Source organism: Sarcophilus harrisii, chromosome 4 (assembly GCF_902635505.1).
Source record: "Sarcophilus harrisii chromosome 4, mSarHar1.11, whole genome shotgun sequence".
Taxonomy (NCBI): Eukaryota; Metazoa; Chordata; class Mammalia; order Dasyuromorphia; family Dasyuridae; genus Sarcophilus; species Sarcophilus harrisii.
The window spans coordinates 332443-454338 of NC_045429.1; the positions used below are offsets into that span (position 1 = coordinate 332443).

At 43.5% G+C, this 121896-nt stretch overlaps 1 protein-coding gene across 1 annotated transcript; it reads right to left on the reverse strand.

The window, feature by feature from the left end:
* Positions 1-54964: 54964 nt before the first annotated feature.
* GIPC2 (GIPC PDZ domain containing family member 2) lies at positions 54965-115781 on the reverse strand. The gene is made up of 6 exons (XM_003770324.3): positions 115129-115781; positions 90324-90509; positions 80864-81044; positions 70506-70612; positions 68490-68571; positions 54965-55276 (listed from the first exon to the last, which is right to left on the reverse strand). The coding sequence occupies exons 1-6, from the start codon at positions 115369-115371 to the stop codon at positions 55122-55124; spliced, it is 954 nt and encodes a 317-aa protein (XP_003770372.1). The 5' UTR covers positions 115372-115781; the 3' UTR covers positions 54965-55121.
* Positions 115782-121896: the final 6115 nt, after the last annotated feature.

The following is a 121896-nucleotide window of genomic DNA, read 5'->3' on the forward strand; positions in this document are numbered from 1 at the left end:
TTTGATAGATAGTACTTACATACTCAGTTGTTTAACAAACATTTTTGTAATAAAATATTTGCATTTTTAGTTTAGTATATAATAAAAATTTATCCGTGCTGGGAGAGAATAAAAAACACAGCATTATTTATGTTATATTGTATTTTTATTTATGTGGTTGAATATTTCCCAATTATATTTTGGCACTCCTAGTCTAAAGAATCTACCAATCAAAATCTTTCTTTTATTCACCAAAAGTCTCCATACCAAATGTTTATTCTTGGTAAACACTGGAGCACTCATTTAACTGATATCTGGTAAGTTCCCCTGGTCATTTCTACAAAAAGTACTATTTGAATGCTGGCTTTTATTGTTATCGTTAATAAATGACTTGCCCAAGGTCACACTAAGCATGGAGGTGAGATTAGAACTCAGGTTTTCCTGATTCCTGGCTCCGTTTCCCTTCCTGGGCTATCCATCATAACCACTGTCATCAAGTAACCAAAGACTTCATGGGAGCTAGAACCTCAGAGACCCTCAAGGCTAACCTTTCTTCTTACAGTTGAAGAAACTGAGGCCCAGACCACACAGAGAATAAGCGTCAGGACCAGGGAGCAAGTCTGAGAAGTTGCCAATATGGAAATTTAGTCATAACGTCAGAAAACACAGCTTCCTTCCCCACCATTACTGCCGAAAGTCAGCAAGGGTGGATAACCACATATTGGGTATGTGGTAGAAGAGCCTCTCATGCAGATACAAAATGTGTAGGTTGATCTCAAGGATCCAATTCTGTGGTTCTGATTCTCAGGTACATCTTTCAAGCTAGAGAATCACTCCCGAGTTAATTTGGGAGATTTTTTATAGCAACAGACCTACTCTATTTCATTGTGAGAGACTGATTCTATCCAGATGGCCATCGTTTACAAGAAATATCCAGCCAAAGGTAGAAGAGACTTGAAGGGAGCTGGGAAACATTTTAAATAGAATTTCAGAGAGAAAAAAGAGATAAACATCTCATGGTGTCCTCCAGTTTGAGCACAAACACTTAGAGAGAAACAGGTTCTGTTCCTCATCATTTCTTGTCTTGTTTTTGGCTGACGGCAAGGAAGGCCCACTCTGGGGATAGATTGAATGTGGTGAAGGGTGCTTCCAAAATCAGTGGAGCACAGACTGTACTACTAATGAATATTATTCCAATGGTCTGACTCAGGATTAGCTCAGGTTTCAACTCTACAGAGCCATTTGGCTAGAGGACCCTCATTATCATTTTCAAAAAGATTGAGAGTAGGGACTTTGTCTGGATGAATCAAGGTTAGACACAGATTCACTGTCTCAAAAGAAACTCTCTCACACTTCTGAATGCAAACCAAAGGCACCCTTGTCCTGTGATCCCAGCTTTGCCCATCCTTGACTCCCTTTTCCATGCAATTCAATCCCAAGCTATCCTGTGGAGACCATTTCCTGCTCAAGAAGAATTACCAAAAGCTATGACATCATTTTCTTATTCCTTCATGCTCCATTGAGATTTAACTTTCTGATTACTCTTCAGCTTAAAAAGGAAAGAAACAATTCCAAAGGTAGAGGAAAGGATGAAATAGATCTGAATAATTGTGCAGTATCTGCCAGCTCAAAATCAAGGTTACAAATTTTTTTCCCATTACAATAAGAATCCGGTTCCCAAGGTAACCAAAGATGCAAATGAGATTAAGATGAATTTTGTACTTTTAAGCAGAGAGAGAAGAGAGAAAGTAAAGAAGGAAGAATAATTATATTTTGTTTTGTTTTCTTGGGGTTGATTTTTTTTGCTCTTGTCTTAGGGGAAGGTTTACTAGGTAGCTGAGAGAAGGGAAATAGATTTGGGAATAAAAATGGTGTGAAAATAAGAGATGTAAGGAAAGCCATGGACACACCCAGAATACCAGATCAGCAAACAAAGAGGATAGAGTTGGAGGAGCCTCTAAAGAACTGCTGGGTACCTAGCTGTGTGGGCATTGGTCCAACCTGCTTTGCAAGGCTATTCCAACCTAGGTTTGGGTTTTCTTGTCAATAACTTTTCATTTCAATGTTCACTTCTCCTCCATTGTGAGATATTTACAAGAATTTTTTAATTGGTAAATCATGAAATCTCTCTCTCCCTCTCTCTTACACACACACACACACACACACACACACACACACACTCTAGATAAGGAGACTGAAGCCAGAGGAGAGACAGGTTCTAAAGGAACCATCCAGCAATCCTACTGTAAGATTGACAAATTGTTTAGACAGTGATCAGACCAGGGGAAAGGAAATTATATATAAACTTATCCTAATTTGACAATTCCAAGTGAGCAACATCAACTTTTGGGGCACATTGCTTTCTATATGACAACTGATTACAGCCCCAACAAACTCTTTCCCTTGAATAACATTTTTAATTAGTTGAAAAATTAATCTTTTCTTTCTAGTGTAACCCTGCCAACCTACATTCTTTTCAGCAAATAGAAAGCTAATTAACATGTTGTTCATTTCTAAGATTGTTTCAGATTCTTCTTCTTTGGGAGTTCCTTGCTACCTCTTCTGAGAAAAGAAAGAAATTCAAAGATAAAGAAAGATAGATAGATACATTTAAATGAACATTCTCAAGAGGAGTCATGGAGTTTAAAAGTTTTGAATATCATCTTCATCTTGGAAATCATTTTTGACAGTTTTAGGCAAAGAATAAGGGTCACCCCCCAGGGAAGTATTGAGTGAAGCATTTCCCAATGTGTCGATTTCTCTTCCAACATTTTTAAATGAGAGGAATTAGGTATAAATTGGACATTTCAAGATTCCCAAATGGGAAGAAACAAAAGGACATATATTCCTAGATGAAAGGAGAGAAGCCATAGTAGTTTAGGGATGATGGAGGAAAGGAAAAGTGAGGACTCATTGTATGCATGTGGATATCTCTGGCTTTTCTAAAAACCTGTTGCTAAATGCCTTATTCTCTCTTTCCACTCTATTCTTTGAATTGTGATTTATTGACAGGAAACCATAAAAGGGTGGAGCCTTCAATGTCCCTGGGACTGAGAAATTGCTAAGATTTATCATAAACCAAGGATGACCATCCCAAAAGGCTTTTTTCTTTTGAATTTATTGTCTTAGAATTTGAGTTCCTGGAGAGTGGGACTATCTTTTTCTATCTGTACCTCCAGCACTTGGTGTACTGATTTGCACATCAGGCATTGAATAAATGCATTAGTCATTAATTTATATTCACCTACATTCAAATGCCAATACTTATAGATTGGTTGCTTGATTGAAGAATCAATGCCAGGTGCAAAATCATACCTTTCTAAAATAAAACAGGAAAAAACAAAATCTAATAATGGAATCTTACATATTTAATTTTTAACACCTTGATAAAGGACATTTCCCAATATAAAAATGGTCAAAGGAATTGCAAAGATTCACAATCATATGAATGATGTTCTAAATAATAACACTAATTATTACAAAAATTTAAATCAAAACAACCCTAAGATTTCACACATGTTCTGGGAATTAGGAGGAAAGAGGAAAATGACCAAAAGTGGCAATTCAATTTTGGAGGGATTGTGGAAAAGATAACACTTTTGTTGGTGGAGCTGTGAAATGACATGATCATTTTGGAAAGCAAATTGGAATTATGCAAATAAAGTAACCAAAATGTCCATTTTTTTTTTGAATCAGAGGTTAGGCTTCTCCTCAAAAGTAAGGGGGGAAAAGTCCCTAGATACTCCAAAATATTTATAGCAGCACTTTTTGTGATAGCAAAATATTGGAAACAAGGAATATGTCCATTGATTAATGAATGGATAATAAATTACAATGCATGAATGCAATAGAATATTACTGTGTTAAAGAAATGATGTGTATGTTAAATACAGAGAAGCCTAGAGAAATATATAAGAACAGACACAGAGTAAATTCAACAAGGCCAAGAAAACAAAATAACTACAAGAATATCAGTGGAAAGAACAATGACACACCAAAACATCAAAAGTGAATGCAGTGAAATTATAATGATCGCTCAGCCCTTGAATGAAGAAATATAAGAGGAAGCCCCCAGCCCAGCCCTTTGTGAAAAGAGGAGATTCACAGGGGTTTCACATAAGTTTTCAGACTTTTCAAAATGTCAATTAGTTATGCTGACTTTTTTTCCCTCTTTAATAAACACTATTTATTACTATTAATTCTCAGGGAAGGGGAGTGAAAAGGATACATGAAACACTGATAATGTAAGAAATAGAAAACAAATAAAAACTCATTTTTAAAAAATACAATCCTATGGCAGAAAGCAGACATCACTTTCTATCACCTCCTCTGACCTTCTCTCAAACTAACAGGAGAGTAAGCCTCTAAACTGGTCTTGGAGGCAAAGAACCCACAAATATTTTAAATACAACACATTCCCAGAAAAAAATACCTTGGAAGAACTTCAGAACCAGTCTGTTTCAAATGGGCAGGGGGACAGTCTGCCAAGTCCAGATCGCAGCACTGAGAGATGGGGGCAAGGAGCTGGGGTGGGGAGTCAGAGTTGCAGCTTCCACACACCAGGGAATCTTCTGTAAGCCTCTTAGGCTACTCTGTCTTGGTTACAAGCAGGTGGTTTGGCAGATTTAATACAAAAGGCAAATTATAAACCACTGAGCCCCTGAAGACTGGAAATCATCAGCAGACTTGCCCCAGGGGAAATCAAAGCAGCTGTTGCTCCTTTGCATTGAATAGATCTCAAGCCTAAAAAAAAAAAAAAAAACCACTGAATAAAAAACCAAAAAGAACTCTCACCATAGACAGCTTTTATGGAGATTTAGAAGACCAGACCTCAAATCCTGAGCTTCCTAAAGGCAAAGTAACTCCAGATGAGGCATCAAAGGGAGATATGAGCTGGTCCCCATTCCACAAGGCTTTCTTGGAAGATTACATGAAGGATCTTAAAAGAGAGTTAGAAAAAAATTGGGGAAATGAAATGAGATCATTGTAAGAAGGAATAGAAAAAGCATATAATGCCCTACAAAAGAGATATGCAAAAGACACCAAATTCACTAAAAAACAAAATCTGTGAAATGGAAAAAGAATGCAATGGACAAAAAAAAATAAATTGGCCAATTACAAAAGGAGTTAAAAAGGTAACTGAAGAAAATAGTACACTAAAAATTAGAATTGAACAAATGGAAGTGAATGACTCAATAAGACTTCAAGAATCAGTCACACAAAAACAAAAACAAAATAGAAGAATATATGAAATACCTCCTAGGAAAAACAACTGACCTGGAAAATAGATCTAAAAGAGACGATATGATGATTATTGGACTTCCTGAAAACCATGATGAAAAAAAGGACCTAGACATTATCTTACAGGAAATAATAAAAGAAAACTGCCCTGATATTTTAGAATCAGAAAGTAAAATAACCATTGAAAGAATTCACCATTCACCTCATGACAGAGACCCCAAAATTAAAATCCCAAGGATGCTATAGCCTCCAAATTCCTAGAGAAGTTGAGAGAGAATACAAGAAGAAATAGGCATCAAAACTATACTAGTAGGGGATCTCAACCTTGCTCTCTCAGAATTAGATAAATGGAACCACAAAATAAATGAGAAAAGTTAAGTAGGTAACCAAAATATTAGAAAAGTTAGGTGTGATAGATCTTTGGAGAAAAGTGAATGGAGACAGAAAGGAGTTTACTTTTTTCTCAATGGTTTATGGAACTTATACAAAAATTGACCATGTATTAGGACATAAAAACCTCAAAATCAAATGCAGAAAGGCAGAAATAGTAAGTACATTATTTTTCAGATCATGATGCAATTAAAAATCACATTTAATATAAGGCCAGGAGAAAATAGACCAAAATTTAATTGGAAATTAAATAACCTAATCCTAAAGAATAAATGGATGAAACAGCAAATCATAGACACCATCAATAATTTCATCCAAGAGAATGACAATAATGAGACAACATACCAAAATTTGTGGGATACAACCAAAGCAGTTATAATGGGAAATTTTATATCTCTCAATGTTTACTTGCATAAAATAAAGAGAAGATCAATTAATTGAGCTTACAACTAAAAAAGCTAGAAAAAGAACAAATTAAAAACCCTTAAATACCAAATTTGAAATTCTGAAAATGCAAGGGGGAGATTAATAAAGTTGAAAATAAGAAAACTATTGAATTAATAAATAAAACTGAGTTGGTTTTATGAAAAACCCATAAAATAGATAAACCTTTGGTTAATTTGATTAGAAAAGAAGAAAGAAGAAAACCAAATTGTTAGTCTCAAAAATGAAAAGGGAGAACTTTCCACCAATGAAGAGGAAATTAGAGCAATAATTAGGAGCTATTTTGCCCAACTTTATGCCAACACATTTGATAATCTAAATTAAATGGAAGAATATCTACAAAAATATAGATTGCTCAGGTTAACAGAAGAGGAAATAACTTATTTAAATAATCCAATTTTAGAAAAAGAAATAGAAAAAGACATTAATCAACCCCCTAAGAAAAAAATCTCCAGGGCCAGATGGATTTATATGTGAATTCTACCAAGCATTCAAGGAACAATTAATTACAATACTATATAAACTATTTGAAAAAATAGGAAAAGAAGGAGTCTTACCAAATTCCTTTTATAATACAGATATGGTGTTGACAACTAAACCAGGTAGGGTGAAAACAGAGAAAGAAAATTATAGACCAATTTCCCTAATGTATATTGATGCAAAAATCTTAAATAAAATATTAGCAATGAGATTTCAGAAAGTCATCCCCAGGATAATACACCACAACCAAGTAGAATTTATATCAGGAATGCAGGGCTGGTTCAATAGTAGGAAAACTATTAGCATAATTGACTATATCAATAACCAAACTAACAAAAATCATATGATTATCTCAATAGATGCAGAAAAAGCATTTGATAAAATCCAACATCCATTCTTATTAAAAACACTAGAGAGTATAGGAATTTCCTTAACATGATCAGTAGCATCTATTTAAAACCATCAGCAAGCATCATATGTAATGGGGACAAACTAGAACCATTCCCAATAAAATCAGAAGTGAAACAAGGCTGTCCACTATCACCATTACTATTCAATATTGTATTAGAAATGCTTGCTTGGCAATCAAAGGGGGAAAAGATTAAAGGAATTATAGTAAGTAAACCAAATTATCACTCTGCAGATGAAATATTTACAGAATCCTAGAGAATCAACCAAAAAACTACTAGAAACAATTCACAACTTTAGGAAAGTTGCAAGATACAAAATAAATCCACATTAATCAACATTTTTATACATTGCCAACAAAGTCTAGCAGCAAGAGATACAAAAAGAAATTCCATTCAAAATAACTGTTCATAGTATAAAATATTCCGGAATCTATCTGCCAAGGGAAAGTCAGGAACTATACAAACACAACTACAAAACACTTTCCACATAAATAAAGTCAGATCTAATCAATTGGAAAAATATCAAATGCTCTTGGATAGGCAGAAAGAATATAATAAAAATGACAACACTACCTAAATTAATCTACTTGTTTGATACCATACCAATCAAACTCCCAAGAAATTATTTTCCAGATCTAGAAAAAAAAAAATAGTAACAAAGTTCATCTGGAAGAATAAAAGGTCAAGAATTTCAAGGGAATTAATGAAAAAAAAATGCTAATGAAGATGGCTTAGCTGTGCCAGATCTAAAACTATATTATAAAGCAGCAGTCACCAAAACCATTTGGTTCTGGCTAAGAAATAGGTTGGTGATAGTTGGAATAGATTAGGATCACAGGACAAAATAGTCAATAACTATAGCAATCTAGTGTTTGACAAACCCAAAGAGTCCAACTTTTGGGATAAGAACTCACTATTTGACAAAAACTTCTGGGAAAATTGGAAATTAGTGTGGACAAAATTAGGACTCGACCCACATCTAACACCACATATAAAGATAAGATCTAAATGAGTTCATGATTTAGACATAAACTGTTATATTATAAGCAAATTAGAGAAACATGAGATTGTTTGTTTCTCAAATCTGAGGAAAAGGAAGGAATTTGTGTCCAAAGAAGAACTGGAACTCATAATTGAACACCAAATAGATAATTTTGATTATATTAAGTTAAAAAGGTTTTGTATAAGCAAAACTAATGAAAACAAGATCAGAAGGGAAGCAATAAATTGGGAAATCATTTTTACATTTAAGGGATCTGATAAAGGCTTTCTTTCTAAAATATATAGAGAATTGACTCAAATTTATAAGAATTCAAGCCATTCTCCAATTGATAAATTGGAGATAAATTGATAAAATTGATAAAAGAATATGAACAATTTTTAGATGAAGAAATTAAAACTATTTCTAATCTTATGAGAAGGTGCTCTAAATCTCTATTGATCAGAAAAATGCAAATTAAGACAACTCTGAGATACCACTACACATCTCTCAGATTGGCTAAAATGACAGGAAAAGACAAAGATAAATGTTAGGGGAAGTAGGAAAACTGGGACACCATTATTGTTGGTAGAGTTGAGAATGGATCCAACCATTCTGGAAAACAATTTGGACCTATGTTCAAAAAGTTATCAAATTGTGTATACTATTTGACCCAGTAATGTTTCTACTGGGCTTATATCCCAAAGAAATCTTAAAGGAGGGGAAGGGACCCACGTGTACAAAAAATGTTTGGCAGCACTTTTCATAGTGTCAAGAAACTGGAAAGAATTGAGTGGATGTCCATCAATTGGCTGAATAAATTATGATATATGAATATTATGGAATATTATTGTTCTGTAAGAAATGATCAACAGGATGATTTCCGAGAGGCCTGGAGAGACTTACAGGAACTGATGCTGAGTGAAATGAGCAGAACCAGGATATCATTGTACACAGCAACAACAATATTATACAACAATCAGTTCTGATGTACATGATTCTCTCCAACAGTGAGATGACTGATGCCACTTCTAAAGATCTCGTGATGAAGATGGTCATCAACACTCAGAGAGGGGATTGTAGGAACTGAATGTGGATCACAATATAACAGTCTCACTCTTTTTTGTTGTTTGCTTGCATTTTGTTTTCCTACTCATTTACTTTCTTTTTTTTGATCTGATTTTTCTTGTGCAGTAAGAAATTGTATAAATATTTTATACATATTGTATTTAACATATACTTTAACATATTTAACATATATCAGATTGCTTGCCATCTAGGAGAGGGGGTAGGGGGAAGGAGGAGAAAATCTGAAACACAAGGCTATGCAAGGGTCAATGTTGTCAAATTATCCATGCATATGTTTTAAAAATAAAAAGCTTTATTAAAAAATACAATCCTTAAAAAGTTTATCCCACAATTGTCTCTCTGTAGCTCTATTTCCTTTGAATCCCCAGTCTTAAAGCATACTTTTGCCTTTAATCTGTATGAAATGCTAGTACATTTCTCTCCATTTTTAAAAGGTTCTTTATAATCTCTAATTGATTTAAGATCAATATCTTTCTGATTACTCCCAGAAAGTTTATTAAAGTTCTGTTTTTAACATACTCTGCATTGGCTTCACCCCATTCCACTGGAAATTCCATCTTCTTAGATCCAACCATGGAAAATCACTTAGACCTCAGAGTGTAACCAAAAGCAAAACAGTTTAATTCTATTAGAAGCATGGCAATACCAAGTAGCATCAGATGAAGGAAGCAGATAATACACGAACCCATCCTCATCTCAACCCACCTCCTCATCATTTTCTTCCTTTCCCCCTCCCCCCACTTCATGTCCTTTTACACCTTGCTGTGGTCTCAGAAAAAGATGAGAGCAGAGTACATCAAGTCCAGGGTACTGATGCAGGATCAGTGTTCTTGTTCCCATCGCAGATCACTCAGAACTACCCTCTTCACTCTCAAGAATGGGTATCATCATACTTAGCCTCTCGTCCAGTATCATAATAAACTAATGCCGGAACAAGGCTGCAATTTCACTAATCTGTTCTCCATAAGAAAGGTAGAACCACCCCCCCCCCCCAACACTGGAAAGCTAGAGTAAGGAGAAAATCTTCCTTCTGATGTGATATCTCTTCACTTTCTTATTTTCTTGGTGCGCTCTCTCTTTCTCTCTCTCTCTCTCTCTCTCTCTCTCACTCTCACTCTCACTCTCACTCTTCCCGTCCCTCTCCCCTTCTTTTCCTCTCCCTCTCTCCTTCTTCCCCTCCCATCTTTCCCTCCCTTTCTCTCTGTCCTTCCCTCCATCTCTCCCTCTCCTTTTGGGCAATCTTACCTTCAGTCTTTCTGTCTAAGAGTATCAAATGCCTCAGAAGCTTTCCAGAGTCCTATATCAAGCAAAACAAAGGGGAAAGAGTGTTAGTAATCAGCCTTCCCTGGAGGAACGAAACATTGCCTGCTTTATTTGTCCTTGTCTGTTATACCTTTTTGGTCCATTTATTTCTATCATCTTTTATGTTACCTTCATTTCCAAAGATATTCCTCTTTTCTCAACTACTTTGTGAGCTATCCCTTGTACAACCCAATCCACCTCTCCCTCTCTCCCTCTCTCTCTCCTTCTCTCTCCCTCTCTCCTTCTCTCTCTTTCTATCTCTCACTATCTTGCCCCTTCTACTTTTTCTCCCTCCCTCTCTTCATATCACTTTCCTCATCTCCTCCATTTTCATCCTAAGTGACCCATCCAGTCCCCATCTGAAGAGGTACAAAGCATCTCAAGAAGAAAAAAGAAACTAAGCCTTCCCAGAATGTTCCCATAATGACATTTAATGAGGAACATCACCCAGAAAACCCAGTTCAGCTTCAGTTCAGACATAGAATCACCCTTAGGTAAAACAGGGTAAAGGGTTTGGGATTTGCTTTTGTTTTTTCTCTGATAAAGTCCTACTGATCCCTCATCAGAATGAGGGCGTGAGCCAGAATTCTCAAAGGTTGTGAACAGCACAGCATTAGCTCTGGAAGGTGCTACTGGTCGGTCAGGAAACAGTTAAGCTCTTATAGGCACTGTGCTAAGTGCTAGAGATATAAAGAACTACAAAAACCTGGTCTCTGTCCTCAGTGAGCTCACATTCTAATACAGGAGACAACTTGCCAACAATTATACAGCAAGATAAATGCAGAGTAGATAGAAAATAAGAAAATGCCAACAGCAGTGGGGGCGGGGGAGAAATGTTCACATTGAGAAAGATCTCCCTTCAAAAGTTAGGATCTGAACCAGACCTAAGAGCCTCACAGGTCAACGCTCTTGACGGATGAATATCTCTATATGTGTATGCAGGATATTGCCCTAATAATGGTGCAATGAGAAAACAGGAAAGTGGGCTTCCAGGAGCAGAGCTGATGGATTTCTATGGGATGCTTTCCCACACCCACAGAAGAGTTACGGTCCTGGAGAGGACTCTGGAGGGAAGTCCCTAGAGAAGCAAGTTTGCAGTACTGCTAATTCTCCAGTGGCAACCACAGATTTGGGTGGCTGAGGAAGAGGTCTAGTGGTGTTAGTCTCTCCTCCCCCCTAGCCCTACCTTCTCCCAAACAAGAAAAGAGGTTGGGCTCTGGAGAGCACCCAAAAGGGAAGAGAAGCTGACTCAGCATTGGCCAAGACTAGACAAAAAAGGGGTATTCCCTCTCCCTAAGCAGTAGCCCATAGCCCATGGAGCATGAAAGATAAGAGCATTAAAAAGCATCACAGCAGCTTGCTCTAGGCCTGTTTTTGTAGGAAACTCATAAGAAATGAGACCATTGAGATAACTAAAAATGAGTAATACTACTCACAGAAGAATCGAAATCTCGTGGGAACTGGAACACTGCCCGACTCCTCGACGCGGCTGCACCGAGGTTTCACTGGCCTCCAGAAGATGAGCCGACATCCCGATGTTTCCACTTGATTCCCAAACCATCCTCTTATCTTATCTGCCTTCCCAAGAGTCTGCCAAACATTTCACTTGTGTAGCCCAAGTGTGGGCCATCCCCCCCACACACAGGAAATAGCACCCAGGGATAGCAGCTTGTTCCAAGACCCGACGGTTTAGATGAACGGCTTTGACTGTACATACAAAGAATGACAAGGTCACTGGAATTTCTGTGGCCCCAGAAGGCTGACAAAGAGCTTCATCTTCTCAGAGCACCCTGGGGGACAGAATGCTAAAGACATTCCTAGTCCCAGATCAGGGTTGTGCATCTTGGAAGAACTTGAGGTAGGATCTGAACCAAAAGCATCCCAAGAAAAGTCAGAAAATGCTCAAGCCAGTTCCTAATGTCCTTTGGGTTTGGGTTGGTTGGTTGTGGCTGCTTATTGTTCTTGCAAGTTTTTTCAACCAGATCAGTGCAAAATGACAGCTGGTTAATTAGGATTTTCTTTTCCGGCTCCACTTTTTAATCACACACGCTGAGAATCACTGGTATATCACAGCAGGATGAGGTGCACAAAGAAATGTCCAATGAAACCGATTTTCCTGTGTTATTTACATCCAACCCTGATGAATAAGCTTCTTTCCTTTAAGAGGGTCGAGAGAAAAGACAGCGAACTCTCCGGGAGATGATGGCCAGTAAGAACACCAGCAAGGTTCTCCTGACGACCAACAAATCTGCCCCAAGGCATCTGACTCTCACAAGAAGCCTTTCAGGTTGCTACTCCAGGTATTGGAACCTGCATCTGAGCAGAAACAGGCTCAGGGACCCGCCCATGGAAACAGAGCAAGTAAGTGGAACCAGTTGGAAGGAAGTTTGAAGCCAGTTCTCTCTGGACTCCAGGTACAAAGCACTTTCCATTAAAGCCCATTGCCTTAAAGAATAAGGCGCTCTGGGCTCATTGCCCTTATATCCTGCCCTTCCACACATCTGCACCATTTTCCCTTCCCCTTCCCCATGTGATTGCCCTCATCTCATTTACCCTCACTGGGTCTTTCATTTCTCCAGTCACAGATGAGTCACTTTTTGAACCCCATAAACCCAGATGCACATAGGTGGATCCCCAACCTCTTTCATTCAAGCCAGACTCAGCTCTTCCACAAAGTCTTTCCTGACAGACTGCATTTATCCCCATCCAGTGTCCCCATCTCTCTGGGCTTACTCTTGTAACTGGGCAGATCTGATGGGAACTCAGTCCTTCGGTAAGTCTGGATTTAATCCGCTCTGTTCTACAGCAAGTTTTGTGTGCCATTCTCACAGGGGGGAGCCTCTGCCTCTCATGAAGAAATGCAGGCTCATTTTTGAAAAGGGCCCATTGGGGATACTAAAGCAGTGGAGGATTCTGATGATATTCTTACTGACTTTGCAGCCTCGTCTGAAAATTGGCCGATCCTTGGGCATGTTCAAACACGCTCCGGCCATCATCTGCACAGAGCAACCATGGCTTTCTTTATACAATTGAGTGCTGTGTCCCTTTGAGCCATGATTGGCTTGTAGAAACTTGCCGGTTCTTAATCAAAGTTAGAACAAGTTTGTTTTAAAATTACTGAAGAGCATTCCTTTTATATAGAGCGGCTGCTATGGACAAGAAATCTTTCTGGTCATCTCCTTGCTGGAACCCAAATGAAGGAAGGGGACCTAAGAAACCCATCCTTCAGGCACGTAGCAGAAAACAGACCAGAAGAATTAAGGGCAGGGACACCATCAGATTGGAGACAATCATTAGCAATGAGAGGACATTCCAAAAGCGGCACCCACCGAGGTGGGGGCCACAGTACAAGAACATCTCTCAGCCACTGCTCACCAACCACCTCCCTCATAAGTCCTTCAATGACCAGCTACAGGAGACCTGAAGTTTCAGTTCCACCTGAACTGGAAATGACCAGCACTTAGATCAACCAGCAACAGTGAAGCCCCCCCAAAACCCAAGGAACCCCTGACCCTGGGGAACCCTTGCTGCATCTTCCCCCTTCCAAGAGGGAGGCTAATTCTAACACAAATCTTGCCTATATCTATGGTAGGGGTGGGGGGAGAAGTCAAGCATTTTAGGTATAAATTTTAAATAGTAAGGAATCATTCAAAAACAATAAAAACTGTTCCAGTGGCCAAAAGTAAATGCCAGAATTTCCACAAGAATCCCCAGCTCCGTGACTCAGTTCTCAGCCCAGCTTAGTCACTTGCTGTGTGATCTCTGACAAATCACTGAAGCTCTCCAGGCCTCAGCCATAAACTGAGAATGGTATCTAATGGTCTACTGCACTTTTCATCTCAGAAAATTTACTGTCTATTTCCTTGTTTTGCCTCCACTTCCCTAACACTTTATTTTTTGGTAAAGCAAAAGACACTGCTCTAACAATAAAAACAGCATAAAAAATCTTTGATTCTAAGTTTTTGTTTTTCTTCCATTTTATCACTAGTTTTGGAAAGCACTGTTTTCTCTGAGATCTGACAGAATGTCACAATATCTCAGTTAAAATAAGGGGGGAGCAGGTTTTCCTGGACGGTATTTGCTGAGAAAGATCTGCTCTGACTCATCACCACAAGTTATATCACAGGCAGGCCAGTGGGTTTGGGCCAAGGTCTGATGATATGAAATATGAATGCCCCAAAGTCACAATCAGCGGTTATGTGAAAAGTCTCTGCTTCTTCCAGAAGAAAAAATGCATTAACCCTAATTTTGCTCCACTAATTTTCTAGAGTTGGGATTTCCCTATCTGAACCTGGGAATCCACCTCCCTGATCCAGTTAGAGGCACAACAGCCTCCATGGAGGCTTCTACCTGAGATTTCCCTGACAAGGAAACCAAAAAGAGACCCAACACCTTTGTCTCAATGAAATCTCCCATGTAGGAGACCCTTTGGTGAAATCACAGGCTCAAGATTGGAAAGGGATGTTTTTAAGAAGTCCATAGCCACCATCATTGGAAGGAAAAGTCTTTCACAAACTGTGGGACTCCCCAGGAGTCAGGCCAAGATGACGGCCTGTTTTGTTGAGTTGGTTTGGAGCAAAGATGATGAATTGGAGCTCTGAGAAGCCAAGTCACCAGCAGCAAAAGTTACTATGGGAATGGGCTACTGACCAGAGAGCAGAGCAAATAGACTCTGAAGAACAAGCAGAGGTCATTCATCTTTTCAATGATATATTAGCCCCGGGCACTTAATGGGAGATGGTGTCCTCCAGAACCAAAGGAGAGGGTGATTGGAAGAAAGAATGGGAGAGAATAAAGCACACAGAATGGGGGAGAGACAAGAGAGAGAGAACAGAACCAAGATTCTAAGCCTAAGGCAATATTTAAGGCATTCCTGAACCTCACCAGACTCCAGTATTGTTTGGCTAAAGGTTTTTGCTTTTTTAAAACACTTGTTTCAGGTCAAGGCATTTGACCCCCCAGAATGTTCCCTGTTCTGAGAAGCTGATGATACACAAATCTTCTTCATCAGTGCATTTGATTTGAATTTGAATCATGAAGATCTATAAACCTAATATTGTCACTGAGGTTCTAAACCAGTGAAGAATCCAACAGAGAGGATAGCACGTCCAAAATTTCTCAATGAAGCAAGTCCTTAAATATAGCCTACCTTTTTGTGGTTTGTAGAGCTTAGCTGTACCACCAGATTGCTAGAAAGTGCTGGGGTCGGGTGGGAGAAGAAGGAAGTCGCTGAAAAGTGACTTCAAGGCAATAAAAATGAGCAATAAAATAATAATCACCAAAAATTCAGCATCTCCTAGAAGGTCTGGGTAATATCCTTGGAACTGCCACTGGTGAGCTCTCAATGATCTCTGGACCTCAGTTTCCTGCTTGGGCAAGTGAGTGGGCTGGGCTCTGCTTTGTCCACATCCTTTCCAAGTCTAATGCCATGAGTCTATTGAATGCAGTTCATTAAAATGTCAACACCACAAAACTCTCAGGCTTGACAGATGCTCTCCTTAATCCCACAAGGGACACTCCGGTAAAAGCAGAGCCAACAGCCCACAATGTATACACGCTGGGGAGGGGAGGAGGAGGATGGGAACACATGGCCCAAAGATGCAGTGGATGTCGTGTTCTGGGGCTCTTCTGAGTCAGCCAAGGCAGATTTTCCAATAGCAGCTTCTCTTGCCTCGGTCAGTGACATGACTGCTGGACACCAACTGTTCCTAAAGCTCCTTCTGAAGACAATGGGAAGAGCTAAAAAGACTCCCGGAGAAGCCGTAACTGGCTGCAATGGTCCTGATCTCCTTTCACTGCTTTCTAAACTTTCTACCTCATCATCCCAGTTAGAGACCCGACCTAACTAACTCTGGCTTGAAAAGATGGGATGGAAGAGGATAGAAAAGATGGGGTTGATGGAAAAGAGGAGATAGATACCTTAGTGTGCCCATGATTTTGCACATTAAACATTTTCTTAGGGATCTTTATTAGGATCAATATCAAAATCCTACAGCTGATTACTGCCTCCCAAAGAAGCTACCATTAATGCTCTCATTAAATGCAATGGAAAGCTCGCCAGACACAAGAGCGGGGTATGAAGGCAAGCTTCTTCTACCCAGACATCTGATAGAGGTCTCATTCTGCTGAAAGGAATCAGAATGTGGACCAAAAAAAGAGACTGGAAGTCCTGAAATTTCACTGCTTAGAAGAGAGTCCTCAGAGACCATCTAACAGAGACCAACATCCTCAGTTTATAATGAGAAAACTGAGGTCGAGGGGGCAGAGGAAGCAGAGGGCACAGCCTGCATGCTCTGTCTGGCACACTCCTCCCACATTTTATGCAGACACATTTTATGGCAACAGGGCTAATTTGCCCAAGGGGAAATGGGCTTCTACACCCGTGGAAGCAATAAGGGGACTCCTGTTCTTAATCAACAAGAAAGAACTAGCTGGTGAAGTGAAGGCAACAGAAACTCTCCATCCTAGCTCCTAAGAGCCATCAGGTCCTGGGACTGAGCAGGCAAGTGTATGCATTTTATGTACATGTACACACATTCATTGTTGTGATTTGTGTGCACACGTGCGCATGTGTGGGCTGATATATGTATAATACATTTGTGTATAAAATGTTCAGAGATATAGAGGGATGCATATCTCTGTAGACCTAGATAGTTTATTTGATCCACACAGTCCCTGTGATGTCGGTGCTATTATTATTATTCCCCTTTTACAAATGGGGAAACTGGAGCAGACAAATGTTGACGACTCCCTCAATGACACAGTGAGGCAGTATCTAAAGCCTAATTCAGAGTCAGGTCTTTTGGACTCTTGATCGTTCCCTCTCTCCACAAAACCACATACATACATAAACATACGTGTATATATGCTTTCACGTGAAGCAGCAGTGTCTTCGAAAGGGCCTTAGCAGACTTCCACAGAGCTCACCTTCAACCCAGGAACCTTGAACAGAGCCAATGGAGACGAGTTGCTGCAGTACCGGATTTCTAGGCAAAGGGAGCTGATCCCAAGTTTGCTTCTTACTTAGGAGAAAAGCAATCAGAGAAATAAGATGAGCTCTAGCCACCCCGCCTTTCAGCTAATTTGTTTACTAGTCGAAGCAAATATTTATTATGTTCCTTCCCCACACAAAGCCCTGTGCCAGGCACTGGGGATACACAAAGCAGAACAAGAGGATCCCTGACCTCAGGGAGCGTGCATCTTCTTGGAAGGAGGCAGCACCCTCGCAAGTAAGAAGATGCACTAATATGAAGCAGTTTTCAAAGGGAGAAAGGATTCATAATAAGGCAGGAGATGCTGAGCGGCTCTGAAGGAAGCCAAGGATTCCATGAAGCGAAGGTGAAAGGAGAGAGCGTTCGCATTAGAGAGCTCCCTCACACAGGGAGGCTGGAGATGGATGGGAAATGCCCTCACACAAGGAGGCTGGAGAGGGGTGGGAAATGCCCTCATGCATGAGGCTGGAGATGGGTGGGAAATGTCTAGCAGGCAAGGTTGGCATGCAGAATGTGGAGATGAAGAGTAAAAGTCAGACTGGGTATGCGTGGGGGGATCCTCCAAAAGAAATCAGGCTGGAGATGTATTTTAGCCTAAAGGCAAACATCTCTGAAGATTTTGAGAGGGATAACAGTAAGACGGTTCAGCTGGCCCTTTAAAATGATCAGTTTGGTATTGGGAGAAGAGGCTGGATGCAGGAAGACCCTCAGCCTCAATATATAGATGAAGTTCAAGCAACCAGCAGCCAGACTACCAACCAAGATCCAAAGGCAGAGTCAGATCTCAGTCCCCAATAGGGGGATGAGGAAGGCAGAAAAGCAATAAACTCAGCTGGCAGGGCCATTTTTGTCCCAGAGTCTCTCCCTAGTCAAGAAGCAGGGAGCCTTTTGAGTCTCGATGTGAAAGCGGCACAAAGTTCTAGCATTGTCCCCAAAGGAGGTTATAACCAAGGGAGGAAATCAGTATCTTTCAGGAAGGATGGCCAAAGTTTCCCCTTCGGTGGAAATCACAAGCTTGCCAATAGAGAGGTCAAAACTAATCAAGAAAATAAACAAAGAAACAATGGGCTTTTTTATGGCCAAGATTTTCTTTCTCTCTGGGAGGGTCCAATTCCTGGGGAGAATCAGAGCAAACTGCCTGCCCCCCTAGTGTCTGAGGGGCTAAATACCTTACATAAGGCAAACCCAAATGGGTGTTCCTTATAACTGAGTGAACAGGCTCCACTCCCTTCTCTCTCCAAGTTTGTGCCTCCCTCCCAAACAGAAGATACCCAAAGATTTTATTCTCTACTGAATGAAGGTTATGGCTGATATTCGTGAGATCCAATTTCTGAGTTCAGTTTTCTTCACCCAAGGCTCTTTTTCATTTAGAATCATAATCTTCAAAAACTTCCATTCAGCAAGACATTTTACTCCAAGTTGTGGCCACTGATGAAACACCGACTGAAGGCAGGACCTGCCATGTCTGTACTGTTACTCCACAGAAATATTCTGGTTCTAAGCTGTCCTGGGAGGATGTGATTTCCCCAGTCCAGGAGCCCTTCAAACCTGAGCTGCAAGGTCACTGGCTGAGGCTGAGATGTGGAGATCGATTCTGCTTCCCAGTGATTCATGATTTAAGAGACAAGGGAAAAATAGAAAGAATATGGTGAATGTTGACAGAAATGAGGTTCCTCTCTTGATGTCTCTTTGTAACAAAGGAACATGTGATCTGAAGGGGAAGAAGAAAATGGTCATTTTTTCTGTGCTCTCCAAAAGGACTGGCCATCTCTGCCCACCAATTAACTGACTGCAGAGGGCAGGAAAGCAGAATGGGAATGCCATTCTTCCAAAAGTTTGTGCATGGCACCTTCCCAAGCCAAGAAAATGACGTGTCCCTTCAAGGATGAGGGTCTTTTGGCATAGAAAAAAAAAGCAACACACAACCAGTCTTGCCCCCCATTTGTAAGTAGGACAAAAAGAAATAAGCATTTATTCAGTGCTTCCTATGCCCCAGGTACCCTGCCAAGTATTTTACAATTAATCTTGCTTAATATTTTTAAAAATATTTTTAAAGTTGAGGAAACTGAGGCAAGGAGAGGTGAACTGCCTTATCCAAGATCCCAAGCTAAGTGTCTGAGGCTAGATTTGACCTCAGGCCCTACTGACACAGGTGCATTGCCTGCTGCCCCGCTATCAGCCTCCACATGAGAACTGGATCCATCCAGTGTCAGGGAGCATGAAGACCTTAATAAGTCTGACTCCTAATTTCTTTCAGATCCTAGCTCTGCACAACATCATTCCTGCCCAATCTCTGAGAATTAAATGATCATCCAGGAACCTTTATTAAGGTTTCAGTGATTTATCCAGGAAGCCCAAATATGGGCTTCTTCTCTGAGGCCGAGGGAGGGAGGGAGCCTAGACTTCTGCTGGGCTGGGAGCTCAAAGGGAGGGGGCTTCTCTTGTCCATACAGGGCAGCCTCTTCTGGACTGAGAGCTGCCTCGATTCCTGCTCCAGGTCCCAGGGTCAGCAGGTGTCAGAGGCAGCCCTGGAACCCTGGTCTTTTTAAGTATCTCCAAGGCCAGCTTCTTATCCACTTCACCAAGCTAGTTCTAGAAGAGTGACAACTGGCATTCTCCTAGCACTTGGAGAGATGCAAAGGTCTTTACAAAGACTGTTTCCTTTGTTTTCCACAATCCTCTTAATAAAGGGTGCCAAGGATTTTCTTTTTGTCTGGCAATTTCTTCACATGGGTAAACTCTTGGTGTGGAGATTCCCTCCACTGACTACAGATGAGGAAGATGAAATCAAGGTTCTGGAAACAAAAATAGGTTTTTCTGACTAACTCCAGCATGCTCGCTGCTGTACCAGGCTACTTCAATCTCTGAATAACATTGATATTCCAGCACCTCCACCCTGGTGATTACTTCCTATTTTTCCTGTAGAGAACTTGCTTCATATCTATTTGTTTGCATGCGATTTCTCCGTCGGACTGTGAGCTCTTTGCAGACAGGGACTGTTTTTTGGCTGCTTTTTTCTTTTTTTGGCACTTAGCACAGTGTCTAGCACAGTCAGTACTTACTAAATGTTGATTGATTAATGACGATGAACTGGGAGTTCTCTTATAAATTCTAAAGCAGGCGCCCATCTACGTGTCATGAGCAATCCCAATTTGACCACAGGCTTCCAGAGCTTGAAGAGACCCAGAAAGTTCATCGAAAATGAGAATACTCAGGTCCAGACACAGAGGTCCTCAAACTACGGCCCGCGGGCCAGATGCGGCAGCTGAGGATGATTATCCCCCTCACCCAGGGCTATGAAGTTTCTTTATTTAAAGGCCCACAAAACAAAGTTTTTGTTTTTCCTATAGTCTGGCCCTTCAACAGTCTGAGGGACAGTGAACTGGCCCCCTACTTAAAAAGTTTGAGGACCCTTGGTCCAGAGAGATAACGTGATCTGACCACAGTCAAATGGCCATCAAAGCTAGATATCCATGTCTCCTGACTCTCAGTAATGAGGTCTGCTCCTCCACTGATCAAGTCACCAGTGAATACACAACAGGTCCAAACAATCTTGAAAAGATACTCTAGGGATAGTCTGGGTTTGGATGCTAACTTAGAGAAAGTCACTGAATCTCTCTGACCCCCAGTTTCTTCAGCTCTCAATGAGAAAAATTATGCTTTTTACCACCTCTCTCACAAGCTTGTCCTTGCTGTCCTCCAACACAATTTAAGTAGTGTGCACTATCCTGGGCAAACTGAAAAGGTAGAATGTGTCCAGAAGGAGAGACTAAAAATCACGCACGGGGCCTTTCAACTAATGCAATGAAGCCTGCTCACATTATCTGAGGACTTGGGAGGCTTTTATGAACCCACCAAGCAGTCTAGAAGTCAAGGGTTTACTCCAGCTGTATCACTATGGAAATATACTTCTAGAAATCCAGTTGTTTGACTAACTGGTTGATATCAACTGATAATCATGGGGGAAAGCACAGCAGTGGGGGCTCATGAGCCATAGAATGAAATAGCTGCCCTTCAGGGAAATGCTCTAGACCCCAGAGAAAATGTACCTCCCATGGCCTGAGGGCCAACCTTGCCACTCTGAGTGAGGAAGAGAGAGAAGCTCTGGTTCCACCTCAGAGATTTCCTAACTGAGTGCTCTGGCCAAGTCACTTGAATCAGCTTCTTCCTCTGTTAAGAGGACAAGAGGAAGAGGTAGATGAGATAGCATCTGATGTCCCTTGAGGCAAGGGTTATTTTGTTCTTGTCTTTGCTCCACGGTACCTAACACAGGACTGGCACTTTAAGCATTTTAATAAATCTTGGTGATTTAAAAAAAATTGTTTGCCCAGGGCTGCATAGCAGCTAAGTGTCAGAGGCAGGACTCGAACACAGGCCTTGCCAGTGGATCAGAACCTCAGAGAACCTCAGAGCTGGCAGGGTTCCTCAGAAGACGTCTCATCCAGCCGGTGCCTGGAAAATAGTCTCTTCTATGGCACAGTTATCGAGTGGTCATCCAGATATCATCTCACTGTCTCCAGGGAAGGATGGCCTGTGACTTCCGCACCAGGACCGCTCAAATTGCTGGGCAGATTCTCCTTAAATCAAGGCTAATTTTTTGGGCACTTTCCTCCTTTGACTGCTAGTCCTGTCCTCCAAGGCCAAGGACAAGTCTCCTCCACAGAACAGTCTTTCTGTGCTTCCCCAGTGCTTCCAAAGGCTCAGAAGACTCAAACTGAGGGTGAGTGCAAAGCCCATCCAAGTAAAGGGAGCCAGCTTTGCAGAGGGCAATCGGAGCATGGTCAGGTCCTCGGGAGCCCTGAGTAGAACTGGGCACCCTGGGGAGTGGTGTCTGCCTCTCCCCTCCCCGGGAGATGGAATGGGACATTTTAATAGTGCTCCTGTCCGGCTCTAGCCAGGAGAGCAGGTAAGGAGACTGGACCTAGAGTCTCGCTAGTGGCTGGAGGTTTGGGGGGAGAGCAGAGCCGAAGACATCTGAGGCAGCAGTGAAACTGTTGTCCAGATTCCCTTCCCAGGCAGAAGGGGCGCTGCCACTGCTGCTCTTACTTTGGGGGGAGAGGGTAACTCAGAGGGGTTTGAGCTTCCTGGGGGCTCCTTTAGCAAAAAGACCTGTCGTTGCACCTTCAAAGACTCGAAGACAACAGGCTGAGGCTCCTCTCCAGAGGAAATGCCCTCGTTTCCTTCCCTTGTGCCTCATTGCCTCCACACCACTCCTTCTTCCCAATATGCCCGCTTGTCAACAGTCTTCTTCAATCATGGGGTCCATTAGGAAGGACCCCCTTCAGAAAGAAGCCCAGGCAAGTGCTTCTTGCGTTTCATGGCGATTCGAGCTGACAAGTATTTACTAAGCACCTCGTGTGAGCAAGCCACTGGGCGTTCTTGGCTAGCGTGAATTTTGGAGGCCTGGAGATCACCCCTTAAAAGCCCTCCTGCTTTTCACAGAAATTATTATCTAGAAACGCCTTCCTCCAGCCCTTTCCTCAGAGAGGAAATCAAGGACAGAGCTTCCCATTTGTTCCTAGTAAATGGAACACTGTTCAAATTGGCCCATCTTTTTCATCTTTTGGTCCCTTTCCCCCACTTAACCAGCATGTTTGCTGCCCATCCCAGCTTTGCCATATTTAAAAGCATTCCATCCACATACAACCTGATCCAAGTCCCTGATCCGATGTTGGACAGCCAGACTAAGGAGGGATCCCACAGATGCTCCCCGTGACCTCAGGATGAGGGGTCCAATCTGACTGAACTCTGGGTTCATTCATTTAACTAGTGCCGAATGCCCCCTTGCCAGAAGGATGGGACCCAAAAGATGCACAGTGAAAGCTCTGGCCGTTCTCTCCCCTTCCTGGGAGGGGCTGGAAGGTTCCAAAACCCAGTCTGGGAGAGGCAGGCTGCTGCCCCCACAGCCTCCTCTGGGAGTTTCCCGGGCCCTTTCTTGGTATCCCCAGCACCTGCCACAGTGGCTAGCACAGAATCGGCTTATTCAGCCCTAGACGCTTTGTCTGAGGCCGCTGGGAAAAGGCCTGTGCTGCACCCCAGTGTTCAGCCTCCAGGGGAAGAGGCCGGAAGTCTGAACTGGAGATGAGCTCTTGGGAGGGGAGAGAAGCATCATTGGAGGCCGAGTGTGGCCCGAGCTCCAGGGTGGAGATCCCAAAGCCAGCGGGCTCCAGCACCAGGATCTTTCTCATGTAACCACTGGTGTGTCCGCTGGGTAACCGTGTGTGGGGAGAAGGCAGTGGAGAATGTGAGTAACAGATACTGAACCCAGAGAGGTCAGAAGCTGAAGCTTCTTTCCCAAATCTTAGGGCTTTTTTCCTACCTGAGGGCTCCAAGCACCAGAATCTCGATGACTTTCTATTAGCAATTCCTGAGCTCCGTAAAATCCAGAATTAAATTTAGTTTGGGGGATTGTTTTCCCTTTGTCCTAGACTAAAATGAGTCAGTCTTTTTATTGCTGTCTGGGACAGAGCTCTGAAAGGGTAGAGCTCAGGGCAGTGGCTCCTGGGGAGGAACAACATTGGGAAGGGGAATAGTACAATGGAGCCAAGTCTGTCTGCTAACTCCCACATTCCTCTGGGGGAGGGTGTCTCTCTCTTTGGGGTTCTCCAGCCAAACTCTGCCAGATGGCTCCCTCCGGCCAACAACTACCAACGGACACCTCGAGGCAATCAATCAAGTTATACTATCAGCAAAAGAAACGAATGGAGTCTGGTCTGGTGGCTCAGGGGATAGAACCCCCCCATCAAGAGTCAGGAAGTCCCGAGTGCAAGTCCAGTCGGACCACGTGTGCGGCCAGCTGGACAGATCCCATCCCCTCTTGCCTCAGTTCATCATCTGTAAAATGAGCCGGAGAAGGACGTGGCAAACCCTTCTGCTGCCTTTGCCAAGAAAACCTCAAAAGAGCTGGATACAACTGAAGAGGCTCAATGTGCCAGGCACCGGGCTAGAGCTGGGGATGTGAGGGGAGCCAAGAAGCTCACACTGACTGGGTGTGGGGCTTGGCTAATTCTGCAGGGGGTGAAAACTCTTTTGCATTCATTCTCCCATTTGAGCCCAGCAGGATCCTCTGGGACAAGAGTATTTCCTCCCATTCATAGGGACTGTTTAATGACTTGCCCAGGGTCACGTAGCTAGAGAATGTCTGTGGCGGAATCTGAGCCCAGGTGTTCCCTACTCTGAGAGAACTCTGGGTGCACATGAAGCATTTGGGCATCCTTAGTGTTTGCCCTTGTTCCCCAAAGTCAACGACGAGGGACTGGGGTCCTTCTGTGATGCTACAGTTCCTCTGGTAGCATTTGCAATGACCACCGGTGTGGAGACGGGCACCCTCAGAAGCAGCACTTGAACCCAGATCTTTCTGTTCCAAGGAGGGCTCTGTGCTTTAGCTAGAGATCTGTGAAAGGAGGGGGTCAGGCCCGATGCCTTCCCCTACTCCCTCTGCTCCAACTGCCTTTCGGTCCCAAGACCGCCATGTCCTGGATTCTAGGAGACAAACAAGGACAGACCATCAAGGGGTCTGAGTGAGGATGAAGCTGAGGAGGAGGAATAAGATGCTCGGAGGAGAAGGGAGCAGGGCCAGCTCAAGCAACTTACCTTTTCATAGGATATTTGTATGTGTTTGCTTGGTTTGAAAACCCTGGGTGTCCGAACTTCCCCCTGGCTGGAAGGACAGGACCTCCTCCCGGTCCGAGCTCCTTGGAAAAGCCAGTTGGCCTCCCACTCCCCGAGGGCTCCTCACTTACCAGGGCCACGCACTGGACTTACCGCCCTCCCCAACCTCTGCCTCCAGGCATCACAGCTGGCATGGAGGGTAGCCACTGCCACACCCAGAAGAAAAGGACTGTTCCAAATCTTCTCCTCTGGGACATCCCACCGGAAGAGCATTTCACTGGCCACTGAGCTACTCAGAAAAGCAGCTGAAAACGAGAACATGGGACCAATTAGGGCTCTGTACTTTCTTTGCTATTTCAACACAGGCTGAGTAACCATCCCATGATAATGAGGGAGAAATCCTGCCACTTTGCCCTTTCCTGAACTTCGTCAGGGCTTTCCCTGGAGATCTGCCTAGGCTTCTGCCTTCAGAAATCTGGTTTTCATAATTTCAGGACGAGTTCAGACCCAAGACAGAGAAGAAGAACTTGGAGGCTGGATTTGTGGCAGCCTTTGAAATCTTATTTGAAAAATAACAATTATCCTCTGCCTGTTGCAGCTTCTTTTAGTGGCAATGTTAGGGGATTTGTCAGAGGGGCAGAAGTGCAGGGGTAGAAGGGCCCTACGGGCCACAGAGCCCACTCCCCTCATGGTCCACATAAGGAAACACACTCAGGGATCACAGCAAGTCTTCCACGTGCCAAAAGCTAGCGTCATTGTAACATAGACCCTGGATTCGGATCTGCCACAGACTCCCCAGCTCCGGGGCAAGTCACTGAAGCTGTGTGAGGCCATATCCCCAGGCCATAACCTCTGACCCTCAGCTCTCTCACCTGCACAATGGGGATAATAAGGGCATCTTCATCACAGAGTAACGGCAAGGACCCAATAAGATGGCACGTACAAAATGCTTTGCCAACCCGAAACAGCTTGGAGAAATGGCTGCTGCCTCTGGTTCTTCTGAAGAAGTTTTCATCGGTAATGTGCTTCAGGGCAGCCAAGTGGCTGAGCAGGTAATGCACTGATCCTGGACTCACCAAGACTTGAGTTCAAATTTACCCTCAGACATCTACTAGCTACATGACCATGGGCAAGTCACTGTGCCCTGTTTGCCTCAGTTTCCTCACCTATAAAATGAGCTGGAGAAAGAAATGATGAACCACTCTAGGACCTCTGCCAGGAAATCCCCAAATGGGGTCCTGGAGAGCTGCTCATGACTGAAAGATTCAACATTTTCCTGCCATCTGCACACGCCCTTCATGAGGAGCTCTTCTGGGTCCTGAAAGTTTAACTCCTCGGGGATTATGGTATTCCATAGCTGGAAGAAGAGGGTATTAAAAAGACAGGCTTTTAGGTCAGGTCATGACAAACACAACACAGTCTCCCAAAAGGAGGTCAACCCCCCTTTCTTCCTCCCATTCAATTCTGGGCAAGAAGAGTGAATTTGCTGTTCCTCTGCAGGGTCAATCCAAAACATACTGGATGTGTACATGTACATGGATGTGCATGTGCATGTCTATACATGTATATGGGGAGGACTGAGGAAAAGGCAGAGACAGAGACAAAGACAGGCTTGGTAGTCTAACGTTATTATCCCCTCTTCCAATGCCTTTCCTAGAAATTGCCCCCAAATGGTACTAACTGCACCAATTAAACAAAGCCATAAATCTCAGCTGTCTTTGGGGAAAGGAAAAATTTTGGTCAAGGCCAAAGGTCAGACTGTAGCATCTGTGCAGTGTGTCTGAGGATCTTGGGAGCCAAACAGGATTAAGGATTTGAAGATCCTGACTGAAGCTAAATGCATGACGTCCAAGCCACCAGCTAAGACACACAGCAGACTTCATTAGCTCTCTCTAGGGTATTCAAAACTGCTCTTACAGAATACTGAAGCGGCTCAGAACCCTCAATCCCAAGGAAAATCATCCCCCTAACAATCTAGTTCTCATCAGTTTTCCTAACCGTTCTGATCAAGTCATTTGCCTTAATCATTTATTTCAGGCAGTATTTCAGGGATTTTGGAAGGAGTCTTTCTTTTGTTTGTTATTGGGAAAGTGCAATGATTGTTTGACCAGTTTCTGTCCAAAAATAGAAACTGATCGAATGATCCATCTCTTCACTCTCTTGCTTGAGGATATGCAAAGGGCTTTACATCCAGGGTCCCCTCCCACCGACTTTGGATCTGTTATTGTATCTAGATTAGTGGCTGGAGAGAAAGGACAGAGAGAAGGTGGGGACTTAACTGCCTTCTTTGAGAAAGATGAGAAAAGCATTTTGAAATAGCTGGATTTCATTTATCCTGTGGAGAATTTTTTAAGTTTTAAATAATCTTTCTGAGAGAACTGTATTTCCAGAGTTGAAAAAGGATCAGCAGTTATGGTTTATAGTTGGAGGCAATATCTCTATCACATCTAATATAATGTTGAAATGTATAAATGTCTGTATTGTTTGTCACACTGTTAATAGGCAGGAACAGTGGTACTTATTTAATCCTACAAGATTGGGCAAGCCACTTTTTTGCCTCAGTTTCCTCATCTGTGGAACGACCTAGAGAAGGAAAGGGCAAACCATTGAAATATCTCTGTTGAGAAAACCCCAAATGGGTTTGGACATGACTGAAAAACAGCTGAACAATGAGACTTGTATTGAAATAGACAGAGGGAAGAAAGAACTGATGGGAAGAAAGGGTTCTCTGGTTCTTGTAAAGTGGAAAGGGGGTTCTGAGCTAATTGATGAATTAATAAGATAAATTATGCATTTCTGTTATCCTATAAGGAGATACTTCTGTGAAAACATAGCCCTTGATTGCCCTGTACGACTAGAGAATTAACAGGAAAATGAATCAGGAGCAGGTGGAGTGGGGAGTGAATTAGTCGCCACCCAGCCTACCAGACTCCATTTAGACTTCTCATAAGCCTAAATACTATAAACATCATCAGTTATTTTTAGGGAATCAATCCGTCATAATAGCACATAAATAAAAATAAATTTTTATTATGTGCTTACCATGTTTAACTCTGTTCTTAATGCTAGAAATAGCAAGAAAGGCAAAACCATGGTCTCTACCCTAAGAAGTTCACAGTCTAATTTAGGGGGGAAAAGGGGGAGGAGGAGGGAACAACAAACATATAGATAGTTATTTATATGCAAAACATCTACACTGTAATAAATGGAAGTTAAATTCAGAGGAAAGTCCTTTATGGGTACCAGGAAAAGGAGGGATGGGCTAGAAGTCCAACCCCCTCATTTTACAGTGAGAAAACTGAAGCCCAAGGAAGACAAGTCAGAAGACCTAGTTTGAAAGTCCCAATTCTAATTCCTCATCTGCCTAATGGAGGCAGTAACATTTGCAGTATCTCCTTCACAAGGACTGTTGAGAAGATCAAAAGACAGTCATTACTCAGTGCTTAGTAAACATAGAGTACTTATTCAGGAAGAATAACTGACATTTATAGAGCACTTTAAGTGTCATCAAGTGCTTTATAAACATTCTCCCAATAACTCTCATGTTGTTTTTACCATTCCCATTTTACAAAGGAGGAAACTGAGGCAAAGAGAAATCAAGTGACTTGTTGAGAGCCACTGTGCTATCTAGCTGCCTTATAGAAATATGAGGGGGAGAAATAACAATGGCTCATATTTATGCAGCACCCACTCTGTTCTAGGTGATTTATAAAACATCTCATTTGATCTTGGAAGGCAGGTGCTATTACCTCCACTGAAGTAACTGAGGCAGGTAGTGGTAAAGTGACCTTCCCAGAGTCACCACCTAATAAGCAGCTGAGGCTGGATTTAAACTCATCTTTCTGACTCCACAGTCAATGATCTACCCTCTGTGCCACCTCACTGCCTATTTTTTTTAGTGTGACAGGGAAGAAAGGATATTTTTATAAAATAAACATAATTCAACTGTGCAAAGTGTTGTAAAAATTTGTAAGAGGAAGCATCAGGAAAAATCTCAAAGAACGTGACATTCAAAGGATGTGCAACTCAAAGAATGCCCAGGGTTCCAGTGCGTAGGGAAGGGAGGCAGCGGAAGGGATGCTATCTGCACAGTGGAAGGGAGCCTCTCCAGAACTACTCCCAATGAGGGAAAGCTCCCTATTTTCCATAGTAACTCAGGCCACTCTGAAGCAACTTAAAGTCATTAGTTCCCCTCACATCAAACTGAAATTTGCTTCTTTACAATTTCTATCCATTGCGACTAGTTCTGACCTCTGAAGCCAGGCAAAATCAGCCATCCAAGCTCTCTTCCAAATGGACTTTAGAAACCCAAGTGACATAATTGTGTAGGATAATGTGTCCTGCAAAGGACCCAGCCCACAGTAAGTGCTTAATGAATGAATGAACATGAACGAAAGCAAATGTAACATATTAAAAAAAATTCAGAAATTTTCAAATCCTAAAAATGAGGCTCCTTATTAAGAAGGCCTAGGACAGAGGCAGCTAGGTGGGGCAGTGGATAGATCACCAGCCCTGAAGAGAGGAAGACCTGAGTTCAAATTTGGCCTCAGCTTATAGCCCAAAAAGATATTAAAGAAGGGAAAGGGACCTGTTAGTGCAAAAATGTTTGTGACAGGTCTCTTTGTAGTGGCCAGAAAATGGAAACTGAGTGGATGCCCATCAATTGGAGAATGGCTGAATAAATTGGGGTATATGAATATTATGGAATATTATTGTTCTGTAAGAAATGACCAGCAGGAGGATTTCAGAGAGGCCTGGAGTGACTTATATGAACTGATGCTGAGTGAAATGAGCAGAACCAGGAAATCATTATACATTTCAACAACAATACCATATGAGGATATGTTTTGATGGAAGTGGATATCTTCACCAAAGAGATCTAATTCAGTTCCAATTGATCAATGATGGACAGAATCAGCTACACCCAACTAAAGAACTATGGGAAATGAGTGTGGACTGCTTGCATTTTTCTTTTTCTTCCCAGATTATTTTTACCTTCTTTCTAAATCTGATTTTTCTTGTGCAACAAGAGAACGGTATGGATGTGTACACATTTATTGTATTCAAGATATACTTTAACATATTTAACATATATAAGGGAGTGGAGGGAAGGAGGGGAAAAGTTGGAACAGAAGTGATTGCAAGGGAGAATGTTTAAAAAATTACCCATGCATATGTTCTGTCAATAAAAAGCTATAATAAAAAAAATAAAAATTTTTTAAAAATCTGCCTTCAGACACTTAAAACTTCCTGGCTGTGTGACCCTGGGCAAGTCACTTAACCCCAATTGCCTCAGGGAAAAAAAGAAGACCAAGGACATACTGAAAAGTATATGTGGCTGTGAACATGGAAATTAGGTATGTCCTTTGAAAACTCAATTTAAACAATAACCAACACTGAAAATTGGCTGCCAGATCCTTTCACATCAGGTCCCCTCCTCTTACACTATCACAACATACCAACATCAAAGCGTCAGCAGAGAATCCACTGCTGGAGGTACAATGGTCTGGGAGGCCTCTGTGAAAGCCTCCACCCCAAGGCAATGGATTCTGAATTTCCCAACCCATAAAGCCGCATTAATCATGTTCAAGCAAAGCCATCTTGTTTAAACAAACCACCACCAAAAAAAGTCCTCAGGTGAACAGAAAGGCCATTTTTCTGAGGCTTCACCAGTTAAGTACATGCATCAAATGGAAAAGGTCTCTGAGAAATCTGATCAGTCTCTGGAGCAAAAACAAAAGAAAAAAGTCACAAGCTCTTCGAAGCTGGAGCTCTGGGAGCTTGTTTCTCTTTTCTTGGATATTTTGAATAGCTTTATTTCAATAGAACTGGCTTCCTTGGTAAGGATTTGTGTTTTACTTTGTGCATTTAAAAACAAGATTCTGAGAAGGGTCAGAACACACAACACAAAGCAAGAGGCTGCTGGGGAAAGACCAGTGTAGCCAGAGCAGGTTAGCGTCATTTGGGGAGGTCTTCAAAATATCTGCTTCTACTCACTTCAGATGCTTAAAGTTCTAGTAACAGAAAACAGAGATTTCCGTTCCAGAAAGTCTCCAGTGTAGATTTCATCGGGGAAGAGAATCCCTATCCACGCCCCACTGGGATAGTGATGGCCGATTCCTGAGCCTCTTTCTGAAGAGCTTTCTTAATGGGGGAGCAAGGAATGAAGAGCACAGAAAAAAGTGGCTGGGGACAGGTCTGGCCACCTCAGAAAATGTTGCCTCGGGTCAGGCCTAAGTGGAGTGCACAACACCTTATCTTTCAAAGCATTTTTAGAGCAGATTGCTATCTCTAGAACTCAGGCTGCTTTTCTCTCAGATCTCAGGGCAGGGGTCATGGGAAGCATGAAGTCCCATGGACAGGGTCAGGCTAAAAGCTTAGAGCTCAAGAGAAAACCCTTTCTGCCTTGTTCCAGTTATGTGCTAAGGCCCTGTAGTTGACAGTGTATTTTAAAGTAACTGAGTCACTAAGAATGGGGCTTGGAGCTGTGATTTCACTGGTACAGAGAGTTTCCAGGGAGATAAACTTCCTCTCCCAATACAGATTGACACTTTTTCTGGAATACAGTTTTATAAGGAGAGTTCTTGATCTCTGTTGTGTTCTGGATCCCAATGTAGCCTAAGGATCTCTTCTCAGAATCATGTTCTAAAATGGGTGGGATAAAATACATGGGATTGCAAATGAAGCCAATTACACTGAAATGCTGTTATCACAATATTTTTAAAAGAATAAGCTCATGGTTAAAAAAAACTTATGGAATTGTCTCAACATTAGAACTCTTAGGATTAAGTGATTTGTCCAGAGTTACAAAGCTTGATAGGTTCCCAGCTGGACTCTGAAGCCAGAGTTTTTGGTTTTGAGGGTGGGTCTCTGGTCACATTGATCCAGATCTCTCATTGATTCAACAAGAAAATAAAAAATTCATACCTTTTTTTTTTACATTGAGATATTGGAATTGGAAGAAGGAAAATTGTAAGTCATAGAAACTCAGCGAGGAGACTTCCTCTTTCTTTATATTTGAAAATGGGGAAATTAAGAGAATGCCATGGTTTAGAAAAGGGGTGTAAAAATATTTTCTAGGGAAGTAATTAAACTAGTCCTTCATCCAAAAGTTCCTCAAGATGGAAAGATGCTCATTAAAATGCAGGAGAAACACTTTTTTTGCATTTAAATAAGTGATTATAATCAGCAGTGCAGAACCACAGCCTCCTCCATCAGGACTTCCTACCTATAAAATGCAATTTGGAAAACAAGGTGAACACTCTCAGGGGAAACATTTTTACCAGCTGTTCCTTAAAGTTTTAAACTTTGGACATAGAAAAGTCTCAATCACAATAGGAGGTTTTCCAATCACTTTACTTAAGGGAAACAAATACCTCATGTTCTGGGATGGAAATCCAAGAGCTAAAAAGGGAAAGTGTCCTTCACCTGCAGCACTTGGAAGTTGTTAGGAAAACCAGATAAGACATTTGGGAATGGTCAGCTCTTTAAGAAATGACTTGGGATCAGAAGAACTGATGCACATCCATACCCCAGGTAGAAAATGCCTGCTACCACCACAGCCCCAAAGTCTAAATCTATTAGCCGTTCTCTGGAAAGATACAGAAAAAGGGAAGAAGGGTACTGAGAGTGACCAATTCCCACCTGCCTCCATCCAGATCTGTCTTGATGATCTCTTAAGAAAAGCTTCAAATGCAGCTGTTTCCATTTCAGTGTAATAAATCATATATATATCATCCAAAAAAATGCTGGAAATACTGCAGCATCTCATCAGAGAAGTGCGGGAATACAGACCAGAAAGGGGCATATTGTGGCTGCAGAGAAGCTAGAAAACAGAGAAATCCTCATGAATACCTTATCATTTTTATTCTGTGAAGAGTTTGAACAGGTGCTTGTAAAAGACATTGCATCTGTGACTCTCAGTGGACTAACTGATGTGCAGACTATGTCCTCAGAAGGAAAGACCTCCTTTGCAGTTACAGCAAGAGTATGAGGTTCTTCTTTCTCACAAAAAATATAATTATTTATATTAGTGTTTCATTATAGGTTTCATTGTTAATAAATTAAATATTCAATAAGCTTAATATTTATTTAATACTAGGAGAGAGTGAGATGACAGAGATACAAAGAGAGAGGAAGGGAGGGAGGGTGAAGGAGGAAATACTGCTATCAGAAAGATTTTTCCAATATGTTAAACGAGTCATATTTTACCTTAATTAATTAACTGAAACATGAAAATCTTAGTAATTAATGAGGAAATATCCAAAAACCCCCCTGGATTGCCCTAGAATTTGGGGAGGATGAGATTAGTCAAGTAACAAATTGAGGAGTGACCTACAGCAACCCACAGAACTCTATCCATGTCTGGGGCATTCCTCATTCACCTAGGTCCATCATTATTCTTGCTAATTAGGTGCCAGATCCAGTTGTTTCTATGTACTCTGTCAACACCTTCTGATTTTTGGCACACACACACCCCCTCCCAGTTATGACTCTACCCATAATTCCTGCTGAGCTCTGTCTGCAGTAAAAGACCCTCAGACAAATAATTGCTGTTTTTGGAAAGGTGGTATGGTACCCCCAGCAATGACAGCAGCAATTCCTTTCTATCCCTCCGGCTCTGCATCTACCAAATGAAGATAGTTAATGGTCTCCTACCAACCTCTCAGAGTTGGAAATCTTAAAGCATTGTATGCAGAAGCTATTATTTTTCCCAAAAGAGCCAGTCCTGGTCCTATCTTCCCGAAACTTTGTAACCTGTATTTGACTTCATTAAACAAAGATTTATTAAGCATCTGCCCTGTGTAAAGCACTGCACTAGGTACTGAGAATACAGTGACAAAAAGGTAAGTTTCAATCATTGCAGGAGGGAGGGGACTCTTTCAGCTAAACTACGTGCAAAAGCACAGAACCAAGAGAAGACAAGTAAAATTTAGGCAACGGTCCAAGTGGAAGCAGCTGCTTGGGAAGCTGGAACCTTTCTGGTGAGTCAGGCAAGAGCCAGACTATGGGGGGGCTCTAAACTCAAGGGCCAAGATTTCCCATTTTGTCGAAGAAGTAAGAGGGACCCAGCAGGCCCTTGGGGGCAGAGAAGGGCACCATCTCCAGGGTGTCCAAAGGCCACATGCAATTTTAAATTTAGGAGTGTTAATTTGTGTGAAATTTGGCCCCCATGGCAATCACAGCCTACCACACTTGCCTGAGAGTCTTTCTAGACTTCCTTCCCTGAAACAAGTTTGATCACTGCTTCTCAGCCTGCGTCCCTATGGAAAAGAACCTGAGTGATTCCATGTTAAGGACCATTTAAGTAATAAACATCATCTTTAATCATCTGGTCAGTATTAAGGGAGCATTTCACCATCACAAATGTCCCTGCTTTCTGCCCCCCCCCAAAGTTAATATCTTAAAATTGATCATCATTATGAGTAGGGATGAAGAGGAATAATAGTCTTGATTAACCAAACCCTATAGTGTTCCCAGAAGGGGATCTTCTGCAGCAATGTAATTTTCCAATTAGTCACTCAGAAACTCAAATACTGTTTTTTATGGAATCCCATGCTCCATCAACTGCAAATATGAAGATGATTCTGTACAGCCACTGTTCTCTATCAAAAGAAAAAAATAACACAAAGCTGAGATGCAGGATATTTAATAGCCAGGTTCTGTAGCTATGTATATGCATGAGTACTTTTACACATTTATAGATATAGGTTTCATAGATCATTTATATTTATAGGTCTATTATATTTATGGACATGGTCACAGTGCATAGATATATTTACATGTATAGATATATTACATATCTTTGCAGACATGTCATGTTATGAATATGAGTTACATGTGTATCATATGTTATCCCATATACATGATATCTTTTTATATGTATATGTCTCTATTTTAAACAGAAGTATTTTATAAAGGACATGGATATAGCACCTTGACAAATTTTTCAAAGTATAGCTACAATAATTACCAAATGAAAAACAGATGCAACTCATCCAGCCAGTAAAACAGTTGAGTCATAGTACCACAGTGACTAGAAGGAACTTTAAAGGTTCTCTTAATCCATTCCCTCATGGGTAAAAGGACTAAAAATAATTTCCAGAAAACTAATATTTATTAAGCAATTTCTTTTTTCTTTTTTTTCTTCTTTTTTCCCCCTGAGCCATTTGGAGCTAAGTGACTTGTCCAGAGTCACACAGCTAGGAAGTGTTAAGTGTCTGAAGTCAGATTTGAACTCAGGTCCTCCTGACTTCAGGGTTCATGCTCTATCCACTGCACAACCTAGCTGCCCCAACAATTTCTGTACTAATCTGTTGTCATCTTAAATCATCATATATAATTAAATTATTCCAGTTTCAGGAACTTCCATAAGAACTCCCTTTGGGAAGCCTCCCGCAACCAATAGATGACATTCATTTCTCCCACAGGGCACTTTAAGCTTATTTCCTCTTGCCTTGTTCTCCAAAGAGCTGGAGCACGCACCTACCACTCTTGTCTCCTTCAGACTGAAGTCCCCCCTCTTAAATGAATAGGGAATCTCATTTTTCAGCCTTCAGTTTTCCACGTCTAGCTCTTCCTATTAAGAAGTCCAAAACCGCCATAATATTTTGGTCAAGTGTTAACTAACACCATTTGGAAGAACTGATTTTGTTTGAGACACCACTGAACTACCAAAGTGATTTTCCAAAAGTACACATCTAACCACATTCCCCCACACCTCAGCTCGCTTAAGTCCCGTAACATGGACCTCCTGGCTATTCTCTGAACAAGAGCCTCCATTGCTTGCCTCCAATTATTTTCTCTGGCTGACTTCCATTCCTGGGAAGCTCTTGCTCCTCCTCTGCATTTCCTTTAAGTATCAATTAAATCTCCACCTTCTTCAAGCTGCCTTTCCTGGTTTGTCTACATACACTAACACACACACACACACACACTCACCACATTGACACACACACACACTCACCACACATACACATTCACACACACACACACACACACACACACACACACACACACTGACATTACTTGCATTTACTTCCATTGTCTATTTTTCACATACAGTTTCTCGGATGTTGTTGTCCCCATTAAACTGTTCTCAAACCTCCATGCTGATACATCGTAAGAGAATAACGAATACCCATTGAATGATGCACAGATGACAAGAAAGGGCAAAGTCTAAGAGTCTGCAGTGCTGTCTCCTTTTTCATCATGCCCTGATTTCACATGAGACCCAAAGCTACTTTTCCAGATTTCCAAATATCCACCACCTTTCTTGCCTCCATAGTCTCCTTCTTTAACTGGGCAAAGATTTTGAGAGAGAAAAGTCGGCGATTCTCTTATCTTGACTTGGTCAGGCCACCATGGAGAGCACTCTGATGAACTTTTTTCATTCCTACATCAGTCAACTTAGCAATAACTGGAATCTAGTTTGGGACTTTGTGAGATTATTTTTTCCAATGGAAATAATGGTAATTTCTTAAGAATAGGGGCTGTTTCACTCATTCTTCTTCTTAGTCCAGTGCTTGTCTGACTGATTGGGGGAAGGAGAGATTTCTTTGAGAAACCACACTATTAATATTTTCCTTAAGCAAGCAAGCAAGCCAGGTTTTTTTTTTAAGTGGAGTTAAAATAGTGTGTTTTTTATACAAGTCTTTTTACTCTTGGTTTTGACATCAGATACTCTATTTCACGGGATTTCCACATGATGCTTGGAAGCAGTGGAATGCAATGGAGTGTGCAGCTTTATAGGCAATGGACCTTTGGGCAAAGCCCAGCTTTGGTCCTATCAACCAGGAGCGAGGGGTCGGGGAGGGCAGACTTTGGGCAAGTTATCTCCCTTCCCTGGGATACACATTCCCCATCTGGACAACAACAGAATTGGGCTACAAGAACCCCTAAGTCCTTTCTGCTCTGAAATCAGTGCTAATCATGATAGTTCTCTGTTCACCTCTTTTTTCAAAGGGTGGGGAAGGGGAGAGATAGATGCTTGCTTGATGATGATGAGGTGATAGGTCATTCCTAAAATGGAAGAATCCTTGCTTCTCCCCACCAGCTGGCAGAAGGGAGAATCACCACACCGCTAGGTAAATTCAAAGGCCTTACCTCCTGAATTACTAGCCCTCAGATGTTAAAATAACAGCTAGAATTTAAACTTGGCAGAGCTCTTTACAAATATGACCTCATTTGATCTTCACACTAACCTTAGAGAGATGCTATTATTATCCCCACTTGACAGATAAGGAAATTGAGGCTGAGAGAGGTTGTGTGCTCTTTCCAGAGTCACACAGATAAGTAAATGTCTGGAATCTGACATTCCAGCTGTTTTTGAGGGGGGGTACAAACTGCAATAATCAGCAGATATACCAGATGCACAGGGAAGTTGAACGATTAGCATAACTTTCTTTTTTTGAAGGCAATCAAGGTTAAGTGACTTGTTTAGGTTCACACAGTTAGTGTCTAAGACCAAGATAAACCTCCTGACTCCAAGGCTGGTATTATATCCACTGAACCACTTAGCCTCCCTTTTCTTTCTTTTATCTTTCATCTTTTGTGGTTCAAGTCTTCTTGCATAGAATTACTAATGTGGAAATGTTTTATATGATTGCACGTCTATGACTATATGAGATGAGCCCACCCAGCAGCACTTCCCAAGTCAGCATCCCATATGGGAGTCCGGATTCCAAAAACACCTGTGGGCTAGAAGCTGCCACGCTTTAAGAGAATGACAATCACAAGCTTGTATTTAGTATTGGGACGGCTTTACAAATGTCAGAATCCCCATTTCACTGATCTTGCTGGAGCAGAGTGGCTGTCTACTGGACATAAACTGATAATCCTTGGGGGAAATGAACTCCTACATCAAAGCAATTACAAAGAAAGCCTCTATGATCTCCTAGGTCCTTAAGAGAGGAAACAGAAGGTGCATTCTGGGGACCCAGCAGGCCAATGTGAACAAGTCTGGTTAGAATATGAGCTTCCAACATGATCTCATGCACAATGGTGGTCATAACATGAGAATAGCAGAAGATAAACTCCAATGATGTCACAGGGGTCCTCAAACTTTTTAAATAGGGGGTCAGTTCACTGTCCCTCAGACTGTTGGAGGGCCGGACTGTAGTCAAAACAAAACCTTTGTTTTGTGGGCCTTTAAATAAAGAAACTTCATGTCCCTGGGTGAGGGGGATAAACGTCCTCAGCTGCAGCATCTGGCCCTGGCCGTAGTTTGAGGACCCCTGAACTGTAATAACCCATTGTGATTCAAGAGAATGAATAAATGATCACTCTAAGTCTTTATTAAAGACTTACTGTATGACAGGGATTCATCAGGTGCTGGGAGAACAAAGATAAAAATGCAATCATTCCCTACTTTCAGTGAGCTTCCATTCCAAAGCTCCATTCTAGTAGGGACAATGCCGTGAGCATTTCCCATATAAATGAGATAAAGACAAAATAAATGAATACATATAATTCTGGAAGGGAAGGCACTAGCAGGTGGAAGAGGATTAGGAAAAGGCTCACATTGAAGATGGCATTGGAGCTAAGTTTTGGAGGAAACCAGGTGTTCTAAGAATGAGGATGAAGAAGCACAGCATTCTAGGCAGAGACTCCCCAGTGCAAAGTGGGAGCTCTGTCATTAAGGATGAAGAGTAAGTGGGCTCATACATAGAATAATTATGGAAAGGGAAACAGAAGTAAGGTTGTAAAGAGCTTTAAATATCCTAGAGTAGTAGAGACAAATAATGAAATATGCCTCTTACCTATGACAGAGAGGTGAGTGACTATATATTGTTAGACTCAGTCATTGAAGCAGCTGTTTTTGCTTAAAAGTTTTTCCTTATTACAAGGAAAAGTTCACAGCTGGTGGGGGTAAGTGGTGGCTCTAGATCCAGAAATCACTGTGATGGATAAATAAAAGGCATCATTAAAACTGTGCCTACAAAGTAAGTAATCAAAACAATCCTGCTCATAAAGCTAAAGGGGAGGTCTTCAGTAACAGAGACTCACAGTGCTCCCCCAGAAACACATCCCATCTTTATCTGACTCACTGAATGATTCTAGTAAACTGGAGAGCAGGAAAAATACAAACTATTATTCTGTTGTCTCTCCAGACCACTTTTTATGTGTTTGAAATGAGCCTTAGAGATATGTAGGCTTCCAGTGGCCCCTATAAAACCAATTGTGAGAAACCAATTCAAATACGATGAGCCCATCGTATACGCTCCCAAGATGACCACTAGAAGGGGAGAAAAGATTCCTTTGCTTGCATTTGACATGCCCCCCAAATTCCAGGGCCAAGAGAGTTCATGAGGCAATTGGATGAGCATTGAATCTGCTTTCATCACCAGTCATCATGTTCAGAGATTTCTTTCAGAAGAAGACCTGTGGTTTACTGCTCCTGATTGTCCGGGTGCCACATGTGCCTGGAAGACATTAGTTCCTCAAGAACAATTCCACCACTGTGATTTCCCAGCCAAGCTGCCCCTGGGAGCGAGAGCTGTCCAAGTTACTCCTCCTCCCCTGACCACTGGGAGAGGCAGAGTCTGTGAGAGCTGGAGGGAGGGGGCAGTTTTGTTGTGATTCACCTCAGGACTCTGTTTCGTAAAAATTTTTGACTAAAGTTGTGTCCTCTGGTTCTGCAAGGCAAAAGGAAGAGAGCGGATGGAAGTTCATGAGTTAGGATTTTTCATGGACATTCCTCAGATCCTGCCTTGAGCCTGACATAGCCTTGAGAAGGTTTAGGCTGCCCAATTTTAAGCACTTTCAAATATGCTATCTCCTTCAGACCTCACAGAAGTCCCACAAGGCAGATAGGGCAGATAATCATAGACAGTTTGGGTTAATGGTCCCCAGCCACCCCTCTATTAGGGCTTTCTGAGGCCATGGAGTAACTTCCTGGAAACACTGATTTCTGTAGCTGTTTTCCTAAGCCCACACAATTCTGGCGTTCACACAACAGCCAATTGAATTTTCTTCAGTAATAAAATTTCTCACTACAAAGGGCTCTGCTTTTAGTTGGGAGAAAGAATATTTGGAAGGGGGAACAAATAAGGCCTTAGATTTTTAAATGTATCAACAGGTTATTATTCTTGACCCCAAAATGTATAAGATTTGGCAAAAGTACAATTAACTCAATAAATTTTGCCACTCGTTATCAACTGAATTTTAAATACTAACCAAACATTTAAACTCTAAGTTGGAGAATTAGAGAAAGAGGTACCAGCACTGTGACTTCAATGTGTCAAGGACTCCCAGAGAGGGAACTCTCTCTATGAGGGCAGATTGTGCCTGCTCTGCAATATGCATTCTTTGGAAGCTGCTGTGGGCACTTAGGGAAGAGGGGAGCTGCCTGTCACACAGCCTACATGTGCCCAAGGCTATGCTTGGACATAACTATCCCTGACTCTGCAGCTGGCTCTGCCCTTCTAAGCTAAGAAAATAAAGTTCTCATGGGTGATTCCCAAGTAGAATTACCGGTGTTCACTGGAACATTGGGGCTTGAACATCGGGACTTAAATACCGCCTTTACCATTTGCCTAATATTCATTGATAGCTGTAATTCTAACTCTGTCCATGTTCATTGTAGAGTTAGAGCTATCAATGAATATTAGGCAAATGGTAGAGATTTGGGGATATATATATATCCCTTAGTCATTATTTTCAAAAACATTCAAACAGCTAGGGGGAAATAATGCAATAGTATGCAAAACAATATTTAGAGTATTGGGCCTAAAATCTTCAACAGCTCCCTGTGGCCCCCATCATCAAGTTCACACTTTTTAATTGTCATTCCAAACCCTCCATAATATGACACCAACCCACACTGACAGATCCATCTCCTCTTTCTCCTCTCTGCACTCCATCCAGTGACTACCTGCCCACTCCTCCCAAACATGCCTTTGTTTACCTGTTGGTATGCTTGAATGTCTTTCCACACATTGGAGCTGTGCAGCTCTGAGCCTTGAGGTCCACTTATCTCAAAAGTTGGAATAATCATAGTACAGTTCATCCCTTCCACATTGTGTGGCTTAGAGAGTAGGAAATTCACATAAGAATTTTTAGTCCTCCTTTTATACCAGAGGAGGTTTGTATTTTTTTCTTTTCCTTGTTTGGATTTATATTATATAATACTATAAAATTTGTATTTATATTACATAATGCTATATATACATATTATGCATTTCTGAATTTCTAAACCATTTCTGTGGTGTCTGCTGGCCTTCATGAGCTATCAGTGGTTTCCACAAAACTCGCAAAAAGTTCCCACTTAATTTCTTATGCTAACCCATGATATATTGAAATTCAAAGGAGAAAGTTTCAATGTGAAAAAGATAACTATGCCCTCCCTCCAAAGGCTTGGGAGATCATGTCATACCCATCAGACTGGATAAGGTGGCAGGAAAAATAATGATAAATGTTGAAAGGGATGTAGGAAAACTGGAACATTAATACATTGTTGGTGGAGTTGTGAACATATCCAGCCATTCTGTAGAGCAATTTGGAACTATGCCCAAAGGGCTATCAATCTGTGTATATCCTTTGATTCAGCAGAGTCACTACTGACTCTATACCCCAAAGACATCATTTAAAAAGAAAAAAGGATTCATGTGTGCAAAAATGTTTCTAGCAGCTCTTTTTGTGATGGCAAGGAATTGAAAATTGAGTGGATGCGCATCAACAAGGGAATGGCTGAAATTGCTTTTATGATACAGACATGGTACTGATACCTAAACCAGTTGGATGAAAACAGAGAAAGAAAAGTATAGCTCAATCTCCCTAATGAATGTTGATGAAAAACTCTTAAATAAAATATTAGCAAAGAGATTATAGAAAATCATCTCCAAGATAATACACCACAACCAAGTAGGATTTTTACTAGGAATTCAGGGCTGGTTCAATATTAGAAAAACTATTAGCATAATTGACTATATCAATAACTAAATTAACAAAAATCATATGATTATCTCATTAGATGCAGAAAAAGCATTTGATAAAATCCAACACCCATTCCTAATTAAAATGGACTTTTCCTTAAAATAGTCAATATCATCTATTTAAAACCATCAACAAGCATCATATGTAATGAGGATAAACTGGAACCATTCCCAATAAGATCAGGGGTGAAACAAGGTTGCCATTACTCTCCAACATTGTATTAGAAATGCTAGCTTTAGCAATAAGAGAAAAAAAAGAAATTAAAGGAATTAGAATAGGTAATGAGGAAACTAAATTATCATTCCTTGCAGATAATATGATGGTATACTTAGAGAACCCCAGAGAATCAATTAAAAACCTATTAGAAATAATCCACAACTTTAGCAAAGTTGCAGGATACAAAATAAATCCACATAAATCATCAGCATTTTTATATATCATTAACAAAATCCAACAGCAAGAGATACAAAGAGAAGTGCCATTTAAAATAACTGTTGATAGCATAAAATGTCTGCCAAGGGAAAATCAGTAATTATATGAGCAAAACTACAAAAGACTTTCCACACAAATAAAGTCATATCTAAGCAATTGGAGAAATACCAAGTGTTCTTGGATAGATTGAGCAAATATAATAAAGATGACAATATATTTATTTAGTGCTATACCAATCAAACTCCCAAGAAACTATTTTGCTGACCTAGAAAAAATAACAAAATTCATCTGGAAGAACAAAAGGTTAAAAATTTCAAAGGAATTAATGAAAAGAAAATCAAATGAAGGTGGCCCAGCTGTACCAGATCTAAAACTATGTTATAAAACAGTGGTCATCAAAAACATTTGGTACTGGCTAAGAAATAGAGAAGTTGATCAGTAGAATTGCTTAAGTTCACAAAACAGAAAAAAAATATCATCTATGATGATAGTAATCTAATATTTGACAAACCTAAAGGCTCCTTTAGGCCTTAGGAACTCACTATTTGACAAAAATTGCTGAGAAAACTGGAAACTAGTATGGCAGAAAGTAGGCATAGACCCATACCTAACACCATATACCAAGAGAAGGTCAAAATGGATTCATGATTTAGGAATAAAGAATGAGATTATAAACAAATTAGAAGAACATAGGATAGTTTACATCTCAGATTTGTGGGAAAGGAAGGAATTTGTAACCAAAGAAGATCATTATTGATCACAAAACAGATAATTTTGATTATATTAAGTTAAAAAGTTTTTGTACAAACAAAACTAATGCAGACAAGATTAGAAGGGAAGCAATAAACTGGGAAAACATTTTTACATCCAAATGATCTGATAAAGGCCTCATTTCTAAAATATATAGAGAATTGACTCAAATTTATAATAGTTCAAGCCATTCTCCAACTGATAAATGGTCAAAGGATATGAATAGACAATTTTCAGATGAAGAAATTGAAACTATCTGTAGCTGTTGGTGGTTTTCCTTAGTCTCAGTTGCAATAAATAATTAATCCAAAATCTCAGCCAGCTGCTAAAAATTGCAAACGTTTATTTCTCCTTACAAATGTCAGCCTGGTTAGTTGAGGCCTATCTCTCTGCCTGGCTCCAAGAGATCTTGTAGTTTTGTCCTTGGCTCTTGCCTCTGCTTTCTTCAGTCTCCAGTCAGCTCCGACTCGTGGCTTCTCAATCTCCAGTCTGTGGCGAGTAGTCTTTTCTTCCAGAGTGTTCTTTCTCAGAGCCCTGTTGATGTTCCGGAGAAATTCTCCTTCGCTCCAAGAGCTTCCTTCATTTATGTGATCTCCCAAAGGTTAACTCCGCCTTCTCAAGGCAGGGATTATAGGTTATCTCCCAGAGTGCTCTCTGGTCCTAAGGGAGGTGTGAATTCAGCTCTCATACTAGCCCTGAACTCTCATGTGAACTCCACTGAGTACTTAGATACTTGAGCTCTCTAAAGGTGTGAACACAAGCATTGTTCAGTCAGTTCCACCTAATACCTTGTTTCAAGTTCTGGTCCAAAATCAGATCAAATCAACTCCAATGTCTTCACACTTTGTAAAAGATTCCAACAGTAGCCACATGAAAAGGTGCTCCAAATCACTATTGATCAGGGAAATGCAAATTAAGACAACTTTGAGATACCACTACATACCTGTCAGATTGGTTAGAATGACAGGGAAAGATAATGCGGAATGTTGGAGGGGATATAGGAAAACTGGGACATCAATACATTGTTGGTGGAATGGATCCAACCATTCTGGAGAGCAGTTTGGAACTACACTCAAAAAGTTATCAAACTGTGCATATCCTTTGACCCAACAGTGTTTCTACTGGGCTTGGATCCCAAAGAAATCTTAAAAGGAGGGAAAGGAGCCCACATGTGCAAAAATGTTTGTGGCAGCCCTTTTTTGTAGGGGCAAAAAACTAGAAACTGAGTAGATGCCCATCAATTGGAGAATGGCTGAATAAATTATGGTATATGAATGCTATGGGATTCTATTGTTTTATAAGAAATGACCAACATGATGATTTCAGAGAGACCTGGAAGAACTGATGCTGAGGGAAGTGAGCAGGACCAGAAGATCATTAAATACAACAACAATACTGTACTATGATCAATTCTGATGGACATAGCTCTCTTCAACAATGAGAGGATTCAAACCGGTGATGAAGAGTCATCTACACCCAGAGAGAGAACTGTGTGAACAGAGTGTGGAATACAACATAGCATTCTGTTGTTATTTGCTTGCATTTTATTTTCTTTCTCAGTTTTTCTTTTCCTTCCTTCTTGATCTGATTTTCCTTGTGCAGCAAGATAAGTGAATATATATATATATATATATATATATATATATATATATACTATATATATATATATATATATATATATATATATATAGGATTTAACATGTATATTTCAACACATTTAACATGTATCAGACTACCTGACAGCTAGGGGAGGGGATGAGGGGAAGGAAGAGAAAATTTGGACTAAAAGGTTTTGCAAGGGTCAATGTTGAAAAAATTACCCATGCATATGCTTTGTAAATAAAAATAAACAGATGAATGAATAGATAGACAGAGAGAGAGAGAGAGAGAGAGAGAGAGAGAGAGAGAGAGAGAGATGAATAAATAAATAAAGCAAGGGAATGGCTGAATAAGTTGTGGTATACGAATATAACAGAATATTATTATGATATAAGAAAGTATGAGCCAGGCTGAATTCAGAAAAGCCTGAGAAAGCTTATATGAACCAATGCTATGTGAAGTGAGCAGAACCAGGAGAACATTGTCCATAGTAATAACAAGATTATATGATACTCAATTATGACAGACTTAGCTTTTCTCTGAAATACAGTAATCCAGGACAATTCAATAGACTTGAGATAGAAAATGCCATCTGCATCCAGAGAGAGAGATTTGAATATTGACTATGAATTTGAAGCATACTATTTTCATCTTTTTTGTTGTTTATTTGGTTTTTTCCCTTGTGATTTTTCCTTCTTGTTCTGATTTTTCTTTTGCAACATGACTAATAATATAAAAATATTTAAAATGATTACAGATGTATAACCTATATCACATTGCTCACTGTCTTAGAGAGGGGGCAGATAAAGAAGGGAGAAAAAAGTTTTAGAACTCAAAATCTTATAAAAAATGAGTGTTAAAAACAATCTTTACATGTAATTGGAAAATAAAACACTACTAAAAAATTTAAAACAAGCAAACAAAAGTATAGGAGAGTCCAAAGAAAGAACACATTGAAAGGGCTATTTTACAAGTCAGATACTAATTCCTCTGAGAAGTCCTCACTCATCTCTTGATCTGTTAAAGCTTCCCTCTTCTCAAATAACCTTGCGTGTGTGTGTGTGTGTGTGTGTGTGTGTGTGTGTGTGTAAATAGTGTATCTCTCCAGCAGATTTCACCCTTAAGTTAGATTTCCTGATTTGTGAGTTCTTAGCCCAGACTACCATTTCATGAGTCCCTACCCCACCAATGCTCACATGACTCCTGGCTTGATTTACTCTTTTACTTCCTTACCTCCACTCTAGAAGTCTCATATTGTTGAGGGTCTCCTCGGTGCTCCAATGGCACTTTATGCACATTTTCCACCTTGCCCATTAGAGTATCATCTCCTTGAGAGCAGAGTTCTTCGTGCTCTTGTCTTGGTATCCCCAAGACTCAACACAATGCCTTACTCAAAGAGAGTATGTTCAGAACCTCTGGGGTGAAAGCAGCCAAGCCATTTCCAGGGCTGCTCACCCCGCTTTAGTATTCCCCTTTTATTCAACTCTTACCTGTGGCTCCAAGAAACCGAAGTATGTGCAGCAGTCACACTCCAGTATATATCACCCAGCATGTGAAGGCTTCCCTTGGTGGAGTGGGTGGATGGGAACAATTCATTCCAAGGGCCATGAAGGAGGTAAAGGGGATGCTGTGGAGCCCAGGTCAACCACTGCATCCCAGGCTATTGCCAGTCATTCTTTTTGTCTTACCACTGGACTTGGAGAAAGAAAGAGACTTTGAGTGACTTTGCCTCACTTCAATGCAGTCTAGAAATCACCTGCAATTTCATCGGCTCTCTTCAAAAATGAAAGACAAACACCAACCACCAGCATTTGGCAAATGCTTCCTGAAGTCAATTCTGATGCTTCTGTGTTACTCTCAGTCTGGTTCCAAACATATTTTCTAACTAATGTAGACTGATACTGACCAATTCACCTGAATTGAAAAACTCAGATTGCTCTGTGAACCCCACAATGTGGATTTTTCTTCAACAATCCATTCTGTGCCATTCTTGCCCATTTTTGCCACAAAAGGTCAACCCAAGCTGCTGGAGGCCTTCCTTCACTTCATGTGGTGGTAAGGATGGTGGTATAATAGTAATCATAGTAGTAGCTGCTGCACCAGGAATACTATGGTTCACAGCTAAATAGAAGTCTTCTGGCTTACAAAACACGGTTCTTACAGTATCACTGGGCAAATAATACAAGTATAATTACTCTTATTTTGTCTTAGTTTTATGTATTAATTAAATGGATTTTTACATATAATTTTATTGATCTCATCTTTAATTTTTAGGATTTCCAATTTAGTATTTAACTGGAGATTTTTAATTTGTCCTTTTTCTAGTTTGTTTAATTGCATGCCCAATTGATCTGCTCTTTCTCTATTTTATTGATGTAAGAATCTAGAGATAAAAAAATTTTCCTCTGATTTCAGCTTCTGCTGTATTGCTAAGTTCTGAAATGTTGTCTCATCATTGTCATTCTCTTTAATTAAATTACTGATTATGAAGGGAACACGGCCAAGGGAGGAGAAGTGACTTGACCATGCTCACTTAGCATAGTCAGTGTTCATATTCTGTAGTTCTGACTGCTAGTCACTTAGCTCTGAGCACCATGGGCACAATTGTAAGTTTGGGGCCATTGTATAAGAAAGTTAAAAATGAAAGTCATCTGAGTAACTTGGAGGCTCAAATTCCCATTGGATCAAGAGAGTACCTCATTGAGATGCAGGGAAAAATGGAGCAGTATTATTACATTGTTGGTGGAATTATTAAGTAGGCCAACCATTTTGGAGAACAATTTGAAATTATACTCAAAGGTATAGCCTTAGCTGCAACAATATCACCACTGGGTCTGCATCCCAAAGAAATCAGAGAAAAGGGAAAAGAACATAGATGTGCAAAAATAGTGATAGCAGCTCTTTTTGTACTGGTAAAGAATTGGAATTGAAACCATGCTCATCAATCAGGGAATGACTGAACAAATTGTAGTATATGATTGTGATGGAATACTATTGTCCAATTTATTAAGAAATAATGAGGCGAATGATTTTAGAAAAAACTGGGAAGATTTGTCTGAACTGGTTTGAAGTCAAGTTAGTATTAATCAGCAATACTAATAATACCAGGACACTATATATGGTAATATCATAATGATTAACTGGGAAAGACATCATTCTGATCAAGTCAATGATCCAAGACAATTCAAAGGACCCATGAGAAACATGTTACACATCTCCAGAAAGACAATTGGTGGATTCGGAGTAAAGATTGAAACAGACTTCTTTCACTTTATTTTTCTTTATTTTTTTCTTTTGCAAATGGCTATTTTGGAAATATGTTTTACATGCCTCCCATAAAATGGACATTGTATTTCTTGCTTTCTTAATAGATAAGGGAGAGGCTGATGGGAAGGAGAGAATTTGGAACTCAAAATTTTTAAAGAAATGAATGTTCAAAAAGAGAGAGCAAAAATAGACTCTGAAAATAATTCGCCCTTTTAGGAGAGCAAAACAAATTGACCCCTGAGCTCTCCAAAACATCCCACAGCCAACAAAGTGATTTTCCCAAAGTCCAGCTTATATCATGTCATTCTATTACTGTAACTCCAATCATTATCAATAAGATACACTCTGGAGTGAAACATAATTCCTCTTGTGCACTCCAAGCACTTTCCAGGCTCATCCCTTACTCCTTTTCCAGTCTTTCTTTGGATTGCTCTCCTTACCCACTCTATAATCCAGAAAGACTGCTTTGGCTGCTGGCTGTGCCCCACCTCTCAGGCCACATAACCAGTGCCTGAAATGCTCTCCCTAATTCCAACTTTTAGAATTTGCAGTTTTCTTCCAAATTAGGCACAGGATTCATGTTCTCAAGTGGCCTCCCTACCTGCTATTAGTATCTAACCCTCTCTGTTTACCTTTCATCTACTCTATATGCATTTTCTATATTTACCTATTTGGATTTTTACATATATTTACATATGGAATGTAAGTTCCTTGAGGTCAGGGACTATTTTTGTTTTTTCTTAATCTCTTCAATATTTGTCACTGTGCCTGGCATCTGTGATGCTTCAATAAATGTTTCTTGGTTTGTTTTTCTACAAAATTAAAACCAAAAATTCATGCTTTAGAAAAGAAAAACTAAAATAAGTGAATTCCCCATGAAAATGCTTTTTATTTTAAGTAATCATGAACCCTTGCATGGTTTAAATATAAGGAATATTTTAAACTCAATATTGTAAAATAATTGGCTTTGTAATCAAACAATACTACATTTAAGACATCTGGAGGTAGACACTGAACAATATCTAAACTAACCAGTCACAAATCATTGAAGCAAATAACTTTGTCTCAAATGTCCTTGTCCTGTATAAATGACTCTAAAGTATTCTAAAAGAAAAAAAAAAAACCTATGTGCAGTATTTAAAATGGAACTTATGAGGGAAATTATTTTTCTTCTTATAAAAATACTAAAATAGACACCCAGTCTCATCTGCAGCTTCTTTGAAATTGCATTAGTCTTCTTTAAGTAAACATATGGGGACAACTCATCTTCCAGAGTTCAAATCTGGACTCAGCCATTTACTAGCCGTGTGTCCCTGGGCAAGTCACTTAACCTGATTGTCTCAATCCACTGAAGAATGAAATGGCAAACCACTCCATAGCTTTGCCAAAAAAAAGCCCAGAGTCAGACATGACAGTACAATAAAAATGAAAGCTATTTTAATCATTATTATTCAATTCAACAATCATTTGTGAAGTTATCTCTGGCATAGAGGGCATTGTGCTTGGCACTGAGAATATAGACCAAAAGAAGAAATCCCTGCTCTCACAAGCTTGTGGTGAAGAAGATAGAAATAAATTGAAAAGATAAGGAAAGCTAGTTTGAAGAGGATGATAACACCAGAGTGGGGGAGAGGGAGGATGACAAGAAGATAGGATCGACTATTATAGGAAACTCTAAGAGAGATAAAATATTTTCCTAAAACTGCTTATATGAGGCTGTAGTTCTATAGTGTGACAACCAGATAAAGAAATATTCACATGAAATAGCCCAGAAGCCACCCACATTTTCATCCTCAGAGTCATAAAGAGCCAAGAGTCTTTTCCCAGAATACGGGGTTTTTGGGACAAAAATGATCTGACATTGTGTTCTCTCCAGGTTTTCAGAAACATTCTATTAGCATGAGATGAGCAACAGCTCCAATGGCTCTTTCAGTGTGTGTCAAGAGGATAATAAAGGTACATTTTCCAAAGGGATTACTTACTTGGAACTGCCGTTTAGAAGTCCATGTCCTGTCCCTGTCACCTTCTAATAGCTCTCCTGATCCAGCATCTTCAGCAGACTAATCACAGAAGCCATTTCACATCAATGTGCTTTTAGAGCAAATTGTGGGGTATAACTGAGAGAGACACCAAATTATAAGTACTTTGAGATCTTTGGGTGAAAGGAGAGATCAACTTAATAGAGCCATCTATTATCCTTTAGAAAACTTGTCTTACAAAAGAAGCTAATTGGGTTTCTTTGTGAGGTTGGAGTAAGGGACTAATAAAGACCAGGGTGTCTCTATCCTGGTTTGATGAAACCTCTCCTTGGCATTAAAATAGCTAATCCTGCAAAAGTTTGTTTGTTCCAGTGAAGAGGAAAATGTTCCAAGTTAGAGCAGTGGGGAGAAATGAACTCCTCGTCTCTCTAGTGTGGTTTGGCTTATTGAGTACATTGCATATTGGCTAAGGCTTCTGTAACTGATTCTGGAAGCAGTTTTTACTACAGAATTTTAGACTTGGAATCGACCACAGACTCGGTGATTGACCATATAACTATCAGAAATGTATGTGGCATATCCAGAACAACCAAAATTCTTTTGCAAAAGAGATTTTCAAGCACGCCAACACTTGACAATAAGAAAATAAATGTTGCCTGAGCATTCGGTGGTCACAAGAATTCCATCTGATGCTTCCCAAAGGGAATCACATAAAAATGCCTTATCCTTAGTTAGAAAACCATCTCCCAAGATGAGAGCAAACAGAAGTATCCTGCAAAAATGTTCAGTGGTACCAGCAAGGTGCCAGCATGCCTTCAAAAGAAGAAAAATAGCTGGCAAACCATTAGTCAATACAAGTCAAACATCAAGTTTTAACCTTTCATCTATCTCTGTCCATCTTTCATCACTCTCTGCATGAAGCTCCCACAAAGGAGGTAGGCATTCTTACACCATTGGTAGAACTGTAAACTGGTCTGATCATTCTAAAAATGAATTGGACTCATGCGGAAAAAATGCTATTAAGTTGGCTCAGACCCTCTGACTTAATAATGTCACTGCTCAGAGAGGGCAAAACAGAAAAGGAAAAGCTCCATCCATATGTAGCAAAATATTCCTGGCAGTGCTGTTTGTGAAAGCAGAGAATTGAAAACAAAATGGATGTCTGTTCATTAGAGAATGATTAAACATACATGTAGACTGGAGTGGGAAGGGGTGGAACTGTGACACAATGCCTTCCAAAGGAAAAAAAAAAAGAATGATATATATGTTAAGAGAACTGATCTCTAAATATCCAGATGGAGGAAGAAGAATCTCTCACTCATCAATAAAAAAAAATTGGTTGACAAATGAGGATTATTACTGGAATCAAGTATTTTTGTGCAATAACAAAGGATGACTAAAAGGAATTCAAAGAAGTGCAGGAAGACTCATATGAAATAGCAAAAGGAAAATTAGGCAGAGCCAGAAAAACAACATACACAGTAACATTAGGTAAATGAAAAAAAAACCCTGAAAGGCAGGCGAATGCAGGGTCATTTGAATAACCAGTCTTGAACTCAATTTCAACATGACAACAAAATACTGAGTATGGCCCTGTGCTCTCAACACTTTGCTCATCAATCTCATTTGACTAATTTTCTTTGTTATGAGGGCTGCTTCAAGATGTAGGTTGTGGGGATATTAATGTCTATGGGGAGAAAATAAGAAACTTACACAACATTTCAAAAGGAATTAGTGTTAGACTAGATTACTCCCCAAGGTCCCTTTGAGCTCTAAAATTGAATGACAAGTCACTTACTTATTCAATTGTTTATTAAAAACCAAAACAAAGTCATGAGAATATTGGTTGGCTTTTTCTTCTAAACTCTATCAGCACAATAAGACATTAAACTCAGATAATATTTACAAGCAATAGTGAAAAGGACCTCATTGGGAGAAAAAATTCTTGCTGGCTCAAGTCTGACCCAGTAGGTTATAACTGGAACATAGGCATAGGGCCTTAAAAAGCCAAACTCTATTCAACAAATCTTGAGTGTATACTCTTCATAAACTTGGTATTCAACAAAGAGCATGTAATCTCTTTTAAAGCTGTACTCTTCAGGCGTCTGCCTCCTTCACTAACACTGAGCATTTCATCCTTTTGGTTCTGTGGACCTGTGAGCCAATGCCCCATGGAAAGCCACTTAAAGAAAATGGAAATGATGTGTGTGTTAAGGGTATTCAAATCTAAACATCCAAATTGGAATGGGAGGGGAAAGTCTCATATTTGTGAATAAAAAAAGTAGCTTGTAAATTTCTAAATTTATATCTGATATCAAATTAAATTGCAGAATTTTTTTTAAAGAATTGAGTAAATGGGCAGTAAGTGATAAAGATGAGACTGCTAAAGTGAGAAAGCTGCTCTCAATTCTTGCTTGTGTATGTTAAGTGCTCCTGAATTATCCCGTCCTTAAGAATCCTCTATTTTACATCTCCAAAAGCTGTCCCTTATCCCGCCATGAAGACAAGGGTTGAGGCTAAGTATCAATGGGTATTTTGAAAACTCTCAAAGAAAGGGCTAAGACTTTCAACTAATGAAAGATGAGATAGCTGCATTCTTGTGAAATTCCTTCCCACAGCAACCAGAAATTTTCTAAGCTACTCTGATTATACACTAGGGATTCCTGAACCTCCACTTCTATTTGGGTTCAGATGCCGTCAAACTCAGTGGGATTCAAACGATTAAGCCCATGCTGGTACTAGTAAAAGGTTGACATTTCTGAGAAAAACAACTGGGCTATCTGGGCAATAACCCAGCCTGAGAAAGAAGTGACTCCTGATTTCCTGAGATTTGTTCCTTGCAGATAGTTATTTCTGATTACTGTAAAAGAAGAAAATATCTTTCCCCCTACAATTTAGAGAGCGTCTGTGGACATCATGCTGTGACTTATTAAATTATGTCTACCAAAACCATTCATTCGTCTTCTATCTCCCATTCGTAAAAAGTCCAATAGGTTTCATAGGGCAGTTACTCATTCCTAATTTCCTCAATAGCATGTGGCTTTGGAACCATGAGGTTAAAACATTGGGTCACTAAATAACATATTAGATAATGTCTCCATTTTCTACCATCTCTTCATCTTCCAAAAGATCTATCTGGAAGCAACATCTTAGTTCCTAAGAGATAAAAACTTATAATCCATCTCTAAGAACAGGAAAAAAATTATCTTTGATGTCACTTTGTTTTGAATAAATGTCAAAATTGCAAAGAGCATAAACTCACAATTGGAGGGCTTCAGACACTTAGAGATGGATGGAGAAATGTTATCTAAATGCCTATGGCATAAATTCTTCCAGCCCCTCTCCCACACTAATCAGGCAGCTAGATAGCCCAGTGGATAGAACACTGGGTCTGGAATTAGGACGTTCCATTCAGTTGTTTTTCAGGCAAATCCAACTCTCAGTGAACCCAATTGAGGTTTTCTTGGCAGATAGCAAAGTGGTTGGCCATTTCCTTCTTCAACACATTTTAGAGATCAGGAAATTGAGGATTAAGCTACTTGCCCAGGGTAATACAGCTACGAAGTGCCTCAGACTAGATATGAACTCAGAAAGAAGAGTCTGCCTGACTCCAAGCCCAGTGCTCTATCTACTCAGAAAGATCTGAGTTCAAATGAAATTTCAAACATTATCTTTTTTTTTCCTTTTTTTTTTTAATAACTTTTTATTGACAGAACCCATGCCAGGGTAATTTTTTATAACATTATCCCTTGCACTCACTTCTGTTCCGATTTTTCCCCTCCCTCCCTTCACCCCCTCCCCCAGATGACAAGCAGTCCTATACATGTCAAACATTATCTTTGCTTGCTTCTGTTTCCTTTTCCTTTTTTGCATTTTTTTTATTAAAGTGTTTGATTTTTAAAACATACACATGGATAATTTTCAACATTCACCCTTGTAAAGTCTTGTGTTTCAATTTTTTTCCCTCTCTTCCCCCCACCCTATCCCCTAGATGGCAAGTAATTCAATATATGTAAACATGTACCATTCTTCTATACAAATTTCCACAAATATCATGCTGCACAAGAAATATAGATCAAAAAAAAAAAAGAGAGAGAAAGAAAACAAGATGCTAGCAAACAACAACAAAAGTGAAAATACTATGTTGTAGTCTACACTCAGTTCTCACAGTCCTGGGTGTAGATGGCTCTCTTCATCATAAAACCATTGGAATTAGTCTCATTGTTGAAAAGAGCCACGCCCATCAGAGACAATCGTCGTATAATCTTGTTGTTGCGGTGTACAATGTCTTCTTGTTTTATTCACTTCACTGAACATCATCTCATGCAAGTCCCTCCAGGCCTCTCTGAAATCATCCTGCTGATCATTTTTTGTAGAACAATAATATTCCAAATATGTTTCCTTTTCAATAAATAGAGGAGATAATAGCACCTAACTCCCACGGTAGTTGTGAGAATCAAATGAGATAATTATAAAACACCTGGCATAGAGTAAATACCATAGAACTGTTAGCTATTATTCATCAAAAAATAACAAAAAGCAAATGAAAAAGCTCCTCCTAATCCCTATGTAATCTATGTTTGCATTATCAACAGATTCGATTGAATTATGCACGAGCCCCCATAAAGAAGAAGCAGCAAGAAAGAACATTCCCCTAATTGAAATGGGACAATGCAGACCCAAAGAGATTCATGAGCTTCTTCCTCCCCCCCAGTAACTCAGTGTCTTACTCCTGGGAGCCTTGTGGGGGTCTCTTTTATTCCTAGAACCTCATTAATCTTACCTAAGGATAGGAAGAGAAGTGATTAACATGCAAAAAAGAAATTCTAAAATTTTCCTTATACATTTCAAAATTCTGCAGCAAAAGACTTATACAGCAAGAGTAAAAAGCTATGTGCCCACAATAGAAAATATGGAACCTAAGGACATGTAGTGGAAATGAGCCTCAAATTAATATCTGTAAGCACACTGGGCTGATGTTTCAATTGATAATAACTACCAGGTGATCTTTAGTACAAATTCATAACATGAACCAGCTCTTTAAAAATTACCAGAAACCAATGCAGTAGGATTTTTTTTTTTAAACTTTTTCATTAGAAACAAATGTCACAAATACACAAACCCAATCAACCTAGAGCTTACAATAGCATTAGAAATCTCATTCAACGTAGGTGGTGGTGTTTCAGGAAATCAACATTAGAATTTCTACTAAAATAGGCTTTCCAAAGAAAAGCTTTGAGTCTCATTGTAATCGCCCTTGCTTGGCATCTCCAATGACACCCCATACGTCAAAGATAAATTCATCTGGAAATGCAAAGTCTCCAAGAGCCTCATCCAGTGCTACGGCAAATTCATCTGGATTCAACTTGTCTTTTCCAGCTTCAAATATTGTTGTAGCTGCCAAAAAAAGGAGGGAGGGGGGAGGAGGAGCAGAAAAGGAAAAAAATTTTAAGCATTCTTTGGAAAAATAAGCATCAAAGATCAGGAGGGGAACAAAAATGGTCAATGTTACGCTAAGTACAGCAAAACAGACTAGGAACATTTTGATTCTAGGATTGGTTATCCCAATTATTTTGTTTCTATTGTTATTTAGGATTATGAATTAAGAAGATCTAAAGAAAAAAACTTTTTTCAAAAGTAAAAAAAAAAAAAATCAATTAAGGCATCAGACATTGTAAATAACATGAAACTAATTGTAAATAGACAGCTAGGTTAGGATTAAGTACAGGGAGTACCACCGGGCTTGGAGTCAGAAAGACTCATCAAACCCAGCTATGTGACTCTGGGCAAGTCACTTGACCCAGTTTACCTCAATTTCCTCATCTGTAAAATGAACTGGAAAAGGAAATGGTGAACCACTCCAGTATCTCTGGCAAGGGAATCTCAAATGGGGTCATGAGGAGTCACACAACTGAAAAAAGTCTCAACAGCAACAAGTTGTAAACAATCAAGTTGCAGAAAAATTCTGTTCTTCATAAACAAATGAGTGAGTGTGTGGGATAAAACATTCTGGATATTCTATGAGGGAGCAGGAAGCAAACATAAAGGAAGCATACAATGCCGCTTCTCTCAGCATGCTGTCAATTGTGGAAACAGTATTGGACTTATAGGGATTTGGGAGATTAGTAGAGATCTAGGAAACTTGTAGGGACTTGGGTGGACGCCAAATTCAAACCTCACTTCGAACATTCACATAAAGTGCATGATCCTGGTCAATCCCTTTGCCTCACAAAGCCTCAGTATATGTTTCTGTAAAAGGGGCCAACATTACTTGTACCACCCATTTCCCTGGGGATCATTGTAAGAAAAGAGTCTTTTGCAGAATTTGTAAAAAAGAACATTTGCAATCTCCAAAAGTGCTTAGTGTGGCTACATGTTGGCAGGTTTTGTTCACAAATATTAACTGATTCGAGCCTAAAGGATGCTTTCCAGTCTTTCAGGAAAGATATGTGTCTCTCCACAGCTGCCTAAGATAAACAAGAACAGGAAAAGCTTCTTCTTAGAGGATATTTCCAGATGCTATTCAGGAGGTATGAGGGCAATCTGTTAGGTCACAATTTGTTCGTCCCCCATGATATGACTCCTACCCTCTTCTCTGTAGGCTTTCTCCTTTCCTTGAAGATGCTAACTCTGATGGATTCCACAATTTTCTCTGAGATGACACAAATCTCCATCTTTCCCCTTTGCTTCTTTCCCAGTCTCCAGATCCTCATTATTCCCTGCATCTTGGACATCCCAAGTGAATGTGTTCAAATCATGCCTCTGATACTTATTGCCCATCTCAATGTGGGCAGATCATTTGGCCACTTTGGATGAAAGAGCTGGACAAGATGGCTTTTCAGGTCCCTTCTAGCATGAGCCTGGGATTGCAACCTGGATATCCCATAAGCAGCTCACTCCTGTCCAACAGAATTCAACCTCGTTTGAAATCAGAGGTCCCTAGCTCCCTTCCTGATCTGCCACTTACTACATGTGTGACCCTAGGTGAGCCACTGAATCTGTCTCAACCAGTGTCCTCATCTGTAAAATGAATTGTTAAGACTTAAGAACTCCGATGACCTGCCACAATTCCAGAGGTCCAATGACTAAGCATTCTACCCACTACTGACAGAAAAGTGATGGACCCAAGTCACAGAATAAAATGTACATTTTCAATTAGGGGTAGTGTGAGAACTGATTTTGTTTATGTTTATTTTTTTTTATTTAATAGCCTTTTATTTACAGGTTATATGCAAAGGGCTTTGTTCTTCTGTGGTCCAGTGGGCAATGGAGTGATGGAAGAAGAGAGATGAGGTTTAAGTAGCAAATTTAAAAGAAATAAAAGATCACCATGCTGTTAAAAGCATCTTTTTAAAAATACAGCAAAGAGAACAGAAGGAATCCCAAAGAGGGTGGCTTTGAAAGTAATGTATTGGATTTGGAACATTTTTTAAGTACTTTGGACTCATAGAGACCTGGAGTTCCATCTACAATACTTTTTTCCTCTTCTGTTATGTATATGGAAATGCTGATTTTATTTGATGTTCAAGTCAAAAGAAAATTAAATAAATCAAACAAGTTAAATTTGACGATCTCCAGCTCTTCAATTCCACATCAATGATACAATGAACATTTATCAAACTTCATAAATTCAACATGAGCTCACATTTCCCTTTTCTCCCTGTTAAACCAATCCTTATTGTTTTCCCATTTTTACAGGACCCCTGGAGTCCTCTGGACTTCTCCCTCTTCCAATCAGGCTCCAAGGCCTTTGGATTCTGCTTTCCCCTTGTTTCTCTTTACTAGTCCCATTGCCAGAACTCCCCTCCCTCATTACCATCTCCCAATTCATCTATTCTAGCACCTATCAATCTTACAGCTCTGATCCTATCACATACCCATACAAACAAAAGCCACATTATTCAAGGTGTTCCACAATCTGATCCCAACTAATTTGTCCAGTCTCCAAGGAACCTGTGACTAGATTTCAGGGACCCATGAACTTGGAAAGGAAAAATACATCTTCATTTTACTACCCTTTAGCTGAAATTTAGCACCATCCTACAATTTTGGATTTCCTTTTTTAATTCTGAGAAACACATGTTTCACCAGACTACAAAAGGAGTCCATGATACACGCCAGAAAGGGTTACGAGGCCCCAAAAGTTACAGCTAAATTAAGACCTGGAAGAGACCAGCCGCTCATCTTACCAATGAGGAAACTGAGACTGAGAGACATTTGTCCAAAGGCTTCTACCTAATAAGTTTCAGAGCAAGGACTACTCCCTGTCCCACAAATACATTCTCATGCTGAGTCAAGTTACCAAGAGAAACATGGTGCCTATTATTAACAGAAAACAAGTAGCTATGTGGCACAGAACACTGGGATTAGAGTTAGAAAGATGGGAGTTCAAATTCTGCCTGAGATTTTCTAGCTGGACAAGTCCCTTACCTCTATTTGCCTCTATAGTTTTCCCAAGCATAAAATGGAGCCTTGTCGGGAGGGTCAAATGAGTGCAATAATTGTTAAGTACTTACTACATTAAGTGCTATATAAATGTTGCTGTTGCCAACAACATTCAGTCCTTTCTCAGTCACTTCCAACTCCTCTTGATCCCCTTTTGAGGACCCCATTTTCCATTCCTTCTCTAGTTCATTTCACAGATGAGAAAACTGAGGCAAACAGGATGAAATGACTTGTCACATAGTCACACATCTAATAAGTGTCTAAGGCTGTATTTGAACTCTGGAAGATGAGACTTCTTGATCCCAGTCCTACTATATTTATTAGCAATTATTAAGCAGACAAATGACAAAGAACACAGGCAAAGGCACATGTGTACATTTTAAAATTAAAATCCTTAAGTTTTAGGCACACGGAATAGGCCCAATGAAAGACCCAGAATAACTTGGTTAACTCTAGGAAATAAAGCCTAACTAGTCCAACAGGGTTAGTCCAAAAAGATACTGTGGATGAGAGGGCATGGTCACAGAATCACTGGTTCGGGGCTCCCAATCAAGATCCACAAAACTAGATCAAGAACAGGAGGAAGGAGAATCTCAGTCCAGTCCCCTGTACATCTGCACGTTGCAAAAACGGGACTGAGAAACAAAGTTTTTTGAAATGTTCATAAATCATAGTGGACAACGTGACATGTGGTTTCTACAATGTCCTTTCAAAGTTTCCACTGGAAAATACCGTATGCCAAAGAAAAAGAGGTGAGATGAAAATTACTAAACTACTGAGTCAAGCAGAGAAACAGATGAATCATCTGAGCCAGAAATTCTGCTGAGACTGGGGAAGGCAATTCTGGTCTTCCTATTCTTTTTCACTCTATTCAAAAGTCATAGAATGACAGAATATTCAGTTAGAAGGGACCTCAATGGCCGTCTTCTCCAGTCCACCCCCAAAGAAGAATCCTGACTAGGGTATATTGAACAATCATCTGGTCTTTGTCTGAAAACTTCTAACGAAGGAAGCCATCCACCTGTGGGCAAAGCTAGAGCGCTCGGCTCATTAGAAGGATCTTTCTGCCTCTCTGCAGCTTTCTTCTGTTGCTCCTAGATTGTCCATCTGGGGTCAATCAGCTAACCAATCAATCCCTCAACAAGTATTCATTAAACACCCACTAAATGAACTCTGCTAGTCCCTAGGTATCCAAAGAAAAAGTGAAAAACAGAACCCAGAGTTTTCAAGAAGCTATATTTTAACAAGAAAACCCACATGTCTGTAAATAGCCAAGGAGACGCAAGGGAATCTTAGAGGTAAAGAAACTAGCACCTCCCCCAGGTTGGAGGGGGAACCAGAAGAAGCCTCTTGAAGATGGAAGGGCAGCCACCTTGCATAGAAAGCCAAGAATTCTAAGAAATTGAGATAAGGAGAGAGAAAGCAATCTAGGCAAGGGGCACGCCCAAGGCAAAGACCCAGAGGTGAGAGACAGAGTTGGGGGTAGGGATCTGCAACAGATGAGTCTGACTAGCCCACTGGAGTCACTTGAATTCTGAGGGGGGGGGCGGGGCGGAATGATATGCTTGACCCCTGCTTTAGCCCATAAACTGTAGCAGATTCTGGAAGATGGCTGGAAATAGGGAGGTTGTGTAAGAGTTCAGGCAACAGATGGTGAGGGTTCAAAGTAGGGAGGGAGGTATGGAAGTGGGAAAAAAAGGAATGTTATCCAAGAGATGTTTGGACAAAGACAAAAAAAAAAATCGACAACTGATTGACTATATAGGCTGGGTCAGAGCAAGAAAGGGCAGCAAAGTGGCACAGTGAATGGAGAATCAGCCCTGAAGTCAGAAGGACCCAAGTTCAAGTCTCAGACACTGCTAGCTGTGTGACCCTAGGCAAGTCACTTAACTTTAGTTACCTCATCTGTAAAATGCACTATAAGAAGGAGAAGGAAATAGCAAACTACTCTTCTATCTTTGCCAAGAAAGGATCACAATGCGTCAGACATGACTGAAGAAAAACAGCCACAAAATGAGGCTAAGGAGTTGTGGAGAAGGACAGAGAAGCTTCTGGTTGCTGACTATAAAGATGTTGGTATCCTCAACGCAATAAGGAAGCTTGGAATAGGGTCAGTTTGGAAGAAAGAATGAGCTCTGACTGCAATATTTGTTGAGTTGAGATGTTGAGTTTGAGAAGCCAGTGAGGGCTTGGCACCAGGGCAGGGCAATGCCAGAGGAGAAAAGGGATGTCACCAAGGCAAACCCACCAGCACTCAACGACTGATTGGATATGGAGTGTCTGGGGGATGGACGATAATAGAGGGATATGGAGTGTCTGGGGGGGATGGATGATAATAGTGACGTTAGGGAAGGGAACCAAAGAGGTCCCCGAAAAGGAGGCAAGATGGTGAGTTGGATCTGAGACATATCCAGTTTAAAAAACATGCATAAGGCGGCCCATTTGAGACGTCCAAAAGACAGCAGAAGAGAAAAGATTGAAAAGGGAGAGAGAGGTTAGGGCTGGATAAATGTAATGGGCTGAAGCTCGAGTTGATGGACCGAGGTCCCAAGCACCTGAGGCTAAATAGTAATTGGACCACACTCTATTAATATAGATGCTTGTGTTGAGGTCTAGATTTGGGGTACCTAAATGAAATTAGGGTTTAGTTAGGTCTAATGGCAGGTTTGGGGTACAGGGAATCAAGCAGAACTCCCCTGCAACCCCCTTGGATTCGGCGCAAGGATAGGGCAGTAAATGAGGTCTAGTAGCGGCACAAGTCTCCAATAAAAGCATTTATTAGCCCGAGAGCTAGATTGATAAAAGAGATTTATTATTGAGTTTAGAAGTAGGAGATAGGTGAAGGTAGAGACAAGGAGGGCACTGGAAGAGGGTTCTCACATGGCTAGCATGTTTGGAATCTCTGCCAAGAGGGGTTCCCAGCATGGCCCTTTTATAATAGGAGACTTAGCTCGAGGGGCTTTTGGGTGTAGCCCCAAAGTTGGCTCAGATCCGTTTGGGGCTGGGACAAGTCCAAATCTTCTATTGGAATTCAAAGGGACCAGGATTTGTGAGTCAAAGGGTAATTTACATTCACGAGGGGGTGGGGAATCAAAGATTGGAATCTTTCCCACATCATTCCCCCCTCAAGCAGTTGGAACTTAAATTCATTTAAGGAAAAAGACATGGGGCAAAGTCTCTTATTGAGGCAGAATGGAAGATTTTCTCCTTCCAGGATTTTCCAAGTTCAGGGATCCCCTCTTCAACATTGCTATCGCCATCCCTCTTCACCTCAAAAAGAATAAAGATTGTAGATTTTCCCTTAACCTGAATTCCTGACTCCGGCTGATTTTAAAATACGCGGTCATCACAGATAAAGAGCCATGAGAATCATCAGCACCAAGATGATCCTTGAATCCACAGATCACCAAGTGAAGCAGTGAGGAGAGAGAACAGAACAGGGCTCAGCACAAAGTCCTACCGGACAACAATGATTGACCAACAGACATGACCCGGATGTAGATGCTGCAAAATAGCTGGAGGAGAATGAAGAGGGCTCAGCATCGGGAGTATCTGATCAGAAGAACACACAGAAGAGAAGAGGAGGCCGGGCAGGATCCAAGGCTATAAACAGCTGAAGTGGAAGAGGACTGAGAAAGGTCCATTGGGTCTGATGGAATGGTGAAGTTGGAAGGGGCTAAGAAGAGAGAGAGGGAGAGAGGAAAGCAGTGAACTTCTTCTGGAGCGGGGTGTGATGTTCAGCCAGCCTGTTATTGTTCAAGGGCAGAGGTGCTCAAATTTTTTAAACGATTAAGGGTCCAGCAAGCTTTGGTTCATTGTGCTGGTAAATATTTAATCTCCAGCTCTCTGAAAACACAGGATACATCCTTAAATTCCATCTGTATCACTTTAAATTCCATTCTGTATCAACTTTCCATCTGTATCACACTATTGATTGTCTAGACAATCAATAAAACAATAAAGCTTCAGTTGCTAGCATTTGATTTTAGAGCTCACGCTGCACATTTAACAACCGGCTCTCCCCAGTCAGTGAAAACCAGCTCCAGCTTTATTGATAGTTACTGCATTAAAATTCAAAAGCTCCTAGTATTCCTATGAAAGACCCTCAGGGCCCTACTTTGAGAAACCTGAAGGTAACAGGGGTGGCTGGGCTTAGCCCAGGTGCCTCAGGCAGCTCCTCAGGACTTGTCTGTGTGGCCTCCGGGGTGTGGCATGAAACCCAGAATTCAGCTCTCCCTAAGGCATGAAGAACATCGAACGGAGTGGAGAAAACAAGAGTCAGGGAAATAAGACTAGGAAGCTGTGTGAGCTCTCCAGGTGAGCCAGGCATGGAGAAATCCTTTCACTGGGGGCAAGTTTCAGAACACCCGGGTTTTAGTTCAGCCCTCTCAGATTTCGCTCTTTAAAAAGAGCAAGTTCTTGAACGTGATTTTTATTTGCATCGGGCCCAAGTCCACATCGATGGTTCAGGGCATTTCCTGCAACCCCCGGCCTTTCAGCGGAGCCTGTTCATCCCACCTGGGATGGTGTGGGGAAGGCCCAAGGACTTGGGAATGGGGCTGGGGCTGTGTCTGCTGGGGCAGCGGCCTGACAAGTTGTCCAGATGTTGGGGGAAGCAAAAAAAAAAAAAAAAAAAAAAAAACCTGGTTGTATACGGGGAGGCAGAAGACGAAGAGTCAGGGACAGACAGAGAGAAAAGGCAGAAGAGAGAGGGAAACAGGGAGAGAGATTACAGCTGGGGAGTAGCGCCTCCTTCCTGGGCTCCTCACCAGCCAGCAGGCTGGACCCAGACCCCCACACCCTGCTTGGCAGTGAGCAGCCCCGTTCCAGCTAATCGATCAAGAGCCCACAAGTGCCAGACACTGGTCTAAACAAAGAAATACAAAAAAGGGAGAAAGGCCGGCCTTCCTTTGCGGAGCTTGCCATCCGGCAGGGGAGGCGGCAGAGAGAAGTACTCTGGCCGATGGGAGGGAGAAGCAATGGACCCCTCCCCCAAAAAGAACATTCTCATGTAAACGGTACAGACAGAGCACAGCGAGAGTATGTGAAAAACCCCCTTGGAGGATAATGGTACATGGCTCCCGGGAGAAGGCAGGCCCCTGCAAGGGCTTTTAACTCTCCATCTGGGTCCGGCCCAGAGTCTGGCACACAGTGGGCGCTCAATAAATGCTGGAAAGGTCAGCATCCCTAGGTGGGTGGCCTGACTGTCTCTGGAGACTCACTGATGGAGTTCAGAAGAGGATGTGAGGGATGGGAAAGGAGGAGAAAAAGAAAGAGGGATGGGCAGAAGAAGGAGGAAGGAGAAAGAGGGAGGAAGAAGGAGGAGAGAGGAAGAAGGAAAGAAGAGGGGGGAGGAGGGAGGAAGAGGAGGGAGGAAGAGGAAGAGGAGGAGGAAGAGGAGGGGGAGGAGGGAGGAAGGAAGAGGAGGGAGGCTGGAGCTGGGCCTCCATCCAGGCTCTGGGCTCCCGGGCAATAATGAATCTGGGCTGAAGCAGCTCCTTCTCTGTCGGGGTAAGAAAAGTGACACCCCAGGGAGTCTCCTCTCTGTGCACTGTCCTCAGCCTCGGTTTTCTCAGCTGCGAAAAGCGGAGTCGGCTCCAAGGTCCCTTTCAAAAACTCCCTGGTTTTAAAATGGAAGGAAATTCGATAGCTACGTGCTGCCCTCTGGTGGTCATTCTGGGGAATCTGTCCCTCTAGTCAGGAGTCAGTCACCTCCAGGAAATGCTTCCATTAAATGGTCTTTTTCAAGCCAGTTTCTTTTGGGGGGGTGTGGGACGGCGGAAGGAGGGAGGGAAGGAGCCCCGTGAGGTGCCCCCTGGGCGCCGGCCCGGTGGTTAAAGCTTTCACAAATATCATCTAATTGGCCCCTGGGCCATGAGTGCGATTCTTGTTCCCCTTCTACGGCTGAGGAAGCGGAGGCGCAGGGAAAAGAAATCACAAGTATCTGAGGGGGGATCCAGGCCCCGGGCTTTGCTCTGTGAGCCCCCTCCCCGCTTCCTCCGTGACGTGCACAACGACTTTTGTGGCCAGACCATGTCCTGAGTCCAGCTCTATGGCTTTGAGTCTATGCCTGGGGGGGGACCAGCCGAAGGAGCTGCACAACTTCCCCTCACATCTTCAAGCTGCTCATGGGCCTTCCCCAAAGAAGAGGGAGGGGGCCCGTTCTCTGTTGGCCCCAGAGACATTTTGAGTTAGGGTTAGGGGACATTTGGGGTTAGGAGGTATTTAGGATTAAGGTTAGGATTTAGGGTTAGGCTTTGGGGGCATTTAGGGTTAGGGTTTGGGGACATTTAGGGTTAGGGGGCAGTTAGGGTTAGAGGCGCGAATTTAGGGTTAGGGTTAGGAGACATTTGGGGTTAAGAGAGATCAATTTACAGTTGATGATGTTCCCCAAAAGGAGCTCTGATCCGGAGTGAGATGAGCTGGAATGTGCAGATGCCTTCTCCCTAACTATCCTGCAGCAGAGCATCCTTTTAGGGTTCTGGGTTGAACTCAATGACCCCTGAGTTTCCTTTCTACTTTGAAATTGTGGGATTCTGTGAAAACTTTGTAACTGTATCGTAACTGTAACAAGAGGGGCATTCACCCAAGCCCCTTCCCCACCACATCACTGGAGTGGAATCTCTAGTGTGTGGCCATGAGCTCTTAGCATCTCTGCATTTCCACAGAAAAGTCCATACCCCAGGCCTCACAGAAACATTTTACAAGGAAGTTTGTAAATCTTAAAATGATCAATATAAATGTGATGATAATACTTTCCTTAAACCGCCAGCAACACAGGGACACAAAATGTCGTTTTCATCTATTTTGTGATGTGTTTACATGAAGAACTCATAGCATCAAATCTGTTGGTCCTTCACTATCACTGCATTAAGGCTCAGCCTTCCCCTCACTGGCCATGCCCTCCTTCCACTCTACATTTCTCACTGATAGCAGATCAATCTTCCCAATGCATGGGATGTCAGGCTTCCCAGACTTAATCTCACATGACTTTCCCTTCTATGTATTCTCTGCTCTGTAGAGCTCTCGCCTCCATGTCTCTGTCCATGCTGTTGCTGAAACCAGGAATGTCCTCACCTTCCCAACCATCACAGTTACCTGTTGGAATCCTACCAAGTGATAATGATGGGAGCAGGAGGGGAGAAAGAGAAGGGGAGGGAACAGAGGCAAGGGAAAGGCTTCGAGAGAGCACCCAGAGAAGGATGGCTGAATTGTGAAGAGGCTTGAGGTCACGTACAGGAACGGGATTGGTACAAGGGCAAGGTTGAAAGAATTTAGCAGAGAACAAGGAAAATCCTCCTAATGAGCAACTCCAAGGGGGAACGGGAAAATAATCACGCACTTTCCCCTGAGATCTTCAAGCAGAAGCTGGACCTGAGCCATGAACTAGTGCACTAGTTAACTAGAAGTGAACCAGAAGTTCGTTGAATACAGTAAGGGCAATATTGTTCAGTAAAGACCTCTGAATGATTAGTTATTCTCTGTAACACATTAGTCCCAAAGACTATCCTCCAGAGAAAAAGCCAATATTGCTTGAATACAGACTGAAGTGTGCAATTTTTCACTTTTTCATTTTTCTTTTATTCAAGTCTTCTTGTTCAAAAGGACTAACATGAAAATGTTTTACATAATCACACATATATCAGCTATCGGCTTGCCTATCATCTCAGAAAAGGAGGGAGAAGAGGAATAGAATTTGGAACCAAAAACTGAACAAAAAATGTTTTTAAAATTGTTTTAAAAAGTTTTGAAACATGGAAAAATGGGAATTTCCTCTTGGAGGCACAGTGTCTGATACAAAGTAGGCACCTAATAAATGCCTGCACCCTCCTACTTCCTCTGCTCTCATCAGACCTCAATTAAGGTACTATATTCAGATCCGAGGGCTACAGTTTGAAAAGGCCCCCAATCTGTGAGGAAACCCCACCAAAGAATACCCAGGAGAGTGGAAGGAGGGCCTTGAGTCTATGTCATAGGAAGAGTATTTGATGGAATGGAGGGTTTAGCCTAAAGACCCAGAGAGGAACATCAGATCTGTCACCACCTTTAGGAAGGTCCACTAGCTGAGGGACTACGTTTGTTTGATCCTGGAGGGCAGAATCAGAAGCCACCTTTAGGCATGGCTTCAGGAAAAACTTACTAATAAAACCATCCAAGAGTGAGATTCGCATTAGATGTATTGTCACTGGTGATTCACCAAAGAGAAAAATCTCTAAACTCCACTTGCAGACTAAGCTAGGGAGAGATGGAGGGAGACTGCTACAAAATGGATATAAAGCCCAAACCTGCTGATTGGGGGTGGGGTGGCCAAGCTGGGCAGTAGATAGAGCACTGGAATCAGTGGGCTTGGAATCAGGAAGGCTCATTTTCCATCACTTACTAGTGACTTAACCCTGTTTGCCTCAGTTTCCTCATCTGCAAAATGAACTGGAGAACCAGTATCTTTACCACAAAAACTTCAAAGAGGGTCAAGAAGAGTTGGACCCATCTGATCAGCACAGAATCTTGGACATCAGAGGCGTCGGAGGCCCTTTTAAAGTTGGGTACCCAAGCCAAAGTAAGCGAAGAGCTCAATAAATAGTTGCAAAGTGACCACTGTGTGTAAGTCACTGACAAATGTTAGACATAAAACATGAAACAGCCCTATTCTTTCGCTCTCCAAAAATGAAAAGTTTGGGGAGGAGATTGCAGCCATCTTGCTCTACGGAGCTGGCTTCATCCTGGGTTCTTTCTGCTCTTCAGGCACAAAACAGGATCTAAGAACCAACCACAGGGTGACCAGAACCCAATGAGGAAAGAAGGAAAGCAGAAACCAGCAGAAGAAAGAGGGAGAGAAGAAGGGGACCCAACAGTGTCCATCAGGGTGAGTGTCCAAGGGGCACGATCACTCCAAGCTACAGGCAAGATCTAGCCCGGGTCCTTGAGCTCCTCATCTGCTATGGGAGGTGCTGGGGAGACAGAGTGCCTCCCAGGCAGGGACTGTGTCCTGCAGCCCTGGCTAGGCTGGGGAATGAATTTTGAAGGAATTGCTTCCTTTCTGTCAAAGGGGGTGGAAAATAAGGGGTTGGTTTTGTTTCCCATTCACGCTCACGGAGCCGTGAAATTGGGCGCTCATGGACCCACCCCAGCCTAAGGAACCAGTCATCCCACAAGCAGCTACATGCTAGTCAATCACTGGGTCCACAAAGACCAAAGTGCGCCCGACACGGGAGGAGATGCATACAAAATGGGTACAAATTCGATGCCAGGAAATTCGAGGAAAGCTCTAGCGCTTGGGATCAGGAAAGACTTCATGTAAGGGGAAGTGTTTGAGTTGGGGCCGGGGGTGCCCTCCAGGTACAGGGCAAACTCAAGGTAAAAGTGTGGAGATTGAAGGGGAGGAGCTCATGTGTCAGAAACCAGCCAGTGTGAGAGGACCACAGCACACCAGAAGGGAAGTAATGAGTAAATGCCCTGAGAGGCAAGTGGGGTGGCAGCCAAGGGCTGGAAATGCCCATCCATTATTTGTGATAGGAGACAGGCAAAACTTAAGTGACTTACCCAAGGTCACTCAATTTGGGATGGCACAGACAGGGCAAAACTATCTCCTGGCCCTAGGGCACCACCCCAGGTGACTAGTCTCTGCCCTCAAAGCACTTACTTTGTAAGGATTAAGCCTGCTCCTACTATGTTCACATATTGGGGGTTGTTTTTCATGGTTTTCCTTTTTCTGTTTCTTCTTTCCTAACTTGACTAAGGTGGGAAACTGTTTAACATGGTTGCACATGTAGAACCTATAGCAGATTGCTTGCTGTCTTCAGATGGGGGAGGAAAAACAATTTGGAACTCAAAAGCTTATAAAAAGTCATGTTGAAAACTCTTTACATGGAATTGGAAAAAAAATATTATTTGCCCAAAAATAATTAGGCAGACTGCTTCACGGGGAGTTCCAGCTCACGTTCACAGACAGTTCCTTCTTTTTCTAACACCTGTTCTGCATTGCCCACGAATCTGGACCGTGAACCCCTGGCTTAATTTTGGTATTTTAATCTTCCATTTGGGGTTCTTTCAGCCAAGTCTATCTCTCATTACCCTGATAATTATAGAAGCAAATTGGCAATAAATACAGTTGAATTTGTGGAACTAAGGTATAAAAAGTCATCATTTATACATGGCAAATTCTTACCTAGGTCATTATCTCGGATTCCCATGTACGATTCCAGAAGACAATCCACCTTCTTAATGGCCTTCTCATCTGCCTCGGAAGGCTTTATTGAAGACAAGAGAAAAAGTGGGTTATTTTACTGATAAACACGCTCTGGGTCTGTCCCTACTGACTCATAGACATCACTTCATTTGAAATATGCAGCCTTTTTCCACCTGGAAGCTAAAGTTCTGACTGAGGAGCTCCCATCAAGAACCCTTGATCAAGGGAGCTGAAGTACAGTTCCTGCAAACTATGGAAAGGCTCCCTTCTCTCCCATCCTGCCCTCTCTCCCCTGCAGGCAGCTGGTGAACTCAAATTCTGAGGGTCTGGCAAGTCCTTGAACGCCAATCTGAAACCTCCCTCCTCAAAGCTCAGCTCTTTCTCCGACTGAGGAGTTGCTCCTTGGAACTTCATTTTATTAAACCCTGGCCAGTCCTCATGCCCTCCCATATTTTCTTGGCTTCCAGACATTAAGACATGTGGCTCTGCTGCTGCCTCATCCTGTAGCTTCTCTCAACAGCTAGGGCCTGCTCACCTTGGACCATCCCACCACTTCTGTAGCCTTCTCAACCTTGCAGAAGCAAGGTCCATCCCTTCTCCTTTCTTTCTCCCCCTCTACTCCTTTTTGGGATCTCTTCTCTACACTGCCTTTCCCGTTGGAACAGAAGCTCCTTGGAATCAGGGACTATCTTGTATTTGTTTTTATTTATCCTTAGCACTCAGAACAGTTCCTGAGACAGAGCAAGAGCTTAATAAATACTCATTTCCTTCCTCCATTCCCTCTTTCCTGTTTCCCTCCCTCTTCCTTCCTCCTTCCTTTCTTTCTTTCCTTCCTCCCTCCCTTCCTTCCTCCCTTCCTTTTTTCCTTCCTCCCTTCCTTCTTTCTTTGTTTCCTTTCCTCCTTTTTTTCTTCCTTCCTTCCTGAGAATCTCAATTTCCTTATCAGTAAAATGAGGGCAAACTCAGTACCACCTACATCATATCTCTGGGAGGAAAGCCCCTTGTAGCAAGTAAAGATCTCTATAAAAAGGCCCCTTTTCTCTAGTAGATCTCTTTTTATTTTCCCAATGTTTCTTGACTTGGAGGTGGAAGGCTTGCTTTTTTGAGCCTCCATCTCAATCCCTTTGGTGACCCCAGCATGCCTGCCCCCCCTTCATCTCATTCAGAGCTCCCCGCCCGCCTCAGCTATTTCTGAACTAACCCTAAATGTGCAGCCAACACCTGTGATGTGCCTACTATGTGGCAGGCACTGTCCTAGGTGCTGGAATACAAATTCAAAAATGAATTGGTTACTTCCCTCAAAGTTTATAGTCTATTGAGGAAGGAAACCCCATAGATCCAGAAATGCATAAACACATAGATGATAAAGAATAGAAATGGTAGAAAATAGAGATGATAGATAAATGAATCAATAAATACATGAATGGGTGAATGAATACAAATAAATACTGATAGAAATCCTCAAAAAAGGAGGCAAGGGACATCCAAAATAGTCATTTCATCACTGACAATACTCAGTTTCTCTTGAAATTTTTCATTTTTTGTTCAATCATTTTTCAGGACTGATTTTTTGTGACCCTATTTAGGATCTTTCCTGACAAAGCTGTGGAAGTAGCTCACCTTCTCCAGCTCCTTTTACAGATGAGGAAACTGAGCCAAACAGGATGAAGTGTCTTGCGCAGGGTCACACAGATAGTGTCTGAAGCCAGAATTGAACTCTGGAAGAAGCCTCTTGACCCCAGCCCACATTCGCTGCTTTTGCATTTACGGGGCTGCACACATGCTGTGTCTCAAGATAGTGGACGAAGTCAGGAAGTCACATCCTGCCTGGGACACTTTCCAGCTGTGTGACTTCTCGAGCTTAAGCTTAGTTTCTTCATCCCTAACCCAAAGACCCCGGGATCTCTTCCAGCTCTAACTCTAGGGGAGCCTGATACATGGGGGCAACAATGGCTCCCTTTCCATCTCTGGGCCCTGAGCCCAGTCTCGACCTACCAGGTCTTCCACGGTGGCTGGGCCTTTGGATCTCAGTCGCAAAGTTCCCTTGCCAGAGGTCTTGCTTCCGGCTGCTGTCTTTCCGGCCCTGGATCTTGGCTGGATTTCTAGAAACAAATGCACAGTGAACAGTAAAAGTGAGATTCCCCAGTGCTAAGAAAGACCCGGCCCAGCCGGCCTGCTATAACAGCAGCTCTGCCCTTCCCATGGGCCCTGGCCTTGGAGTCGACAGCTTGGCTCAGGGCATGGTCCCTCCACTGGATAACTTTGGTGCAAAACACTCCATCTTCTTCTACCTCAGTTTCCTCATTCACAAAATGGGATGATAACATGCGCAAGATCCCTCTACCTTCACCCAGGGCTCTTCTGTGGCCCAAAAGAGATCCTAGATAGATGCATCTTAAAAAGCGTAAAGGGTTCCACATATGTTGGGTATTATTGTCGTTGTCAGCGTTTCCCAGAATGAAGGGACGTTCGTGTTCTTCTATGGTTCACATGTGGATTCAAAGAGAAAAAATGCACGCCCCCAGACATTTCCTGGCAAGCCTCTGCCTCCCCGTCCATAAAATGGGCAGGCTAACACAGCGGTCTGGTGCTGTGGGGTCACGGGAGGCTGCACCCAATGGCTGTTCCCCGTGCACACTAGTGGCAAGATTATTCCCTCCCAAATTGCCCCCGGCGGCCCAGACACAATTGGTGTTTGTGTGCCTCTCCCTGAGGAGCAACGGTAGCCTCTCATCTTTTCTTTGTACCATATGCGTCGCCTTTAATGAATGCTTGCTGACTCAGCCAGGAGGAAGGGAAAGGAGCCAAGGTCAGCAGTCACGTTGTGGCTCAGTCGGTCTGACTCTTTGTGGTCTCACTTGGGCTTTCTTGACAGAGATACTCTGTCATTTCCTTCTCCAGCTTATCTTACCAAGAAGGAAACAGTGCTCTGTGCCTAAAGTGGAGGGAGGAGAGCTGGGTGGAGCAGTGGGTAGGGAAGGCCTGGAGTCAGGAAACCTGAATTCAAATCCAATCTCAGACCTGACTAGCCATATGACCCTGATCAAGTCACTAAACTTCCTTCTTTCTTTCCTTCCTCCCTCCCTCTCTTCTTTCCTTCCTCCCTCCCTTCCTCAGTTTGCCTCAGTTCCTCATCTGTAAATCGAGCTGGAGAAGGAAATGGCAAAGCACTCCAGGGTCAAGAAAACCCCAGAGAGTTGGACACAACTGAACAACAAAGCTGGAATCTGAACCATGTCTTCCGAGGCTGCCTTCTCCATCTCTCCCTGCCTCCTGCCTCCTAAGATTAGCTTGCTTTTAGTGCTCTGGTGAAGGGGTCTCAGCACTACAGTAAGACCCCCTACTCAGACAGATGGCAGACAAACGCCTACTGTTGCCAGGCTCTGCACTAAAAGGCCATTTTACAAAAAGCTGAGTTTTAATTTCTCAGCAGAAGGAAGAGGGAGTTCAAAACCTGCCTCCGTCACTTATCAGCTGGATGATTTCAGGGATTCTGATTGGTTGGAGATTGGCCTCCTTCAGCTCCAACTCCGGGATCTGTAAAAGAGGGGCAGGAACAGATGGTTCCTAAAGTTCCATCTAGCCCAGAACCCCCTGGCACTGAACAGTGCCAATGGACAGTGTGTCAGTACATCCAAAGGGCAATGGGACTGTCTGGAGCCGTCCAGACCAGCCTAGGCCACTCACATGAAGAATCCAAGGAAGCGATTGGAAAGGAGGGATGGGGGGAAAGAACCAAAGGAAAGAGACAACTCGAAGGTTTCCGAACTCCATGGGAAGAAGGAGGAAAACTCCCAAATGTTGGCAGAAGATATGAGAGCATACAGGAAGGCAGCAATTATCCTTGATCCATCAATACTGAAAGCAAAGAGAGCCAGGCCAGGAAGCATGGAGAGAAGGTGGCGAGCCAGCTTCCCAGGCATTCCTGCAAAAGTGGAATCCAAGGTAATCACTGCCACCGCTCATTGGACTCCAGTCCTAATACAGTATTCCAACCCTCTGTTCTCCCAAGGCAGCAACGACACACAAGCACCCAATCGTTTGCTAGATGCTGGGCTCTTGGCTCCATACTGGGAATTCAAAAACAAGCGTGGAACAGAGCTAGCGCCCAAGTAACTGGGAGGAGAGGAGAATGAGGATGAGAAGGAGACACCAAATTCTGCTTTGGAGAAAGGGAGAGACTCTATAAAATGGAGGTGAGGAAGAGAGCATTCCAGACATGGGGGGAGGGGAGAGGGGGGAACCTGCAAAGGTTGGCTGGTTTTGTCCTTCATTCCCAAGGAGGCCCAAAAGGATATCACTATGGTAGAGTCAGGTTAGTGTGGCCGGCTACGGCTCAGACTAGTATGAGCTCGGAACGCTCCGCCACAGGGTAGATGCAAACAGTCCCTGTGAACATCTGGGGGCTTCTCTAACTTTGTGCATCTTTGAGCAGACTCAATTCTGCTTTGCTCCTAGAACACGACGCCTTCTCTTATGAGGGCCTGCCTTGTTGGGCGGTCCTGTGGCAGTGTCCCCCATGTCATATGATCAATGATAAAGCTCCTAAAAGAGACCTGGAGAATGTTCTGGTATTGCTTTTTCTGACCCCCTTGGGAGCATTGCCCTGTGGGAATTCTCCATATAATATTGGGGGGGGGGGCAAGTGTGCATTTGGCATTTGAACAACGTGGCCAGTGGAGCTGCGCTCTCTGCAGTCCAGTTGTCAGCTTGGAGAGAAGACTTCAGGGTCCGGTCCCTGATCCTGCCAGGTGATCTCCAGATGCTTCCTAAGACCATTCACATGGAAGCAATTCCATTTCCCAGCATGGCGCTGGGACTGTCTGGGTTTCACAGGCCACAACAATGTGGTCAGCATGATGGCTCTGCAGACCTTCAGCTGGCTCAGGGGTAGGTGGGTGGTGGGCCCAACGCCTCTCCTCCCCCACACTTTCCCTGCGAGTCTCCCCAGTGCCGAGCCAGCTCTGGCAATGCATGTGTCAGTCTGGTTATCAATGTGGACATCCCTGGAAAGCAGACCGCCAAGGGGAGTGAACTTAGCCACAGCATTCGAAACTTCACTGTTTGCCGTAACCGATGTTCCACAAATGGATGACGTGGTTCTGGCTGATGGAGGACTGTGTTTTCTTGGTGTTAATTGGCCAGAATTAGCACAAGCAGCAGAGAATGGCTCATTGCCTTTTCATGTTGAAGAATTTGCCATCAGCGTGATAGCCGACCTTGAATCCATGTTTGTCCTCAGTGAAGGCAGAAAACATCATGCTAAAAAGCACAGGAGTGAGCCCACAGCCTGCTCTCACTTCACTGGTGACTGGGAAAGCGTGAGAGCATTGCCCATCGCCCAGAACTTGGGCAAGCGTGACATCGTGGAACTGCCGTACAATACTGATAAACTTCTCAGGGCTACCAAATTTTGACAGGATTTTCCATAAGCCCTTGTGACTCAGAGCACCAAAGGCCTTGATTGGAGCTGCAATCATTGGGCGTGGATGGCCATCCTCCTCCTGGCATTTGCAGAAAACACCTGACAGTTCCTTAGGATGCAGGGGGTGGTCTTGTCATTTTCAATAATGGACCAAGAGCTAAGCACTCAACAGCACCTGCTTTTACCACCTTTGAGACTAACTTGTTCTTATCCATCTATTCCCCCGGGGGAAGTCTTCACCTGATTGGGGTAGAAACACCTAAATCACTGATAGGCTGGAGACCCCTGGATGCCCTCAGCCTGGTTCAGCCAGTCTGCCAGGTTAGCAGGGAGTGAGCACTGCCCACACTACAGCTTCTCAAAACCACAGGGGAGAGTTGGGGGATGGGTGGTCGCCGATGGTGGAGGAGCAGCCCTGTAAAGGTCTCATTTTAGAGGGGCTAGTCTTCCCTCAAACCTGTACACCCCCATCTCCCCGCCCCTGCCAAGGTATGGAGGTAGACTATGGTTTATAATCTACATAAAGGAAGAAGCAGACCAGAGTGTCTGGAATGTAGAATATAAGCATAGGAGGGGGAAGATGGAGGGGGAGGTGATAAGCAGGACACATGAGGACTTTTGTATTTTGTACTAGAAGTCACAGGGAGCCACTTGAGCAGAAAGAAGTGCTCGGGTCACACTTTGGCAGCTGTGAGGGTGTGGATCCAAGGCTTGAGGCAGTGGTTCAGGCCCAAATCTGGATGATGTCCACGTGGATGGAGGGAAGGAAATGGCCATGAAAACTACCAGGACAGAGAATTCATGAAATTCACAACTCTGAGTGTGGGGCAGGGAAGGAAAAGGCAGAGGCAAGACTGATTTCCAGTTGATAAACCTAGATGACCAAAAAAGAGACTGAAGGGCAAGACTTGTGGGGGAGGGAGGGAAGGCGGAATAAACTCCTGCCCACAGGAGAAGCCCTGACTTGAGAGTCAGGATCAGGGGAGGTCAGGGGCGTGTAGAGAAGTTCCTCCCCAGGTCACTTCCAGCTCTGGCCACTCTTCTTTTGCTCCAACCTCTAGTTTCTTCCAATTCATCCTTCCCAAATTTAAATCCCTGACCATTACTTCCCAAGCCCTCCAAGTCTCCTTCCAACTGGGTCCTTCTCACAAGCCCTTCTCACCGAACCAACTCCCATCTCCAGATTTCAGTTTTCTCATCTATAAAATGAGCAAATTGAATAGGAGAGTCTCTGGTTCATTCCAAATCTAATATTCAGCGATTTCACAAACATTTTGACTGTTTTCTATTTTAGATTATTCATATTTGGCTACACTTCATTATTTAATTTTTTAAAAAGCATTTATCAAGCACTTAATATGTGCAGAATTCCATCCTGGACACTGGAAAGACCCAACATTTAAACAAAAAAGATTCTTTGCTCTTTTCATAGCGTCTATGCCACATATACATATATTCTAAACCATCATGCTTAGAGAAGAGCAAAGTGCTATATAGACAATAAACAAAAGACTATGCTACAGTAAAATCAAGATAAAAGACTAAGGAGATAGACATCATTCTTCTATAACAGTCAATTTTCCCAAGATGAGAGCAATAATTCCCAAGGAGTGTCATGACATCACAAGAAATTCAAAAGGAATATGTGAAATTCTTAAGAATAAATGAAATAAAATGAAATGAATAATCATCTATTTTCACTCAATGATCTCAAGAGATATTTCTGAAATTCTCAATATCTCCAACAAATGTACCTTAATTTCATTTATATTGTCTTTAAAAATTGCCATACATTAAGACATGCCTTTCAGCAGTTGGTAAGAGTGATAGAACATGATAAAATAAATAAAATTACCTCAATCTAAATCCTATAATCCTCCCCATCTGTTCCAAAATGAATACATTTTCCTGAGGTTTTTGCCCTTGGGAACCACTTCTAACAGCAGGCCTTTTCGTAACACCTAAATTACCAGAGGAAAGAACTAGTCTGGTTCCCATAAAGCAAAAACTGTAGAATCCCCACGGAAAAGGATTGTAGGAGACTAGACCGACGCTCACCACTTGGGGTCGTCCAAGGGAAAGCAAAGTCAAAGGCTGGCCATGTTCTCTGGACTTCCTGGGACAATCTAACCTGGTTTTACAAGGGAGAAAACGGGCTCACAAGCTCTATCATTATCTTTAAAAACAAAACCCACCTTGATTGAGTAGAAATAGTTTCCTGCGTCCCATTCAAGCTACTGCAACCCCAATGCCCTGTGCAGCATTAACAAATACTGACCGGTCTACAAATGGGCCGAGTCTTCTTCCCCGAGGCAGCTTGGTCCCTCCTGCAGGCAACCAACCTGGGTCCTCCTGAGCTCGAGTGCAACGTGCTATCCACTGTGCAATATCGCCCCTTGAGACTTTGAGAAACTTCAGATTAAGCAGAAGGTTCTTTACCATCTAGAGCTCATAGACTCAGGCTGGAAACCATGGCCTAGAAACCATTCCATTTACATGAAACAGTTAGCGATAATCCATCGCTCTGGAGAATGGGTATGCAAACTTTTTTGATCATGCTGTCAGCCAATAAGCACTGATTAAACACCTCTTGGGTGCCAGGCACGGGACTAAGGTCAGAGATACAAAGAGAGGGAAAAACCCAAACGTAAAAGGCTGAGATAAAGGTGATGCACAAATCTGGGACCAATGAGGGCTCCCCTGAATCTCACAGCAGCGTGGACCTGGCCAGAGCCAGAGGCAAGCTGTACCTCCTCACTACCCAAAGCCAATCCCAGAGGTTCTGCTCCACAATTGTGGGGGGTTCTCCCCCACAATCTGCTCCATCCCCCTCTTCTGGAAAGTTCATTCAATTGACAAGTTCTGTCACACACACATCATAGACGATGCTGAATGCGGACCTGCTTGCTTCCCCCAGCTTTCTTCAGAAGTCCTGCCCCGGGGGTCACCCCCTTTCCAGGGGCCTAACCCCCCCCCACCTTCCTCAACTTCCTTCCACCTTCACCTCAGCCACACCTGGGAAACAGCCCCACCCTGACTTCATGGTGGCCACAGCTGCCCCTTTATTTATTCACAGCCTAGTGATCTTCTAGCTGACCAGTGACCCTCCCAGACCTTCCCTGGGCATCCTCCTGCTCTGATTTCCACTCTAAACTCCATACCCTCCTCCTCCCCTTCTATACTCCCCATTTTTTACTGCCTCCTTGTCCCCTTCACCATCATCCCCAAGGCAGCAGATAAGAAGGGGAATGGGGCCTGGAGTCAGGAAGCCCCAAGTTCAAAATTGGCCTCAGCTATGACAGCAAGTCCCTGTATCTCTCCTGGAGGTTTGCCTCCACCTCCTGCCACAGGAGGGTTTGGAAGTGACATTCATGCTATTTAAAACTAGGAAGGGAGCCAAGATGGTGGGGAGCAGACAGGACATTGCCTGAACTGCCCTGACATCCCTCAGAATCAATGCTGGATCGAGCCTCCGAACAGATCTTTGGAGCCACAGAACCACAAACATTCAGAGTATAATAGTTTTCTGGCTTAAGCTGCTTGGAAGGACTGGGGAAGGTCTGTCTCATGGGCCATGGGCACTGTGTGGGGAGACCAGGTGCAGGGAATCTAGCCCCACTCTCTTTGCCAAAATACAGCAGCACGGGTGACTCTCTCCTGGTTCAGAAGCCAATGGGTCAGAGGACTAACTGTAAGACCTCCAAGTCAACACAAAAAGCAAATTGTGAACCCCTGAACCCCCGCACAACCGGCCAGACTTGGCCAGCCCTACTCAGCGCAGAGGGAGAGCCTGCAGCACCCCCAGCCCTCCTTGAGGTTTCTAACCTCAATGAACTGGTCTCCAGCTCAAAAAGCTCTCTTGAAAGAGTTCAAAAAAGATCTTTTAAAAGAGACAAAAGAAAAATAGGGTAAAGAAAAGTACAATTGGCCAGATTGTTTAAAAGAAAAATAAAGCCTCAAGGGGTTAACAAATCAGTGGGAGGAGATCTAGTCTTTAAAGGAAAGAACAGATTTCTTTAGCCTGGGGAAAATGCTCTATTTTACTGGGCCAACTTCAAGCTGAGGTCATTGGGAAAGGCAGAAGAGAAAAAGGAAATGACCTCAACCATCTCTCAATCATCATTCCAGACATTCCCTGATAAGGACCAGGAAGGCTGCCCGGACCTCTTGGCCCGGACTGGAAGGAGCCAGCCAAGAGGGAGCACAGGTGGGTAAACTGAGGCTTCCAGCGGTACCCCAAGAACAGGGGCCACGATTCTGTGGTGGAGCCCGGCAGGGAAATACATCGGAGTGTCTTCAGCTTCTTCCTGCAAGCAGGACCCTCCACCTAGCCTTCCAGAACTCCAGGTTCAAACCTTCTCCCAAGAAGATCTCTGTGTCTGCAAAACTGAAGAAGTCCCAGCGATAGCATCTGTCTTGGAGAGAATCTGTAAGATGTCTTGAAATCCTTAAAATGCTATGGAAGTGTGAGCTTGGGCTTGCTTTTAGAAAGCAGAGAGGCTGCAGGGGAAAGAACAAGGTCTTTGGAGACCGAGGACCTGGATTCAAATCCTGCCTCTGACATGGCCTTCTGTATGATCTCAGAAAAACTACTTAGCCTCTCTGGTACTCAGGGGCCATCCCTAAAGAGAGGGGAGGTCCCCATAGACTCAGAGAACTTGGGTTTGAATCCTGCCTCTGACATGCTTCCTCATCTGTAAAAATAAAGGTGGAAGTGAAGGAATTAGATTAAATGAAGTCCAAGTTTGCTTCCAGCTCCGAATCTAATGTTATAAAAATATTATAAGTTTATTATTGTTGATATTATTATATTATTTTATATATTAATATAATATATAATGTATATTAATATACTGTGTTACATTATTTATAAATTATGATGTGTAATGTAAAAATTTGTTATAAATATAATATATGACATACATTTTATATAATTATGTAACATATTATATATACTATATTCTATAATATAAAAATATGCTGTGATATTTCACATATACATATACATGATCAAAAAGGCTCTGCTGTGCCCAAAATACTGTACAACATACATGCACCAAGCTGGAAAGTTGTACTACATGCATGTACATGTACCATCCCTAGAGCATTGTACTTAATACATGGATCATCCTGGAACATTGTGCTACATGCATCTACCCTGACATATAAGTCCATTACCATCTCTAAAATGTTGTATTACATACATGTGCCATCCCTGGTATGTTATACTACACACATGTGCCATCCCTGGAATGCTGTGCTACACCCAAGTCCACGCGCCCTCCCTGGAACGCGGTTCCTGAGGCACGCGCCCTTCCTGGCCCATTCCCCTCCCACCAGCACTGTCCTCGGACTAGTGGCTGCCCAAAGCCAGCAGCTCTGAAGGGCGGGACTACACGAGCGCCCAAGGAACCGCCCTGGCCACACGTGCGGTCCCTGGACTGTTCCCTGCATTCCCAGGTGGCTCCCCAGAGCCCCACAGCACATACACACCCCGCGCCGAGGCACTGGGTGGCCCAGACACTCTGCCCACCATGGTTGGCACAGCTTCGTACTTGCCTGCACCGCACCTACTGCGCAGGCCCAGGCCTGTGTCGGCCCCCTCTGACCACGGGGGATCTGCGAGCATGCGGGGGATCCCGGGTTTCAGGCCTAATCCGGCAGTTTGGGGCCAGCACAGAGCAAAGCCAACGGGTGTCCCCGGCCCTGTCTGTGGGATGGGCAAACGGAAGAGAATCTCTGGTTCTAGGGCCATCCTCGGGCCTCTGAATTACAGACGGAGGCCCAAAGGGACCCATGTGGCTCACCCAGGATTTGAACTTTGTCCCGTGATTTCTCAGCATATCTGCACTCTAGGAATGCACACTATGTGCCAGGTGCTTGATAAATACAAACACACACAGCATGAAGACGGACGTTGTTATCATCCCCCGTTTTACAGCTGAGGAAACTGAGGCAGACGGGGCCACAGTGCCTTGCCCCAGACAAGCAGCCAGTAAGGGGCTGGGCCTGGATGTGCCCTTGGGCTGCCCGACCCCGGCTCAGCACTCTGTCCACTGCTCCATCTTGCTCAGTCTCCCCAAAAGCGCCACTCACATTTCAGAACAAAGAGTCATTCTCCCCGGCTTGGTTGTAAGTGGCCAACGCTCAGAATAACTGGGGGGAGGGTGGCTACACCCAGGGGGGTCACCACAGCCTAGAGTGGGTTCTGCTAGCCAAGAGGACTGTTAGAGACCCAAGAGGTGGGATGGTAAGGAACCCAGGGAGGCCGTCTCCTGCTGAGAAATCATCCCGGGAGCAGGCAGAGGGGACTGAAGACCAGGCTGAAAGGCAGCTGCTGGAGCCAAAACAGGCATGGAGGGATGGCACCACCAAGGGAAAGCTCTTCTGGCCCTCAAAAAGCAGCAAAAAAAAAAAAAAAAAAAAAAAAATGGCATTATTTCTAGCTGTGTGCTTAGCATAAAGTGGCCACTTGTGCTGAATTTTAAAATTTTGGCTATTGGCAGCTCCAAAGAAAGTTGTGACAATGTGTGTGTGTGTGTGTGTGTGTGTGTGTGTGTGTGTGTGTATAATATCATCAGGGGATTGAGTCTGAGCAGCAGCTTCCTCTTGGACAAGCCCAGCACGCAGCCTGCCATGTTGGGCGACAGAAGTCCAAGCTCCTTTGCAAGCACCTCCCTCTAACAGGCTGCCAGTTTTCCAGGGACTCCAAGCCCAGAAGACCCAAGGCTTTCCAGCAAGCCCAGAGCCCTCAGTTTCCTCCTCTTGAGAAGGGGTGGATGAGTGACCTCCCTCCCCTTTGGCCCAGGGTACTTTAAGAAAGTACCTGAGGTCGAGGCAAAAGCCAGACCCCAGGACGGCCCAGGCTCTCCTTGGATCACAGTCACGTGTCCCTGGCAAAGACGCATGGGCTCTCAGAAAAGCTCACCTAAAGCTTTCTTGGGCTCTATTAACTTCAGCGAAAACAACTGTTCCTTCTTGAGCTCTTTGAGCATCTTTGCAACGTCATAATGCCTCCAGCCAACGATGTTTACCCCATTGATCTCTTGGATGTGATCCCCCACACAGACGGTCTTCACAGAGTCCATCAGACTGCCATCTTTAATTTTCTGTTAGGGGAAGAGCACAGTAAACGTGTCACAAACATTTTCAAGAGATTCCTGTCATTTTTCAAAAGACTCACTTTCATAGTCCCATTAGTGCCCTGATAGGAATTCTAAACACAGCCAGCAATATTGATTTGGAAGTGTTGGGGTACGTCCCCGTAGATAAACTCGCCTGGTGAATGAAGGAATGTCCTCAGCTTGAAAGTTCTCATCATCCTTCCCTCCCCCAGTTCCATGGTACCTAAAACAAGCATTAATCATATCCTGAAAGTACCCGGTCAAACTGTTAAACTTTTTCATCTTGAAAAAGACTTCTTTGTCACTTCGGTCCCAGAAAGGACTGGGACTTCATCTGGCAACCTTCACAGATGAGGAAGATGGGAGTGGGAAGGGAAAGAGTATGCTGGTGAATGCTTAACTACTGACTCCTCAAAAAGCCAACAATAATTTTTAAGTGTGAATATAGCGTGCAGTTTTAAGTTATTCTGCATTACTGCAATTATTCAATCAATTTCTTAAGCCTAAAATATTAACCAAATGATAAATTAAGCTCTGATTTGTAAAGTTTACTGATGTCCAAAGGATAAATGCTCAAAGTAAAGATCTGACAATGTATTAGCAAGCTGGTACATCTGGTTCCATCACAGCCCTAGGTACAGACCACAATAGAAATAACTGCCATTTGTATGGCTCTTTAAAGTTTGCAGAGAGTTTTGCAAGTATTATCTCATTTGATCACCACAACAACTTTGGGAAGGAGGAGCTATTATTACCCCCATTTTACAGAGGCAGGCAGTAGTTAAGTGATTTGCTCAGGAAGATTTGAACCCAAGTGTTCCCAGGGCATAACCCTACTGAGCTGCCTAATCCCTCCACACCACTGCAGTCCTCCTGGGTGGCTCCAGGTCAAAGGATTCCTCTTCAGACAACCAACTTTCTTTCTGGTGATGAAACATAGAAAGTAACCGAAGCTGTGGGTGCATCTGTCTGTCTCCAGCCCTTCCAGTCTGGGAGGACCTGCCAGGGTGTCCCCCCAACCTTCTTGCCTTGGTGAATTGCTAAGGTGGTGAATTGCTAAGGTAGGACTCCAGGGAGGGTATTTCAATGAGACCTTTATGAAATTAAAATGTGGCAGAAAACTCCAAGTGCTTCCCTACTACCACAGAATTATGAATTCTCATAATTCCACAGAGCAATGGAAAGAATCCAAGGCCCTGAGTTCCAATGCCTGGTTTGTCTGCTTTGACTTGAACATTTCCTTCCAAATCCTAAGATTCACTGAAAGCACATGGTTTTAATTCCCTCTTTCCCCTCGCATGGACCAGAAATAAAAACAAGGGAAGTTACACATGAACTGATGCTAAGTGAATGCAGAGCAGTCTTGGGTGACCACAACAACACTCAGATAATGAAACAAACTTTCCACCTCTTAGCAAAAAGATGAGGGGCCACAGGCGTAGTGTGGCAAGCATTGTCAGTCAGTTAGGGTGACTAACTTTGTCATGTCACAAGGGAAGCTTCCATGGGGAGGGAAGATCACCAGGATATAAAAAGGAAAGATTTCACTAAGACTTGCGGAAAAACCATAGTCGGGTTTATATTCATTTGTTTCTGTGTAATGTCCTCGGCTCTATTCCCATCCACCCCCAACAGAATCACCCAACCTGTCAAAGCTAGAAAGGCTGGGCCCTGCTCATTAAATCAATTCTTATTGGACCAAATTAGGTTGGAAAAGTGGGTTTCATATTACCAACACCACCAGTAATCTCTAGAACAGCATTTGGCTACCAAAAATTCTTCATCAAGACATGTTCAGTGGCTTTTATTTGTTCAGTTTTCTATTTTGTTCATTAAATACAAAAGTCAGTTTGGACTTCAACTTTTCCATAAACTATAAAATCTTACAACATGCTGTTTTGTCACAGGATGACATGGCTGAGAGTTAATTAACTTCCTTCATGAAAGTAACCTGATCTCGCCCATTCAGACAGAGCTCATTTACTCTCCAGGACGTCAGGATCAAGCAAAGGAAACCTGAGCTCTGCTACCCTCTGTACTCGACCTGCCAGGATGCGCTTCACTGGAGAGCCACAGTAGCTGCTCCTGGATCAGTGAGAAACTGGGGTGGCCCCTCCTTGATTGCCCACAGAAAACCCAACGAAATCCAATCAATGGAAAGACTCAGGGGACAGAAGGAAAAGTGAATGCTCAGAATATAATAGTCTCTAAAAACAGCCTCACACTGTGTTCAGCAAAATCTTCACCGACTTGTTCAGCATAAAAAGGACTGGGAAAAACCTGGCTTTGATCTTCCCTGAGTCATTCTTTGGATTCCGTCTGGCACAACAATTTACCTAATTAATTATTATGTTTTAGAGCTCCAGTGTAATCACAGGCAAGTGAAAGGAGTCTCCTAAGTAACCGCTGGAGAAAGGGGAAAGTTGAATGAATTACATTAATTAAAGCAATTAAAGGAAAAGATAAAATGGGAAAGTGAAGGTCTTGAATTCAAATAGAGAAAGAAGAGAATCGATGGTTTAGAAAGAAAGGTAGGAAAATCTGAATAAAGCCTGAATACTTTGTCACAAGCTGACAGTTAATTTGGGTTAATTACCTTCCTGAAAGAAAAAGGATCGTGTGTCATCAAAAAAAAAAAAAAAAAAAAAAAGATCAGTCTGTTGCCCCACAATCACAATATGAAAAAAGGAATAACAAATCAAGTCAAAAAGCATTTACGAAGTGCCTACTGTAAGCTGGGCACTGACTGCTACAAACTGGAAATACAAAGAAAAGCAAAAAAAAAAAAAAAAAAAAAAAAAAAGCCTTGTCCTCAAGTGGCTCTTAGTCTAATAGGGCAGATAATGAATGGGCAGACACCGACATCCATGAAAGAGATGTGAAGGATAAAGTGGAGGTCGTCTTGAAAGAAACAATTGGGAAAAGTCTTATAGAAGACAGGATTTTCACTGGGATTTGGAGGATTCCAGAGAAGGCAGGAAAAGGAGAGTGGGAAGTGTAAGGAAGTCAGGAAGAGTCAAGCAAGAGGAAAGAAACCAAAACAGGGCCAATGTTACCTGATGTCGGGATATATGGAGGGGAACAAGGAAGTATATCTAGAGGACTCGGAAAGTAGGAAGGGGCTAGATCAACAAGGACTCCAAAAGTCAGCACACGGTTAGTGACAGAACACTGAAACATCAGCTCTACAACGGTCCTGATGACTTCCTATGTAAAGGGGTCCATTTCCTCTTAATGAAAAACAGCTAGGTATAATGTCCAGATTAGCTCCCTGGAGGGTCTCAGGATCAATCAGAGTCAGGATCAAAGTCCTTGGTCTTTAGGAGAAGTGAAAGAGGCAGGCAAGCTGCCATGTGGCTTGCCAAAGATGAATCCTAGATTCTGGAGTCCCAAGTCTCTAGCCTCTCTCTTCCTTGTCCTGCAGCCAAGTGACCCTGAGCTCTCTCCCTCAGCCTTCCAATCCTTGCCGACAATTACCTCACCACCACACATTCAGCAAGCACCAATGGTGAGGAGAGCCATCACATCACCATCTCATCTGAGTATATGCTTATTGAGCCATTATCTCACAGCGAATAGGTGATTAGCCTTAAGTGCTCTGCTGTCGGATTCAGGCACACATTTTCAGAGTTTCAGCCTTCGGGATATGGTCAAATGTTCATAAAGAACAGAAGAAAGTGGAGTCTTTGCCTTCGAGGAGTTTATATTCTAACAGGGCAAACTGAGGAAGTTGGAGCCCAGTGACTAACCAGAACTTCTGAAAACTAATGCTGCTAGAACACGGGCAAAAAACCAAGACTCATTGGCCAGGAAGGCATCCAAATTGCAGAGACCCAGTCATTCAAAGTATTAAACACCTACAAAGCTCAAAGCAGCGTCCTACATGCTAGAAGAGACAAATATTAAATAAACTAAGATCTTTCTCTTCAGAGAATGTATGATTATGTCAAAATATAGGAAAAGAGAGGATGGGCAGAGTGATTAGATGGAGATGTGATTGGAAAGGCAGCAAGATTCCTGGCACATACTGGCTGTGAAAAAAATCATTATGAAACCAAGAATAAAAGCATTAGAAAGTCAACAAAAAACTGAGGTAAGATCCTGGACCAGCGTGAGACTTCTTACAGACTGCCTTCTTCTCCAAGCTGTCCTTCAGTGCTCAAGCCTCTTTTCAGGGTCCCAGGTGTCTGGACGCCAGCCTCCTTCCAAGCCTCCTCTCTTCCAGGCTTGGGGTGATGAGTGGCGAAGCAGCCCTCTGCCTCCAGTGAAGCTCAGGGGCTCCCTCCCTGACTGAACTACAGAATACAAGCCCTTCTTCCAGACTTTTTAAAGTCTGTCATCTCCTTTCTAATCTGATTGTCCTGCTGTTCCTTTGTGAACGGAACGGCATCAACAATCTTAGAAACGCTTGAACAGCTCTGGGACCCCAGTGTATGCCAGCCGAGTTGAGCTGCTTGCTCTCCATCTTTTGACACAGGCTTTGTCCCCTCCTAGAGGGCATGCTCTCCTCCCCTCTGCCTCACAGAACACCCTCGGCTCTGGGGTTTATCCTGGCTACCCCCACTTCTTATTTCTTTCTCTGACTCCCTAAAAGATTTGGTATTTGCTCTTGTATGAACACTGCTTTCAGGCTCCTCTAGGGCAGGTTATGTGGCTTCCCCCATCCTTCCTATGCACAGTACCTGTCATCAAATAGAATCATCAGTTGAGAAGGATAGGAGAGGGGCAGCTGGATGGCACAGTGGAAACAGCCCCTGCCCTGTAGTCAGGAGGACCCGAGTTCAAATCCAGCCTCAGACACTAAACACTTCCTAACTTTGTGACCCGGTGCAAGTCACTTAACTCCAATAACCTCACACATAAAAAAGACTCAGCTGAGAGTGATGAGAACTTCAGAGCTCTTGAGTCTATTGAGAAGATAAAACATCTGGTCCACAGGTAGGAAGAAAGTGAGAATGGAACCCACTTGTCTATCTCTACAGCAGGGCTCTTCCCACAGGATGACCTTAAAAGTAATTGTATGTATTTTACAAGTATTTGAGGGTGAGTCCATCTGGGAGGCAGAGAAGGAGGGAAGAAAGAGAGCAGAGGGATAGGGAAGAAGCTGGGGGGAGGGAGTAGTAGGAGCATTACTATTACAGAAGATGATGTGTCTGGTACAAGGGAGGAGGAGGATGAGGAGGAAGAAGAGAAGGAGCAGAAGGGGAAAGGGGAGAGAGAGTGTGAATGGGGAGGAGGAAGAAAGCAGGGAAACTCCTCTCTATGGCTTCTGGCCCAGGGCACAATTTGCTCCTAAAGGAATGATTTAAATGGATCTGCCCCCAGAATGGAGAGAATGTGACATTCTAGTCCTATTACCATAGAGTATCATTACATCTTTAAAATGTCTATAGATAGAAGCAGGACACTGAAAAGAATGAGGTTAATGACTATTTATAAAATAGTTTCCCACTTAATGAAGAAGAAGAAACTTCACTTTCTAAAAAGGACCCATGCTGGCAGAAGTCATGGTCATTTTTAATTTAAAAGTATTTTAAATTTAAAATTTAAAAGCTGCCCCCTCTTGTGGGGGGGTGGGGGAGTCCTGGCCCCTTTGATATGCTGGTGACTCCCACCGAAATCCTCCAGAATCTTATTTGTAAAAATCTGGTTTGTAAAAACAAACCAACATGGAATTAGAAAGAAATTCCTGGAGTATTCTATTACACACACACACACACACACACACACACAAACACACACACACACACACACATGATTTCCACAACCTCAGGTTAAGCATCCCTTTTGAATAATGTTTTTGGTTAGCAATCTGGAAGTAATAATAAGAGTCCCAAATGGCCGGTGCTGGGAAAATGCCTTGAAAGTGTTATCAGAAGCAAACCCCTTTCTTCAAAAACAAAACTCCTATCTGTTTTAAGAATCAAAGATTTAAAGCTTGTCGGGACCCTGAAACCATTTAGTTCAACCTATTCTTTTTACAAGTGGGAAAACTGAGGCCCCTGTAACCAAAATTTTCACATCAATGTTACATGTAATATAAAAAAAAAAAAATAAGCAAATCCAAGCCCTCCAAACTGTAAGTGTCCAACTAAAGAGAACAAATAAATGCTGTGTACACCAAGTGGAGAACCTATATTGCTACTAAAACTGAGAAGCATAAATAACACCTCCCCAAAAAACCTGAAAACATCTGAATGAAATAACAGAGTGACAAGTGCAGAGCCAGAGAAATCAAACCCTTCTGATAATAAGGTGAAGAAAAAAGAGAAGGAAAATGAGCAGGACTTACCTGAAAAGGGTTAGAATGCTTGAATATAAATCTCTATTAACTGTTTAGTTGCTTCCACTGCTACCCAAATTTTTAATTAATTACTTAATGTTTTTTTTTAAGAAATGAAAAGTGAATAAAAGCATCTGTTTCTTCTTAATCAGCGCTCAGCAGTGTCTGGCACAGAATAAGAACTCTAGAAACATCCCGTATTCCCTTCCCCTTCCCCGTTATCCACATGGCATTGAGTGCTTTTCTCTCCTTGCCATCTGAGGTTACAGTGGAGCCAGACACATGGCGCCTTTTGCTTGGACCGTCCAGCAGTCTTGCTGCCATCCTCAGGTCTCTTCGCCAAAGTCTTCTTCCCCAACTGAACAAGGCACATCCTAGTTTATTTGGGGGTCATCATGTATTCCTTTCTCCTCCCCACTTCTCTGCGTATACAGCTTTGTAGAGAAAAATTCCAAGAGCTCATCCTTGGCAAACTCTCTATCAAAGCTCTAACATCCCTAAATCTTGGGGAACTGATCCCCCAAGACCCAGAAAGTCAAGCCCTTTTCCCAGACTGCCTTAGCTGGAGTGTCAGAAGCCAGATTGAACCTTAGGGCTTCCTAAGGCTGAGTGCAGCAGCCTTTCCCCCGAAATACAGCAAAGCCTCCATGCCGATGTGAAGCAGAGATTGTAAAAGCTCATGTTCTGACATTCTTATTTCCTCTCAAATGCTGTCCTAGGCTGCTAAACTCTTGACTCAAGTGTGTCGCCTTTCCTACAAAGGAAGGGGGCCTAGTACTGGGAAATGGGCACAACGAGTTGGACATCCCCAAGAAAGAAAGCCCGAGGCCCTGCTCAACAGTCCCAGAGCGTTTGTCCCATTTGTTGCCCCCTCCTCCTCTGCCCACCCTCTGCGAGGCCCCCGAGCTGGCGCAGAGATAGCGCAGTCTCCGCCTCATGGCCTAAATTCCTGGAGATAATTCTGCATGACTTTCCCACCACAAGGATTTTCCATTCCATCAAGCCCCAGGACTTCGGACCGTCTTCCCTCAGACCAGGCTGAGACTAGGTGGCTCTCGAGGGCCTCCAGTTCTTTGCTGAGGTCACTCCTCCTCACCTGCCTTGCCAACACTCCTACTCCAAGCTTTTCCTGGTTAGTGTCAGGGATCTCTCCCTCCTCAAGACGTCTTCCTGATGCCCCCAGTTATTGCCTCTTTCTCCCTTGTAAAATCGCTTTTTATTTACTTCCTTCGAGCAGACTCTAGTGGAGCTTCCTTCCCCCATGTACACTACAGAATGCAAGCCCCTTAAGGGTGAGGGCACTTTAGTCTATCTCCCCCACACCTAGCTCCACACTTGTGGCAGCTAAGAAATATTTGTTGAATTAAATATCTTTGTGGAAGGCTGTCAGCGTCAGGACAAAGGATGGATTTTTGTTTCACCACCTAAAGCCACATGATGGCGCCTGTCCCAATACGGGTGTTGAGACAAATGGAAGGTGAACTCCATCTTAGGGAAGATAGCAAGAACTCCTTGCATCCAGACTTTCTCCTTGAATCAGATTAAATCACTCCAGAAAATGTCTGGGACTTTCTTCTTCACCTCTCCCCAAGTTCTCACTCTTGCCTTCAGGCCTTCCTTACCCAGTATTTCCACCACAGAACCATATAATTAAGGGGTTTTGACCCTTTATGTGTCATGGAGCTCTTGGACAGTGGGGCTTGCTCTGCGGTCCCCCTCTATGGGGTTTTTCAATGTATAAAAGGCTAGCCCATTCAACAAGCATTTATTAAGCACTTGCTGTAAGCCAGGAACTGTACAAGCCCCAGGGATATAAATGGTTGTTCCTCCTTCCTTTTTGAAGAGAGCCAGTAACATCAGGGGAGCAGGAGTGGAGGGGGAGATCCTCGATTCAGGTGTGAATTGGACTTAAGTGAGGCAAAGTTCTACAAAGTTATCAGCCTCACTCTGTCTTTCAGAGTCATCTAAGCCCAACTGGCTCAGGGTGCATGGGATGACCCTGGGCTCTCCATGTCTAACTCCACAGCAGCTGCCTCAGCCCCCTTACGGCCACTGGAACAAGTTGTTCTTAATGGCCCATTCCTAGGGCCATTAGCCCTTTGCATGCTTGGGGAAAGCCTCCCTCTAACTCACTCATGGGTTTGGGCCCATCCATTGGTTCCCTTCAGTCTAATTTGGCCCACCCGCCAAAATGGTTTTATGGAGTGTGGCCATTGCATGCTATAGCTTCTTGGAGCCCCAGGAGAGACATGGATGAAAGATGGACTTGGAAGGTAGATGAGCAGCCTGAACAGGGCTTGGCAAGCCTCAGGAAGTGCTAGTCCTCTGGGCTTTAAATACAATCAAAAGGAAAGACAGAACCTTCCCTTCAAGGAGCTGATATTCTAAAGGAGGTAAACAACACACAAAATGGATCAGAAAAGGGTGGAGGGTCCCCCATGGGAGTGTGATAGCAAAGTCCAGAGAGTCAGTAGGCCAGCCAGCAGGGGAATGAAGCCTGGCCATCCTGGGAAGTTTCTGCCCTCTCAAGGAACTCACAAAGATGGGGGAAGGGGGCAGATCAATGGAAATATGATATAGGAGAACAAATATGTCACAATATAGATTTCAAGGTGTTCTTACAAATTCAAGGGCTCCGAGTTAAGTATCCCGCATAGTTGAAAAGAGTTCTTTTTAAAGGGATTTAAAAGAAGCCAAGAGAGCAACAAGGAGAATGAGCAGACAGCAGCTTCGCTCTACTAGTGACAAGCAATTGAGGAGTGGGGCTACATAAAATCTCGGTGTGGAGCAGCCCTCCCCACACTATGCAGTGTCAGCCCTATCCTTCTAGGGGAAAAAAACCCTACGGGAAAAAAAAATTCTTTGGGAAGAATAGGAAGAACTTTGGGCAGACCATGCCATCACTGGTTTTCTAAGTAGCCTGGTCATAAAGACCACCGACTCAGATGGCCATAGGCTCACGTAAAAACGAAGCAGCTTACCTTTATAAACGCGTAACCAACGCCATTGTCCGTGATCGTCAGGCCAAGGGTGTCCTCAGACTTACACACACTCACTTCTTTCTCAATTCCTTTCACGTGGGCAAATATGGAATCTTCCAGCCCCAGTTGGGATCCCAAGAGTCTTTCCATGTCAAGCTTGGGAGTGTTTAAAGTACAGTACAAGATCTGTTTGGAGGGGAAACGAGAACATTTTAATCTTCATTAGGAAAAGGCAAAATATGACCAGCTTGGGGGGGGGGGGGGGGGGAGAGGGAGAGGGATTTTCCAAAAGTCTATACCTCCATTGCCTCTTCCCATCTACTTAATCCTAGAAATGATGGTCAGGTGACAGGCTTATCTGCCAAAGCCTGGGCTGCAGCAATCCCCCAAGTGCATCCACGTAAAATCAAAGGAGCCAAGAGCACTGCCATTTCCACGACAGGAATAAATCAAAATCGAATCCAAAATAGAGAAAGAGCCAGTCTTCAGTCAACTCATCTGGCACTTACTAAGTGGCCATTAATGGCAATCAAATCTGAAACTGAAAATTTGTCTCTGCCCTGAAAGAGCTCACTTTCTACAATCTAGGCACACACTTACAGGTGTGTATGTATGTACGTACATAGCTGCACATGTAGATGAGTGTGTGTAGTATACATGTGTGTCTATATGGACATATATGTATCATATGTGTATCTTATCATATAGCAAATTGCACATAGGTATTTAATTCGGAGAAGGGGGTCCGTAAGCTTCACTCACTGTCAGACGGGTCTATGGAACAACAACAACCAAAAAAGAGTAAAAACCTCTAGACTACATTCTAGGAAGTAAATTAGAACTCTGCCCAAAGGACTACAAAACTCTGCATACCCTTTGATCCAGCAATATCATGTTAGATTCATTCATTTCTGAAAGAGCTCATATGGGACTAAAAAAAAAAAAAAAAAAAAGGAAAATTGTAGGAGAATTACCTACAAAACTTTCCTAGTGGCCCTTATGGCTAAGAATTGGAAATTGGGGGAATGCCCAGCAGTTGTGGAAATGGCTAAACAAGGAGTAGTACATGATTGTCACAGAATATCATAAGAAATAAGGAACAGAAGGACTGGGGGAAAAGCTGGGAAGCCATATATGAACTGATGCAAAGTGCAGGAAGCAGAACCAGGAGAACATCGCATACAGGAATAGCAATATTGGACAATGATCAACTGTGAATGACTTAGCTCTTCTCAGCAATATAATTTTAAAGGACCCATGACAGAAAATGCAATCCACATCCAGAGAAAGTACTGATGTGACCTGAAAATAGACCAAAGCAAACTGTTTCAATTTTCTTTTTTTGTTTGTTTGACTTTTCTTCCACAAAATGACTAATATGGAAATATTTAAATGATTGCACATGGATAACCTATATCAGATCACTAACCATCTGAGGAAGAGAGAAGAGGAGGAGGAGGGAGAAGGGGAGGGGTAGAATTTAGAACTCAAAACTTTTAAAATACATATTAAAAATGTTTTTACATGTTATTGGAGTATAAAATATTTTTTAAAAAAAGAAAAATTCCTGGTCTTGATAACACTAGAAAATTTTTTGTTTTGTCAGTTTCAGTAAGGGAAGGACAGAAACAGATTGTCCTCCAGATGGAAAGACCAGACAAAATAGTCATTTTTTCTAAGTTGAGGATGACAGTCTTAGATTATGATTATAAGAAACAAGAAAGGCCTGAAATGTCAATTAGGTGGAAAGGCCTCAAAAGTTACCTGTATCCACCCAAACCAAACTCTCCTCTAAAGTATCCCTGATGGTAGTCAGCCAGCCTCTCTCTCTAGAAAAAGCTCTGATGATAGGGAGCCCCTTATGCCCAGAGAGTTCAATGCCATGATGGATAGATGTAATTATTAGCAAGTGTATCCAAAAAATTGTAAACAGCCTCAAATGTCAAGCTAAGACTTAAATTTGGCAAGTGTTAGGAAATTATTGCTTCATTAAGAAGAGAATGATCAAAATGTCACCCTCCTAAGTTAATCTGCTGGGCTCCTACAGGGTAAATTGGAAAGGGGAGAATAAGGACAGGAAAACCCTTCAAGATTAACTTTCTTAGTATGCTTGCTGTGAGACAGTCGGGGTCTGAATGGGGCTAGCAGTAATAAACCAGAGAATTTGGAGTTAGAATGGACTTCAGAGGTCAACTGGGAAGGAGAGAAGGAGAGAAGAAGGGAGGAAGCAGTTTAGGTGGCACAGTAATTAGAGTGCTGGGTCTGGAGTCAAGAAAACCTGAATTCAAATTCAGCCTCAGATACTTCCTAGCTGTGTGCTTCAGAGCAAGTCACTGCACCTCTACCTGCCTTGTTTTCCTCGCCTGTAAAATGACAATCCTACTAGCATTTCCAAAAGGGTTGTTGCAAGGATCAAATGGGACAATAATTGTAAAACTCTTTGTCCACATTAACATGTTAGATTGATGCTGCAGAGAGAAGAACCAAGAGAGAGAGTTTTAAGGATGCATCTATGAGCAGAGATCACCCACTGGCTGGGCAGCCCGTTTCCAGGAGAGACGTGAGGACCCACAATAGAATACCTTGGAAAGATACTGAGCATCAATAGACAGTCTGCTAACCAATGACAATTGGCAGTCTCCTTGGGGTACCAGAATAGAGGGTGCCTTTGAGGTGCCCTAGCTGGTCACATGGCCTTCATCTACTCTCTCTTGTTTTGACTCCATTGATGGGCTCAGCAAAAGCAATATGGGGAGAGGTGTTGGCCCAACACAGAGCCTTGTTGCCTGCCATTTGTTCTGTTTGGGATAAAGGTAATTAACCCACAGACTCTCCAATTCTAACAATAATGTTAAAATTGGTTAAGGATCTTGCTAGTTGTAAGTGGGCGTGGAATTCAGTTTGGGATGTAGAGGGATGTAAACTAATGTAAAGGGGCTGGAAAGAATTTTCTTGTATTAAACGAATGGTCTTCTTTCCAATCCTTTCAAGGAATTTGGAATGCTCTTTCCTACAGAAGAAAGGTAGTGGTAAGAAGAAATATAAGGAGAAGAATAATTCCCCTCGTTGGTCTTTTTGAAAGTTTCTCCAAAAAAGTGTAATTCAGTGCCAGTTCCACTAAATTAGGAAGTCCCATCTATATGAGCCATATGAGAAATGGGGTATGAGACCAGCCGGCCCCATTGAATTCTGAGAGTTACTTTAGGAAGGTTCTTGACCCAAGGTAAAATGGTTTTGTCCATAAAACTAAAACAGACGGCCTATAATAGTGTGTGCGATCCAGTCTGGCAGAGAAAGTACCTGTAAGGTTAGGGCCATAAACTTTGTGGAGCCCTAGAGAAAGATAACAACTGGTGATCTCATTTGAGACTAAATTCAAGAGCAAAGGTCTAAATTGTAAGATTGAAATCCTGAAAGGCATTTTTCAATTTAATATTAAGCACTGACAAATTTCTCTTAGCTAATCTCAGAGCGTTGTACAAATGTCATCTCTAAATGTAAAGGCATTATGCTAGGTTTTGGCCTTCATCTACTCTCTCTTATTTTGACTCCATTGATAGGCTTTGGGGTTCCAAAGACAAGAAGTAAAAAGAAACCCAAAAACTTCGGCCTTCAAGGAACCTACACGCTAATATATTACTGAGAATCTAGAACATACACTCCTGTTAGAATGTAATCTCCTTCCAAGTATGGATTGCCAAAGCTGAGCCAAATGGGGGAACAGCAGGAAGGAGGACCACCAAGTTCCCCAGGGTCACATAGGGAGAACGGAGAGATCTGCATTCAGTGGGGACAGGATCTAGCCTGGAAAGATCTTTCTAGGGAAAGACTAGAAGAGGTTTCAGATCCAGCCTAGGGGGCACCTTGTGTAGGGCAGAGAAGCCATTGGCAGCTTTGTTTGCTCTTGTCCAGTTCTGCATTATATACAGTGGACAGATTGAGAAAGGGACCCGAGATGAGGAGGATAAGGGCTCACAGTCAGAGATAGCTCACCCAGAAAAACTAAAAATAATGTTCCAGAGGGGGAATGGCCGTTCAGTGAACAGAGGACGGCCAAATATTCCTGATGAAAAGCCCAAAGCTGTAGAAAAACTGAAGTCCAAACCCAGGAGTCAAGAGAAACATTTAAAAAGGTCAGCATAAGCAAGTGATGGATCAAATAGGGCTAAAAAAGGAAAACTGTTCAAATCTTAAAATGGGGAAATGATGCTTCAGAATGCTATCATCATTAGGGGTCACAGAAGGCCTGGCAGTGATCTGGTCATGTTTTGATGACCTTAAAAGGATGAATGGGCAAGAGGAATATATGGGAGAGGAGTCGGGAGAGAAGGCAGAAGGAGAAGAAGGATGAAGAAAATGGTCTCCTTTATTTGAAGGGAAAGGAGAAATCTATACAAACTAGGACAGAAACATCTGAACCTTACTCTCTTTTGAGCTGGTCAAAGGAGGAAATACACACACACACACACACACACACACACACACACACACACACACAGAGTTATGTTTGCAGCAACCTTACCCCAGCAGGCTCCCCTGTTTTGGCCTCTGAGCCTTCATCATTGCCCTCCTGGCAGCATTTTAAAGGGTTTCCTTCCTCTAACTTCCACCTTCTTCCACCACCCTCCACAATTCTTACTGATTTTATCACTTCTTTGACAAAAAAAAAACACCTAAAAACTATGAGAAAACATCCAGATTTCTAGTATAAAACATAGTTAGGGTGGGAGAGGAAACACATTTCTCAAATAAGTTGGTTCAGCTTCTCATGAGGGCCCTCTGACTCACAAGGAGGTTAGACACAATGAGAAATTTCCTGGTTTACACAAGAAGTTGAAAGCAGGAAAAGCTTTTGCTCAAAAGAATCTCCCCAAGAAAGTCCCCCAGAATGTGCACTTTGTGAAAGGGATTGGAATTAGGAATGGTGGTTTGGGGGGAGGGGTGCTGGTTTTGCTTCCTAGAAGAACAGAAGCCAAACAGGGTCTGGACTATGTTAAGACCATGATGTCTAGGAGTGTCTGGGAGTCAGGGGGGAGGGGTGACACAAGGCTTCCAAAGGGGCAGATAAGGAGCAGGTCAGGAAAACAGAGCAGGCGAACCCTTCCCTACTGATCAGGTTTGGGATGATTTATAACTTCCAGCCTGAAGAAGAGGGGAGACCCGGACCCCAAGCCCAAAGCTGTAAGAGAATGGGAAGCCTGAGGATGAGGCCATGCTCTTTAGGATGTTTAGCCAGCAGGAGAGAAACCTCAGGAGTCATTCTAGCAGTCTTTCAGCCCTTAGCACAGTGCTAGGCACACAATAAGGGCCTCCTAAGGGCTTGCTAATGAAATCCAAGCATTTGAAGGGCTGTCCTATGGAGGATTAGTTTTGTTCCAATGAACCTCAGAATCTTCATTTTACAGAGCTTCTGTGGGAAAGTGACTTGCCCACCATCACACAGCTGCTAAGTGTCTGAAATAGAAACTGAGCACAGTTCTTCCTGGCCCCAGGATGCCGACTGCCGTGCCAGCAGCTGCCTCTCTGGTCCACTGCTCTCCCAGCCCCAGAAGTCTGCACCCCCAACAGCCAGTGGCAGATCAGAGGGTTGGGATGATCTAAGGGAAAGGTCAGAAGCAACAGGGAGGAGCAGGAAATAGCCCTGTTCCTTCCACTCCTACTTCCCTACTGTGGTCCAGGGCTGGCCCTTCTCATCTAATACATGGTCTCTGGCCCAGGGGTCCCTTTCCAGAGAGGAACTAATTTCACAAAATAATCCTAGAAAAACTCTCCTTCCCAAGTCTGGAACAAGCCATCACAAGGGATGGGACCAGAAGCAGCCTGGCCAGACAGGGGGCAAGACTGACAAAAATCCGACAATGCCATTATCTCAATTCGGTTTTGTTTTGTAAAGTTCAGTTATATTCACACACACACAAATTATGTCAACATTTTACGGAATTATCATTTGAAATGAACTAATTAACTTTTCAGTTTTATCCATTTCAGTTTCGAAGGTGGTAAATGTCAAGATATCTCACACAGAAACAAAAGCTCTCGCGGAGTGGCGGGGGGAAGAGGGTAATTTTTAAAAGTGTAAAATGGTCCTTGGACCCAAAAGTTTGAGAACCAACGCCCCAGAGCATTTCGACAAGAGAGCAGTGGCTACCCACTAATAATGCCACAAAGACAATCAAGCAAGACCAAGGGAGGGATAGAAGGGACTTCAAAGGGACAACGAAAAACAGTATGAATTACAACAGCTCCTTAACTTCCTTAAAGGCTCCCCACAAGGGACACCTCCCTGGGGTGATGGGGAACAAACTGGACTTCCCAAGAAATGAAATCAAGTCAAGGAACATTTTATTAAGTGCCTACTATGTGCCAAGCACTGTGCTAAGCACCAGAATCAATCAATCAGTTAACATTTATTAAGCTCCTTCTATGGGCCAGGAATGGTGCTATGTAGTGCTAATTAATAAACACTTATTAAGCTCCACTGCATGCCCACAATTATATAGTGCTGCTCAGGGGAGAGAGTGCTAGACCTGGAATCAGGAAGACTCTTTTTCCTGACTTCAAATCTGATTTCATATATTTTCTAGCTGTGGGATCCTAGGTAAGTCACTTTACCCTATTTGCCTCAGTTTCCTTATCAGTGAAATGAGCCAGTGAAGAAAATGGCAAATCACTCTAGCCAGTGTCTTTGCCAAGAAAGCCTCAAATGAAGTCATGACATGACTGAAATGACTTTTCCGTCCATAGCAACAGTGCCAGGCTTGGATCCTGGGGACTGAGGTGTGAATACTGGTTTTAACATTTATTAATGATATATTTATGGATAAGTATGAACTACTATCATTATTACCATATATATTCAGGGCACTGAATATATGCACATGACATATACAGCTTCAGTTCATACTATCTATAGACTGAAAATATACTATAGAACTGGAGGTAGGGAGGATCTGGGCCTGTGATTTAAGGCAAGGACATCCTGATATGGAAACTCTTTTCTGCCTCCACTCCCATGCAGATAGCAGCTCATCAATAATTTATCCTTGGTAAATGTCCCAGGTACTCTGATGTTGAGAGCAGACAGACATAGTCACAGGGCTTCCATGTCAAATGGAGCAAGGATTTGACCCCAGAGCTTTCTGTCTGCTATTCCTTCTGTCATGTTAACTCTTGATTACATACAGAAAGGCTACCTTTAAATTAAATCTTAAGAAGAAAGAAACAAAAGAAATTGAATGATGTGTAATTATAACAACTTTGGCTTATCCCCAAAGAATACTTGACAAAAAGTGATCTCCTTCCCTTGCTTGAGAGAGGGTGGGGGACATTGCTGATACTGTCAGATTCAGTTGGGACGTTTCTTGTCTTTTCTTTTTGACCTGTCTTTTTTAAGTCACGAGAGATGTCTCATTAGGTAAAGCAGAGAGAAGGAATACAGGCAGAAATTAAGAGGATGTGCCAACAAGATATTACAATGAAAACTTCAATAAAAATAAACAAACTTAAATCTCTTAGAAGTGCGAGTTACAGACTCTAGCTGCCCACCACCAAAGGTGCCCGAATATTAAAAGAACAATACATCATGATCTTGTCTGTTATCTTAACTGGAAGTCACAATTGGAAAGACATTTTAAAACATTTGAGTCATTGCTCTGGTAGTAGAAATATGTATTCAGTCATTTATGCTCTCATTTGTTATGTTTCCATGACAAGAAAATACCAAACTTCTAGCACTTGTTTCAAAACACACATGGAGACAAAGATAGAGAATACACACACACACACACACACACACAGTGTGTCCTTGCCTCCACCTTTTCCACTACTAATGGCCATCCAGAAACAAGCTTCATGCTTCTGAAGAGATAAAATTGGCAACAAGACAGCACGGGAGATTTGGGAACATGAGCCAGGGCTCTCTATTTAGACCTCTGGGAGCAGAGTATCCACAGCTTGGCCTCCAAGGCTGGAGAACTTTCTATAAATGAATCACTTCTAAATGAGCTCTCCTGGGTCATCCGGCAGCATGTCAGAAATAAAATAGGAATCTCTTTTCCTGCTCTGCTGGCTTAGGGAGACTACTCTTATTCACCACTCAAGATAATAAAGGCAAAATTACATTTTTAATAAAATATGGGAAATGTAAATTCAATACTTGATGGCTTTGTGGGCATCCTACTATAATCTTCCTGGTGGCTGTGGAACATGATCAATAATCAAGAAGTATCTGTGAAGTACCTAGGGCATGCCAGGCACTGTGCTAAATGCCAAGAGGTACAAAGAGCAAAAAAAGCAGACTTCTTAGTGGAGGAGACAAGCCTGTATCTACATGCACTTGTGTGGATACAATGTGTGTGTGGATACAATCTGTGCATTTATAGATACAATATATGCATGTGTGGATACAATGTATGTGTGAATACAATGTGTGCGTGTGTGGATACAATGTGTGCGTGTGTGGATACAATGTGTGCGTGTGTGTGTGTGTGAATACAATGTGTGTGTGGATGCAATGTGTGCGTGTGTGGATATAATGTGTGCATTTCGGGTTAAATATTAAAAGGGTAAATACAAAATATCCAAATATAAGGCAGTTTGGGGTGAGGAACAATAGCAGGTGTCACAAAAGGTTTTGGGGAGAAGGTGGGAAGGAAGAAAGGGATTCTGGAAGGGGGAGGCAGGGACAGGAGCCCAGCTCACTGCCAAGGTGGAACTGAGCTTTGATCAGAGGAGGTTGGACTGGATGCAGCGGATCTAAAAGTGACAGAGCATTATCTCTTATGGCCATAGGGAGTTCCCAGAGGGACTGGGGTTCTAGTATTGCTGTTATTTCTGAACTCCCACTTGTGGCTTCCTTCTCACATTAGTCAGCTGGACTTAAATTTGCCTTTTACAAAAAGGTTTGCTGATAAGATATGGGACGCAGGACGACGGGGAGCAGATAATGCCTTGGTCTCCACTTTGAACTCAGAGCAGAAAAAGACACAGAGTGACACAGAGAGAAAAACAGAGACAGAGGCAGCATTTTTCAGGGGTCTACCATGTGCCAGGCTTCTAAGAGCTGGCAATACAAGCAAAAACAGCAACAATAGCACACCGCAAGACAGTCTTACCCTCAAGAAGCTTACAGTCTAATGGGGAGAAAGATAACACATAGAACGAGGTAAAATGAAGGAGGGGGGCAAGGTAGAGAAGTCCGGAGAGTTAGGAGCAGAGCTGAAAGAGACACAAGAGGCTGCCTGAGCACTTCCTCACATGGACATTGCAGCAGAAACTCCCTAATTGAGAGAAGAGGGCAAACATGGCCAGGGTGAGGAGGGGGCAGAGGGGACAGATATAAGGAAGCACCTTCAATAAACCTGTGCCTGTGGTGAAAAAGGAGTATCATCAGCTGCAGGACCTTGGGGCTTAGCAATGAGCTACACCTAAAGGGAACTTCAGCAGAAAAGAGGGAAAAGAATATCAGAGCTGGAGGTGGAGGCAAAATGAGCCTTGGACTTCAAGCCTCAAACTTGAGCCTGAACTTCCCCATTAGTCAAGCAGCAAACTATTACTGAGCACCTACGATGTGCCAGGCAGTGTGCTAAACATTAGGGATACAAAGAAAAACATGTCTTTAAGGAGCTCCCAGTGTATGGGATATGACTTGTAAATAAAGTTCAGTTGGCAGATGGGGATGGGGGAGAGATAGACAGACACAGATCCACAGAGTAAATAGGAGATAGCCTCAGAGGGAAGGACATGCAAAGAACCTTTCAGCCTCACTCTCTTGTTACTTTAGTCTGAACACCCCATCTCTGGGGACAATCATGCACCCCCAGTTTCAGGGAAGTTTGGGGGGGGGGTTTGTTTTTTTTTGTTTTGTTTTGTTTTACCATATCTTCTTAGCAAATCCCTCCTGAAAAAACAAACAAGTCCAGCTGATTAATGTGAAGAAGAAATACACAACACTGAAACCTCTTCCCTCTGGGCTCTGCCTGGAGTCCTCAGCCTGAGAGCAGCTCTCTAGGGCAGCAGCCCACTAAACTTAGAAGCTGGGAAGTCAGACCAGTTGGAGCTCTCCACAAGAGCTGAAAGGCCTCCCTCTAACTCAAATTAAAGGGGGACAGTATGGCCTTGAGTGTTCTTAGTTGGTCCATTCCTTCTTCAGAAACCTCTGACAAACCTGCCAAAATGTCAAACATGGCACCTTGTCCAAACTGGCAGAAACGGCTGGTTTGCAGTCCTTTCGATAACATGGTCTGCCTCTAACATGGTGTGTTATCCCATGGAAAGCTACCACTAATAGCAAGAAACACAAGAAAATCTGAGAGATAGGATTCATGATTTTGTTCAAAAGTCTGCTCTGTTCTTTACTCTCCCCTGGGGTTGACTAAAGACACAGAAATGAACTGATAGTCATGGAATGTCCTACGTGCAGAAGAAATGAAAGTCTACTCCAGCCTAAACAGTGTCAAAGAAACCAAAAAAAGTTATATATATATATATATATATATATATATATATATACTACAAGCTCTGAATTTTAAGCCCAAATCTGCTAGAAATGCTTTTTTTTAATTAATTGAGTCTTATTTTCATCCAATCCAAGCATTGTTCTGCCAGGAGAGAAAAATTTGGTCCCCTTAGGACCCTGGGAATCTGTCCCAAACAAAATGTTTTGAAGTAACATTCTCACACTGATAAAACATGGTTACATGGTTTAGAATTGACCTTTTAAAATCTTTAATCTTTCAAAAATGCCTTGGAGAATGACTTCCCTGAAACCAATTAAGCCTAAATGGCCTCGACCATTCTGCTCCAATGCCCCAAGCGGGTCACCGGGCATCTGAACAACAAAAGGGATCTCTCTAAGCTTCTGTGGAAGACCCTAACCTAGCAATTGTGCGAGTACAGTTCCCAGAGTCCTGCAAATCCCCAAGATCCTTTCTAGGTGTAGGAGGCCAAAATTATTTGCCTATTAAAATACTCCTCCCCTTTCCAAGCACATATTTACAGGAAGCCAGATTTTCTTCATATGCTTCAAGCAAAACAGCATAGCACAACAGACTAAAGGCAGAAGCAGATGGGAGAAGCTGGCCAGCCTTGTCCTTTTAAGTCAGTAATTAGAGAGATGTGTGCAAAAAAGATACAAATTGATACCCCTTTTCTCACTATTTTTTTTTTGTTTCAGAACTAGTTCTTTTTCTAATGCTGCTATTTATGTTAATATGTGGTGAGATTATTGGGTTTTTTTTAATAAATTGAGATAGTTTTAAAAGTGGTCATTTTAATTTCCAATACAGTAAACCTCCCCAGATATCCATGGATGTGCTGGAGAGCCAGATGTGAGCTTTTATACCTCAGGAATCAGCAAAGTTACAACACCCGACTTTATGTATAGTTTTGTGGTTGTCCAGACTAAAAAGTAGTGGAGACAATGTCAGTAACAGATTAAATTTAAAGGTGTTCCTGAATACTTTTGTGTTTTGAAAGCCTGCTATTAAACATTTATCACAAAACTTTTTCCGTATGTAACTCATCTAAATAAAAAGTCTTGGGTGTATTCAATAACTTTGAAGAGTCTTGAGACCAAAAGTTGGAGAACCAATTCAGGGAGACTGGAAATATCAGGAGATATTATCCTTGGGTGTTTCCTTTCTCTAATCCATTTAGGGTGTGGAGAAAGACAAAGAAATTGGCTGAATGCGAGGTCTTTTTTTTTTTCTTTTTTTTTTTTAAGTCATTCTCTTCCTGCACTCTGCAGTTTTTCTAAGAGAAAAGAGAGGTTGGGCCTAAGAGAAAGGAAGAAAGCAAGTATTTTAATGGAAAACATTGTTTGCTGGCAAGCTTGGTCAGGAACAGAGAAAGTTTCTTTCCTTCAGGTGAATCTGGAAAGGACACTGGTTTGGAGAAATTGTTGTTGTTTCTTAACCTTTTCGTCTGTACTAAAAAGGAGATTTTAATGCTTCCACATCTGGATATCTTATCAGTTCTGGGAAAACCTATCACCAGGATGCCCAGAGCTAAGGGCAACCCCCACAGAGGCCCTACTCCTGGCAAACTTGAGGATCCGGCTGCTTTGGTCAGGGGCTAGGCGCCAACCACTGCCATCCCTCAAAGAGTGCAGGAATCTGCTCCCAACTCCAAGTGGTTTTGTGGGGAACACAACATGGAACTTTGCTTTACCTCTGGTAGACCTTTTCTTCTCTTCTTGTGAGCAGATGATGGTGATTCAAGGAGACTGAGAGGCAGTTAGTGTTCTCTGACCTCCCCACTGAGAGGCCATTGCGTTGTCTGATCTCCCCCCTCTTCCCTCTGCCTCCAATTTGTCTCATTCCCAATCCACAAACAACACCTGTGTCAGTAAAGGCTGCCCCGCAACTCCTTCCGATGTTCACAGCTGTGGAGGCTCTTGGACAATTGACCCGCCCCTTACAGTGCACTTAGGCCTGGTCCTTAACACGGTTCCACTCTGAAATGCCTCCCAGCTCCTGAATAACAGGCATGAAGGGGAGAGGATGCCTCAAAAAGAGCCACTTAGGTCTCAGGCTTGTGATACCCAGGTAGTTCTGGGTGAAAGCACAATATGTTTCTAATGCTATCGTTATTATTGTTGCTACTGTTATTACTATCATTGTTATTATTGAGGAAGAGGAGGAGAAGGAAAAGGAGGAAGAGAAAGAAGAGAAGAAGGAGGATAAAACCTGGAACAGTAGTTTCAATGGTACAAAAATTCCCTCCACCGAAGCAGGTGATCGCCTCACAATTCTAACAGTGGGAGAGAGGGCTGAGAGATTAAGCCATCTGTCCTGATCTTGTAGCTCATGTGTGGCAGGAGGAGGCCTTGAACACCAATCTATCTTTTTAGCTGAAGGGCATCTTCTGCCCACCGCTGCTTTGATTATTGTTGTTGTCAGGTACTCACTCAGCCAAAAACATTTATTAAGCACTATGGTGCCCCAAGCACTGGGCTAAGTGTGGGGATACAAAGAAAGGCAAAAGTAGTCCCAGTCCTCCACAAGACTTCAATCTAATTGGGGAGACACAGCTAAAAAAGGAGCCGAAAGGGAGAGATCCAAGGGATGCAGGGGGGGATGCTAGGCTCCCTCCTGAAATGGCAGCTCCCATCCAGAGAGAAGGGGGAGGGGCTCCAGAGATCCCCTCCTCACCATCCTACTGTGACAATGACAACAACAATAACAATTTGTGATTCTCTACAGGCCACAGCACGTGGCATCCACAAGACCTGGGTTCAAGTCTGGGAACTGAAACCTCCCAGTTGTATGACTGTTGGAGGAGCCATTTACCCTCTCTAAGCCTAAAAGAGACATAAGAATGATGACTTCTGTCACAAGGGGAAGTTTTTACACTGAAAATACTGTCCCCCTCCCCCAATGAATCAGTCCTCAACTAAAAAACCCTATTAGCCAACATTTATGATAGAACACCTTTAGGTGAACCCTTTCTATCTAGCCAAGGAAAGCAACACAGTAGCTGTAAGTGGCTATTTAAAAGCCCAGCTTCAGGAAGGACTTCCTCACCATAGGAGCTGTCCCAAAGGAAAGGGCAGGGTGGACTCTGCCCTCGACTTCTCTTCTGGTAGAGCCTCGGTGATCACCGGGTATTTCCCGTTAAGGAGAAGCTGGACTAGATCTAGATCTGTGAGAGTGAGAGCCAGTTCTGACAGATTGGAGGGAGCTGGTGGTTAAATTCTCAGCGTACACACTGAAAACCCAGAAATAGGTAAATGTTACAACAGGACATGATTTAGTTTTCTTTTTTTTTTTCTAGACTTCCCAAAATAGAGAGGATATTCATAATGCAGATTAAGCTTAAAAGTATGTCATGAGTACTTTTTTCCCCAAGAGCCAGCTGTTAAACACTTGCCAGAACCCCCTGCTTCTACCTCAGACGCTATGAAGGTTGAAAAATGCTTGTGTTTCCCAACAGCCATGTGGGACGGGCGTGCAATATGTTCTCTACCCTCTCCGACTTCCAGATGAGAACAGGGAGGCTCAGAGGTCACTGCTCTGCCAGCAGTCCCCCAGCTCCAAGTCGGAGGGAGAATGGCAGACTACAAGTCCAGACTCTCCACCTTCCCTCTCCTTCAGAGCCACCCAGAACAGAGGACCCGAGCTTCCTCCCACTCCCTACAATAAAACTTGTCAGGCTTCGGTTGCCAAAGTCATTGCCAGGTGACCTTCGGACTTCTGGGATTGCTGGAAAAGGGATGGGCTGGAAGAAATGGGCAGACAGATCCCCAGAGAGGCAAGAATTCCACCTCTTTGGGTTATGGACCCCTTCAGCATTCTGGTGGTGAGCGGAACATTTCTTAAAATAATGTTTCAAATGACAAAATAAAACGTCTAGGATTATAAAAGAAACCAGGTACATTGAAATATCTTGATCAAAATATTTTTGAAACAAGTTTGCAGATCCTAAGTTCAGAACCTCTAGAGGCACCCCAAGTCTCCTGCCCCCAGGATGAGGCAATCATTCCTTCCAAAGAACCAACTGCTTTTGAAAATGCCCCAATGTGTTCTGCCCGTCCCACTGCAAAAAGAAGTACCCCCTCTTCCCATGTGGAGGTCAATGAAAGGACACGTTTTCCCCGTCTCATCTTTTCTCTCTAGTCACAATTTTCACCCAATTTTGGGTTACCAACAAGCCGGTCCAATTTCAGGAAGCAAATATTAGAAGAGGGAATATACAAAGGAGGAGGAGGAGGGGACTCCATGCAGCGCCATGGCCAAACTCTCCCTCATTTCCAGGTATCCTGGAAGAAAGGAAATTCCTGGAAGCTGGGAGAACACTGGGAGATGCCCCGGAAAGACACAAATTGGAGGACGTTGGAGAGCCTGCTTGAGGAGTGTGCACCTTCCGAAAGCGCCCCCTGAGCCCGTCTGGTGGTCCCTCTCCCAGCATCACCCGGCCTCCCTCACAGGGCTCTCGTGAAGTTTCCGTCGAGCACCTTCCACACACCTGGCTCCCAATAGGCGCTTCGCTACTGTTTGTTAAGGAAAGGGACATATCACAGGGGTTTTGCAGCTTGTGCGAAGTGACACCCCAGTGCGTATACACCATGCAATGACATAAAGGAGCCGAATACCTAGGAAATTATTATATCATTTCTCTCCAGATTCCCCCTTCCTGCCTTCCCGTTGTTATTCCCAGAACTGACACCGATCTTGTCTGTGCAAAGTTGTTTGTGCGTGCTCTCCCCCATTAGTACATGAGCCTCTCGAGGGCAGGGGCTGTCTTTTGGCTTTCATTTAGCACAGTGCCCAGCACATAGTAGGTGCTTAATAAATGCATGCTGACTAACACAATCTGCACCTCCTTCAGTTCCTGCACTCATCTTCAAGGTAGCACAAGCCAGCCATTTTTGTTGTTCAACAAAAACATTACGGACAAAAAGAAAGGCAGAGGAGATACAAAAGGAGCCATTTGGGTACTGCCTTGGGAAATATATATATATGGTTTAAATTAGCCATATGTGACAGCCTTAAAACTAGGTAGGACCCTAGCGACATCCTGGTCCCTGGTCCCTAACATCTAGGGACAAAGACACAAAATAAAACCAGGATTTCAACAGAAGTCAGTTAAAGTAAACAAACTTCTCCGTTATCTTCAGTTCATCACCCTTCTCCGCTATATCTCAAGACACAGGGAGCAAGATGCCTACATGGGTGTTTTCCCTGGCATAAGGAACTCCCAGATAAGGAAACTCCATCCACCAACTTAAGTTGCCACCCTCTCCCAAACTTGCCTACAAATCCTTCGAGGTGAAGTGCCCAGGGTCAGAGGTGAAACTTGAACCCAAATCTTCATGGCTCCAGTCTCTGTTCTTCAGATGACACTGATTAGTTTAGTTTGTACCTGAATAGAAACTCCCATCAAAAATGGTCATCCCCACTTTGTTTGAAGAGCAATAGTGAAGGAGAACCCAAATCCCTGTCATGCAAGGAGATCCACAGCTCTCCAAATCAGCTGAGTTTTACAGGGATTTCCTGACAGCCCTGTCCCCCCTGATGGTCTAATACAATTTCCAAGCAGGGAGCTCAGGGGAGCTCCCAAGACATGGCCAAGCCTGGAGTCAGCAAGACCTGAGTTTGAATTTTAGACCAGAAACATACCTAGCTGTATGAAGCTGGGCAAGTCACCTTACTTCTGCCTCAGTTTCCTCATTTGTAAAATGTATATCATAATGGCACCTACCTCCCAGGATGGTTGGAAGGATCAGATAAGATAAGATGTAGAGTGCTTTGTCATCTGAAACCTTCAAATGTTACCTGTATAAATGCTGGATATTAGGATTATCTCCAAATTGACCCAGGGTGGGGCGGGAAGAGGGTGACTTTTTTAGTCCACAGTGACTAAGATGTGGGAGATTGTGGTTTTGTGGGTGTGCCCCATCAGATGGGAGCACCAACAGTCTAAGATGGCAGTCTGACAAGCTACTGGGATCTCAGGACTCATTAAGAAAAGTGAAGGCTCGGTGCTAAAGAGGAGATCCCACCTATTGCCCAGCCCGGCCCTGCTGAAGTGACCTCTGACATGCTGTGCTTCATATAAGAGGGGCATTAAGAAGGGGCTTCAAATCCCTGTCCTCTGAGGGTTAGTTGAAGGAATCACAGGGGGGCAGGTTGAAGGGAGAGAATCTGTCTTGGGGGGCCAGAGGGACTGTCACATTTCTATGTCTTCTGAGGGTGTTCTATTTGGCTCCAGAACCCAGAGAAATGGACAGAAATAGCAAAGAGGCCAATGTGGACTTGAGATCAGGAAAAGTCCTTCATGTTTAGGGCTTTCCAAGCAGTGAGGGATGGCCACCAGAAGCAGTAGGATCCCCCTGCCCCCCAAAGGGCTTCAGACAAATTTCAGGAGACTGGGGTGAGACTTTTTGCCAGGTAAGGGTTGGGATAGATGGTCACTGGGATATCCTCCAACTGGGAAATTCTGGGATTCTGAAAGTGATATTGGACAGAGGCAAACTTTCTAAGTAGAGATTGGGGTGAGGTTGGAAGGGGGGGATGGAGCTGAGGTCATTTGAAGAAAGAGGGAGGGTGGGGTGGGGGAGGGGCAGGGAGTAAAAGCTCCAGAATAAAGAATGGGGAAGGTCTGGAACAGCTGAGCCCAGGAATTCGAGAGGGAGTTAGCAAGAGGGAACCAGGAGCCAGTGGATCTGAGATAGCATGAGTGACGGCAGCATATTTTGGACTCTGTCTCCAGGAACATTCGGCTGCCTGATGGTGGGGTGGGGTGGGGTGGGGGGATCAAAGCAGATGGTTGGGGGAGGGAACTGTCAGTCCTTTCTCCTCTGCTTTGCTTCTCCTCTATCGCCTTTATTTTCTAGGGTTCTCCTGGGTAAAAAGTAAGTGAATCACCTCAAGAATAAAGGGGTAGGACCATTCCTGGAAGGCACTTCGGAACAATGAGACCACAAGAGCAATCCCTGTGCCCAGTCACACTTCCTACTGGGCACGTATGTCCCCCAAAAGCTCCCATCACCAGCCAGCATTCCACTATTGAGAGCAATACTTTTTCATGGTGGCGAAAAACTGGAAATGGGCCAAGTGCCCATTAGTGGGAGCATGGAGAAATGAGTTGTATTGCAGTATGTGCATTTAATTGAGTATTATCGTACCCTAAGAAATTACAAACAAAAAATTCAAAGAAAAATGGGAAGCCATATGAAGATACAACACTGAATGTGACGATACAACAAGGAAGCTTAAAAGAGTGGTGAAAGGGAAAAGTTAAGAAAATGTGCCTCCCTTCTTTCATGGGAAGGTGGGGAGCTATGGGTGGAGAATGGTGCATATGATTTCAAATGATTTTGTTAGTTTGGGTGGTTTAAAAAAATAACACGGTTAAAAGGAAAAACTTGCTGGGTAGGGAACGGGGAAGGTCTTATTTAGAAATGTGTATGACATGAGAACAAAGACATTAAGAAAATGTCTGGGTCTGGGGGATTTTTTGTTTATAGTTTTAAAGAATGAAGGGGAGAAAAAAATCAAAAGAATAGAACCCATTTAGCTACATTAAGGATGGGCAGGGAAAAGGCTGGAGAGACTTGGGAAAAGGACTTAACAATGCCCAGAACGCACCCTGGGGTGACTCTTCTGGCCCTGACATTGGGCAGAGAATCCAACCATTCCTTCACCCCCAGCTCTATCCACAGCTGTGCATGGTTTTCAGGAAGTGAAACAGGAGCTCCTTCCCTGCAGCCACAGTCCCTTTACGGCCACTTTAAAGCAGTAACCTGAGAGCCTGGGATTTTACACAGAAAAGACTTAGACCATGCAGACACCTTCTGGATGCTTGACTTCCCCTAACCCTAATCCGAACCCTAACCCTAACCCTAACGCTAACCCTAAATGCACCACATTCAGTGAAGATAGAATAGCAAAATGGGTATTTAATGGGAGTTTTAAACTGTGCAAAGCCCCCTCCCCCACCCCCCAGCTTAGCTCATTTGAGCCAGCAGGAGGAGCGTTATTATCATGCAAATGCAGATGGAGAAGTTGAGGTGACAGGTGACCACGGGGAGGATCTGAGGCAAGATTTGGATCTGGATCTTGCAGACTGCAAGTCCAATACTTCCCACACCGAACCAGCCAGCTGCATCTTAGGTTTCTAAAGGCATGAATTCTATGAGAGACAGGTTCCCCAAGGTCCTTTGCTCCTGGAAGCTGTAGGTCCCCAGGGAGCCTGCATCAGGTCCATCTGTTAATTCTCTCATCTCCTAAGCCACATCTTCATTCCTCTCTTGGCTTTTCAGACTTCCTTCAGCAGGCTGCAAAGGAGTTCATTCTGTCCCTGCAGCGCTTTCTTCCTTCCCATCCCTGACTCTTCATTCTCTATTTATGTGCTGTCTTTTCCTATTTAATTTAAGCCTCTTGAAGGCAGGAACTATCCTTCCTTCCGCTTGTATGTGTATCCCCAAAGCCCAATGTCTGATACAAAATGTGGACCTAAAGATAAAACTACACGCTGAACTCGATTAGAAGATATCAGATATCCATTTGAGGCGTCTGCCGGCGCAGTGGATGCAGCATTGCAGCTGGGACCACGAAGATTTGGATTAAAATCCAGCCCCAGACACTCCCTAGCTCTGGCATCCTGGGCAAGCCATTCACCTTCTTCTGCCTCAGTTTCCTCATCTGTAAAATGGGGACAATAACAGCCCCTACCTCCCTGGGTTGTTGTGAAGCTACCTGGTTGGTTGGTTATTTTTTCTCCAAGAGGCCCAAAATGACGTCACTATGTTAGAATCCAGTTACAGTGTGTCTGACTGTGGCCAATCAGACCAACATGGGCCGGGAATACCCAGTCCCCATGAACGCGTCGGGTACTTCCTTAACTTTATGCATCTTACATTTCTTCTGAGCCAATTCAGTTCTGCTTTCTTTGCTCATGGAGCACAGTGCTTCTCTGATGAGGGCCCGCCATGCTGGGCACTCCCGTGCCGCTGTCTCCCTTGTATGCAATCGATGCTAAAGTTCTTCAGAAAGATCTTGAGCAGATCCTCATAAAGCTTTTTCTGACCACCTTGTGAGCACTTGCCTCCCTAAAGTAAGTTCTCCATAGAATAACCTTTTGGGGGAGCATATATTGGGCATTCAAACACTGGGAGCAGCCCCACAGAGTTGTGCTCTCTGCGGTAGAGCTGAAATGCTCGGCGATTTACTTTGAAAAACCATCAACAATTCCAGCGGAAGTGATTGTTCCCTGGCACAGTGCTGAGGCTACGTGATCATATGTCTAAAGCAGTTCACACAATCCCTGGCACACAGTAGGCACTCAATATATGCTTGCTTCCTCCCTTCACCAGTATCACCAGACGTTTCACATAGCGCCGAAGTTCGCTCGTAGTGCACCATGCTCGGGAGGAGTTCGCCAAAGCTGGAGATCTGTTGGTTCTCTCTGCAAACACTTGGGCCTACTGCTAGTTTTACAGAACCATTTATCTCTAAAGCGATGCTATAAAAATGAAATTTTTCTACCACTGCCCACTTTCATGAGTGATACTAATCTTTGATGACTGGCTGGTCAAAACAAAACAAAACAAAAAGTCATTTGTTCTGAAACAGGAAAAAGAACATGGATTTGTTTCATCATCCAGAGAGCCTGGAGAGAAGGTGGCCAATTATTCCACAATAAATGCATGCAAGGCCATCCAAAAGTGGTTTAGTCACTTGGGAGGAGAGGGGTCGAAGAACTTCCTAGGAATTAAAACCAGCAAGCCAACTGGCTGCCTCCTTATGAGACTAAGTGAACTACTTGTCCATTATGTGGCAAAGGGAGTTTATGCTTCAGGGAAGCTTCTAGGTGTTCTGTGCGGCAGTCAGAGCTTTGCAGGAACGGGTGAGGGTATCTTAAGAAGTCCAGAGTTCTCTATCACAAGAGGTCTTCCAACAAAGGCTATATGGCCACTTGTGCAAAATACCCTAGGGGAAATTCTCAGCTTTTAGCTGGATGGCTTCTGAAGTATCTTCCCACTTCTGAGATTCTGTGATCTTATTCTATCTCCTTATTTTACAGATGTGTAAACTGAGGCCCTGGAAGTTAATTGAATTATCCAAGGTCTCACTGGTACCAAGTAGCCACACTGAAATTCTTTCTCTTATCTAGAAAAAAAAAGCGATCTACAAAAAAAAAAAATAAGGACATGTATACACATGAGTCAAGGATAAGAGTATTTGAAATCTCTTCAAAAATAAAACTACATGGCAGTTTTGGTTTCTGAAAATGTCATGCTTGACAGAATTGCTTCCCCCTTTCAAATTCACCATTTTTTTAAAAGCCACACTCTGCATCCTTCACTTTGTTGGGCTATAACATGTCAACCAATGTAATAAAGAATTAGGGGAGGAAGAAATATCGTCCCATGAAGTATGTGTCCATTTTAAATGGATCTATCCATATGGAGTTTCCTTTTCAAATCAGCAAGAAAGCTTTACGTGACAGGTTTCAGATAAAAATTGAATGGGAATTCAGTGAACACACTCTCCACATCTTTTTCACGGGATCCCTGTTTCCCTGGTCTTTGAACCCCCAATGCCTTGGAAAGTATGTGGTACCAAAAAGCGATTGTTTGATGCTTGTTGGTAAAAACTAGTTTCCTTTCTGGGCATTTTAATGGAATATAAAAGGAGCCCACAGGATGAATAATCACGAACCCTGACACCAGATCACTTCCAAAAACGGCCACTTTCCTCTCTCCTCTCTCAGGAAAGAAAGGGAGCAGGATTCTTCAGACAAAGCTATTTTTATTCACATGGGCCTCTTGCCGGCACTTCTGGCTCCATGACCCCGCTGACTTCTGGAAAGCTTGGAATGCTGATGTCCTCTCTGGGGGAGTGGGATGGGAAGGGAATGCACTGCCCGCCACTTCTCCTTTAATAAGTTACTTTTCTTTCTAAATGATCAACTGAACTACTGGTGATGGGAGGAATAGCAATCTAACCTAAGGGTGCCTTTCCTCTGGTTTCTGAGGCTTAGGGATTTAAAAAAAAAAAAAAAAATTATTTATTTAATCTATTTATTTCAATCTTAATATTTTTCTTTAATCTTTATTTTATTTTTAATTTATTATTTATTTTAATCTTTTTTTATTTATTAAAGTACATCAATGTGCTTTAATGCCTGGCTAGAATTAGGTGTGAGAAATGTGCACAGCTAGAAAAAAAATTCTTGAACTTCCATGCTGCCCACAACAATAACCTGTTTGAGTTAGTTAGCTCTCCTCTGATAAAAGAACAAAAAAATAACAACTCACATTTAGGAATCCTGGGAGATAGGAAGGTGTTGGTATCCCCATTCTACAGATGATTAAATTGAGGCTCAGACAATTGAAGGAATTTGCCCAGATTTGCCCTCAAAAATTAATCCCGAGAACTGAATGTGGATCACAACATAACATTCTCACTCTTTTTGTTGTTGTTCGCTTGCATTTTGTTTTCTTATTCATTTTCTTTCCTTTTTGATCTGATTTTTCTTATGCAGCAAGAGAATTGTGTAAATATGTTTACACATATTGGATTTAACATATATTTTAACATGTATAACACATATTGGATTGCTTGCCCTCTAGAAGAGGGGGTGGGGGGAAGGGAAGGGGGAATTGGAGCACAAGATTTTGCAAAGGTCAGTGGTGAAAAATTATCCTTGCATGTTTTGAAAATAAAAAGCTTCAATATATTTTTTTTAAAGTTTCATTTACTGTTCCTTATTGGAACTTTGCCTGGATCTCAGTTTCTCCTTGAGCAAATATGCAGGAACAATAGAAACAAGAGATGGCTGGCTCTGCCCCTGGGACCAGCCTGAAGCCCTGGCAGCCCTTCCCACTGGTTCCAGTTTGGGATTGTTTCTAGAATAGAGGAGGCGACTCATGCCAAGAACTCCTACCCTTGCCTGTCACCCTGCACAAGTAGATCCTGAAGCCCTTCATTGGTGCCCATTGGGGCAGAATGCATTCTGGAAACAGAAGCAATGAGACACGGCTGAAAAACAAGACCTGGTTTTCTTCAGCTTCTCTAGGGAAGATAGCAACCCTAGATGATCTGAACAGCCTTCGAGAAGCCCTTTGGGTCTATTCATTCAATCAACAGCCTGTGGTCTGAGCACCTGGGGGCCACAAAGTTGCAAAAGACCATCCCTGCTCCTGAGGAGCTCACAATCTAAGGGCCAGCCCACGAACGAACAAATATAGAAAGGGAGAAAAAGGAAGATGACAAGATCCTGAGCCTAAATCACAACCTGGTGGGCAATTCACAGCTTTCTAAGACACGCCCCCAACTACTTCTGAATCTTGGCACTTTCCCACTAAGACTATCCCCCCTATCATGTATCTCATGGTGTCTCCCCCTAACTTTCTCAGGAGATTCCATGCTCAGCACAGTGCCTGGCAAATAGCACTTTATAAGTGCCTGGTGCCTTGATTTGAACCTCTGTTTCCTCACCTGTAAAATAGAGATAAATAATGCCTGTGGTACCTACCTGGTGTGGGCAGTTTGAGCGTACCACTGTGATCTAGAGATGGCAAAACAAAGTGAAAAAGAGGGATACTACTTTGGGGAGACTTTCTGTGGCCAGTTTATGGGGGTCATCACAGAACAGTGGCTGGCCACATCCCTTCCTGTCAGCCTTTCCCTCTGGCGCTACCTTCTTCCCCCCACTCCTGGGATTTGCTGTCTCCCCCACTCGGATGTAAGCTCCTAGGCCAAGGGCTGTTTTCCTTTCCTCGGTTCCGACACTCAGCTTGGAGACCGGCACTCAGCATGTTTGTGGATTGTTGATCATGTGGATTGTTGATCACAGAGCCATTGGAGCCTCCCAGACGCCATAGCAAAAGTCATCAGCCGGCCTCAAAACCGACAGAAACTTTTCCTCTGGAACTGGAAGGAGGCTCACAAGCCAAGAAGTGACAGATGAGCAACTGAGGGAAGGGAAGGGACTTGACCAAGTTAATCAGGATGGGAAAGGTTAGTGTTTTACCCCAGGACAACAGCTCTTTCCTTCAGGATCAGATGTGATTATCACCATTCTTTCCCTCAGTGAATTGGGATGGAAGGAAGGGTGGGTCTCCGGAGCTGCTCCAGAGGCCCACCCTTCCAGGGGAAAGGAGTATGACTGGGGTGGGGATGGGGGAAATAGAGAAAAAGGGTGAGAGAAGCTGTGGGGAGGGAGAAGAGACCGGAGCTCCACTAGCAACACACCCAGACAGGGCCTCAGGTCCTTTCCACAACAATCTAAGCAGACTGAGAGGCCCAGTCCGGGCTACCCACTGCCCTCTCCAGCACAAGGGCTCACAGCAAGGTCCAGGCCGCTCACTCTCCTCCCAAGAGCTCTGGACCTGCTGGTTGCAAAGCAGGGGCATTGGCAGAGCCTCTCAGGGCCTCCAGCCTTTATCCGGGTCTCTGGCATCTGGGCCCCTGGAGGTGGATTTCCCAGTTTCCAATCCTTGCTCTTTTCTCTATAGACCATGGGATGTAATGTACCTCCAGCTGTTCATTAAACTCCCAGGGAACACTGGGAACTCCTGGAAGAGAGGAGAAGGACTGGAGAGGGAGTCCCTGAGACTGGTGGTTGGGCTGGAGGACCCCAGGCCTTCCTGCCTCCCCAGGCCTCCTGCCTCCCCAGGCCTTCCTGCCTCCCCCATATCTTGGCCTTTCTTTAGTGCATTATTCTAGCTCGGTGGTCCCAGGCACTTCCTGGGGGCCACCCAGACAGGGGGGCAGCTCAGCCCCTGTACTAAGGGGACGTTTGCATTTCTCTAATGGTCAGAGACACACAAGCAAAAGCCACCATGAGGAAGGGGGCCCAAGTACTTGTACTCTGGGGTCCCCAAAACCCGGAGAGCCGCTGCACGATTTAGTCCCTCTTCCCAATAATCCCGAAGTAAAGCTAGAGGCCCGATTATCCGCTTTGGGGATAAGGGAGGGGAAGCTGAAAGTCTGTCCCATGTGGACTCTGGTCTCTGCTGCCCTTCCCTCCTTCCTCTGCCTTCCACCAGAGGCTTCCCAGTTAGAGCTTTCATTCGGCAGATAAGGAAACTGAGGCACAGAAGACGGATTTCCCCACAGACAAACAGGTCGGAATCTTTAAAAGAGGGATTTGAAGCCGGGAAAGAGACCTGGGTTGGAGTCCCGGAGTCGGTCCTCTACTCCCTGGGAGCTGAGGGCAGTCTCGCGTTTCCCGGACTCAGTTTCCTCCTCTGGGAAACGGGTCTGGGGCGAGTCCCCTCCTCAGGCCGGGACGCGCCCAGGGGCAGAAAGCGGCCGGTGCTCAGGCACGGCCCGGGACCAGTGCCCTGCCTTACCTCGGAGGGCGGGATGGCGAAAGCCTGGGCGATCTTGTCGTACAGCTCGTGGATGTTGGAGAAGCCCTCCACTCTGCCCGTGGCGCTGCCGTGGGCCAGCTGCGTCTGGAATACCAGTGAGGGCTTGGGCTGGCGCTCCAGGGGCGCGGGCTGCGCAGCTTTCGGGGCCGCCGGCTCGGCCCCCATCAGCTTGGACAGGTCCTTGGACATGGCTTTCTTCTTGCCCGGCAGTCCCAGCGGCATCGTGGCAGCTCGGAGGGCTCGACCGGCGGGGAAGGGGCCCCACGGGGCTTCGGGCGTCCTTCCGGGGCGGGAGGAGGCACGTACCCTCCGGGACCGCAGCGACCACCTTGGAGAGCCAAACCGGAGGACTTTGCCCGAGGGAGGGCAGGGCAGACCCGGGCTGGGCGCGCCGCAGGTGAAAGGCGGGCACCCGCCAATGGCAGGACGGGACACCTCCGCCTTCCCCTTCGGAGACTGGAGGCTGGCCAGGTATCGCCTCCCACCCTCACCGGCCTTTCCTCTCGGGACGCAGCCAGACCGGAGTCAGGGGGGGACAGGGAGGAAGCCGAGAGAGTGGAACCTGGGGGAAGGTGGGACTCCCAGATGAGCCGGCCGCCTTGGAGAGTGGGGGGGACGGGGAGGAAGCCGAGGGAGTGGAACCTGGGGGAAGGTGGGACTCCCAGATGAGCCGGCCGCCTTGGAGGAGTGGGGGGGACGGGGGGGAAGCCGAGGGAGTGGAACCTGGGGGAAGGTGGGACTCCCAGATGAGCCGGCCTCCTTGGAGAGGGGGGGGGACGGGGAGGAAGCCGAGGGAGTGCAACCTGGGGGAAGGTGGGACTCCCAGATGAGCCGGCCGCCTTGGGGAGGGGGGACGGGGAGGAAGCCGAGGGAGTGCAACCTGGGGGAAGGTGGGACTCCCAGATGAGCCGGCCGCCTTGGAGAGTGGGGGGGGACGGGGAGGAAGCCGAGGGAGTGGAACCTGGAGGAAGGTGGGACTCCCAGATGAGCCGGCCGCCTTGGAGAGTGGGGGGGACGGGGAGGAAGCCGAGGGAGTGGAACCTGGGAGAAGGTGGGACTCCCAGATGAACCGGCCGCCTTGGTGAGCGGAATCCCCGGGCTCCCGAAGAAGGATCGTGACGCGCCCGATAGGGCTTGGGTGCCTCCCTGCGAATCAAGAGGGTTCCCAGGCCTGACACTTGCTGTGTGTCTGGGGTGTTGAAACCCCTGCGCCTGCATTTCCGCAGAGGAAAAGGAATGACAAGTGGGAAAGAGCCTGAGCCTCCACCTACAGAAAAAGAACTCGTCAATAAAAGCGAACGCCCCATTCTGAGGCAACCCCCTCGGGGGTCCCCTCAACCTCTACTGGCCTCTTCCCCTCATTCACTGCCCCAGCTGCTTCCAGAGTCAAATTCAGAAAGCGTGAGCTCTCTACACATAACCGGCTACACTTGGAAAGGCACATGGCTAGGGCGAGCCGCCGCCTCCAGCCTTCTCTTCTCCAAGAGAAACCTCCCGGATTTCAACAGATCCCTCAATGGCACGGACCCCATCAGATCCTACGGAATAGCTTTGGTGCCTCCTGGCCGAGCCCAAAGGGACCTGCCTGCTTCCAAGTGGGGCGGGAGTGGACGTTTTCCCTCGGACCCTGAGCTTTGATCCATCGGAAGGGGAATCTCAGAAATCCTAACTCCCTCCGCCGCTGCCCCCGAGCAGCTCCGGGTCTAAGATCCCGAGCTTGGGGCCCCGGCTGCTCAGGGACTTCATTCCTCGGGGCCACGGAGCCAGTCCGCGCCGGGCCGGGTCCCTACTCCCCCCCCCAGTTCCCCACCTCCGCTAGCACGCGCCTCTCCGGGCCCCTCGTCCTGTGTCTCAAACTAGCCGGGGGCTTGTCTGTGGCTGAGGACGAGGCTCCTGCGAGCTCCCGGGGCGGCCACTGCTTGGGTCTGGTTCTTTCGTTCCCTCAGTTGGCTTAATAAACGTTCTGTCGGCTGTCCTTCGACCCTGACTTCAGGGATGTGAAGCAGTGAATCACGCAAGTGATTGGATCTGAGCAAGGGAGGGCTGGGCAGAGTCACCTGCCTCACTTTCCCCTCCAGAGCCATCTGGGGCCAGTGGCCACACGGAGATCAGAACGACCGGAGATGGCCCTGGATGCAGTGGGAGACCTGGACCCTTTTAGCTCAAGTCTCAGTCTGACTGAGCCAACACCCATTCAGTGATTAAGGCTGGGGGGAAATTGAGGCAAAGAATCTCCTCTTTCATCTTGTCCCCTAAAAAGTCTGAATAAATAAATGAATCTGGGAGGGGAAGGGTTTCTGGCCCAAGTAGAAACGACTGCTAATGACTGCTACCTAAACCATAACCAAAGAGGGCTTGGCCTAAGATCTATTGATCTTATGATCTTAGATCTATGAGCATCAGACTGGTTCTGGCTTAAGGCCCGGTCCTTAAGAAAGAAATCTAGACAGGAAACCCTAACATATCTGAGGAGGGTTCAGAGGTGCAAAAGAGAAAAAAAAAAAAAAAAAGCTTTTAAGAGCATCTGTAGGTAAGGTTATGATACTCTATGTGTCCCAGAGAGGAAAAGAGGAAGGGGAGGGAGAAAGGAAGGAAGGGAGGAAGGAAGGAAGGAGAGAGGGAGGGAGGGAGGGAGGGACTGACTAGTTCCAGTTTGTGGGCCAGTTTTACTCACAGAGTGGCTGATTGAGAAAGGGAAGCAGAACAAGAGTCATCTCCATTTTATGGATGAGATTCGAATGGATTCAGAAAAGGGAGGTGATTTGGCCAAGATGTCACAGTTTATTCATAAGGAGGAAGAAATTCAGAGTCAGAAAGGTGACTGCAGTCATGGAGAAAGTGACCTTGTATTATCACACGTGAAAGTCATTGTTTGGGAAAGATAGAAGGTGCTAGACCACAGAGAATTCCTGGGGGGAGAGGATGGAGAAGCTTGCACCCCTCAGGAATAAGGTGCTCCCAGCAGGTCAGAGAAGGAAGGCGCAAGGCACAAGGCAGAGCAAGGTTTGGCTCCTGGCCTGAAAGTCTGGACTTTGTGACTAAACAGCCAGGAAAGGTCCTCCACCCTCCTCTGATTCTTAATCCCTTGAGTCTCTCCATTCCCTTGAACTCAATCTCTTTCTCAAACCTCATTCTCCTGGACCTCCACTCTCCTCCTGTCTTCTCAGCAGGTTTTAGAACTCTTTCTCCTGGCTCTCCTACCACCTCTCTGACTATCCTTCTCGGTCTCCTTTATGAGATCCTCAGCCAGATCCCTAACCCTAGATGTTCCGCTCCTTCTGTTCTGGGCTCTCTTCTTCCCTATCCTTAGTGATCTCAGCTCCCATGGACTGAATGAAGATTCCTTCACTGATAATTCTCAAATCTGCCCATCCAGCCTCAACTTCTCTGCTGACTTCCCATCTCCAGTCTCCAATTTGCCTTTCAAGCACCTGGATGTCCAGAAAACACTTGAAGTTCAATATGTCCAGAAGCAAACTCATTATCTTTTTTCTTAGCCTTCCTCCATCATCATTACTGCCAAGGGTACCATCCTTCCCCCAGGACCTAGGTGTTACCTTGGACTCCTCATTGTCTCTTAGCCTCCATTTCCAAGGTTGCTTCTGTTTGTATAATATTCTTTAAATACAACCTTCCTCTCTGACCCGCCCTCCTGCTCCCCCCCACCACCACCATGCTGTGCAGGTCCACGATCATTTATACCTGCATTTCTGCAACAGTTGCAGGGGCGTCTGGCTACCCAGAGTTTCTTCCCGCTCCAGTCCATCCTATTCAGTCACTAAAGTGAGTTCAATGAACTCTAGTGCTGCCATTTCATGCCCCAATACAAAATCCTTTGCTTATCATTCAGAGCCCTTCAGAAGCTGGTCCCCTGCTCTTTTCCCAGTCATCTGGGAATCTAATTCCGGCCCATGAACTGTCTGAGCCGCTGTTCCATGAACAAGACCTTCTGCCCTTCACTCTGGACATTCTCTCGGGCTGCCCTCCATGCCTGGAAGGCTCTCCCTCCTCAGCTCAGACTACTGACCTCACTTTAAATAAGAACAAAAAATAAATAAATAACAAAATATTCTAGGAAGCCTGGCCCAATCCCTGCTAATTCTAATGCCTTTGCCCCTGTTCATTGTTTCCTATTGATCCTGTCTATAATTAGGATGTATTTGCTTCTTTCTTGTCTCACTCATTAGGTAATGAGCTTGTGAAGGGCAAGGACTGTCTTTTGCCTCTTTTTTCCCATTCCCAGTACTTAGCACAGGGACTGCACATGTAGGAATTAATTGTTTATTGATTGATTGATTGATCACCATTATATTAAGAGGAGATGGGAATAATATATATAAGCAAACACATAAAGAAATTAGCATAAAATTTCTCAGAAATATAATCGTGATTCAAAGGACTTTTGCTTTTATTCCTTGCCTATAAAGTGTACTAGTAGCAAGATCACGGTATAGCTCAAGATTTATTTTCTGAACATCATAGAAATAGATCCGTGTGTGTGTGTGTGTGTGTGTGTGTGTGTGTGTGTGTATGAGAGAGACAGAGAGACAGAGACAGAGAGACAGAGAGAGAGAGAGAGAGAGAGAGAGAGAGAGAGAGAGGCAGAGAGACAGAGAGAGACAGAAACAGAGAGACAGAGGACAAAGAGAGAGAGAAAAGGGGGAGGGAGAGAGACAGAGACAGAAAGAGAAGACAGAGAGCATATAAGTGAATGTGTGTGCTAGTTCTAGAATGCTGCCAACTTAAAGATTCTATGTTGTGGAATTCTTGTAAGGAACTCTGAGCCCAAACACCCAGACAGGGCCTACCTAGCTTCTGCCCTTCCTCCCTCATCCCTGAGAAAGAATATTAAATCGACTTAGATGGGAGAGGGGAGGGCAAGTGAGCGCAATTGTCACTGGGTGAAGTGTGACAAGCTACTGTCACTGGGCTAGCAAATCTGTCCCTTCCCCTTTCTGAATCCCTGCATGTGCCTAGGAGAAAGTGCACTTTGCTGACATGGCTCCTCCTTGTTCCTGTCGTAGATTATTGGAGGACATTAATAAATAAGTTCTTTAATAAAGAGGAAAGGAAGGAAGACCTCTCTAGTTGAACTTCAAGGGAAAATAAACATTCAAAGAGGAGCTAAAGAGGGGAAGTCTCTCTCTGGAACAAGATTTATGTTGGAGTTTACAAAGCCCAGTGATGAGATTTCAAATTGATCAGGTTCTGTTATTGACAAATGGCTCTCCCTCAATGATCTGTTGCATCCGCTCGTCTTCCATCTCCTTCCAGAAGACCCAGCAACCTCGGCCACTGACTTCCAAGAAGCACTAGATGCATCTTCTCCCCCTTGCAGACTTGCAGGAGGCGGAGGAGGCCTGCTTCCTGTCCTGCTTGCTGCTCCCAGACCCTCTCTCTTCCAGCCAGCAGCCTCTTCCTCCTTGCCCTTCTATCCCTCCAGACTCTGGCGGCAATTGTCACCAGGTCAATTGTCCTCCTTCTTCAAAGAGTTCCCATACAGCCTTGCCTTCTGGTTCTGCAATTATCCTCTGGGAAGTCAATATAAGTTGTGACCAGTCTCTCTGAGTTTAAAGAGCCTCAAACAGAGAGGGCTCCCCAGCTCAACATTCTCCCTCAGTTCCCATGCCCTTCACCTTCGCTGTCCCTCATCCACAGATGAGGGGGACCAGAGCCTCCTCTCCAAAGATTCCACCTCCAGGATCCAGAACTCCCAAGTTCTTCTCTCCAATTTGGCAGGCTCCAATTCTAGCACTAATGGGTTTTGCAGGAAAATGAGGTCAGCCAGTCAGGACTGATCCTGACCTAGGTATCTTACTGCTCACTTCCTTACCCTCTTCCGTGTCTAGGTTGTCAGCTCTACTCATACACCATCTCTCATTCCTGTCTTGGTCTCTTCATTCACACAGTCAATACTGGAGTCCGGAAGCCCATCCTGTCACCTGGACTATTGTAATAACCTCCTAATGTGTCTCCTTGCCTCAAATTTGTCCCCAATCCAAGTCGTCCTCTAAACAACTGCCAAAGTGGTTTTCCTGATGCACAAGCTTGACCACATGGCCTTGCCTTCTCCCTGCTTAGTAAACTCAAGTGGCTGCCCTTTCCCTCCAGAATCAAATAGAAATTCCTGAGTCTGGGAATGAAATGACTTAGACCCTTCCTGTCTTCTTATGCCTTCCATGTTTCCTTCACGTCAAACTGGTCTTCTTGCCATTTCTGATAGAACTCTTTTTTGGTCTCTCTGTGCCCCAGCATTGGAACCCTACAGGCACAGACAGGCAAGAACATAGGTGAGTCTGAGACAAGATGTTACATGCCAGGCTGACCCCCCGTCACCAGCCATCACTCCTAAGAAATGAAAGCTCTTAGCCTCCCCAGCTACATTAGAGAACTCCAGTATCCCAATGCAATCCTACTTCAACCTGAAGGCCCAAGCCATGCTATAAGTTAAGAGACCTGGACCTTGAGGAGCTGCTCAGACAATGAAAACTGACAGCAGAAGAAAATCTGCTCATCACACTCGCAAACTTGCCCAGAAATCTTTCCTCTAATCCAGGAGAGAGTAACAGAAGTACAGGCTTCTTTTGTAATATCAATAGTAATAATAGCTTTTACTAAAGTGTGTGAGGCAAATGAATACAATGAATAAAATGAACTCAAGATGTAGAAAGAGCTATCCATTTTTGGACACAAACACTGTTGTAATTTTTGTTTGAGAGTGTTTCTAAAGTGCTTCGGGAACATTTA

What these genes read in the sequence shown, in the direction of transcription:
- GIPC2 (XM_003770324.3), bottom strand. Translation starts at nt 115,371, where the DNA reads ATGCCGCTGGGACTGCCGGGCAAGAAGAAAGCCATGTCCAAGGACCTG. An exon ending in TCGCCATCCCGCCCTCCGAG is followed by an intron (nt 90,510 to 115,128) that starts GTAAGGCAGGGC and finishes CCCTCCAAACAG; the next exon opens with ATCTTGTACTGTACTTTAAA. An exon ending in AATCCGAGATAATGACCTAG is followed by an intron (nt 55,277 to 68,489) that starts GTAAGAATTTGC and finishes TTTTTTTGGCAG; the next exon opens with CTACAACAATATTTGAAGCT.